This window comes from Natrix helvetica (assembly GCF_964273705.1).
Source record: "Natrix helvetica genome assembly, chromosome: 3".
NCBI classification, from domain to species: domain Eukaryota; kingdom Metazoa; phylum Chordata; class Lepidosauria; order Squamata; family Natricidae; genus Natrix; species Natrix helvetica.
Window position 1 is genome coordinate 78,761,880 of NC_138549.1, and position 144,179 is coordinate 78,906,058.

Sequence of the window (144,179 nt, forward strand, 5' to 3'; positions counted from 1 at the left end):
ATTTATCATATTTGTATAGTTAGTCATCTTACACAAAGTCATTCTGGGCAGTATACAATATTTTAAAATATAGAATAAAAATGCTCGAATTAAATGAAAATAGCATGCAAAAATGTGACTCATAATTAGCTGTGTCAAGAATCTCTGATGACATAGCACATATAAATGTGGCAAACATAAATCTAGTAGAAAGCCAGATTCAGTAAACGTGAAGTTCTTTTCTGTATAAAATGAACATATTATACAGTCTCTGGAATCGGTACCATCAAATCCTTAATTCTGTGCTGCATAGCACCCAGAATCAATCAGGAAAGTAAAGGTGGCAGACAGATCAAGGAGCCAAGAAGACTGCGTCTCCCAGTCTCCTCTTATAAAGGACATCAGTTAGGACAATTAGTGGTTCCTCACTTCAGTGACCAGAAGTGGAACCCAGAAGTGGATGATTCTTTTAAATATTAAAAAGCTTAGGGTTGTTTTCCCCAAGTGTGTGCAGTACTATTGTTAAAGTATCCAGCATCAAATATTTACTGCATTTATAATATTGTATTCCATATAGTCAAGTGAAATCAGCCATGATAAATATGATCAAGAGGCCCTGCACAGCTACAAGTAACCACATCCTCAGACCTTACACTCTGAAATGGATCTATAATACAAAACTGGGCCAGACAGTATGTGACAGGTATTTGTGTTTGTATTGACTGACATCAATCTAGCACTGGAAGGAGCTATTTTACCTCCAAAATTCCTTACAAGTGAGTTGTGTATCCTGCACTATAAAATGTTTTTCACATAGTATTTGGCTTTGTGGTTGTGATATTTTTTTTAAAAAAAGCTGGTTAACCAGGTTATTTACTATATTAAGAGAAATACATTTCTTGGCATCTTTTATTGCCAAGCTCTGCTTAATTCTCTTTAATTCTTCTTTACTAAAATACTTCATTGTTGAGGCTGAAATATTTCATTAGCTGAGGGTCTCAGAGGTGTCTATGGAAGCTGAAGATTTGTCAGTGATAAGTGATGTTATGCAATTTTCATATTTTATGTGCATGCATGGAACATTACAATGTACCGGTAGATACTAAAAGGCATGGAGTTTGCTTTGTGTTGCCTTGATACTTTTGTCATTCTCCCTCTGGCCCAAATGCATAGGCTCTCTTTTGTTTAAGGAATTTTCAACTCTGGTTTTTAAGCCAGTACATTAGAGAAACTAATATTCATGAGAAAACAGAAGGAAATGTGACCAGATAAGCCAATTTACCTTTAACTTATCTTTTTTATAGGGAAAAGTAAAATAAAACCAAAGAATAAAACTCAAAACCCATTTTATACCAATTCTTACTATATTTAGTAAATGTGAATTATTAATATATGATATGATATTTAGCAGTAGGGATTTAACAAAAGGATTTAAGAGTTCCAACAAGGGAATGGAGCACCTTAAATAGAATTTATCTTCTATGGAAAATTATTGGCTCAAATAAACCAGTTATTGAGCGGGTGAGGAGGGCAGCTGGTGGTGGTGGCTTGTGGCCTTTAAAAAAACTGAAAAAGGGGTGCAAATAATTTAAAAATCCTTTTACTTTCTGCATGTTATTTTCAGGAAAGATAACCTGTTTTCTTTGGAATTAATTATTATTGGGAGGGGGAAAAGTAATGCAGAAAAATATTTAAATCTGTGTAATGATTATTTTAAAAAAGAACACCAGTAAAAGTTGAGGACAAATTTTATTGAATTTGTAAGTTCACTTTACAATGAAGTATTTTATGATAAAAATGTTAATTTTAATAAAAAAAACATTAGCATGTCGGTATACAGTTTACACATGTTTAATGCCATATAAATATGAAGATCATTTCCCATGTCTCAGATGGACTGGAATCACTTCATTAAAATAATACAATTAATAAAAGTGCATGATATTTGTTCAAACTTTACACAGAATAAGAAATACATACAATGAGCATATGGAATAAGAAGAGCTACCACCAACATGTTGAATGCCAAGAGAGAAATTCCCTCTGTACTAGTTCTAAAAGGAACAAAATTGGATAACTCAATGTAATTGTACTAATTATATTCACCGTAGAATATTTAGTTGAAAGTGATAATTTCTCATTACGGGTACTGTAATTGACCCTGCCATTTATTTTAACCTGTGCATTCTCATACCAATTTGCTATTTCTCTAAATCAGTTATTTTCCAGGACTAAGATCATTCCACAATAAATTCAAGCACTATCTTAGGTTCATTTTACTTAACCATACCAATAGAAAGTTCAAAGTAAATTAAAGTGTATTTCAAAATAAACCATGTGCATTCCCTTTCCATTATTTTAATAGCAGCTTTAAAAAACCCACTTAAAGTCAAGTTAGAACATGTTGAAACATAATACAACACTGTTGGGTACCATAGTAAAGAAATATTATTTTAAGAGTTCACACATGTGATTTCAGCAAAAAAGCTATGATATTTATAAAAAACCGTATTTCAAACATTAAAAATCCTTCATTTAACTAAAAATAACTCATACTCTTTTCAAAAAGAATCAGTGATACCATGAAAACAGTAAAAATAAGACACTAAATAAGATACCTATAATTAGCTTATTAAAAGTTATTTTAAAGGTGTATCAATTTCTATTTTTTAAAGATATGAGACCAGCTACTAAACAACTATTGATATAGTTCAAGATTATTGGTAGATTTCATATCATTAGCAAAAAAAAGTGATATTTCTGCTGTCAGATAATACTTTGTTGAAATTGTTGCATAGGCAAATTATATTGTTTTTTATACCAATGTTTATGCATCACAGTTCTGCCAGGAGATTTGTTCTGTGTAAGTCTAATTGAAATAAATTCTATTTAAAAGGACATGGAAAAAAAGCAATTTAATACTGGAGAGCACTAGGCGCAAATCATTCATCCATGTAAATGTTTGCACAGGTGATGCTGCATCTGACAAATATTTTCTTCATATATGGACCATGACCGGCAAACATAATGCAACAAAAACGAGGGAAATTGCTATTATGCCATTTGCTCAATTTATGTCAGGCTTAAGTCGGAACTTCAACTAAAATAATGGATTTCATATCGACCGAAGTAACCTTTATAAAGTGCTTTATCTTTATAGCGGTTTACTATTTATTATTAAAGCTTCATAAAATAGTTTGTATTTCCTTTTTCCTTAGAAACAAGGCACTCTCAAATGATATTTTCCAATCTCTCTCTGCAAATCATCTTGTGAGCTCAAAGTTTTCATTGAATCCTGTTATAATGATTTAGGTACAGACTAAATGTCAGTCAATACAACCTCTTACTTTTTCATAGTTTTAAGAATACGTACAGCACCTGCGTGGCTCTGAGTATATTCAACAGTAATAAAATATGCATATCAATCCTATTTAGGGCTAGTCACTCATTTTCAAGTGATAACAAAAATACATTACTGAAATGCATGTCACGTTTTAAAACGACACGTTTATAAAAGTACTACTTTCTCAAAACACTTCCTTGAATGAGTATTTCCCATTTCCTATTCTGATTTGCCTATAGAAAACATTACTGAAGGTCTTCCACTTACAGACAACTGGTTTCAGTATAGGTTCAATTATATAGAATTTTTTCCTTTCCAAAAAAATAAAATAAAACTCCACCCCAATTTGATTTACATATGGAACAATGCAACAACTCCATCAACAAATCTGCCAACAAATTAGCAGCATGCTAAAAGATGGGAAATTGCCCTTATAAATGGTTTCAGAAGAAAGTGTTTTCAATATAAAGTATCTAAACAGGCATACCAGCGTATGCCAACTTTCAGAAGATCTCATCCTTCATAATATTGAGAAATAAATTCTGGAAATCCATCAGCTTAGTCCAGTTCTTCTAGCGTTTTATAACTACTTGTTCATAAGCTCCGGATCCCGCTCTGAAAGATTAGAGGAAAAATTAGCAACAAAAGGAAAGCTTGAACTTGTACAGGTAGTCCTCACTTAATGTACACTCATTCAGTGACCATTAAAAGTTACAGTCACACTGAAGAAGGGATAATGAAAATGGGTCCTAATGGTTGTAGCGGTTGTAATCTCTAGTCTTGTGATTGTAATTACCAAATTGGCATTTGGTAATCTCACAGTACCAATCACCATTTACAATCTTCACTGCTGGCTTTCAATGACTGAAGACAGTGGGGAAAGCTGGCAGGTCACAAATGGTAATCATGATTTATCAGATGCTCTCACTCTTAGGATTCGCCTAACAGTTGCAACTGCAGAAACCACAATCGTAAGTGAGTGTGATCATGTAATATTGCACTTTACAAATGTGTTGCTTAGCAAAGGAGTTCTCATTGGTAAGTAGGGACTACCTGTAGAGCAATTTATGCTTTCACACATACAGTAGAAATTTAATATTGCAAGACATTTTCAGTTTTCGTTTTAAAACATCAGTGCATGTATAAGTACCAGGACAAAATGTTAGCACATTCTGTGCTCAGATGATAGAATGGAAACATTTTCAAAAATATTTTTCATACCAGAGGGGCACACTGGGCAGCATGGATACAATAGCAAGGTAAACATTTGAAGTCATATTTTGTTGTGGACACTTTTTGTCCAGCAAATAATGGCTAATAATTTTACTTCATGTGGAAGTTGACATAAATCCATATGAAAATTGAGAATATCACTACATTTATGCTATATAGCTATTTTTTTAACAAGGTGTGCTTCTTAAAAAAATGAAACTTATCAAAGTTACATTAAGTAGAATCTAAACTCAAATGGCTCTTTGGAATTATTTTGATTTAACCATAACATGAAGGCCATAGTCTTAGAAACAAGAAAAGGGGGAAAGCAACAAAGCTCATATGGGAGGCTGACAGGAAATCTCAGGTCTGTAGGCTAGACTGGAACTTAAATTAGCTTTCCATTGTGTGGGGAAAAAACTATACAAATTATTTCTATCTCATTGCCAACTGAGTTAACTTTTTAACCATATATTTGATGAGAAAAAAATAGGTGAGATTGTTTTAGAAGCAGGTTTTTATGTTACATTCGTGTTTCAGAAGAAGCCAAAATGTTAAAGAATTAGGGGGTTGTGTTATCCACCCACCAATTTGCAAGTAAGTTTAACCAATGCTTAAAATGCAATATAAATCAATGCATTCAAAGAATGAAGAAGGCATGTCTTTTATACTTGCAAGTTGGACAACTGGTGTAATTTCTTCTTCCCTTTTATATATAATTTTCTTGTCTTCCTGTTCGTTCCATGTTCCCCTATTGTTTTCTCTATCTTCAATATTAGAGTGCAACACAAAGGCTATGTTACACTCTTTCATGCTATGTAAAATTAAGGTTTTTGATGCTTTACAGTAATGATTTAAATCAAGGTTCTCCACCATGACAACTTTAAGATGTATGGACTTCAATTCCCAGAATTCCCCAGCCAGTATGTCTGGGTGAGGAATTCTGGGAGTAGAAGTCCATATTTTATAAAGTTGTGAAACTTGAGAAACACTAATCTGAAGTGTTGGGGGTATGGTTTCCACTGCTGATTATGTCACAGATAAAAGGATGCATTAATTAATGACATACCTATTAGGTAAGTGATGACTTCCAAAGGCAGTGCTCCCTCCAGGACCTACAAAAAGTCTTAGCCCTTCTTCTGTAAAAGTAGATATTAAAAAATACGCAGTATTACTATGTTTGACCAGCTGTTTTGTGGAAGAACTATGATACAATAAACGCTTCCCATTGCTTTCTTCCAGCCATAACTATGGCTAGGAACCTTTGGAAGCAGAGAGGGATATGATGGGAGAAGTTTCAAACAAATGGGAATTATGGAAATTGCAACCCCCCTACTTTAAATTATTATGTATAGATTCTCTAGAGTTACCAAATCATACATAGATATTTAATAAATAAAATAAAAATACAGTTGTCAAGAGTATTAATTCTATAAATACATTTCTAATCTGAACAGTTGTTTCTCCTCAGAGTGTCAAAGGTTTTAATGCTTTCATCAAAATGATCAAAGCAGCATTAGGCTGCAAGGTCGGCCCCTATATGCATGCATATATCATGACCACATCCAAAAGGGATGGGACATATCTTTGTCTCACTGGTGTGATAGTCTTTGCACAGTTTGTCCCTCTCTGTGGCTGCTGCTATGTTTCTTCAGTAGGTGCTATTTTAGTACCTTTAACAATTACTACATCATTAGTGATTTTCCTCTGTATAACCTAAGAGTTGGAATGATCATCAACAATTTATTCTCAAGTTTTCATTCTTGTTTTACAAACCTTCTGTGCTTGAATCCAAACTGAAGTCTTGCGTCTGCAGTATTTTTTCAACAATGTCATCTGCATCAACTCTTGTTGCATCAACTCTCTTCAGTTGTGATTCCACAGAATCCTGTTTTACTGGTAGCCTATGAAAAATATGAAATATCTAGAAATGCTATGCTCCAGAACAATGATCAATTAACTACCAGATTATTAAATCTTCCATTCATTTACCTGTTTGAATTTTCTGAGAGTGCATCTTTCATAGTTGCTTTCAGATTATCCTCAGTGCTTCTGGATTCAGCCTCTTCACATGGCTCTAGAATACTACTTATACCAGTTGATGTGCTTCCCACAGAGGTATTTCTTTTATGACCGAGATCAGAGAAGCTAGATGATCTGGAATGTGCAGTACTGTATCCTAAAATATATATTAATTCAGAGCCATTAGTCTGATGCCATGTCAAAATTTCCAGCTTCTTCTTCTAACCAGAATACGCCATTTTAATGCCAATCATAATATATTTGTTATTTATTTGATTATCAGCAACTAGTAAGTACTTGTACCTAGCAAAGGTATGGGCCCTAAAATCATTACAGGTAGTCCTTGACTTACAAAAGTTCATTTAGTGACCGTTCAAAGTTACAACAACACTGAAAATAAGTGACATGACCATTTTTCACACTTGCGATTGCAGCTTCCCCACAGTCACATGATCAAAAATTCAGATGCTTAGCAATTGATGCATATTTATGATGACTGCAGTATCCTGAGGTCATGTGATCATGTTTTGTAACCTTCTGACAAGCAAAATCAACGAGGAAGCCAGATTCACTTAACAACTGTGACAAGAAGGGTCGTAATATGGGGAAAAATTCACTTAATAAATATCTCACTTAGCAACAGAAATTTTGGGCACCATTGTGGCCATAAATTGAGAACTACCTGTACTAAATTCTTAAATAACAATTTAAAAACCTGAACATCCATTAAGGTTCAACTGGACTACCAGCAAAACAAAAATCTAGACTGTGGTCTAGACCAATAAGAAATCCATAGTCTATGAATCTATGAGTTTTGCAAGGTGGACCATTTGCAAAAGTTTCTTAACCTTGGAGAATTTAGGGCATGAATATTACTAAACAGCAAGTTTACCATAACAAGGGAATGGTTTTCATCACAAGCTTATCTAGCAAAAAAATATCAAGTCTAAATAAATCTAGCTTCCCAGATTCACGTCAGTAATTGCCATATTGGCCATAAAATCTTGATTTGTGCCTACCCTGAGACTTAAATGTAAACACTAAACTCAAGTAAAATTGGCTCACCAACATATGTTAGGAATTACCTTCTCAGTTCAGAAAGAAGGGCAGCTAGATGAATTCTACATATTCATTTTGTACTACAGAATTACGAAACCTGCTACCTGCTGAAGAGGGCATCTGAATAGGAGAATAATTTCATAAAATACAAGACTTGATTCCTAGAGACTTAGTTGTTTCTAGATTTAAAAAGAGAGCCAGTTTGGTATAGTTGTTAAGGCACCAGCCTAGAAACCAGAAGACTGAGTTCTAGTTCTGCACGAAGGCACAAAACTAGTGAGGTGACATTGGGCCAGTCACTTTCTCACAGCTCTAGGAAGAAGGGAATGGCAAATCACTTCTGAAAAACCTTGCCAAGAAAACTGAAGGGATTAGTATAAGACTCAGAGTATGAAAGAAACAAACAAAAAGGAGAAGTACGGTACTGGGAAGTTTAGGTATGCTGGGGCCGCTGATAATTTATTTCTTTAAAAATGATCTACTAAAGCAAAATCTCCACTTGGAGGGAAAGCATAGCGAAATTAAATTAAAAAGATAGCAACAAAATTGAGAGTGATTTACTATATCTCTTTCATCATACCATATTTTGCTAATGCATGCCAGAGAACTTTGCCCATGCAAAATTAGTCTTTGTTGTTTTTCTTTTTTTAAAATAGTCTGATGATGAGCAGCCTCTTTTAGTTCAAGGGACATCTGGTAAGCCCTTTAGTGTCAGGGCTAAAGTAATGGCTGAAAAATCTCAATATAATTTGGCCATACTTACATGCAGGAATGCAGAGAAGGTAAAGAAGCACCTATCTTTAATGGACATTATGAGAATTAGAGATAAAAAGAAATTTAAATCTCTTCTTTAAAGTGGACAGTGCAGGAAGAGAGAGTGAAAATTCTGAAAGCTGCTTAGGTGTAAATGCTAAACAATATTTTCTGCTTGTCCAGAAATGGTCAACTCTGTGACTACTGATTCCTGTAAAACAATAGAAGTAGAGTTGTGTTTATCCTTGCCTCAATGGGAACCTAACACCCATGACTTGGGAACAACAACACTTATATAGCTCACGTTTTTCTTCCTGCTACCTTGTACATTCCCCGTTACTGTACTTCCTTGTTGCATGTCACTCTCTGAATGGTAGCATACAAACCAGCTTCATGGATCTTTGTCCTATAAGAACTCAACAATTTTTTCTGGTGCCAAAAGTAGTGTTCTCTCAGAAACCAAAACAAGCTACCCAAATGAAGCAATTGGTAGAAGGATGTTACAAAATAAACTAATACACAACAGCTCATATTTATTCTCCCACTTTGTCATGTTGTAAATATCCTGACAAGACCCAATATATGCAATATATACAGTGGGGCAAAAAAGTATTTAGTCAACCACCAATTGTGCAAGTTCTCCCACTTAAAAAGATGAGAGAGGCCTGTAATTGGCATCATAGGTAGACCTCAACTGTGAGAGACAAAATGTAAAAAAAAAGACCAAACAATCACATTGGCTGATTTGGAAATAATTTATTTGCAAATTATGGTGGAAAATAAGTATTTGGTCAGTATCAAAAGTTCATCTCAATATTTCGTTATATATCCTTTGTTGGCAATGACAGAGGTCAAACGTTTTCTGTAAGTCTTCACAAGGTTGGCACACACTGTTGCTGGTATGTTGGCCCATTCCTCCATGCAGATCTCCTCTAGAGCAGTGATGTTTTGGGGCTGTCGCTGGGCAACACAGCCAATGTGATTGTTTGGTCTTTTTTTTTACATTTTGTCTCTCACAGTTGAGGTCTACCTATGATGCCAATTACAGGCCTCTCTCATCTTTTTAAGTGGGAGAACTTGCACAATTGGTGGTTGACTAAATACTTTTTTGCCCCACTGTATATGAATCTGAATTAACTAAATCTTGTCAGTCTGAAAAAAATGCTGCTACCACAAAGATTATACTTCTTCTATGGTAGAAGTAAAGTTAAGTAAGATATGATTAAGGTGGATGTTAGATCGGGTAATGAGAAGGCAGACACAGGCTTAACGTAACAACAGCTCTTTATTAAAGTAGAACAAGTCTGTACAATCCAGCACTGCTTGGTCTGACAGCCGCCCTTTTATAGGGAGCTGACAGACCTCTTAGCCAATAGGATTCAATCTCTGTTCCCGCCTGAACAGAGGACCTGGTTGGAAACTATAGCAGACAGAGTTAATATCTAACAGTGGACTTTAAGATAGTAAAATAAGGCAATGGCTATGAGAGATCTTAAGTAGTGCCCACAGAAAGTCACTTCTTAGAAGTAAGGTTAACCTTTGTTATTTTGGAAAAAGAAACAAACCTGTTCTTCAGCATGATTTCTAATAACTTGTTGATTGTTACTTTTATAAGTTCCTCTTATAATTGTTTATTTGTGCATGCTGTTAGTTCCCAACTTACAACCACAATGGAGTCTGGACTGGTCATAAGCCACAACCTGAGGCACCAGCTGACAAAACTTGATTTTACAACTGTTTTTACAAGCCATAAAGTGAGTCATTACAGTCACTAAATGATTAAGTGAATCAAATTATTGTTAAGCAATCTATTCTCCTGAATGGTGTTTTGTCAGAAACTGATTTTTGCAATTACCAATTTACTGTTGGTACCAAGCAATTTTCAATCAAATTACACAACAACATACTGTGAATTTCTCAAAGAATATAGGTAAACTCCCATCATATGTTCAAAGACCTGCAATTGTACGTAGGGATTCTCCTTTTTTCCATCAATAGATAGGTGGGAAGCAGATATTTCTTTTGCAAAGACTGGGTGCCTGAACTCTTGCAAGATCATGGATCCCAGAAACTTTCATTCTCGGTGCGAAAAGTGTTTGTGGTGCTTGTCTCCTGCTCCACCCCACCCCAACTCCTTTCCACCACCACTGAGACACTTATTGCCAAGACAGAGACCTGACGGAGACTGGAAGCTTCACAGAGGGATTCACTCAGTTTTGAAATGCCCCATAGGTGCTTATGAGGCCTTTGAAAACAGAGCAAATCCCTCTGTTTTCAAAGGCCTCATAGGTGCCTATGGAGCATTTCAAAAGGGAGCAAATCCCTCCATTTTCAAAGGCCTTTTAGCAAAAGTGGGTTGCTCCGGATTCAGCCCGAATTGGGTGAACCGGGAGTGGCAGCGGCAGGATGCTCCGCCTACCCACCCAGAAGTTCTGCACATGCACAGAAGCATCACGTGGATGAACAAGTGAAACAGTAGTAAAAAAAAATGGAAACCCACCACTGCCTCATAAGAGTCTCTGGGGCATTTCAAAATGGAGCAAATCCCTCCATTTTAAAAAGCGTCATAGGCATCTGTGGAGTGTTTCAAAAGGGAGTGAATGCAGATGAAGCCTCCAGTCTCCTTCAGCGGCGAAAAGTGTCCCAGTGTCCCGGAAAGGAGTTGGGGGAGGAGGGGAGAAGTAGGAAACAGACAAACACTTTTTGCACCCAGGAGCTTCCATTGACTCTTCTCTCTCTCAAAGTGAAAGAAACCGCAGCAGAGACAGATACATCTTTGCAAGGTAAGTGAGTCAGGCACGACAGGAACTGGGAAGCATGAGTTATCTTAGTGGGTTAGGGAGGCCTTGTGGGCTGGTTCTATCATTAGCAACCCCCATGGCCTTCCCACTCTGAGATACCTCATGTGCACTGAACAAACCACGCATTTGACCACATATTAAATTAGCAAATGCGTGGGCGAAAGCAGGAAGTGATCTCATTCAAGGTACGAGATTCACGCCCATGAATCCTTGATGTACGAATTGAATGGGCAGACTCCATTACATTCGTAACTAGAGGGCTACTTGTACATACACTTTTTAGTAGCATGAAGATGAGGTAAAAACTATTATTGGTGCTCATGTTTAGACTATTTTTAAATGCATTTTAGCTGGGCCTGTAAGAAAGTACTATTTCTAACATTTCTTAAAATTCACTTAGTAAGAAATTTTCAATTTAAGAGCATAATTTGTAAATCCATAAAACTTTTTTTTTCAAACAAAGCAGAGAATTTGTTATTTATAAGCCCTGAAAGTATATCGCAAAGGATAATAGTTTTACCTGATACTTTTGATTGCTGGCTTGCATAACTAGAAGTCCTAGAATGTCCACATGCTCCAAGTTCATCTGGGGTTGAGATGCTCTTGCTTGTAAAATCTGTTGGAAAAAAAAGTCAGATTGAACAGCACTACTGCTGGATTATTTGCACAGGTAACTGAGCTATTTGTAATAAAGACTTGATTAAAATTAATCAGTAGGTTTGCTGAATTGATCTCTAGTATTATACCTTTACATTATATATGAGGAATTGTTAGCATGCAGATAACGTTAGGAAATAATTGTAGGTAACTATGTTAACTCATTTACTTCTCTAATAATGATCTGTCTTGCTGCAAGGAACTTGATTCCTGTATTAAAAATCCTCTATTCTGTCTTCATTTAGCTTTGATCATTTAAAAATTTAAATTGAAAAATAACTCCATCACATCTGTTATCACTAGGGGACTAAAAGCAACAATAGTTTGTAATCTACTAAGGACGGATAATAGTAAATCATGTTGGTCACCTATGTACCTCCACATTCCTTTTTTAAAGCCATCCCCACACTTGAATCAATGCTGGTAACTAAGAAATGATTACACATTCCAGCATCAAAAATTGCTTGAAGTTTAAACAAGTTTGAAATGTAAGATACTACATATCAGAATATTTCTCCATATTTAAAACAGTCTGTAAGTAAATAATTGTAATGCAAGAAGACGTTCTTCCAAATAACATCCTAGTTTTTTTAAGACAGTAATTTTTCACAAAACAGATAATCCTAAAATTCTATGCCCCTTTATGATATCACGTGCATTGAAATACTGTATGTGCATGTCACAAGGATGAGTAACTGTATCAAACACCATGGCATATAAACACTGGGTGATTTCCACAATGATGTTATAAATGATATTGTTGCTTATTCTAGATACCTGTAGGCAGTACTTTTAAATAGACATATCATGCATGTTTCTTAGTTATGAGTTATCATAGAGAAATATTTGAAAGAGAGCTATGCTGAAGTACAATTAATTATCTTATAATTATCCATTTTCCTGTGGCTGATCGCCTTCCACAATTTCCTACCTGATACGGTCAAATGTGATCCTTTAGTGTTCTCTGCACCTTTTCTGCTTTCATGCAGGGATTCTGATTCTCCAGCAATTGGTATAGACATTGCTGTAGATGGAGGTCTGCAATCAAAGAAATTTGAGATGGAAGGTTGTCGTGTGTATACTTGTGTATGCATATCTAAGGGCAGCAGGCTTTATGCTATAGGTCATAAATAATTTTCAGCTCTCTAGACGTTTAATCTCTTACTCGGGACTTGAATTGACTCAGCAGAAAAGTTATACTGCAAACATGAATGAATATTTACACAGCATCCGATTGCCTATTCTGGAGCAAATAATGTATAGAGCTTTTATATATTTGTGGTGCAGAGTTAAACTGGCTTTTCCTTCCTATTTTTAAAATTAATGGCTATTTGGTGATGGTAGCTGAGAATTGTTTATATAATAGTTCCTTGTACTCTGAGAATTGCTGGTTGCTGCCTAATCATTTTCAACCATTAGAAGGGGAAACTAACTACTGCAAAGAAGAAGAAGAATTTATAAATAATAATTCTGAGTGATGCTAGGACTGAGGAAAAACAATTGCAAAAAATTACAAACTATTGAGACTTGAAGATCAAGTCTTTTATGAGAAAAGAAATCCATATACCAATCATGATTTGAGCCCTGGAACAATACCTAAAGAACTTCCTTGGTAACTGGAAGTATTGAATTTATCAGACCTGAACACCTAATTTTACAAAACACACACACACACAAAACCACTCTACTTGGAACTGTCTACATTCTTTTAATTCTTAGGTCTATGGTTAGGCTTTCAATTATTAAGCTTCCACCAGTCTTAGACTGTGAATCTAAACTATAGAATACTCACACATAGTTATAAAAAAAAACCCTCTCTGTCAACATCTGACAACAAATGGGCAAAGGACTCAGGCAGAGGTGGTATTCAGACAGGTTCTGGAGAACCGGTAGCAGAAATTTTGAGTAGTTTGGAGAACCGGCACATAGGCTGACCCGCCCCCACTGCCTCCCAGCTGATCTTCTTTTGCTGCCCTGAACAGACTGGAACTGGAAAGCAGGTTAGTGGGGTGGGGAGGGAATGGGGATTTTGCAGTATCTTTCTCCTGCCACGCCCACAAAGCCACATCATGCCCACAGAACCAGTAGCATTTTTTTTTTGAATCCCATTACTCAGGAGCTTTGGTTGGGCTCCTGAGGGAAGTGGGAAGAACAACCACCGTATAAGACATAAAAATGTGTTGGAAAATCATACCACTACAATTTGCTATTATAAATCAGAACCAACAGTGTGGAGATTCTTAAAACAAAAATTTCAACACAGGATAATAATTTATCTGGATTCGAATACCACTGAACAACAACTAGCAGATCAAAGGAGATTCATTACCAGAAATAATATATTCAGGAAAGCTGAACTGGAAAAGATTAGGAAAAATTGTGAATATGAAAGACCCCAAACCAATAGTAGGAGAAACTCAAATAATAACAACTGTGAATAGAAAAGAAGTGAGCTGAGTGAACTAGAGATAACTTAGAAGAATTAAAAACAACAGAACCAGTACAGGCCAGCACTGAAGCAACCTATGAACTGCCTCTCTGATTAGAAGAATTAAAAGAGAAAATTATGGCAGATATAGAATTACCAGCAGGAGGATAAAGACTGCCAGCATTGAAGTTAGTGTCCAACAAAGATCAGATACTTATAATGAAGGGTGTGAATAAGGTGCTTGCATGGAATAAAATAACATATATTGAACAGATGCTTAATAGTCAGAGAAAGAAAAGGAAGAACTTGCCCTAATTGGGCAGGCTATAGAAATAGACAAAAGGAAATTTGTACTTTCAAATTTGCAAGATTCTGTTACTGAAGCCTTACAGTAAAGTAAAATTGGCTCATCTTGTTGTGTTTCCTGTCTTGGCTTATCAGGAAGGGCTGTCAAAAACCTACTGAACCACTCCAGTGAACAATGAATTAGCATGTAACCTTTTTCTCCCAGATCCTTGATGGAGTACAACACATGGCTTGTAGACTTTATCCACAATTTTTGCAAGTCAATTCTACTTTATTTTGGTTATTTTTCCCCCCACTTAGACGGGAAAGCCGTCTATTAGTCCATCAAGCTTTTATAACTGGTTGAAATACCATCTGGAACAAGCTTTCTCAATGTTTCTACCATTATTTGACAGGCAAAGTTTTTTTTAAAAAAAAAAATTGGAGCAAAGATACACTGTCATCTTGAAAAATACAAGTCTTCCTTGTATGCAACTGCCAGGTAAAGTTGAAATTTCTACTCTGCAACTCGTCTTGCATGCTACATCCAAATCCAGCTCCACTGAAAAAAAAATCGGAGCTATAGTATGTTAATAAGATTAAACATGAAATTCTGAAATGTAACATTAAGTATCTAATGCAAATATCTAATGAGTGATATTTTTTAACATTGTGAAGAAATGATGATGTTCTACCCTGCTGGGAAATGATAGTTCAGTTCATTATTCTATATGTGACTGACACATCAAAGTAACACTATTTCTAAATAATCAGAAAGCCTCAAAATACATTTTCAGAAGGAAATACAAGTAGTATTCAATACAAATGACATTTACAGATGACTCAGATTAAATACAGAACCAAACAAGCCCGATTACTGTAGTTTACTACTCTGGGCACTCTGGGAAAGAAGGAAAAACTGCTATTATGGCATTATAAAGACAAACAAACCTGTATCAATACTTCAAGTCCTTATATCTGAATTTTGCTATTTAAATCTATGCAGTTTAAAATAATTAACTCCAAATTAAGAATGTATGCTGTTTTATATTACCGTACATTTCTTTTTGTGCTGCCTACAAGTAAATTATAACATGGCTAATGGAAAAGAAAATCTCCCAGCTGCACTGCCACAATTAGCTCTCTGAGTACATGACTCATTGCAAAAGTCTAGAAATTCATCCCAATCCTACTTTTTTTTTTCTGGTACAATCCATGTATACAGCTTTCTGGAATAGTACATATACAAACTGTCTCTTATGGATAAGAAGCCAAACCACAAAAGAAAAAGAACATCTTTAATATCCAACATATGGTAGGTCAATGCAAGGTATTCATCTGTATTACTAATTGAGTATGTCATTGTTAACAAAGTTAAAATATATAATCTTAGGAAATAAAGACAAGGTTGTAACTAAGAGGAAAGGGTTCTTCAACATTGCTCAATAACTTTAGACAAGAATATTGCTGATATGATAAAAGCCCACATGTAATTTATGCAGACTAACATAAGCCAATTGTCATAGTTTTTGAGCAGCAGCACATACCATCACTACAGAAGATAGGAACTGAAGGGCCAGGGAGACTCATTTCCTTTGGATTGGACTCACAAAATTTAAGAGTTGCAATTCTAGTACTAAATTATCTTCTTATACAAATCTGATACACTGAGTAGGTGAGAAACTCATCAAAATAACCAATGAGATACATAAATATCTTTTTGTTCTATCACATAAAAGCACCCAAATAGTAAGTCAAGAATATCGTTTTCCCCAGATCAAGGTGGTACTGTGCTATTAAGAGGTACAGGTAATCCTCAAGTTATGACAGTTCACTTAGTGACCATTCGAAGTTATGACAACCGCCCAAGTAACTATGACATAATCCTGAAGTTACAAATGTTGCAGCGCCATGACAGTCATTTATACTTATGAAATAATTGCATTTGGCTTTCATATTCCTCCCCCCCTCCCAGCCAGGTCTCCACAGTCTCAGTACCGTGGAGACTCACTTACCTTGTGATGAACTAGGGAGCTGTCAGTTCCTTTGCCTGCTTTGGTGCATTCGCAGAGAACAGAGGCCTAAAGTAGTGCGAGATCACGCAAGATCAGTAGTGTGAGATCTTGCCTGTTGAACCTCACATGACAGTACTTTAGGCCTGTACAGGTGAAACTTGAAAAATTAGAATATCATGCAAAAGTTCATTAAACCCCAAATCTACAATCTTAGAAAATTAGAATATTGTGAAAAGATGCAATATTCTAGGCTCAAAGTGTCCCACTCTAATCAGCTAATTAAGCCATAACACCTGCAAAGGGTTCCTGAGCCTTTAAATGGTACCTCAGTCTGGTTCAGTAGGAATCACAATCATGGGAAAGACTGCTGACCTGATAGTTGTGCAGAAAACCATCATTGACACCCTCCATAAGGAGGGAAAGCCTCAAAAGGTAAGTTCCCAAAATGCTGTATCAAAGGACATTAATAGAAAGTTATGTGGAAAGGAAAAGTGTGGAAGAAAAAGGTGCACAAGCAGCAGGGATGACCGCAGCCTGGAGAGGATTGTCAGGAAAAGGTCATTCAAAAGTGTTGGGGACTTTCACAAGGAGTGGACTGAGGCTGGAGTCAGTGCATCAAGAGCCACCACACAAAGACGAATCCTGGACATGGGCTTCAAATGTCGTATTACTCTTGTCAAGCCGCTCCTGAACAACAAACAACCTCAGAAGCATCTTACCTGGGCTAAAGAAAAACAGACCCAGTCTGTTGCTCAGTGGTCCAAAGTCCTCTTTTCTGATGAGAGCAACTTTTGCATCTTATTTGGAAACCAGGGACCCAGAGTATGGAGGAAGAATGGAGAGGCACACACTGCAAGATGCTTGAAGTCCAGTGTGAAGTTTCCACAGTGTGTGTTGATTTGGGGAGCCATGTCATCTGCTGGTATTGGTCCACTGTGCTTCATTAAGTCCAGGGTCAACGCAGCTGTCTACCAGGAGATTTTGGAGCACTTCATGCTTCCTTCCACAGACGAGCTTTATGGGGATGCTGACTTCATTTCCCAGCAGGACCTGGCACCTGCCCACACTGCCAATAACACCAAAACCTGGTTCAATGACCGTGGGATTACTGTGCTTGATTGGCCAGCAAACTTGCTTGACCTGAATCCCCTAGAGAATCTATGGGGCATTGCCAAAAGAAAGATGAGAGCGAGACCGAACAATGCAGAAGAGCTGAAGGCCGCTTTTGAAGCATCCTGGTCTTCCATGACACCTCAGCAGTGCCACAGGCCGATAGCTTCCATGCCATGCTGCATTGAGACAGTAATTGCGGCAAAAGGGGCCCAAACCAAGTACTGAGTACATATGCATGCTTATACTTTTCAGAGGTTCTGAAATACTGTTGCTTATACTGTTCAGAGGTTCCGATATTGTTCTATGTACAATCCTTGTTTTATTGATTGCATGTAATATTCTAATTTTCTGAGATTGTGGATTTGGGGTTTTCATGAGTTGTAAGCCATAATCATAACAATTATGACACATCACAGCTTGAACTATCTTGCTTTGCATATAATAAGTTTATCTCATATATTAGTTTCACCTTTTAAGTTGCATTACTGAAATAAATGAAGTTTTGCACGATATTCTAATTTTCCGAGTTTCACCTGTATTCTTGGCGAACCGAGGCCTGCACCAGATCCGGCCAAAAGTGTTAGCAAGCCGACAAAACTTTAAGGCAGCAAAATTGCCTTAGCCCTTATCCCCCATCTGGGAAGCAGTTTTGCACCCAAATTGGAACGGCGCAAAAAACATTTGCAAGCCAATGGGAGGCTTGAAGCAATGCGATTTTGCTGCCCCAGAGTCTTGTCGGCTTTCAAACACTTTTTGCACCGAGACTGCAAGCAGACAAGGAAACCATGGCAGAGAGGCTGGAGAGGAAAGAAGTTCACTAGATCTTCACAAGGTAAGTGATCTGTGCAGCATGATGGGGGAACAATTGTGGGGAGGCAGCATGAGTTATCTCAGTGGGTCAGGGGAGGGCTTGGATGGTTTGAAGCAGGTGGCCGGTTCCATTGCTAGACACCCCACCCCCCATGGCCTCCCCCACCCAGAGATTCCTCATGTGTACTTAATGACCTGCACATTTGATTAGTGAATGCATGGACAAAAGCAGGGAGTGGTCACGTTCATTTGATGTGATTCACTCCAATGAATCCTCGGGTTACGAATGTAATTGGCATTCATTACATTCATAACTCAAGGACTACCTGTCCTGTATACTGTCCTTAAGGAGGCACTCCAAAAGGTAATAGTGCAGAAATAAACAACAACGTTTCATTTTATTTGCCTATACATTAGTTAATGCACCTACCCTGCAGTATACATAATGCCTACAAATAAGGAAGAATATGAAAAAAGGAAGGAAATGATCTAGTTGCCTTTGATGACTGAAACGTGGCTTTAAGCAGAATCCAGTTTTGATAGAATGACAAGAGACAGTACAAATAAAGATCACTGCAACTGCACAGCAAATCCTTTGCTCACGTTGGATAGAATATGGAATTAGGTCACTAAAGCTAGTATATTATATTCTTAAACATTATAGATAGGCAGCAAGATACATATACATACCCATGCATGCAGACATTCATAAATATTAATAACTAGCATGATGTAAAGGTCAAGGAACTGGCTTGGGGCCTAGAAGCAGGGCAAACCAGATTCTACTCCTCCCTTAGGCATGGAAGGGAGTTGGGTGATCCTGGGCCAGTCAATGCCTTTCAACCTTAATCAGCATCAGCTCAGCAAACAGACAGCTAGAAAGTAAAACTCCACATTTCATCATGCTTTGATAGTGATTTCCTATAAGGACTATAGGAAAAGAAGTACATAACAAGCAGACAACCAAGTGGGACAAATTCTAAGAAAAATATGTATATAAATTTAAACTTACGTTTTAAAGCAAGGGTCCCCAGACATTAACTGCATGCTGATTAAGATCTATAAATCAGTAAGAATGAAAATTTTAAAAATTAAATCAAATTACAATTCTAAAATATGACAAAAAAATCTAATTATATTCTATCAAGTGAATTACCAACCAGAGCTATTACAAAAATGGATTATAGTTACGGCATATAGATTAAAACCTCTTATGAAAATCAATTACAAAGGCCTAATTGAATACCAATTTTAAAATCAAATTCATTAACAAAGATTGTGTTATCAAAACCATTTCAGAGGAAAAAAGCACATATAACTAATGAGGAAAAAAATGTATTTGGGCAAACTAAGGTGCTATTTATACAATATCCCTAAAATACCCTGAATAATTTAAGCACTTATTTCTGATGGGTTTTCTCTTATTTACTATTTTTCATCAGATATTTAAGCTACTTCTAAAAAACCAAAATGGAATAGCAAAAAAATCCCACACAATTACTTTGAGAATTGAATTGTCCTGCCTTGTGTTTTTGGTATCATAACCTTCCAGTAAGCAGCGGCGAGTGGTATTTCCTGATCCAGCAAACTCTGCCAGGTTAAGATCTGCAAAGCCCAACTATTGACAAAAGAATGAAGTTAGTAATCACAGAACAAAAAAGAAATCAAACACATTTAGGCTTCGTAGCATGCCTTATCATCTTTATGCTACATAAGTAAGTTTTATAGTACCTGATATTATTCATAACAATAAGAAGCCTGTACAGTAATATATCTCTAAACTAATATTACAGACAGATATGAAAAGGAAACAAAAGAGGCATTGTTTTTACCTTTGCATAAGTCTTCCCTCCTTTTAATTCCTGCAACAAATAAATAGTTGTAGTCAAAAAATCAAATCAAATGAAGTTATATGGATTCTTTAGAAGGAAACATAGCAAACAATTTCATATACCGTATTTATCGGCGTATAACACGCACAGGCGTATAACACACACCTTCATTTTAAGAGGGAAATTTCAGGAAAAAAATTTAAATTTCAAATAAAGAACTTTGAAGCAAAATAAGGGTAGCTCAGAACTTTTTTTTTATTAATATTATTACCACTTATAAGGTAAATAATGTAAAAGGACAGTAAAAGCAACTATGAACACTGCTGCTTTCACTGCTACTATCTTCCACCCTCCCTTCCTCCTTCCCTTCCTTCCTGCCTCCCTTCCAGTTCCCTCCTTCCTCTTTCCTCCTGCCTGCCTGCCTTCTTTCCCTCCTGCTTATCTATGCTTCCTTCCTTCCTTGCACCTCCCTCCCTTCTGCCTGCCTGCCTTCTTTCCTCTTTCCCTATCCTCCTATCCTTCCTTTCTCCCTCCCTCCTTCCCTGCCTCCCTTCCAGTTCCATCCTTCCCTCCTTCCTTTTTTTAATTAACTTTTAGTCGGGAGTCCGGGGAGAGGAGAGACGGCTCATCTATTCTCTCCTCCTCTCACCCACACCCCGCTGTCTAAAGCGCTTCCTTTCGCCCGCCCGAGCTCTTCCGCGGGCGAAAGAAAGTGTTTTAGTTGGGTGTCTGGGAGAGGAGAGACGGCTCATCCATTCTCTCCTCCTCTCGCCCACACCCCGCTGAGTAGCGCTCCGTGATCCTTTTCTGTGCGCCTGGTGTTTAGATAGATAGCCGGATGTTTAAAACGCCAGGCGCACAGAAAAGCAGCTGCTTTTGGGGCGAAGCGCTCCGCGATCCTTTTCTGTGCGCCTGGCGTTTAAAACATCCGGCTATCTATCTAAACGCCAGGCGCACAGAAAAGGATCGCGGAGCGCTTCGCCCCAAAAGCAGCTGCTTTTCTGTGCGCCTGGCGTTTAAAACATCCGGCTATCTATCTAAACGCCAGGCGCACAGAAAAGGATCGCGGAGCACTTCGCCCCAACAGCAGCTGCTTTTCTGTGCGCCTGGCGTTTAAAACATCCGGCTATCTATCTAAACGGCTGCTGTTGGGGCGAAGCGCTCCGCGATCCTTTTCTGTGCGCCTGGCGTTTAGATAGATAGCCGGATATTTTAAACGCCAGGCGCACAGAAAAGCAGCTGCTTTTGGGGCGAAGCGCTCCGTGATCCTTTTCTGTGCACCTGGCGTATATCGCCTGGCGTATATCGGCGTATAACACGCATACATCATTTGCCCCCTATTTTTCGGGGGGAAAAGTGCGTGTTATACGCCGATAAATACGGTAATTGGCTGCATTCTCTGCAGAATGCAGCCAATTTGGATGTTACGATTGTTATCAAAGGGAACTGCTAATGTTTATTCTTCTAGGTCTGGATGAGGCAGAATAAAAATAAGGAAAAGAAACAGCAGACTACCAGCTCTTTCCCTTTCTCTTATTTATTTCAAATATGAATCTCATAGACCTACTGAATCTGTAATATTAGAATGCAGTATTGGAGGCTTCCTCTACCCACAGCAAGAGTTTGATCCTAACCAGGTCGAGGTTGACTCAGCTTCCATCCTTCCGAGGTTGGTAAAATGAGGACCCAGATTAAGGCAATAAACTGACTTTGTAAATCGCTTAGTGCAGGGGTATCAAACTCAATGTGGTTATTGGCTGCATTGGGAGTAGTTTGCCCTTGGGGGCCTGGGGTGGGTGTGGCCTGGATGGCGTGGCTGACTGGGCGTGCATGGCCAGGGCAGCAGGGGCCAGTCCCTCGTAGTCTCTAGGAGGCCAACTCTGCGGCCTATTGCAGACAGGATCTGACCCATGGGTCGCGTGTTTGAGTGCTGTAAAGCATTATGAAGAAGTAGATGTCTAAGTGCTATTATTATTGCTATTGCTATCTTGAAGAATCTTTTTCACTTTTGAGATAATAAAAAGAATAATATGGATGAGCATTTGAGTGTATGTATGGATGTATGTGTGTATAATCACAAATCTAGATCTAACTGTACTATCTTAATCCAACCTTCTTCAATTTAGGGCCCTTTACATATGCTGAATTTCAAGAATATTGAGCCAGCATGCATAGTTTATAGTTCACTATACACGGAGTATGTGCTGCAAGCCACTCAAAGCGCCAACATTTCAAGATACGCAATCGTAGGTTCTTATTTTATGAATACTGTCCTAGCTATCAACTTGTAAAATACCTTTTATGCATCAGTAAGAGATTAAGCAATAGCTAGAGCAGAATATGCTCAAACAATCTAATTTGAAATAACAAAATGAATAAATATATAAACTTATAACTTAAATGGGAAGAGATACTAAAATTATCTGTAATTTACAGGGACACAACTACAATACAAATGTAAGTACGGCACCCATTTATACCTTTCGTACAGAGACTCTGCAGATGCAGGGATCCAGAATCCCTGACGTGGCACTTGCGCTTATTTTACATATAAATGAAAATCTCTTCTTCCAATGAACACAGTTTGCTTGAACCACTTCTCTGTAAATAGAAAAAGATTACAAGATAATTAGACACTGACAACAAAAGATTTGTTATTTTTAGAAAATAAGGCCTATAAAACTTAAGACACCATAGGTCAATTCCCTCCTACAATGATCAGAATCTTCACTTTAACCTTAATAGCCATGTGGGATTATTTACTACTGGTAAAATGTATCCAATACTGCTTTGTAAATACTTTTATTATTAAATCAGAGATTAGGGTTAGAGTATTTGCAAAACTATGTGTAAATAAGTAAGGTTGGGTCTGCCTTCATATGGAAAGATAATTTACTAACCTTAAGGAAATTAATAATGGACTTCCTACTTTCCTTGCACATAATAATTTATGAGACTGATTTTCAGCAGATATGACTTTGGGACTATATCTAAATAGAAACTAATGTACTTGCTAGTACTGCATTTGGTATAGCTAATATCTAAGATGCTCTGATATTAAAAAGCAAAGGCAAAGAATAAATTGGAGGGCTTAGATGAAAGGAAAGGATTGCCAGAATAAATAATTTCTTTCATCAATCTACTACTTTATTCTAACATAACACATTGCTGACCTCTAACTACACAACTGTGATTAGATAAAACAAGTAATAATATGGAAAGTTGGGACTGTATACCTCTGGCATTTGCTTCTGCACAAAAAACAGTTGCCAATACATTAACTTTGACTTTATCAAATGCTTTTAATGTACATTAAAGTAAAACCTAACATGTCTGTGTACAATCTCCTGATATCTTTATAAAAACATTTTACTAAATGTTGAAGTCCAGAAATCTGACTGAGAGATGGAATGAAGCGCTGAATTTCTCCCCATGTCATTTTTATGATCAAAATTGACCACCCTATCTGGTTTTTATTCATTACGGGTAGTTCTTGACTTACAACCACAACTGAGCCCAAAATTTATTTTGCTACGTGAGACAGTTAAGTGAGTTTTGCCCCATTTTACAATCTTTCTTGCCATAGTTGTTATAGAATGATCATATGAACCTGGGCCACTGCAACCGTCTTAAATCTGAGTCAGTTGCCAAGCACCTGAATTTTGATCACATGACCATGGGCATGCAACAATGGTCATAAGTATGAAAAATGGTCATAAATCATTTTTCAGTGTGAGTTGTAACTTCAAATGGTCATTAAATGAACTGTTGTAAGTTGAGGACTACCTGTATTTCTCTGTGATGGATAGTTTATACCATTCAGTTCACATGCAAATGTTTTTAAAATGAGAAGTAGGGAAATATTCTACTGGAAAATAAATGCATCTTCATTTCAAATAACTAAAAGTACCAAGCATTATTCTGAGCAATATTATCACCCTTCTATCCAGTTTGTCTAACATGTGATGGATATGGAATATGATATATTATTTACAATATTAAGAAGCTTCCCAGAATTTTACTCAAGCCCAAAACATTCAGAGCATCTTTTCCATTTCTGTAATGGAGGAGAGAGTTGTTAATTAGGTTCTGAATATCCAGATTATGAATAATTTATTCTATCTAGAATTTCCTAGTGACCGTTCAAGTGCATTAATTTATGTAGAAAATACATCCACCCACGAACCAAAACCTTTTTCTGAGAGAGAAGAAAATAACATCTGTGGAAGCCAACTGAGATTTTTAAAATAGCAACAACAACAATTACAGTACTACCAACCCTCTACCTGGCTTTTTGGTAGCCAGTTATTAACAATCTGATGAAATGTGAATCCTGAACTATAGATTATAGCAAGCCACAGTTTCTACAGTAACAAATGTGACAATCAATACTGAGATTGAGGGAAAAAGCTTTCTGAGCACAAATAATGCTTCAGTAAATCAGGAAACAATGCAGTGGAAAAACTAACTTGATTCCACTTAACAAAATAGTGACAACAATTTAACTATAGTATTATTTTTATTTTATTTTTTTTAGGGGAGAAGAAAGTACATTTTCACACAGAGAACACATTAACCGAGGAACAAGCTAGATTTAGAAGTGGCTGTTCTATTTTTGACTGTGCTCTTATTCCACAACATCTGAGAGAAAAAATACACTTCCAAATCATGTGCAAAGCTATATACAGCTTTTATAGATTTCTCTCTCACACACAGAATGGCTATTGTGAAGATTTTACTTTTGATTAGCCCATCACTGTATGCTACCTATTCTCATGGCTTTAAGTAGCTTATAATTTTTTTTATTTGCATATTCTGCTAGAAGAATAGTCAATTAATAAGTATAATATTACCGCTAGTTCAAGTATCAGAAATGTGAGGAACAGGTTGTGCTACGCACAGAATGAATTAAATAAAGTGTATTGTACACCTGAATGTAGAATGTATAAAACAGGGGTGTCAAATTCGATTTAATTGAGGGCTGCATCAGGGTTGTATTTGATCTGGGGGGGGGGGGCTGGGTGTGTGTGACCAAGGTTGACATGGCCAGCTTGACGTCACTCATGTCGGGGGTCCCTGTAGTGGCCTGAGCGCTTTGCCAGCAAAAATGGGTCCCCGATCAAGCTCTATTTTCAGCTGGGACGGCTTCCTGCAACGGTCTGCCAGCGAAACTGGAGCTTGGGAGCGACCCTCGAGAGCTCTGTTTTCACTGGCAGAGGCACCAGGGGTCAGATCCAAGCACCCCACGGAGTGGATCCAGCCCGCAGGCCTTGAGTTTCACATCCCTGGTTTAAAAAAGTAAAAACTAAAATATTTTAATTCAATGAGCAAAAGTCCCAGAAAACAAAGATTGAACTAAAAGAAGAATAGCCATAAAATATCTCCAGGAAGAGTCCAAAAAAGAACTGAATTTGGGCTTGTGTGACCAATTAACTGAGAACTGATTTTGAAATTAAATAAAATATAAATATATATAAAGCAGCTAACTAAGGAAGGAAAAAAGGAGAATAATCTAAAGGAACCAAAAAAATACTTGGAAGTTAAGAGATCACTGAAAAGCAACGTGATCTGGGAACTGGGTAGGTCTAGTAGTCTAACAAACCAGGGATAACATGATAGCAGTCTTCTAATATTTGAAGGGCTGTCACAGAGAAGAGGAGTTGACCTATTCTCCAAAGCACCTGAGGGCAGGACAAGAGATAATGGATGGAAGCTTACCAAAGAGGAATCCAACCTAGAATTAAGGAAAGATTCCCTGACAGTGAGAACAATTAATCAGTGGAACGCCTTGCTTCCAGAATTTGTGGGTGCTCCATTACTGGATATTTTTAAGAACAGATTGGGCAGCCATTTGTCTAAAATGGTGTAGGGTCTCTTGCTTGAGAAGGAGGTTGGAGTAGAAGACCTCCAAGTCCCTTCTGACTCTGTTATTCTGCATAATAGGCGAAGTTCCGCAACAATAAATGTGTCAAGGTTGTAAGTATACAGAATACAAAGAAATCCTTGGGGAGGTAAAAAGCAGCAGCAGCAGAAGCAATTTCTATATTCTTGCATCATAATCCCTGAGAAAAAGTTAGCGGTGTCTTTTTCCAACTTTGGACTGGTAGTTCTCATCTTACAACCATTCGTTTAGTGATCATTCAAAGTTACAACAGCACTGAAAAAAAGGAACTTACGACTGATCCTTGTGCTTATGGCTGTTAGAGCATCCCCACAGTCACGTGATCAAAATTTGGGTGATAGGCAACCGGCATGTATTTACAATGACGTATCCTGGGGTCATGTGTTCACCATTTGTTTCCTTCCCAACTAGCTTCTGACAACCAAAGTCAATTGGGAAAGCTGGATTTGCTTAACAACTACATGATTCATTTAAAAACTTCAATAATTTGCTTTAGAACAGTGGCAAAAAGATTGTAAAATTGAGCATGTCTCACTGAACAATTTCCTTGCTTATCAGTGGAAATGTTTGTCCCAATTATGGTCATAAGTCAAGGACTATCTGTATTTAAAAACCCACTTGTGTTTTTATGCATGCATATGTAAAAAGTACATGCATATGACCCAGTGGTGGGTTTCAAAAATTTTTGGACCTTTTCTGTAGGTGTGGCCTGCTTTGTGGGAGTGGCTTGCCAGCCGTGTGACCGAGTGGGAGTGGCTTGCTGGCCATATGACTGAGTGGGAGTGGCTTGCTGGCCATGTGACCGGGTGGGAGTAGCCTAAACGATGTCACTGAATTCTTTGCCCCAATGGATGATCTACAAAAAGAAGATATAAAAAAGGAAATTTATTATTTTGTGCACTTACTACTTAAATAAGATTAAAATAAGTACACAAAACAATAAAAGAGCTACTTACAGAAGGTAAGTAGCTTACTACTTACTACTTGTATTTCAAAGGGAATAGAATACATATTTAATTTTATACATGTTAACAGCTGCTGGAATTGTGTTTGCACAACAGTGGAAAAAACAAAGATATGAAAATGAATAAATATTAGAATGTGCAGGAATGAATAAATTGACAATTAAAATTAAGAAGGCTTTGAATACTTTTTCACGTGGGATTTATTTTAGCAATTGCTAACTAACAGAAACAGCAATTAGAAATCTAAAAGTATGAAAGAAAACACCAATTATGTAAGGAAAGGTCACTAAAATGTATAAGAAAATATTATTAGTACTTGATCATTATTAATGTGTAGATAACTGTGGGGCATTACACACCCCCACACACAAACTATGACAGTGCCAGGAAAACACCAAAAAATAACAATTTCCACCCAAAAGACTGAGGATGAAATCAGTTTTTTCCCCTAACCCTAAGAACAGGAAAGACAAAGCCACTGGAATACAAACCATCAAGGCATTGTGGGAAATTATAAAGGACAGTGCCAGGAAGCTCACAGAACCAGCAATCACCTCACAATTACCTAAACAACCAGGTATCACACAGAAACACACAAAATCTGGCAAAGCTGCCTTGCACAAACCTGCCCATAAAAAAGCAGCCACTTTGAGACACATAAACAATGCACCAACCTGTACACTTAAAAGCAACATATTGCATCACAAATAAAACATTTGCAAAAAGGAATAACATTTCTTGTAATAAGCATTCTATAAACAATAAATAAATAAAAATTCCCTAAAAATAATTTTAAAATATTCTACACAGAGATATTCTACACACAATAAATTAAAATAAAACCATTAAAAATATTCTACACATACCGTGTTTCCCTGAAAATACGACAGGGTCTTATTTTCTTTTTACTTACAAAATATGGCCTTGGGCTTATTATAGGGGAGGGCTTATTGTTTTGGGGTTGCCGGGCAGCTGCTCCCTTGTGAACTGGCTCCCGAAGAGCCGGGCACAGCCTTGGAGCGAAGCAGCCATGAGGTGACCAAAGGAGGTCCTAGGAGACCGGCCGCACTGCGTAAGCTCCTGCTGCCATCCCATCCCCGCGCCTATACTTTCTAGTGGCCAGGCATCTTAGGCAATTCCGGAGACCTTGCAAAGGCCTTGCGAGGTCCCCAAACTTCTCAAAGATGCCGGCCACGCCACGTAAGCTCCCGCCGCTGTCCCCACCCCCGCACTTTCTGGCAGCCAGGCATCTTAGGCAAGTCCGGGGATCTTGCACAGGCCCTGCAAGGTCCCCGAACTTGTTAAAGATGCCGGCTGCGTCGCGTAAACTCCTGCCGCCATCCCCACCCCCGTGCTTTCTGGTGGCCATGCCAGGGATCCTTGCAAGGCTGCAAAAGGTCACAGGACTTGCTTATAGTGCAGGGCCATGGCAGGCTGCTCCAGATGGCCTTCCGCTGCCTCCCCACCCTGCGCTTAATTGCAGCTTACTTATCTCCTCGGAGTCGGCAGGCAGCAATACAGAACCAAGCAGGAAAAAAGGTAAGTGGGTTTAGATAGGGCTCTTAGAGGTGGGCGGGGCAATTGGTGAGCCAGCCAATCAGTGAGTGGTGGGTGGGGCTAGGATAGTGCTGACGGGACAGGGGAGCGAGTGATGGAGCGGCTTCCGGACAGGTGGGGGTGAGCGAGTGAGCGACAGGGCCGGGGCAGGCATTCTGGAAGTTACTTCCGGGTCCACTGGTGGAATCTCTTCTAACTGGTTCAGTAGATTTGATGAACCAGTTCTATCGAACCGGTGCGAACCAGTAGGAACCCACCTCTGATACGACCCCACTGGGATTTAATGAGCACCACTTCCCCCATTACTCTAGTTTGTAAAATCAAGGACTTACTTGTGGAATAACTAGGGCATCAATTTCCCCCCATACAAATATATTCCCAAAGTTTATATGTATCTGGCCATTAAAATGTAATGTTCAAAGCCAAAACTTTTAGAGACAAGATTTAATGACTGCAAAATAAAACTTTGAAAGAATACTCACTACATTTAGCGAAACGAATCCAATTTCAGGCTAATTGAAAACATATTTTGAGTACAAACTTCATTTCTTTGAGCATTCATTCATATTTAAAAGTATCTTATAAGTTCTTGTTTTACATTTGGTATCTTCTAAAACTGTCCTCTAAATCTGTTTTTACATTCATATTGATTGGTTACCCTAGCAATGAACTATAATGACACTATCTGTGGCAACTGCCTAAAGAGTATGTTGATGAAAACATTCCACTGTGAGTCAACTTCCTATGTACTAGAAATGCAATGTTTAAATCAGCACACAAATCAGATAAACAGATTCCAATTTACATGATGATGTTGTAGTTTCACGATCATTCTTCAAATTCATTTGAGGGCTTTTTGTCCTCCCATGAGTTAGTTATTGGGAGGAGGAAAAATGAATCATCAGAATGCACTGGAACTACCAAAGACGCCCAAAACTGAAATTGCGCTTTTGCTTCTTATTTCCAGGAGCAACTTTTTAATTTTAAAGAGAACACACATACATGGCCTGCACAGCTACCCTCCCCAACTCAATTAAGAAAAAAAGGTGCTATGCATGACTGCCTACAATCTGAAATCCATTTTTCTCTTTGAATCTGAAATGCTGCACAGACCTACTAGATCAGGAGTCAGCAACCTTAAACACTCAAAGAACCACAAAGGTCCTAACCGGAAATCTCCCATTCAATTCTGGAGCCAACCGGTTCCTCCACCATAGTCTCCTCCTAGCGCGGCGTCCTTCTTCCTCTACCTGTACTAACGAAAAGCCCTATTGGAGTCTACCGGAAATCCTGGAGCTGTGGAGCTGACTGAAAAGCCTGCCCCTTGCCATAGAGTCTCCTCCTGGTGTGCCATGCTCCCCCCCAAAAGTTCCTCTCAAAATTGTGGCACCAACTGGTGATAGGGAGCCACAACAGAGGGCTGAATCAGCCATATCCAGAGCTGTGGATTGCCGACCCCTGTACTAGATATATACATGTAAGTCCTCACTTATCAACCAAAATTGGGTCTGGCAACTCCATTATTAAGCAAAGCAGACATCACGATTGTGACTTGCTCCTTCTCTATTGACTCTCCTTGTTGGAAGCTGACTGTGAAATATGCAACTGGTGATCATGTGACCATGGGACGCTGGTACGACTGCAAAGGTCTGCTGGTTGCAAAATGCACAAATATTGTGTGACCTTGTAGATGCTGCAAGTTGTTAAATATGAGAATTGGTCATAAAGTTATAGTTTTCAGCATCTTTCTAACGTCATATGGTCGCTAAGTGATGACTACCTGTAGATTTATGACTTTCCAAGGAATTGCTTTTTTAGTCTACAGCAGGGGAGGTTTATTAAGCTTCTGGTGGACAACTACATTTAATTAGTGAATTGTATTTTGCTTGGAAATAAGCTTTCTTTTTTATTTTCAGTAGGCATTTGGCAATGACAAAGGAAAATCTATATCAGAAAGTGCTTACACCATTTAATTTTTTTCAGTATTTATGCTGACTATCTTGTAACTTCATATTTAATGTTACAAATAGTATCACTTTCTAAACTTTGGTTTGGTATCTCATTAAAGTAATTAGATGAGTCACCTTTTTACTGTTAGTTCATAGAGCAGGATTGGCATAACTGTTTCTATTACCTTATTTTTTGCCTTTTTAAAAACATTGCCCGTTAACTTTTCAGATTCAGTTGTTGTGACTGGGGATATTTAATGAGAAGATGTGAATAAATACATGACAATTTTTCTTGGAGTTGAAGCCTACTGTATTTAGCAAATACACATATTTGTTCCCTTGAAGAAATAAATGCAATGAGTTTGAGGATATAAGAACTTATCTGAATCAGAACAAAAGTCACTTAGTCCATTCTATGTCAACAGTCCATTCTGTGGCCAGCTGGATGCTATGGAATGCACTTGAACTACATTTGTTTAAATAATACTCTCCAGCTTGCATTCCCTAGCAATTGGTTATGTTCCATGTAAGACTGAGTTTACTTTTTAAAATACTTTTGATTAAAGATTATTTTGTATTGATAAAACTAAATTACTAATCACGACTTCTGCTTAATGAATAGGTAGGGCTAAGAGGACCTTTGCATGGCTTTGTCTTGTGTTTCAGGTATACCCATTCCTGGATTGGCAGATCCTACTTATAGTCACTCACACCCTAATTGGATTACTGCAATCTATTCCACATATGGCTGCCTTTAGAAGAGTATGTGTAATCCTAGAACACCCATTGTAACACTTCTGCTGAGAGGTGCATTGGTTGCCTATTTGCTTCCGGTCCAATTCAAAGTATCCTTTAAACTCCTTCACGGCATGGGACTGGGGAATCTGAGGGACAGCCTCTCCCCATTTGCATCAATCTGCCCCATAAGATCTGGTAGAGTAGGTGTGTTGTGGGTAGCTTCATTTAGTGGATCCCAGAAGGCATGTCTTTTGGCCCCTGCCTTATGGAATATGCTTCTCCCCAGAAGAGATCCGTTTCATTTCTTTTAATATTCTAAAAAAATCCTCAAGACCAAGCTATATTGTCAAGTCCTGGGATTCCCAGGCAACCAGAGATTTGCTCAGATGGCTTCATTGTTGAGGTGGCCAATTTTATTCATCCTCTCCTATGGTTTTATAATATTTATATTGATTTTTATATTTTGTTTTTACATGTTGTTTTTTTATCAGATTATTGTGCACTGCCCAGAATTTCCTTCAGTCCCTTACCCCATTCTCTATAACCCCATTTATAAAACCTCATATCTCCATGTTAATTAGCGAAAGGATTACTAGACACAACTTAACTATTACAAACATATAGCCTACTATACCCAATAAACCATTTCCCGTTTTCTTCAAATAATCAGATTCCTCCCCACAAAACCCCCACAATTAAAAACATTACCAGAAATAGAACCCATTATTTTAACCTTGACTTTCTTTTCTTTTTTTCTTTTTTCTCAACTATCTTTAAGTTCCTCAAAGAAAACTCTAATGTCTGCTTTATTGTATTTTCTTTGTTTCTTCTCTTAAAAGTCTTGTTATCTTTGGCCCCTTTTATAATTCCAGTGTGGTAATGCAGCAAATGCTTTATAATTAAATCTTCCACATTGCTCTTTGGATTTATTATTTGTATATCTTTCTAAGTTTTTAAATCTTCATCAAATTTAATTTGTAAGTCCATTATTTCCATTACTTTCTCATAGGTTATGATTTTTATAACCACTTGAAGTCAATTTCAGCTTTATTCAATGGGGGTTGTTCCTCTTCAAGAACATCTTCTGATTCTACTAAGTGAGTTAAATTCCAAAACTTCCAGCACCCATTCATCAAACATTTATTTTAAGATAACCATCTGGTGCTTTCTAGTGTCCAACTTTCCAAGTTATCCTATCTGTTTCAAAGGATGAACAATAGGATTTTTCCACAAGAAAGTCTTCGAAGTCTTAAATAAAGTCCTTTTAAGCCCTTAATCAATTTAAAACTTTCTAAAATCAATATGGTAATCACCCTTCTGCTGTGTATTCTGAAAAAAAATCTTACAGAAATTTAAAGTTATAATTTGTTTTCTTATGGAAAGCAGAAAAAAGGTGTGTGTATAAGTAAACTTCAGAGTGATTCAAAAGATAAATGACAAGGTTTGGTTGAACATTAAGTCCATAAAAGTCTATATTAATGTCTCTGAGTTTGGTGGAATCCAAGTGTTTTGCAACTGACCTCAAAAGGGTTAGCTTCTGCCCTCTATTCACACAAAAAAACAGCTTCCCAGAATACAAATGGGAGATTATCAAGATTTCTCCTTGCTCTGGATAATTTTTGGCAGTCTGTGTCCAGCATCTGTTTTTAACTGAAATATATTCTATTCTGAAAAGACTAGCTTGCAGTAACACTGCAAATCTGCAGTTGATGCAAGGCTGATACAATTCCTCAAGATAAAAATCTGAGACATGATGTAGTCAGAGGTGACAAATACTTCCATTGATTGATTGATTGATTGATCATATTTGGAGACTGCCCATCTCACTCATAGAATGAGTTGATATTGATTAAGAGATAAACATATACTTAAATCTGTAGTTTGGCTGGAATATTACAACAGGACATTTTAAAAAGCAATATTTAGAGTGATAAACAAATATGTTTCTTGAATAGAGACAATTTAATCAGAGTCTATAAAACAACCATATTTCATGTCATTTTAAGAGACTAGCAATACATTTCTGACATTGTGAGGACTAGAATAAAAAGCATGAAATATTTAAAACTGTTATCATAATTAATGGTTTAAATTAAATTAACAATAAATATTAAAATGCTGGTATTTGATCAAGATTTGAATCTAAACCTTCAACCAATTGGGGACCTACTATTAAACACAAAAAGCTTTTGAATCTACTGCTTCTTTTTGTTATTCTCTAACTAAGTAGTGAAAAGGGAATATAAAATTGCTTTCATTTCTGGAAATAAATTTGACCGAGACCAGCAAAATAAATAAATAAAATTAACAGGTGAGGAATTAAATGTAGAACCATTGACAGAAGGCCTACCAGAGCATCTTAGCCAAATACCATCCACAATTTGAAATTAATATTGACACTGAAATATGTAATGTAAAACAAAATAAACATAAATATTGGGACAAACATTTATAAGGAATGGTATCAGTGTTGCTACATAAAGACAAGCCATGTTAACATAAGTTAACCCTTAAATACTAGGATATACTTGTTAAATATATCAATGTAAGATACTACATTGCTCGCTTTCTATAGTTGGAAACAGTTCCAGTTTCCATTGAGTTAAATTTTATCTTTAATTTATAAAAGCCTTTCTATGCACTAGAATTATACAAGAATATATCAATATGCAAGAGTCTTACTGGATCAGATCAACAGCCCATAGAGTTCATCATCTTATGTCACCTAGTGGCCAACCAACTCCATTCAGGAAGATTGCAAGCTTGTATACTGCATGTGGGTGACACTCCTCTTCTACTATGGTATTGTAGAGGAAGAGGAATGGTCTTGAGGAACAGGAAGAAAACCTACTACCAAGGAGATGATCAGATAAAAGGGATATGAGCCAAGAATGTAAGGTAAGTAACTGTTTCAGACAAATCCATCCTTAGTTCACATGAAGATGAAGAGAAGGAAGTGAGTTCAAACCTGCAAGATTGTGTTACTAAAGCTTTACAATAAAAGTAGTAGTGACTTAGATGGCATTGGTTTTATACTCTGGTCAACTTTGAAGCTGATAATTATTGCTATCTAGCAACTAGTAATGTATATTGCGTTAAGGCCAGAGGCAGTAAATATCACCAAGAACCAAGCTAGTGTTGTTCTTCCATGAGAACAGAATTACTATATGCATTTATTAATTCATACCTGGAAACAAAAAATAAGCAATCCAATAACACATTTAATAAAATTTTCTAAAAAAAAAATACTAATATGAATTTTGCCTCCTATATGAATTCTCTCTGGCCAACTTACACTATACTCTAAGATCTCACAGTATGTTGATTTTTAAAAAAAGAATTACAATATTAAAATACTGGTTTTCTGTTCAAAATGCTAGACAAATATTTTGCTTTTCACCCCTCGGGTGCTTAACCAAGTAAGGAGTTGAAGCCAGGTTATTTATTTCTACCCAGCAATAAAATAAAAAATAAAAATACAGTAACTGAAAATTCTGTTACTATATTTTACAGACACGGGTTACAATCTTCAACTTCTTCTCTGATGCTCTCCCTAACAGAAATAACTAATCCTGATTGCAAGGCAAGATGATCTATTTGTTGATCACAGGATAATGTTCATACTATTGTTGATACCATTGCAATAAATGTCAATTCAATGGCATTCTATCCACCAACAGGAAAATTACATTTTTAAACATAGGAATGTCAAGTAATGTGTGCTATTGCTTGGTTTGTCTCATCTCTTCAGTTCCTGTGATATCACTGTAAATAGTGTAAAATAGAGGTCCTCAACCCCTGGGCCATGGCCCACTACTGGGACGTGGCCTGTTCGGAACTGGGCAGTGCGAGCAGTTGGGCAGCTCACACTCAGCTTGACTTATGTGAGTGACGGGCTGGCACGCATCCATGCAGCTCGACTTGCACAAGCAGCGGGCTGGTTCTCCTCTTCCCCCCAGCTGGTCCCCCAAGCCGTAAAACGGAGACCCATTGGTATAAAATACAGCTACTGTGTCAGTCTAAGGAACTTAGAAGGCAAAGAAGGTAAGGCCACGGAAACATTAGCCAGCAACTTAAGTTTTTTATTCTTTGTTATTTTTCTCCATTGGGGAAAACTGGGGGAGTGGTTATATATATTGGCACTCCATTTTTCATTCAACTTTATGAATGAAAAGAAATGATACATATATGTGTCAAGGGACAATTAAAAACTTTGTTTGGACTTACTGTGCTGCATTATACCATAGCTACTGGCTAGTAAAATGTAACTCTGTCTCAGTGTGCATTTTCATATACTGCAACAAGAAAATGCCACATAATTGATACTCATGCCCATACTAATGAAACAGAAAGTATTTATGCATATAATATATAATAGAACCCTCTGTTTTGCAAATTTAAACCAGTGAGCACATACTACAGTACGCATATAGTTAGCAACACTTTGCCAAATTAAAAAAGCTAAGCAAAATTGGATGGAGATTCCAGGAAATAGCTGAATAGAATACTAACTGGGGAAGTTGAAAAAAATATTCAGGAAAAATGAAATGTCAAACCACTTCTGTTTTGCTGCCAATGCAAATAGATGAAGGAGTTACTGAAATGATTAGGGGGTCAAGCTCCTAAACCTAGCATATTATGAGTTCCCTAACCATTACTCTATTAATTAAAAGTGAAAGGGTCCTCAAGATGATCTCAACTCCTGGTGATTTTATGGACCACCATCTACAGGCACCTATTTTGTATATATTTGTGTTAGTATTATAAATTGTAGACATCAAATTAGAAATATTGGAAATCTGAAGTCTGTTATTATTCAAAACTCCAAACCATCATTTATATGCCACCTAAAAATCTAATAATGTACACCTTACATTGATATTCAATGAGAGATTTCAGAATCCGAGTTGTATAGTATAGTATTGTATATTGAAATCAATTAATAACTATTTTGTTGACCTCTTGCCATAATAACTGCCCTTCTCTACATAAAACAAGGCAAAAGACCTTCCCTTATTCTGATTTGATAAATAAATAGGTGGATAAAAAGATCAGCTTTGAGTAATGAACCTCACTTTTTAACTCTTTCCAGCAGCAGAAATTCTACTGTATTTCACATGGCATCTTACATCGACCAGAGGACTTATTCTGAGAGTTAATGAGATAATGCAATTATTTGTAGGTTTGTGCTCTTTGGAGAAATGTATAGAATTGTTTGCAATTAGGCTAAAAAATACAGGTGTGGTCATGGCTTCCTTAAACTTAGAGCTTCATTTGTCAAGAAACCACACAACCACTCCTCTGAGGAATCCCCACGGTGAAATTTAACCCTTGGGAGGAAGGCGATTTCTCTATCCAAACGTGGAGAGGGAGAAAAAAAAGAAGCCCTGTGCAGGGTCAGAGCCACTCACTTCATTGACAGATGATGCTTTCCCGTGAATACAGCTCTTGGGTTGTAAACAGATCCTCCAGAAATGATGATTTGAAGGCTATGTCTTAAGATAGAGGGTTTGTTTCCCTAGATTCGCGGGTCTACACGTCGGGGGGGGGGGATCGGTTTTGCACCTTAGCAGCGACAGCGAGAGAAAAAGCAGCAATAGCCTTCACCTACGCTGTTATTTCTCCCCAGCCAACCCCGAATTTGCATGCCTCGTAGCTGGAGAAGCCTAACAGGTGTCTAAGGCTCGGCCAGACTCTTAGCAGCCCCCTTTCTCCCGGCCAGGCTAACGGAGTCGGAGCGGTTCTCCTACCTGGAGGACTCTCCGCTGAAGCTCCCGCCGTCCAGCAGCCGCACCTTGCAGAAGAGGATGCCGTTGACGAAGGGCACCGAGGAGAGCTCGTCCAGCTCCAGTTCCACGCGGAATTTGAACTTCTTCTTCTTCATCATCATGAAAGCCATGCGAGTCTGGGGCAGGCAAAGAAAGGAGGCGCGCGACAAAGCAGCCTTCGCCGCCGAAGGGCGAAGGGGGGCGCCCCTCTCGTCTCTGCTTAACCCCCCGCCGCCTCCTCCATTACTACACAGCCGTCGTTTCTTCGGCCCTTGTGACCAGGCAACGCAGGGGAGGAGCGGGAGGAAAAGCAGCAGGAGGCGGGTGGGCGAAGAGAGAGAGAGGAGGGGGTGGAAAAGAAAAACACGCCCGCCCGCGCGCTGTCTTCACCCAGGCAGGCGGCGCGGGCGCTGCTACGACATGCGTCTTGCTGCGCCCGCCCCAGCGAGCGAAGGAGACGCCGGCCACAAACCGCCCGCCGGGCCGCCCGCGTTCAAACCAGCCCGCCTCCTCTCTCTCCCCGCACGGGCTCTCTGGAGGGGGAGGGACGGTCTCTCCCAAGACCGGCTCCTTTCCTGCCCTCCTGCGGCGTCAGTCCGTTGAGTCACGAGAAACCCGCTGAGTGACGGGAGAGCTCCCTCTCTCCCCCTTTCTCGGGGTGGGCGCCCCTGCCGGCTGTAGCCGGCACCGAAGGTTTCCGGGGGTGGGGTGAGAAGGTGACGCGGTCGGTCCGGCGCACGCCAGGCAGAGAATCCCCGGGCGTTGATCCTTAGTGTTTCTCCCCCTCCCTCCCCGCCAACTGCAGTAGGACCCCGTAAGGCGGAGGGGTTTTAAGGCGTAAAGAAATGGTGTGGCTTTTGGGGACAGGCCCGCAACCAGGTGTTGCAATGGTGTTACTCATTTCCTGACCGAACGGTGATCTCACCGATTTAAGAGAAACAAGATTTCAATTTTTAGGCATCTCTGCCAACCAAGCGACAAGGGCACCTCACGCTTTGGCTGCAATCCTTTCTTCCCGGAATGATACAAATTCCCTTGTGACCCCTTCCGTGTTTAGGATAAATGCTTTTCATCATATATATATACATACACTCACACTCACGCATACACATACACACATATTCATATATTTACATACATACATGCATACATATATGGATGCTTTTCCTCCATTCGTTAATCATTTTTAATTCTTATTCACAATTCATCTAGATTTCTAGAATAACAACAATTTCGGGTTCCATGTCCACAGACAATGGTGCAACTTAGAATGACTATTCACTTAAAAATGCTAATTAAAACTTCTTCTTAGCAAAGCTGGATTATGAGTATAAAAAATTAACCTCCCTGTAAAATAATGTGTCCTCAATATATCATCCTCTTTGCAACTGAGATGCATTTGTGCTACTGTATGTGATTCACAATTTGAAAAACGTTTTTGAGCATGGTTTTATATGACACTCCCGCTCTTAATATCTTGGCTGAAGTACTGAGTTGTTAATGCCTTGAGGACTTTCAATCAAGGAGAAGTGCCTTAAAATAGCCGAATGTTTAATACCTTAAGCAAAGTACACTCAGCAAAAATTAGGACACATATCATTATTCACTTTATGGCATCCAAGTGGAGACAAGTGGAAGAATGTTGTGTTTTGCAAAGTTAAATGGGCCACTAATTACCTTTACAGAATTAGCATATTTCATTTTTTTCTCTAAAACATTCAAGGTAGTATTTTTATTCCCACACCCTGCCATTATCTCTTTGGGTTAACCTTACAAAGTAGATTGCTTGGAAAGAAGGATTGGCAGTGAATGGATCTGAACATTGCAAAAGTTTGAACTAAAAACATGAAGGAATGTGAAATTAGATCTCTCCCATAATAGCTCTGCTTAGTACAGTAATGTCAAATTTGGTAATTCCTGGTGTGCATATTTCTAAGCATGTAGTTATAGTATTAGCAACACTTCATGTTAAAAGAGATAAGGAGAAGATTATCTGTTGCCAGGCTGTGTACCTCTTGAGTAGATATTTATTCTCCCTCATGTCTGTTACCAGTAATTTACTCAGGAAGTTACAACAGGTTTGAGGGTAACACACACTCACATTGTTATGGTGCTTAGCAACATTTTATATACATTTCTATACAGAGCTTCCTTCAGTTTCTTAACTTTCTCCTTCCCTTATTCATACAGGTGTTTTTCATTATAACAGATATGCCATTAGAAGTTTCATTACTTTCATGTCTCAGGTTTATTTTTAACCTAAAGTGGAGGATTGAAAGAAGGAAAAATAACCTTTCCCTGAATTTCTGGATTGCAAAAATAGCAAACAAAGTAGTCCTAGACTGAACCTCACCAAAACATCACTTGAAGCCAAGATCGCCAAATAGAGGCTGTCTTACTTTGGTCATGTCATGCAAGCTAACTAACTCACTCAAGAAGTCAATCATACTGGGAATGATCAGCAGAAAAAGAAGAAGGGCTCTAGTACCCAGCATTGTGGCAGCAGAGCTAGCAGCAGAGTCAGGTGAGGAGGAGGGAGAGGGGGAGGGGGAACCTGGTCTAGCTTCAGAGCCTTTGGAAGGCTCTGATGAGGAAGCAAAGGCAGAGGCGGGGCCTTCTGTCCGTCATCAGATGGAGAGGCAGCTGTCTTCAAGGCCTGACCTGAATAAGGGGGAGGAACATGGAGCCATCCCAGCACCTATGCGTAGAGAGGAAAGGAGAGGAGAACAAAGGAAAGCAATAAGCTGGCTCTCAGGGAAAAGACGATATAGACATTAGCCCTCCCCTCCCTGACTGGAAATAAATAGGGGTTTGGGAGTGGCCTGTTGTTGCAGACAACCGTTCGTTTTCCAGGGTACATCAATCAAGTTGGATTCCTTTGCTAGAACCAGGTTTGTTGGGACCAATTGCTCTGTATTTGAGTAGCTATCTGAGTCTCCCTGTTGGGAAATAATAGGTAGTGAATTTGCCTCAGCCAGTGTGAACAGGGAATGTTTCCGCTTGGCTTTTATTTTATCTTGAGTTCCCATGTGAACAGAGACTGTTCGTGTCCTCAATCAGAAGAGGAAAAGATTTTCATTTTGTGACTAATTATTTTTGGTTTGGTCTATCCAATGTGAATAAAGACTGTTTCTGCCCTGTTTTAAAGAGGGGGTTGTTTTACTTGTGAGTAAGTGGTTTCTCATTGCTTGTGAAGGCTGGATCAGAACACCCATTGACTAGACACTATAAAGCAGAGGTCCCCAACCCCCTCGGTCTGAGGCCCAGTGCCTGGCCACAGCCTCTTCAGAACTGGACCATGGAAGTAGTGGGAGAGAGTGTGCTTGCACGTGAACCTGCATGTATGAAAGTGGCATGTGCACAAAGTCATTTGCCCTCTGTCCCCCTCCCCTCCCCCCCCCCCCCGTTCTGACCTAGGCTTCCTGAGATAGTACAAAGCACATACTTAGAGCTTAGTCCTAAAATCCTCTTTTTATTTCAAGGGCTGTGAATTATGTTCATTCACAGCCTATAATGTGTCACTAATAGTTTGTAAAGAGTCTGACAGAAGTCTTCCAAAGTCTTTCGGGATAAGGATGATAAGCACCCACTTTTTATCTCTTTTGAAACGCTGCCAAAGACCTAATTGGCAATTAGCTTTGCAAGGCCACACAGAGCACAGAGTCAAAACGGAGCTTCAGAATTTATGGGAGGGGTCAATCATCTCCAAGCCTTACTCCCAAGTTGCCCCTTTTGTCTTAACTGTTCTTGCTTTTTGGCAGCTCTGCGCATGCACACACTGGGAACAGGCTCCCCCTATTCTTCTGCCTCGCTGATGTTCGACTCTGGAGGCTCCGGAGGCACACATAACTCCCAGATGGCCTTGGCCCCCTCTCTGCCTCCGACGCAGAGCCCTCATCCGAGCCTTCCCCAGGCTCCAGGACTGCCCTATGTTTCTCCCCAACCTACTCACTGTCTGACTCTGCTGCCAGCTCCTCAGGCCACTGGTGGACCACAACACCTGCCATCGACACTGTCTCCATCGGTCCATTGAGTTGAAAGGTTGGGGACCGTTGCGGTAAAAGATCACATTGGGAAGACCTTGCTACATCTGGTCTGTCTTTTCTAGCATATGACAAAAGAAATAGAAACAGAAGCAAAAAAAGAGGCATGAAACCTGTACAAGTAGTCCTCAACTTACGATTGATCCCAAAATGTAGGTTGCTAAGTGAGAAATTTATTGAGTTTTGCTCCATTTAATGACTTTTCTTGCCACATTTGTTAAGTGAATCACTGCAGTTCTTAAATTAGTAACACGGTTGTTAAGTGAATCTGAGTTAAACAAAAGTCATATTGACTTTCTTTGTCTGGGGACATGACCCCAGGACTCTGCAACTGTCATAAATGTGAGTCAGTTGCCAAGCATCCAAATGTAAAACACAGGACCATGGAGATGCTGCAATTATACAATGCTGCAATTATACAATAAGTATAAAAAAAAGATGATCACTTTTTTTAGTGTCGTTGTAACATTGAACAGTCACTAAGTGAACTGTTGTAAGTCGAGGATTACCTGTATTTACAGTATTTATGACTAATGACCAGTTATTTAGCAACCTTTCAAAATTACAATGGATGACCCACTTTACAACTGTCAGAACTTATGAATGTAATTGGCAGGCTCAATTACAGTCATAAGCCGAGAACTATTCTATAGTGCTAGTTGAATCTGCAATATATACCTACTAGATCTCTCTTAATACCTTCCAAGCTACGTTTCACTACCTGCTGTTGTGGACTTTTGTGGATTTCTTTTAATTTAACAAAAACTTAAACTTTCATCTTTAGTTCTACTACAGACCAGTGTTTTGTTTAGAAGTGTGTCTACTTTTTCAGAAAAAAAAGACAAAGATTGTAGACATATTGGATGGCTACAATGGATCATAGATAACTACTGTATATTAATTTATTTCTTTATATTTCACAAACTCCATATAACATTTTTTTTATATAGTGAAAATATCTTAACATCCCAAAGCAAAAACAGTATAATTTAGAATAGAGAGTGGTAATTATGAATTTATTTTTAAATATATTATAAATGTATTTATAAAGATATTGTTTGTTCCCTTTTCATCCTAAATGGATTATTGTCATGCAGTTATCGAATAACTGGAAGTTAGAAAGATTATTGATCATTAATGTTTTAAAATACAACTTTTTAACTATAACCCGCGGGCGACACCTAGGAGTAGATCCTTCTCTGTGATGGGCCCAACCCTCTGGAATGACCTCCCCCCAGACATTCGAACTACCACCGACCTTAAAGACTCACCTATTTCAATCAGCTGGCCTGGCACTTTCTTAGTTTTACCTCCCGGGGATTTATTCATTTTAATTGGGTTTGGGGTTTTAATAAGCTTTTAATGTACTATATTTATTATTCTATATACAGTCTTGCAACCTCCTCCACCTACGTATTTAATTATTTAACTGTTTTATATATGTATTTTATAACGCATTTTAGTGACTGTACACCGCCCCGAGTCCCTTTCGGGAGATGGGGCGGTCTATAAATACGAATAATAAATAAATAAATAAATAAATAAATAAATAAAAACCCAATACAATATTTAGAATAATTTTATTCAGCAGCGGATAAGAGTTTTCTTATACTTCTACAGTAGGCTTTTTTTTAAATAGCCCAATGTTTTAACTCCCTCTGCTGGATTATTGGTGTAATTATTCAGAAGTTGATAGCATTAAAAAGATAAAATGCATGAATTTACTCAAACCTTTGAATTCCTGGGGCTTTAAATATTTTTAAATTCGTAATTAATATCTGATTTGTGGAGTCCTTGGTTCTTTCTGAATTTGTTTGCTTGAAGACATTTTATTACTCATATGAGTGAGTGTAGTAGTACTACCTGAATATAAACATTTGCACTGTAGTTAGGTTAGTAACATGTTTGTTAAATGAATCTGGCTTCCCCATTGACTCTGCTTGTCAGAAGATTGCAAAAGATGATCATGTGATCCTGGGACATTGCAACCATCATTAATATATGCCAGTTGCCGAGCATCTAAATTTTGATGAGTTCATGGAGATGCTACAATGATCACATGTGTGAAGAACAGTCATAAGTCACCCTTTTCAGTGCCATTGTAACTTCAAATGGTCACAAAACAAATGGTTGTAAGTAGATGACTATCTATACTTACAAAGTAATAAAGGTGGGATAAAAATCAAACCAATAAATAAAAATGTATATCATATGTTGACAGTAAACAAAGTAGCAAGCAAATTCATTAACTGTTTACTACATTCAAATGACATTTCTCATTAGTGCAAAATTGAAATTCAGGAAAATTATGCATAGATGAACATATTGCATGATATACCGATATTGTTCCTATATTTATCAATAGTGCAGAAAAAAAACTGACTAACCCTAACCCTTAAACATCCTAGTTTGGTCTTCCCTACTTTTTTTGGTCCTTCAAATGTATTGGAATAGAGCTTCTATCATCTCTAGCCAGCACTATCATTAAAAAAATGCAGTGAGTAATTTTGGGCCATTCACTACCTTTTTACTTAACAGGATTGTGGCTGTGGGGAAAATAGAGGAAGGAATGCTATGCACATTTCCTTCAGCTCTTAGTAGAAAGGTAGGACATAAATCTAACAAGTTAAAGGAAACATTAGTTTTGTAATTGTAATTATGCTGCTTAACTTGTTTTTATTGCCTGTCATCTACAACTTTGGTTGTGTTGCCTGAAATTATATGTTTTGTGCGGGAACGACATGTAACTGTACTGCATAGCAAGCCTTTTATGAAAAAGAATATGTCATCTCTGGTGTGAATGTTGGAACTACAGGTATTTATCTCCTTGTTAGCAAGCTGATTTATGCAATAAGTTAAGATAACCTTTATAGTCACTTTTTTCTGTGAACCCACTGGCACACATTAAAAAAAATGAAGTTCCGATGACCACTCTCAAAACACACAGACACACAAAATAACATAGCAGAAAAAAGAGTTGAGAATTAACAAGGTTGATATTTTATGGTATAAAGCTATTATAGAAACTAGTTGTTCTGTGTTGAATACTGCAAAGACTCTTCCCAGAATTTAACAATTCATCTGAAGCAATCCGAAGCAACACATACTCCAGAATTCCTCTCTTGCTAAATAATTCCAAACCCAATATGGACTGGAGATCATAAACCAGTTCAATATTACAATTTGGCTTTCTTGTTGCGATTCCCATGGAATCACTCAACCTGGATGGCACTTTCACCTCCAAAACCCCAACACTTTGAGAGCCGAAGCAGCTGCAGCCAAGCAAGGTGGCACCATTTTGAAAAATAAAAGTGCTGTTTGTAATGGTGCTGTTTGTTCTTATTAAAGACTGTTCCTGAGAAGATTTTGTTAAAAGATTTTTGTCAGCAATGGAAAACATATTTTGGAAAATAAATTTTATCCTGACTGCAGGTCTTTTGGCTATTGATGTTGCCTTAAAAACTGCACGTCAAGTTGAAACAATAACTAAGATGACATAAAGAGCAAAGTCTCCCACAGCACCTCAAGTTCTGTTTCTACCTGTAATGCAAATAAATATTGGGATCTTTTTTGTTTATTGGGAGGCTTGTAAATTTAAATTCTTTACTATACAACCAAATTCTTCATTTAACCATGAAATTATAACACATATTATGCTTCCCTAAGGAAAAAGAGTCAAAACTCAAAATACTTTTTTCATCATATCATTATAAATACTTTAAAATACCCAATGCATACAGTCCAACAGAGTTAGGAATCCCAAAACACAGCACGGGAAGAACAGAACTTTTATTATTTATTTTTACTTATTACATTTATTTGCTGCCCATCTCGCCATGAGGCGGCTCTGGTCAGCTTACAACATTAAAACAACAAACTATAAAATATACATATATATTTAGATACAACAAAATATGGGTTATGTTTAAAAGTTGGGGAGGGAGAGAGTGTAGAATGTAGTGGGAGAGGGAGGTGGTTTCAGCTATTGATCTATCAACCACCTTCAGTGTAATATTCCAAGCCAACTGGCAGAACCAGTCTTTTAGGCTTTTGCAGAAAGTCCGAAGGGTGGGAACCAATCTCACCTCGGGATAAGATATTCCATGGAGTAGGAGTCACAGTATACAGCAGGGGTCCACAACCTTAAACACTCAGAGCCACAAAGGCTTCTAACCAGAAGCCCCCAGTTCAATTCTGGAGCCGACTGGAAGTCCGGTTCCCCCACCATAGAGTCTCCTTCCTAGCACGGCGTCCTTTTTCCTGTACCTATCCTGAAAATCCTATCAATTGGGGAGCTGACTGGCAACAAGGAGCCGCAGCAGAGGGATGAAAGAGCCACATGCGGCTCCAGAGTCACGGGTTACTGACCTATGGTATAGAAGGTTCTTCTGGACCCTGCCAGCCAGAATTCCCTGACCAAACGTGAACTTGCAACAAAACTAGAACTTGCATATAACATCTGAAGAGCAGATATTTCTTTTTGATGTTCCAGATAACCATGTCTCCCCCCAACCCCAAGAATTTTCATTCTATTCCTCCTCCTTTGGTTTCCATCTTACTTTTATCAGTCAGCCAATATTCCATTTCAAATGAGGATCCCCTTCTTTGATTTTCTCTGCTTTCCTTAAGAGCAGAGCTGGACAACTTTTTTGTGTGTGGTCAAGGGTTACGGTTAGGGTTGATCCTTAGTTGGGTTTGTAGTGATGCACTTGCAGATTTACAACTCCTTCACCATTTGCAACCTTTTCCCAGTCAGTCAGATTGGGCAAAAGACATTTAACCATTAATGTGAATCTTTTCTTAATATTAACTACATCACTTTGAATTGGTCTATTAAGCAGAGTTTATCATTTTGGGGTTATTTGTCTTTATCTGCCCCGCTCACGTTTTCCTAGGAATTCCTTCAGAGTTTGCAATCTTCATAGCAGCCAAGAGTACAGGAAATGGATTTTGTTAGAAAATACATATTACCACAAAACTGCGCCTGCTGTAATGTATGCCAGACCCATTCATTTTGCAAGGAATCTACTTCTACTGCAGCCCCAAAACATGTGTCGAATCCCTTTTTCAAGCAGTTTTTACCCCCAAAACAGGGGTGAAATTCAGCAGGTTCTGACAGGTTTTGAGTAGTTTGGAGAACGGGCAAATATCACCTCTGGCTGGCTCCAAAGTGGGGAGGGAATGGAGATTTTGCAGTATCCTTCCCCTGCTACACCCACCAAGCCACGCCCACAGAACCGGTAGTAAAAAAATTGAATTTCACTACTGCCCCAAAATGTAGGTAAGGAGATCGCTATTGTGCTTGTATGTGCGTAACACACATGTGAACATATTTATGGAAGGATTGATAAAACTCTGTGCATTTTTGGATTCTCCTTGTACCCTTCGGTCACTTTATTATTAGGCCACTTTTAATCATAGTTAAAGAACCTCTTCTGTTAAAGATTCCAACAGGATTACTCCTACTATTGAAAACAGCCATTCACAACAAATAAAATTAAACGAGACTAGTTTCAGCATGTTACATATCTGCCTGCCACGCAGCCTTTCTTAATCTCGGAATTCCAGATGTTCTGGGCTACTCAATAGTGTCCGCAGGGTTTGGTCCAAAAAAAGAAGAAGACATAAACAACAGGCGGAGCTTCGTTCGCCCTGCCGCGGTCACTATCCTGACTTGTTTGGCCCTGCGGATACCTGGGCAGCTTCTGTTATCCTCGATAAGCAAGATGGCTCGCAATCCAAGAAATGCGGGGAGGAGAAAGGCTCATAAATAAATTATACAGCGATCCAGCCAAACTCATTTTAGACATACTAAAACGCGTAAATGTCCCAAATCCCAGACCTTAAAACCCAGCGGAAGCCAAACGTCAAAAAGATTCAGCCTTGGCACTATGGCCAAGCAAGCTCTGTTTAATTGGAAGCCGCGCTCGCTTTTTAAAGCGATTGTTTCCATGTGAATCAGCCCGACTCTAATTGGACCCGCTGCGTCTCCCTGGCGAGCCCCTTTTAAGATGCCACCGTTGCGGCATCTCGCCTCGGAGATCCCCTGGGATTTACCTCTACGCGATCGCGCTACAGGTCCGGGTGATAAAAAGAGAGAGAGGGAGAGAGAGAGAGAGAGAGAGAGAGAGAGACAAAGTGGCGCGCCCTGTTTTGTCTACAGTTGCAAATACCACAGTAAATATTGTAGCGGGCTTCCCGGGCTAAAGTTGGCTACCCACGAACTGCGTAATTTGCTCTCCTGCAAACTCTGCTCCCTTATGTACGTAAGGAGGAGGCCAAAGGAACCAAGCCCCTCCTATGCCGCGAGTGAGCAAACCCGCAGAATCCAGTGAGGAGAAACCAGCTCTTCCCCTTCCTGCTCCCTCTTGGGGTGTTGCCTCTCCCCCGTCGTCTTCGTTAAACGTTGGATGGCTCCTCCCAAGAGCTACAAAAAGCCAACGGTATTTTTTTTAAAAAAAATACTTGGCTACAGCGCGCGGCCTTTAGATTGATTTGTTTTTTAACGACCGGCCCTTGCGTGGATCGTGTTTTGGCTCTCTTCCTGCTTACTTATCCCTCCCCTCTGTTGTTTAGCCCTCCTGACTAAAGGCTCTTAAGACTGCACGATGCTTCGTGTTTTGAGGGGCTTGGTGTTCCCGGCGGCTGCCTGCGAAGCGCCCGAAAGTAAGTCGAGGTACGAAAACCTCTTCAAGAAACTAGATCGCAACCAGGATGGCCGAGTGGACATTGCTGAGCTACATAGCGGCCTTAAGGAGCTGGGCATCCCTCTGGGAGATGACGCGGAGAAGGTGGGTGCAAGGCGTAAGGCTTGTTTAAGAGGAGGAGGGAAAAGAAGCAGGGGAGTAACTCTTATTTCCGGATTCCAGACCCCCGCATAAAGGAGAGTCTTGGAAACCCGAAGGCTTCACTTATCTCAATACAATATTTTTTAAAAAATAGGTTTTGGCTTCTATAAGAAAAGAGCTCCTTCCACTGGTCTCCATTCATTCCACCTGGAGATTTTAAAGAGTTGTATTATTCATTGGGGGGAGGCCATGCTTTTCCTGTACATTTATTTCCTTATACAGTATTTTCTGCCCTCACGTGGCTGTCTGCTGTAAAAGTTACAGGCAATTCCCATTCACAGGGAACCTGGAAAGGTCCAGTCAGGTTGTGAGGAGAGCTGATTTGTTCCTGTGGATTGTAAGTAAAATGTGAATGGTCCCTCAATCTTAAAAAGAGGGAATGGGGAAATAAGACAACTGGAAGAAAAGTGGGGTGTGCTAATGACAGGAAAGCACAGCTGGCCAAGAAAAAAAAGAAAATAACCAGTTTTTATAAATTACCAAAAAGAACTTTGATGGTAGACTTTGTGTGACAACCTCAACAATTATTCTTCATTTGTGACAAACCGAATAGCTCTTGAAGGAGTTTTCTAGATGTGTTTCTTTAAGAAGAAGCAATTTATCATATTCGACGTAATCTATTCTTGGAGAGTATAGCTTTAAAGGGAGGCAGCCAGAGGTGGGTTGCTCCTGGTTTGGCCCGGTTTAGCTGAACCAATAGTGGCGGTGGCAGTAGGCTCTGCCCACCCACCCGGACGCTTTTGTGCATGTGCAGAAATGTTGTGCATGCACAAGCAAACTGGTAGTAAACTAGTAAGCAACCCACCACTGGAGGCATCTTATCATAACTGTACCATCCGTTCATAGATTATAATTCAATAAAGTTTTGTTTGATCAGTGTCCTTACAGTAAATGACAGATGAGATATAATAACCGCACACTGAAGATTAGCCACAGCATCTAACCAAGTGCTATGTTGCCAACTGTGGAACTGCTACGGTAGAAATGTGATAACCTTCATTATAGACAACTTAGCATTTTGGAGTGTGGTACCAAACGTATCTATCTGCACGAATGTGGAAGAAATAATATCACTTTGTCCAAAGAGATGGGGCTTTCATCACACGTGATAGCTGAGCAATGATAGATGGATTCCAGAAAGAAGAATAAGCCTGAAGATTGGATGGGTTTGTACATCATGACACAAAAATTGTGACTTCCATATGGGATTCCCTCACTTCATGCTAAGAATACATTCCCTGAAAACCTGACGCAAAGTGAATTTGCATAAAGCAAGACACTGAACTAGTGGAAAATGGGTTGCAGGTTATATAACCCAAATACATTGAGAAACGGGTTCATACAGGTAATCCTCACTTAGTGACCACAATTGGGACTGGCAGCTTAGTCATTAAGCAAAGTAATTGCTAAGTGAAACTGCACTTGTGTTTACAATCTTACTTCAGCTTTATAGAATTGGAAATGTAAATGTGGATTGGTTACTTTTTATCACCATCATAACTACAAAGGATCTTTAAATGAGACAATTGCTATACAAGGACTGCCTGTACATTTGAAGAACCTTAGTTTAAGCAGAATGTTACTCAAACAGTTTTTCTTTTCTTGTCTCATGTCCTCTGTACAGTGAAAGCATTATTGGTCTTTCTCAATCTTGTCTACAGCTGGATTTCTAAAATGCATAGTTGCCATGGCAGAGAAGGAGGTAGAATACGTTGTGGCACCATGAACTTTATTATTCTTTGCTGTGTTGTGCTGTACAGATGTGCTGACATTGCAAGTTTGTCCTAGGACTGATGGTTTTACAATAGCTTAACCTACTTTATTCAACTTAATTTCTTCTTGTTTTGAACAAGACAATGATTTTGATCTCTTAGTAAGAGGTAGTAGCTATTGCTGGCATGGAGACAGGTCATACAACTAGAACAGCTACATGATCCAATGGTAAATGTCTGAGTGAGGGAAGAAATGGCTTTTGGTGTGAAAATGTACAAGCAATTTTAGCAGGATGATGTCTTGGCAGTTCTCAGATTTCTAAAGCAAATTGACTATGCTGGCCCAAATAACACGGTTTAGCTTTGTCACATAAAGTGAATTCTTACATAAAGTGATCATTTACATCATAGCAAATCCACATAAAGTAAAGGAAACTTGCTCTTTTGTTGAATGTCAAGACACAAGCATGTAAGGGCGAAGTTTGCATCGCGACATTATCATGTGAGTATTATCATTTTGATGCGGGCTCAGTTTACTGAACAGAAAGGAGGGAAATCAGAGATTTCTGATTACTTAAAATTGTGAGGAAGAAAATACTTTGAAATATGCCAGAGAAAACTAGAAACAACAGAGGAGGTACATGCAGTTAGAATATATGTATTCAGAAAAAAGGGGAAAAAAGGCTGCCAGATTGAGCACAATGTGCAAAGAGCACAGGAATATGAGGAACAGGATTTCCAGGAAGTTGCTTTGAGGCTGATTCTTTAAAAAAAAAATATTTTAGTCAAAAATATTTATGATGAAAGATCAGATGAATGTTGGGACCTGTGCAATTTAGCAGTTTTGATCATGAAACCAGTTCACCTTGTCACTGAACATAGCAAAGGGACCCCACAAAAGGTGGGTTCCTACCGGTTTAGCTCGGTTTGGCTGAACCGGTAGTGGTAAGTTGGCCTGGGTCGCAGAAACTGGTTCCCCCATCGCCGCCATTGCCATCTTTTTTTTGAGTTCTGCTCATGCACAGAACAATTTTCATTGAAGTGCGCATGCTCGCACAGCGTGCATCCAGTGCACGCATGACCGAACCAGCAGTAATGCCCGCCATAACCCACCCCTGGTCCCCACATATAGGTGGCAACATAAGGTCTTTGTAGAGAACGCCAGCAGAATTTCCAAGATCACATCTACTCAAGTTGGAGTCCTTATGCTAAAGCTGGCACAGTATCCTCCCTAATTCATTCAATTAATCCAGTTTTCTGGGTTTCCATAACTTTATGAACTATAAAAGAGTGCCTGGACTGGATATGCTGATCCACAATTCATGACATTCTTTTGGTCTACCATGTGATATCCATTCAGTCTGTATGATTCATTGCTCTGTAAACCTAGGAAGGGAAATGAATGATAGCTCAGTTAATCACGGATAAGTGTATCATGCTAGAATAGTTAGTGTATCTAAGTATGCTTAAGAAAATTTAAAAAACAGGATGGGCAGACTTTGAACCATGCTTTTTAAAAACTAGATCCAAGAGATCTACCCACCTACATTTGATGCCAAAGGCTTATATAGGTGGTCCTCAACATGGCAACAACTTCTGTTGCTAAGCAAAGCAGTTGTTCAGTGAGTTTTCCCTTATTTTATGAGGGTTTTTTTGCCAAAATTGTTAAGTGAAGAACTGCAGTTGTTAAGTGAATCATGCAGTCATCCAATGAATCGGTCTTCCCCCACTGACTTTGCTTGTTGGAAGCCAGCTGGGAAGGTTACAAATGGTGATCACATGACCACAGGACAGTACAACTGTCATAAGTACATGCCAGTTTCCAAGTGCCCAAATTTTGATCCCGTGATAATGGGGGTGCAATGATTGTGTGAAAACTGGCCATAAGTCATGTTTCAGTGCTGCTGTAATGGTCACTAAACAAATGGCTATAAGTTGAGGACCATCTATATGTAAGTAAAATTCAATTTGTTCTGTGTAGTACATATAAAGAGCATGTACAATATGTTTTCTGTTCCCTTGGGGAACAGGTAGTCCTCAACTTATGATCACAATTGGAGCCAGGAATGCTAAGTGATGTAGTTGTTAAGTGAATCACACCTGGCTTTATATCTTTTTGCCACGGTTATTAAGCAAATCACATATTAAGCAATTCCAATTTTCTGCATTGCCTTGCTTCTTTTAAGCCCCTGGGAAGATCATACATGCCAGTCATGGATGACTTCAGCATGCTCCAGCGATAATAAGTACATCCTGGTTTGCCAAGTGATCAAATTTTGCTCTTCTGATTCTTTGGGAACATTCCAGTGGTGGGATACCGGGCGCACCGGTGCCTGCTGGGAGCACCAGGTACCATCCCTGTACGGTGCTCCGGAGGGCCCACCCTCCCGCCTGCTCTCCTTACCAGTATTTGAGCTGATCGGGGCTTTCGTGCATGTACATGGAGCATACGGCGCCTGCACGAAGCTCTGCCAAGGAGCTGGAGCGTCGCGGGTGGTAAGTACCCATGCGTGCAGGCTGTGCGCGTCCTCATGGTGGATGCCGGGCCCCGTTGCAGTGTAACGGGATCCAGAACCCACTACTGGAACATTCCAGCAGTTGTAAGTGCAAGAACTGGCCATAAGTCATATTTTTCAGTGCCATTGTTACTTTGAACAGTTGCCAAATGAATGGCTGCACATTGAGAACTACCTATATTTGATCAGCCTATCTCATAATTCCCCCATGGATTAGGGCAGAAAGTACAAAATTAAAATATTTCAATTTATATTGCTCCCTGTACATTTTAAGCTATTTTATAAACAGAAGAAGCATGGTAAAATATTTTAAACCTAAACTATTGCAGGAAATATAAATCTCTGTCAAAAATATTCCACCAGCCATCTCCCTTTCCTTTTTCTCCTGGCAATTTGTAGGAAAAATAATGCGCATACAGTACAATTTTATTACACTCTCGAGTTCGTTTATTGTTTTCGAGCAGAATACATTTGATCAGTTTTGCTCTTTTCCTTTCTTTTGCTCTTTTCCCCTTTCATAATGCCCTTGGTCTTGTTTCTGAAATCATAACAATGAAGTGAATTTTAACAGTTTCATGAGGTCTTCTAGACGCCTTTTATAAGAGTTTTAACACATTACATAGAGACAGATCTGTTCAATCAATGATGAGCTTCAGTACAAAGTTTAGCCTAAAGACAGTTTAATGAATCATCGCTTGCTCATAAATAGATTGGCATGATGTGATGAATGCATTTGGAAACTTATTTGTGATATGTGTGTACTTTACACTTGCAAGTCTAATGTAAAGTACACTAACAATGAGATACACGAAGTGGCATATAGGTTGAGTAGATTACGAAGACATGAGAAAGGAACATTTTGTGTTAGAAAGTTTCCAGGAGAAAATATGAATTCATAATTTTTAGTAGTCTGTTTACAGAAATAACAGAATCAGTAAAGCATAAATCCAAGTGACGTCTAATAAGTATATAATAAAGAAGCAAATATATGTTTCTTTTTTCCATTGATGGTTTGTTTATACAGTTGTCCTTGGATAGTAGGGACAATTTAGTAGAATATTTGCTTAATGTGACTTAGAGCATTGTATCCAGCACTTTAAATATTGTCTGTGGTTTTTCTAAGGCTAAACATACCATCAAAGAACAAGAAATCCATGAAGGATCTGTATGACATTGGCATTTGGAGGGACCTAGAAAGCATGTCTTCTCTATCTCAACTATTGCCCTATGGAAGAGTATATGCCCTGATATTAGGGTTGCCCTAATTCTACTGCTTTGAAGAAGGAACTTTTCCCCTGGATACTGGGCTGGGATGTGAGTCAGTCTGAAATGCCTTGATATGAAGTGTTTATGGGTTGGCCTCAGTTGTGTCATGGCATTGTTCAGTATATTGATTTGGCATTCATTTTAATCCATCGGTAGCTGCCCAGAGTTGAAGCTTGCTGTATGAATAGACTAAATGAATGAATAAAGCAAAGAACCATCACTGTGTACATTTAGCGTGAACCAGAATTTGAAACCACCTGGGTGGTTCCATCTTCTGCTTTTGTGCTTCCTGGAAATGAAAACTGCCTCAGATTCATACAATATGCTTGGTTTAACCCAGGGGTCAGCAACCTGCGGCTCTGGAGCCATTTGTGGCTCTTTCATCCCTCTGCTGTGGCTCCCTGTTGCCGGTCGATTGCACAATTGATAGGGCTTTCAATTAGGACAGGCAGAGGAAAAAGGATGCCATGCTTGGAGGAGACGCTATGGTGGGGGAGCCGGACTTCCGGTCAGCAAAGGAAAAATGACGCCACACTAGGAGGAGACTCTGGTGGGAGAACTGGACTTTGGTCGGCTCCAGAATTGAATGGGGAGCTTCTGTTTAGGACCTTTTTGGACCCCTGGTTTAACTAAACCCACAGAAAACAGTTCAAAGAACCATATAGGACCATGATGGCGAACCTATGGCACGCGTGCCAGAAGTGGCACACAGAGCCATCTTTCCAGGCACACGAGCCGTTGCCTGTTGCTCTTCCGGGTTCCGCTCTTCCGGTTTCCGGCATGTATGCATGCACAGACTCTTGTTTTGGCACTCAGTGCCGAAAAGGTTCGCCAACCCTGATATAGGACAATGATAAAATGGTGGAATACTTATTTACATATTCTGGTAGAGTTGGTATATGAACTAGCATGAACCACAATATGTTCGATACCCACAGCAATCTGATCTTTCTGAACTTCCTGCAGTAATGTAACAAAACCTGTTGTGTTCTGCAATCCTTCACCAAGCTATCTCTGCCATTCATACATAGATAAGTTGCAAGAATTATTTTCTGGCACAATTTTGCAATGCTTCTCTATCAGGAATAGCAAAGGACCTCCAGGTCCTTTAATAAGATGAATGTGGGGGAAGTAGAGAGTGATTTAGATAGCGTGCTGAACTAGAATTGGAGGGTTCACAACTGATTATAACGGAATTTGAATCAGTAACTTTCTAATGAATGTTTTGTTCGTTTCAGTCTCAAGCTGCTTCTGGTATTTTGTTCATTACAGTTATTTGAAAAGTAGAAATAGAATAGAATGGAATACTTATTTTGTGTGCAGAAATTGGCACTTTTATTTGACGGGAGCAAAGGCATTCAGAAGACTAAATTTGGCTCCCATCTAGGATTTGATAGACATTTGCAGTCCAGATATAGTGCAACTAATACATTGGTGGCACATATTCCATTAATATTAGTATTAACATTTATTAGGGTAATTAGCATTGTCATTTGAGCTGATCAGATAAGTAAAAAAATGCTGGGTTTGATTCTTTAACTTATGTAAACTGACACATTTTTGAAGACAGGGAAATTCAGTGCATGCTATTTTAGGTTGTTTATATTATATAATATTAAATAAGTTTAGTTATTAGGTAGCAGTAAAGCCAAATGAATGTTCAGAACAGTGGTGGGTTGCAAATCCCGTTCCAACCAGTACGGTTGGAACGAGGCCGGCACCGTCCTCCTGGACGCGTGCAGCGCAGCCGCACATGCATTCAAGCACCTCTGCGATGCTCCAGCTGCTCTTCAGAGCATCGCGCAGGGGCTGTACCTGCCATGCGCCTGCGAGGAAGCGCAAAAGCCTTTAAACTCCAGTAAGGAGCTCGGGCGGGCGGGCTCTCCGGATCACTGTACCGGAACGGTATCTGCTGCTCCGGGCTAGCTCCAGTACGCGCGTACCGGGGCGTACCGCCTGCAACCCACTACTGGTTTTAATTAATAAACACAGATGCTACTATATTTTATTATTTTTCTTTTTATTTCTTTTATATTGTGTTTTTATGTCGTTAGCTGCCTTGTGTCGCCATGTGCGAATAGGCAGAAATATAAAATTTCTAAATAAAAAAAAATTACCACATTTTGTATAAATCTAATATATTCACATGTCCACTTTTGTATCTGAGCTTGTTGTCAGATAAATTTTGAATTCTTTGATACTTAACTTTAAAGGTTTTTTTGTTGATGTTCATTTACATACTGGTTTGTATAAGGCAAAGTATAAAACGCAGTTTTTTCTCTCAAAAAAGAGGCTGAAAAATCTGGGTGTGTCTTAAACACTGAATACACCATTTTTTGCCTCCTGAAACCCCACCCCCTTCACCAAAATGGCCGTGCAAAGCCTTTAGGAGGCTTTCAGAGAGCTCCTGGGGGCTGGGGAAGGCAGAAATGAGTGAAAAATGGGGTGTTTTTGCTCAATTTTGCCCCCAGGAGCACTATATAAAAAAAAAGCCTCCTAAAGGCTATTAATGCCCTTTTTTTTGAAAAAAAAATGGGCCCGTTTTCTGGAGGTCTGCAGAGTGCAAAAATGTTTTTTTTAAGAATTTGCCTCTTCAAAACATTGGTGCGTCTTATACTCCGGTGTCTTATACTCCAAAAAATACGGTATCTACCCTGCCCTTTTGAGAATGAAAGCTGGAACTTTCATTAGTTTTTGTAGGCATTGCTAAAGTACCAGCTGCTCCCACGCCTGCTTATATTGCACATATAGACTCAGGACATATTGAATCACAAACTTTCACAGGTAGTCCTCCACTTAGAACAGTTCATTTAGTGACCATTTAAAGTTACAACAGCACTGAAAAAAAGGACTTACGGCCATTTTTCACATTTACGACCTTTGCATCATCCTTAAGGTATGCACGATCAAAACTCAGATGCTTGGCAACTGATTCATATTTATGAAGGTTGCATTGTCCTGGGGTCACCTTTTGTGACCTTCTGACAAGCAAAGTCAGCGGGAAGCCAGATTCACTTAACAACTGTGTTACTAACTTAACAACTGCAGCAGGAGTGGGCTTCAAAAAATTCAGCAATGGGTTCTCCGCCCAGTTGCTGGGTGGGAGTGGCCATGGTGGGCGTGGCCTAGTCAGCCTCCTGCATGACCGGGGGAGGGGTGCATTTTCACCATCTCCAGGCTCTGGAGGCTTTCCTCAAGCCTTTGGGAGGGCAAAAACTGCCTCCCTCGGGGTCTGGAGTCCAGTTTCCCCGAGCTTCCGCATCGGCCCTGCACTTACCTCACATCCAAAACGGGCTGTGACTCCTGGGAGGGGAAGGGAGGGGTGGGCAGGGCCAGCCAGGGGAGGGTGGGCGGGGCCAGCCAAGGGTGGGATTTGGAGATCTCCAGATCTCCAAACTGGCCATAACATTAGCTACAGGTTTTCCCGAACTCATAGCAGTCCATCCCTGAACTTCAGTGATTAACACAGGGGTGTCCAGCTGGGGAATTCTGGGAGTTGAAGTCCACAAGTCTTCAAGTTCCCAAGTTTGGACACCCCTGACTTAACAGATGTGGCAGGAAAGGTCGAAAAATGGGGCAAAGTTCATGGAACGAATTTCTCACTTAGCAACATACATTTTGGGCTCAATTGTGGTCATATGTCGAGGACTCCCTATACTGACTGGGTACTGTGGAGATATTCTCCACCTTATCTGGAGAATAGCAGGTTGGGCAAAGATAGCCAGAGGTGAAGAATGTTCAGATGCTGTTAAGACAGGCCACTTCAACTTTGTGTTGCTTTTTTACTGCTTTTTTGTCTTGTGTGTGAAGACACAAGTCCTTGCTTATCACACCTCTAAAAATGTAATGATAGATAGATAGAGGATAGATAGAAAACTGCAGGGCAAAAATAGCAGAAAACAGTCAAATATTGCATCCCTCAACATAGCTACATCTATTGAAATATTATTGGAATTATACTGGTGAAGGACTACATCTTGAAAATGTTACACCAAGATGTTGTTCCTGACGTATTTAGGTGCATGCAAAATAATGTCTTAGCCAAAATAGTTAAATAGAAGACATATATACAAGGAGAGTGTAACTCTTAAGTAGTGAATAAGAAGATAATCGGAGAAGCATAAGGCTATTTCATTTATTTTATGGAAATATATGTCATCATTCAAATTAATTTCTGGACTGATGGATAACATTAAAGCAAAAGCACATACAAATGCATCTTATTCATCTCCAAGTAAATTTAGACCAAGTCCCAATTCTCAGCCAGTATGGCAAATGGTTGAGTATTTTAGGAGTGTTGGTCACCAAAATTTGGAGGACATTAAGTTGTAAAAGATTGAATAATAGATGAAAAGCATGTTTCAAAATCATTGGGGGGGGGGGGGACACCTGTTTGTAGAAATAAAAACATCTCTTACTAGTGCTGAAATGAGAGCAACTCTGCAAACCTCCCAAAAGAAATCACTTGAGAGGAGCATTCAAGATCAGCGAAGCCCATTTCTTGTTTATTATGATCCTCTGATCATAAATGTTGAAAAATGATGGCATGGCTTCTTGCAATTTTAAGATAAGCATCTTAAGATAAGTTATATCATGATGTAAAAAACTAAGAAGCTCTCGAAATACCTTGAGAACACTAAGTCATACTCATCTCTGTTACATGACCTTCAGCTGCCCAGTCATTGAACTGTTGCTCTCCCCTTGAACCAAGATCACCGGTGAAACATGAACAGCGAAACGTGAATAGAGGCAGATGGTTCTTCGTGTAGTCTAAGCAATGAAGGGCTTTAAAAAGCAAAATCTGGGTAGAGGCAGTATCAGCCTCAACAGATAGATCAAGAAATCAATTCCATAGGAAACCTAAAGCCACTTTTACTGAGAATTACCATAATAGCAGAACCTTGCAAGTCTGATTGTGATGTACCTTCTTCTTTGTTCTTTCATATACTCCTGTGAAGTAGGGAGGTGTCTTTCTGAACTGCTGCTGCATATTTTCTGTCCATAAGATATATGTCATCCCTCTTTGCTTTAGTAACATATCACTATCAAGGTCAACTTCTTTACTGTACAGGGGAATCCTGTGGAATTGACTGATCATCGCTGTAAAAAAAGATTACAGTATTTTAATTGTGCTCATACTCTCCTTGTGTGTTCCCAAAGGAATATACCTGGGCAGTTTTAGAAAATAACAAGTTAAAAAACCCATAAAGAATGTTATTGATTGCACTTCTTTATCATTGGTGACCTTAGGAGGTGCATTTTTATCTGTGAAATGAAATAATGGGATTCTTCTCTGGTGTATGTTTATGTACATATGAGTGTCTGTGTTTATGCTTTCCCCTCAATAAATATTATATCTCAATATGTTTGTGCGTCTGTGTATTTGGAAAATATAATGGGCTATCTGAATAACCTTGGGAGACAGGAAGAAGAGTGGAACCTTAGATAATGGTTTGATAAGAGACACCTGTGTCCACAAGAAGGATGAGCGTAGAGATGGGGCATTAGAAGGGATTCTCCCTAGTTTTCTGGAAAGTAGTGGTAGGGGAAAGTACATGCTTTCAGATGTTCAAGATTCAAGAATATTTCTGTAACTTTGTAGTAAAAGTAATACTAGTATTCATGTTTTTTGTTTCCTGCCTTCGCTACCTTGAAGGACTAAAAGAGTCACAGGTGGGCTGTTTATGCTCCACTCTAGATCATGGGATTAGGAGATTGGCTTAGAATGGAGGAGTTGATAGCATTATGGCAAGCTGCCCACCTCCGTATCAGAATTGTCCTTTTAACAGACAATGTTAAATCCCTTTACATACATTTCTTTTCAGCCTCCTGTTCAGTTGAAGAGAATAAAACTGGATGTAGCGTAGACGAAATGTGGTCTTCAGATTTTATTGGAGTCTGATTTCTGTCATTACATAACCCATCGTTTTAAGGTACACAAATGAACAACATTTGCAGGACTATAGATTCTCCAGTTCTATTCTAAAGAAATGTTTGATCTGATCCAGGAGTGAAATTCAGTAGGTTCTGACAAGTTCTGGGGAACCGGTAGCGGAAATTTTGAGTGGTTCGGAGATTTTGCAATATCATTCCTCCAGGAGTGGGGAGGGAATGGGGATTTTGCAGTATCCGTCCCCTGCTATGCCCACCAAGCCACGCCCATAGAATCGGTAGTAAAAAAAAATTGAATTTTACCACTGATCTGATCCAATATATCAGTTCATGCTTTAATATCCCCATGTGTCTTGGTGTATGGGAATTACATTGAAACTGTATCTACTGAAAAAAAGTGACATCAGAGTAAATCCTTTGCTAATATTTGGCAATCAGAATATTTTATAGCGTTAATATCTATATCTAATTCCTGGTGGGCTGCAGTGGAAACAATCCATCATACAACTTTTAACCATTTCAATTACAAGAATTCATAGTCTTCATCTGATATTGTTTTGCAAAAATATTTGTTTCCGTTTCTCATTCCTTCATCTTTCCTGGATATTTTGCATGTCTTTAGTTACTGATAGTCTACAGAAATAGCTCTAACCGTGAGAATCCATATGAAATCATATACAACGTTAATAATGTATCTTCTGTATATTTTTTTAACAGAAAATTTTCAGAACTGGTGACACTAATCAGGATGGAAGACTGGACTTTGAAGAATTTACACATTATCTTAAAGACCATGAAAAGAAAATGAAACTTGCATTTAAAAGTCTGGACAAAAATAATGATGGTAGGATACAATTTGCTGCATTTGTTGTCTATGTTAAGAGTGCAAATTTAAATATAAGTAAATAATAAATAATTGCCCCTATGAGTGGACAGTATATTTGTGCAATATTAAATAATTTTTTAAAATGTAGGTATTCATTAATATCTTCTCATTTATTACAGAAAACATTATATAACTCACTAAAGAGTTCTTTAATCCCTCTAAAAGTGCCAGGAAAAGTAAAGAATACAAATTGAGGTGGCTATTTATTGATATAGAAATGAGTGCTTAGAGTAAGACACTGAAACGCTTCAAAATTGAAGATGTTTTCTGTCATGAGATTAGTGCTACGGCTATGAGGCTTTGAAGGAAGAATGACTTAGATTTTTAATGCAAAGCCAATAGAGGTCTGTTATTAAAAAAAAGCCTACAATATTATGTTTGCTGTATCAAAATGATTAATGGCAGTACAGGAACCAGATATTGCTAAACCTCCAGTAGCCCCAGTGAGCTACTGGATGATAAGGGATGCTGGGAGTTGAAGTTCAGCACCATTTTGGAGAACAACAGATTTCTTTGCTTGCTTTAATGTCTTGGGTCCAGATTCTTAACCCTATTAAAGTTGCAGCAGAATTTGTAATTGAGAAGAACCCTATTCCAAGCAATTATTCTTGGCAGCATCACAGTTGTAGAAAGTTGTAGAAACTATTGTTTTGTAAACTATTGTCTACAAAAAGGATTTACCACAGCAAAACTTAACAGGCAGGAAGGGTTTTGTGAAAGTCCTCCCTATTGGTTAAGTATTGGGTAAAACGCTGTTACCCAGATACTATGCTGAATATTTCTGAAGAAATTTATTCTATTTTGATGAGAGCATCTGTGCTATTGTTTAGAAGCAGCTGGTGAAGGAAGCTGTAATTCTTCTTTAGCATTTGAGCAGCGTGTAGTGGGGCAGAGTTTATAAAGTGGGATTTAACACACACACACTCACATATCACTTGTATTGTTCAACTGATGAAAAAGGATAAACATCAGGGGAAAGAAATTCTGATTCCCCCTTTCCTTACTTTTTAATTTGTTTGTTTTTAATTAGCTTAGGAATGGAGAGATTCTGCCTGAAATCCTCACATGAGAAGAATACATGAGTATATTTGTAAGCTTAACAGGGGTGGGAGAGGGCCATCTGTGTTGATTTAAAATCTAAAATCCTTGGAGGAAAAGCAGAAGAACAAGGCCAGAAAATGATTAATTTTTTTCATTTATAAATGAGATAAAGTCATTATTATTTGCTGTGTTGGGAAGTGTTCTAAATAGCAACAATTGAAAAGGTGTTCAAATCTTCCTTATGTTCCACATCTAACTATACATTGTGCCAGGTTTGCCTTAAATTTCACAATACCTTGGTTTGTGGCACCAACATTTTAAAACTTGAGATGCTTCAGGGTTTAAATGCAGAATATATTTCTTTTAAAAATATTTTTATAATGTATTAAGTTGTAGAATCTGATCTGAGTTCTTCAATCTAATGCTCTCTAAATGTGTTGAATTGCAAACACTTAAAACCTATCCAGCATAGATATGGATTTAAATTACTGCTCAGCCATTAATGTCATGTAATCACTGGTTCATGATCACTCCATTCAATGGAACATACTTTACACGGCTATTAAAATATCTGGTAAAACAAATGCACTTTGAAGAGGTGAGCCATATACACTGCTCTGAGAGTGCCTAATTCCTTACAATTAATGATACATATGGATAATAGTATAATAAATAAGTAGAAATAGATCTCGGGGAATTATAACTAGTTTGTGTCAAAACTGTATCATAATGAATTAATCAATGATTAAGGAAGTTTTTATGCTGTGCAGCATATCAATTACAAGAGCAATGTACTTATATAAGTGAAAAGAACTTATCCTCAGATATTTCATTCGTGACTGAATATAATACACATCAGTATTCAGAATTCTTAAATTTGGATCAGTTGACTTGAAGTGGTGAAAGGTGAATAACTATTTTTATTCTTCTCTTTTTTTTAAAGGTGTAATTGAAGCTTCAGAGATTGTTCAGTCCCTGAAGATATTGGGCATAGATGTTTCTGAAAAGCAGGCAGGCAAGATTCTGCAAAGGTCAGTAGCTATTATTATGTCTAGTTGTTGGAGTGATTCATGAGAAGGCATGTCTCTTGAAAAATAAAATCACACATTGGATGTGTTCAGTACGGTACTCCATTGTAATAGGCTGGCTTTGAATTATTATATTAGTAATGACATTGCTTTGAGGAAGAAGCCAAAGATAGATCAGGATTTCTTGAGAGAACTTGAGGGACAGGTTGGCAAGCTTGAAACAATTTTGGAGATATTCCCGATATCTGAGGCATAACCTCCTCCTTCTGATCTGTTAGACACCACCCTCTTCCTTAGCTTAAGGTAAAAGGAAGGATGGGTCAGAGATAATATTTACAGAATTATCCCATGATTGCGGATACTTCTGGAAATTAACTCTTGGTTTGACTGGGAGGCACTTTTAGCCTGTTTCTAAGGAAATGAATGGATATATCCATTCATACATCCATGAATTCCAGGTGTGGAATTCAAATATGATTTAAACATCCTATATATGCTGGGTTTGGAGAAGATTTATTTGAATCACAATAAACCAGATAAATCACTATCTGGCTATTTTCACACAAGATATTACGTATAAAACATAGTTACAAGCAACAATGGCTATTTCATACTGCATAATAATCATTATACAAATCAAATCTAAGTGAGATTTTAATGCTTAATTCAGCCTCCCCATCCTACCTATTAAACATTTATGGAACATTCATAGTTGATAATGCTTACTAACATATGGCAATAACAATATATTAGGATTTTAGTATACAATTCAGCCAAAATGCTCCTCTTCAGAGTCTTAGTTAGACTGAACAGGAACATGATATTGTTCAGAACGCTCCAGAAACAAGTTTTTATATTAACGAGAAGCAAAAAGAAATATTTCTTGTCTATCTTTCTCTACCCATCTTAAAACATTCTTTACCTATAATAAATTGTTAGCCTCCATATTTGTATGCTACAAGAAGCTTTTGCTTATGGAATATTTTACATGTGTACAGGAAACTTTTTTTAGAGTGATAAGGACAGTGAAAAAAATAGTGCTCTATTCTGTAGAACCTTTGAAAGCCAAATAAAAAATCAGATTGAAGCATTTTGCACATTAACCTAAAATTAAAGATTGGCAAATAGAACAAGAGTTTAGAATGTGAATGCGCATGTAATGTACTTTGAACACGATTAAGTAAAAAACTTGGCAGAATCCACTGTGAAATTATTTCATGTTGAATTTTTAGCATGGATGCCGATGGGACAATGTCAGTGGACTGGAATGAATGGCGGGATCATTTTCTCTTTAATCCTGCTACAGACATTCAAGGAATCATCCGTTATTGGAAACATTCCACAGTGAGTATGATTTCCATTTTTATCTCAGTCCTGATCTGGACTATATCTAAATAGCTTGTGCATTAGCTTATTCAGTGATTATTCTTGGCAGCTGTTTTTTTTAAAAATTAAAAGTGAAATTCTTGACAATCTTTAGCTAGCTAAACAAACTGTTGCTCCAAAATTGAAGGAAAAACTTGCTTTTTGCCTCTTTTTAAAAATAAAATACCCTACTTTAAATGTTGATTTAAATGGAAAGCCAATTTGGAATAGTGGTTTAATATCCCAGGCTAAAACCTGGGAGACCATGAGTTCTAGGCCTGTCTTAATCACAGCCAACTGGATAAATTGGGGTCAATCACACTCTCTTAGACCGAGGAAGATGGCTAACAGTTTACAAAAAATTGCCAAGAAAACTTCAGGGACTTTTCAAGGGTAGTCACCAGAATAATAACTTGAATTCCCTCCCCAGTTTAAAAAGAAAATTTTGACTCTATTCTTGCAGATCATGTGTAGATCTCCTTTGTTTTATCTTTTAGCAGATCTCATGCTTGGGAAAAAAAACCCTACAATTCTTGGAAGTCCTGATAAATTGAAAATGCTGCTTAAAAGTTTGTGGTTATTATAATCACTAATTAAATATAAACAGTTCAGACTGCATAATGGGATGATTTAGAGTTAGACAAAATAGATAAGATAGTGGAGTCATTCTGCATCTTGATGGTTGTCAGCTGTGCACTTAGTTGAACAGCTGATAGCCATGCAAGGTTGCAGGTGTAGTCATAAGCAACAGATTTTGTAGTAGATGTTATGAACTAAACCTGTTTCTGCTCTGCAACCTGCAGGAATGATAAATATTTGGAAGAGATTCCTGAAAAGTGAATATACCTCTCCATTCTTGGATGTAAGAGTTGGTGATTTCTTGATTTGCAGAGTAACATTCACAAGTTAAAAAAAATTCTATTCAGCTTCAGTTCATTCAGAACAAAGTGCTGTTGATTTCTTTCTTTCTAGAATTAGAATAATTGCTTTGACATCTATTTGCACCTTGACTGGGGAAGGCATCTAAAATATGGATGAAATCTGAAGCAGGGAGAGAATTGACAACCAAAATGGATAGACACAGCCATTTGTTCAGCAAATTGTTCGAAGTTACGACAGTGCTGAATGACTCATGGTTATGGTTGGTCCTTAGAATTCTGGCTATCCCAGCACTTCTATAGTTACATGATTGTGATCTGCATGCTTGGCAACTGGTCACTCTTATGACCAGTTGCAGTATCTCACAATCACGTGATCATCATTGGCCACCTTTCTGCCAGTTTCCCCAGAAGCTCATTGGGGAAGCTGGGAGGGAAGGTTGCAAATCACTCGGGTAAGTTTCCCCTACCCATGCAATCGACCTCATTTAGCGACAGAAATTCTGGTCCCAATTGTCACTGTAATTTGAGGACTGCCTGTATTTAAATTAAACAGTTCAAAGAGTTAAACACAGCTTATATACATCTGCTTAAGTATATTTTTAAATGATACATTGTCAATCATTATTGCTTCATTTTACTTTTGATGCAGACCTGCTGAATGAAATAATAAAACCCCCAAATCCCTGTTTTTTAAAGAGGCAACTGGACTTTCTGGAAAGTCCAGTTGCCTCTTGAAAAAGTACCTTTGGGACAACCATGACCTGGATGATTGAGCATCTCCATAGACATTCAGAAATAATGAAAATGACTCTTGCAGCAACCCCGTATAGTGAGATGGTCTGCGTATACGTTTAATAAATAAATAAGCAAACCCCTTGGCTTAATGGACTAATGGGAAAAGGCCTGCCTGCTAAAGCCAAATGTCTGCTTAATTAAGGGCTTATTGATTAGTCCTAAACGAGTAACAGTTAAGAGAAGCCCAGCAAATATTGCTCCCTGTTTATATCCAGTTTCCAACTTCACATTTCTTTCTAGCCCACCTACCTCCCATTCTGCCCAGTGGGTTATTTCTATCACTTGCTGGAAAATTTGTTTTGGGGTAGTGGGAGTTAGTATGATGTTGGTTTTATGGTTATTTTGTTTTATTGTATTCTTGTGAGCTGCCCAGAATCATTGTATATAAATAAGGTAGGTGGTCATATAATTCTAAATAAATAAATAAGAGATTGTGGATTCACATTTTAGCGTACAAATTTGGCAGTGTTGACTTTGAGTAAAAAATGTTCTCTAACCCTGAATATCTTGTTTAAAGATATTTTAAAGAGTCATCTAAGTATTCCTTATAGTACTTCTTGCTTTGGTAACTTGAAATTATATATGAAAAATACATAATATTGACTGGAGATTTTTTTAAAAAAAAGCTAGGATGAAGTAATAATTGCCTTAATAATACTTTAAAAAGCTTAATCTTAGTCCTTTTTAAAATATTGGTGCAAAGACATTCTTTGTAATCGTACAGTAAGATTTTCAGCCTTGCCCAGGGATGTAAAATGCTTTCCAGAACAGGGGTAGCTATCCCCAGTCCATGGACTAGCACTGATCCGTAGCATGCCAGAAACTGGGCCACGCAAACAACGAAGCCCCATCCGTGGGATACAGGCAGCACATGAAACTACACCCCTTCTGTCCTTGGAAAAACTTTTCTCCATGGAACCGGTTCCTGGTGCCCAAACTTTTGGAGGCCACTGTTTGTTGTCGATGATGTTTTTATTACAGACATATTCAAGTGGAAAAAATTTAAATTATTTGTATATACGATAGTTTTTGAAATGATGGGTTTTAGAACGTATCGTGCATGCTTCTTTTCAATTTTAAGTTGGATATAATTGTGGTTTATCACAATCAATCTCTTTGTTGAAATAAAGGCAGATTGAATTTAAGCTATTCATTCTCTTGCTTGCTCTTTCTCAATCTTTCTTTTGCATTTTAACAGGTATTAGACATTGGAGATAGTTTAACTATTCCTGATGAATTCACTGAAGAAGAGAAGAAAACCGGCCAGTGGTGGAAACAGCTTTTGTCAGGTGCAGTTGCTGGTGCTGTGTCTCGAACAGGCACTGCACCCCTGGATCGTCTCAAAGTTATGATGCAGGTGGGCCTCTTAAAGCAAAGCATCCAAGGTCCAACAAGCTTCTTTGGACATGTTAAAAGGTTTGGATGCAGGCAATGGACCTGCAGAATTTACAAGAGGGGTGGTTGGTGATCTTTGAGCTTGCTTGTTTTCTCGCAGGCGTTTCATTACCCAAACTAGGTAACATCATCAGTTCTAGTGGAAACATCTGCGAGAAAAACAAGCAACTCAGAGAGCACCAAGGACCCCTCGTGTCAACCCTGAGCTACAAATATGCTCCTTGATTAGCATTTACAAGAGTCAGTTGTCATATTTTATCAGAAATAGTTTGCTGTACAGATGGATAGACTTAGAATTGATCTACGGTTGGTCTGACATACTCGGAATTAGGGAATCAGAACCAATGGCATTGTTTTTAGTGTCAGGACTAAATGTAGCTCCTAAAACAGCGATGGCGAACCTTTTTTGGCTCGTGTGCCACAAGGGGGGGGAACGCAGGGGGGTCGTGTGCGGGGGTGCCACACCCATAATGCAATGCGCGACCCCCCAGTGCGCATGCATGCACAACGCACGACCCCCCCATTTTTACATGCTTTTTTCGCCCTCCCCAGGCTCCAGAGGCTTTATAGGAGCCTGGGGAGGGCGAAAAGGGCCTCCCCGCCCCCCCCTGGAGGCCCTCTGGAGGCTTCAGGGACCGTCCGGAGGCTTCCCTGAAGCCTTCGGAGCGCTCAAAAGGATCCTCCGAGCAAACCGGAAGTGACTTCTGGGTTGCTCAGAGGGTCGTTTTAAGCGCTCCGAAGGCATCAGGGAAGCCTCCGGATGGTCCCTGAAGCCTTCGGAACACTTAAAACCACCCTCCGAGCAAACAGGAAGAGACTTCCGGTTTGCTTGGAGGGTCGTTTTAAGCGCTCCGAAGGCGTCAGGGAAGCCTCTGGATGGTCCCTGGAAGCCTCCGGATGGTCCCTGAAGCCTTCGGAACGCTTAAAACCACCCTCTGAGCAAACAGGAAGTGACTTCCGGTTTGCTCGAAGGGTGGTTTTAAGCGCTCCGAAGATGTCAGGGAATCCTCCGGACGGTCCCTGAAGCCTTCGGAACTCTTAAAACCATCCTCCGAGCAAACCGGAAGTCACTCCCGGTTTGCTCAGAGGGTCATTTTAAGCGCTCTGAAGGCATCAGGGAAGCCTCCGGATGGTCCCTGAAGCCTCCGAAGGCCCTCTGGGAGGGCGGGGGAGGCTCTTTTCGCCTTCCCCAGGCTCCTATAAAGCCTCTGGAGCCTGGGGAGGGCAAAAAATGGCTTTTAAAACGGTGAACTCAGCTGGCCAGCTGACAGGGCAGCGCCTCATGTGCCCTGACAAATGGCTCCGCGTGCCACAGGTTCGCCATCACTGTCCTAGAATTACGGTACAAAATTCCATTCCATTTACTAACCCAAGCTTTCTTAATTTCAACAGTAATATTTAAGACTAGTGGTGGGGGAAGGAAAATTATTTTGTGGTTGCTATTGTTGGTCAAAAACCCTCATTAATATTCCATAGTTCACTTAGAAATTCTTAATAGATCAAGATTTTCTTTCAGCAACAAATGGCCATGTGGCAGAAGGAGTGGTAGATGAAAAAGGTTTCTTAGTCAAATAAGACCAAGCAGCGTAGTTTGAACCATATAGAAAAACTGAGGTCCTAGTCCTCAGCTTACTTCTTTCCAATAACCAAACCTACTTTGGGTGCCTGAATACTGTATTTTTCGGAGTATGAGACGCACCTTTTTTCCTCAAAAAAGAGGCTGAAAATCTGGGTGCGTCTTATACACTGAATCCAGCATTTTTTTGCCTCCCACCCCCCCTTCACCAAAATGGCTATGCATAGCTTGTAGGAGAGCTTTGGGGGGCTGGGGAGGGCAGAAAAAAGGGGCTGTTTTTTGCTCAATTTTGTTTCCCCAGCCCCCAAGAGCACTCTATAAGCTTCCTAAAGGCTACCCATGCCTTTAAAAAACCAGCCAAATTTCACTAGAAACAGGCTGTTTTTTTGCTTGTTTTTGCCCCCCCCCCCGGAACACTCTACAAGCCTCCTAAGGGCTATTCATGCCCTTTTTGGGGAAAAAGCAGGCTTATTTTTGTGAAAAATGAACCGTTTTGGGGAGTTTTGCAGAGTGAAAAAACTTTTTTTTAAAAAAATTGCCTCTTCAAAACCTTGGTGCGTCTTATACTCTGAAAAATACGGTAGTTGCCTGAAAGAAAAGCTATACAGAATTATGTGATACAGGTAGTCCTCGACTTACAACAGTTCATTTACAGACCGTTCGACGTTACAGTGGCACTGAAAAAAATGACTTATGCCTGTTTTTCATACTTACTGCACCATCCCCATGGTTACATGATCAAAATTCAAACGCTTGGCAACTGACTTACATTTATGACCGTTGCTGTGTCCCAGGGTCATGTGATCCCCTTTTGCCTCCACCTGACAAGCAAAGCCAGAGTCACTGAACAACCGTGTTACTAACTTGACAACCGCAGTGATTCACTTAATAACTCTGGCAAGAAAGGTCATAACATGAGGCAAAATTCACCTAACTGTGTCTCACTCAGTAACATACCTTTTTGGGCTCTGTTGTAGTTGTAAGTCGAGGACTACCTGTACAGAGGTTCCTTGCTTAAGCACTTGGAGCTGCCACATTTATGTTCAGTTTAGCCCAGCAAGGGAATCGGTATTGTTCTGACCGAGGCTTCCCAAGAGCATGGAGGAAACTCCTTGTCCCGACAAAAAACCCTTTTATTAATTTACTGTGAATTCTGCTCATTCACAAACAGCAAAGTCTTTCGAGGGAGGATTTACAGTCACAGACCTTATCTGGCTGGAAGAGCTGACAGGCTGATATCTGCAAAACTTGGCAAGGAGTCTCGGAGAGCCATGAACTAATTTAGTGAATTAATTGTCTCCTGCAAACTCCACTCCCCTTTCGCTCCTCTTTTATTTCCTCTGGGAGGGGCCACTCATTGTCCACCTGTGGCCTTACTCCCAACTTCACCCCTGTTCTTTAGCTGTTCCCTTCTTCTGGTAACTCTACACATGCACATACCTGGAACAGGCTCCAGCTGTTCGTCTGCCTCACTAATGTCTGACTCTGAAGGCAGCTGATAACTGGCATATGGCTCTGGCCCCCTCTCTGCCTCCGACACAGAGCCCTCATCAAAGCCTTCCCCAGACTCCAGGACTGGCCCATGTTCTTCCCCAACCTCCTCACTGTCCGAATCTGCTGCCAGTTCTGCTGGTCAGTGGCAGGCCACAACAGATATTGGAAGAGAGAGTTGAATAAAAATAAGAGGGTAAAAAGTCAGCTCAGATGTTGCTCTTTTGTTCCATTCAGCCTAAAGAAGGAAGGAGAATCACACCCTACCTCTGCATTTTTAATCGCTAGGTGGGAGCCTTGAGAAACAGGTTTTGTGTATCTGAATCTTCAGTTGTGTGTATCACATGTCATGAGAACAGGCACTATCTAGTACATAATCTAGAATGGTTCCAATTCCTTTCTTGAAGGATTTGCTTACTTTATGCCTCTGTTGAAGCATAAAAGGCAGTTATGATTCATCAGGTTTTCTATATATGTCAGTTAATTATGTTCCCTTTTCCTTGTAGGTTCATGGCTCAAAGGGAAAAATGAACATAGCTGGAGGCTTGAAACAAATGGTGAAAGAAGGAGGGGTCCGTTCCCTTTGGAGGGGAAATGGTGTGAATGTTGTCAAAATCGCACCCGAAACAGCTATCAAGTTCTGGGCCTATGAACGGGTAAGCTGTTAAAAAAGAAAAGAAAACGGTGATGTGATAAGCTCACTTAGAGTCGAATTATACTCATGTTTGCTTCAAGTGACCGAGGATACATATGAGATAAGCTCATTTGATTCTTCTGGTAGTGTTAGGAAACTGAGGCCCAGTTTGGGTGTAGTAGCGGTTAAGCCATCAGGCTAGAAACTAGGAGACTAAGTTCTAGTCTCATCAGCTTGTGAGGGCAGTCACTCTCTCTCTCTCTCTCTCTCTCTCACCCTACGAAGCAGGCAAGGAAAAAAACACTGGCAAGAAAACTGCAGAGAGTTGTCCAGGCAATCTCCAGGAGTCAACATTGACTCAAAGGCACACACACAAACAGAGTTTCTAGAAATGAGAGAGAGAGAGGGAGGGAGAGAGGAAGGGATGGGGAGAGGAAGGGAGGGTGGGTGGGTGGGTGGATGGGTGGGAGAGAGAGATAGAGATAGAGATAGATAGATAGATAGATAGATAGATAGATGATAGATAGATAGATAGATAGATAGATAGATAGATAGATAGATGATAGATAGATAGATAGATAGATAGATAGATAGATAGATAGATAGATAGATAGATTACTTCAGAGATTTGAAGTTGTTCAGGGAAATACAGAAAACAAATCAGTATTGTATTTACAAGTTTCCCTTGTAGAAATTCCTTTTTTTTTTGTTATACTGTGGTTCCCATATGTCTCCTTAGTTACATAAGAAGAGAAAGTGGGCAAGCATTTCAGTCTTTGTAACAGTTGAAATATTTATATGCTGCTGAGCTAGGCAGATCACAACACCTTGGAAAACGTTTACCTCACTATAGTTGGACGTTTGCAATTCTGTATTTGATACAGGCTGAGCGAACTGCGATACATCAAAACAATTCTCGTCAAGTCTTCAACGGATGCCCTTTCAAGCATCAGCCTTGCTACAGATGTATCAATCTTATTTATGCTTTTTCATTTTTCCCCTTCTTAAAGCAACTCTAAAACAGAGAAGGAGAAATTTCTTAAACTAGAAAATTATCCTGGCACATCCTGCAAGCACCAGTGCCAGTTGCAGCTACGTTTTGCTGCAAATATGTAGAGAACCCATATTTTCAGAACTTACCCTTAGACACAGAATTGGCTTTATTTCACCCTTCGTGAAGACATCTTCCAGTAGTAGTAGTAGTAGTAGTAGTAGTAGTAGTAGTAGCAGCAGCAGCAGCAGCAGCAGCAGCAGCGGGCAGCAGCAGCAGGGGGCAGCAGCAGCAGGGGGCAGCAGCAGCAGCAGCAGCAGGGGGCAGCAGCAGCAGCTGTTATAGGCTACAAAACAATAGAATAACGGAAGGGACCTTGGACGCCTTCTCTAGTCTAACCCTGCTCAAGCAGGATATTCTACATCATTTCAAGCAAATGGCTATCCAACCTCTTCTTAAAAACTTCCAGTGTTGGAGCATTCACAGCTTCTGGAGGCAAGTTGTTTCACTGATTAATTGTTCTGTCAGGAAATTTCTTCCGAGTTCTAGATGGTTTTCTTCCTTGATTAGTTTCCATCCATTCCTTCTTGTCCTGCCTTCGGCTGCTTTGGAAAATAGATTGACCCTCTCTTCCTTGTGGCAGCCCATTAGGAATTAGAACATTATTATGGGCAATGACTAGAAAATACTCAAATTAATACTAAAACAGAAAAACACCATGACGTCAATAAAGAAAGAATAAAAGCAAACTTAATAGAAACAAAGCTAAAGCAAAGCAGCCAACTCTGTACAAATTATATGAGTGATAAAATATATATATCTCACTGCTGCAAAAAGTTACAGCAGAGAGGTAGAGGGGAATGATATCCAAGGGAGAGGAACTCAGCAATGGTGGAGCAGGTTAGGGAAAGCTTTCCTACATATCCTTTGTTTGGTCCATCGTTAATGTCATCATGGGAATTACACTCATTCAGTTATGACCATGAAAGCCTAACCCCAACATGAGTATTTATATCAATATTGGATGTGTGAATAGAGTATTAGGTAGCCTTGAACTGATTACACGGTGCAAAAACATGCTGACTAAACTATTTGCTTTCACGTACACACATATAGAGTTTGTGTCTTACCAGGGCAGAATCATTATTATTAATTTTGGGGGTCTAGAATTAATGTGCTTTTTTTCTATCTTGTTACTCCTCAGTATAAGAAAATGTTTGTTAACGAAGAAGGAAAATTAGGAACTATTGAACGATTTATATCTGGTTCTATGGCTGGAGCAACCGCACAGACTTCTATTTATCCCATGGAGGTAGGTATTGGATAATATAAACTTTGTAAAATAATGTCCTATTTTTTCCTCCCTCCCTCCCTCCCTCTCTCCCTGGTCTGTTAATATGGTAATCTGATATTAAACTATGTTTACTCCAAAATCATTTAAGTTAAGGATAGTTCCATTTTAAAGCTGCTTTGGGAAGATCATAAATCAAGCACATATTGTGTATGTGCAGAGGATCAAGTTAAAAATCTCTCTTTTGGTTCATTTAAAACGGGTTCCCAACCTTTTATATTTCCTGCACCCCTAGAACGCTTCTGTACCCCTTACAAAAATAAATAATTATATGCATATAATTATGCATATACATTATAATTTTGAAACTTCTAAACCCAAGTTTTTGCACCCTCTGGAATATTGTCTCGCACTCCAGGTTGGGAACCCCTGATTTAAAACATCAAAGTCTCAGGTGTCTTTATCTGTTGTAAAATGATTTAAGGCCACAATGGAATTATTAAATACTCCACCTGAATTAGAGTTGCCCACAACAACTCATCTTCACTAAGAACTATGACCTGCATATTTAAAGGATCTAAACTAATTTGCATCTCCCAAGTTGTGCACAAAAACATAAGATAAGATATAAGATATAATATGCATAAGATATTTCTACAGATCAATATACATTTTTTTTAATTTAAAAATTTACATTGATAGGCATATCAGCCAGAATAAACTGATATGAAAAGAAACGATCTAGCTTTAGACTGATCTGTATAATCCTTAATATTGCTTGGCCCATATATTTGTTCTTAAATGTCTTTTTTCATATGTTAACTCTCACATCTGTAAAGATGTCTGATATGTCTGGATCTATGTTAAAGACTAAGTTGTGATATAATATTTAATTGTATTCTTTTCTGCACTACTTCCGCCCAATGTTAATTCTTTAGGTATTAAAAACAAGATTGGCAGTGGGTAAAACAGGACAATATTCTGGGATGTTTGACTGTGCTAAGAAGATTTTAAAAACGGAAGGGGTGAAAGCCTTTTACAAAGGTTATATTCCTAATATTTTGGGAATAATTCCATATGCTGGCATCGATCTGGCTATTTATGAGGTGAGTTGCTGCATTCCATAATAATGCAATGAAAAAAATAAGTGTTTTGTGGACAAAGAATTTGATTCAACTTGGAACAGAGACTCAACATTTCTGTTCTTTTGATGCCACTGGTCACAAATTATACCAATTTATGTGGGCAGATCAGTTTTCATGACTTTCTCTTAAAACATTAAGGTAGGTAATATAGTCAGGGAAACTGTAAGCTGATATGATAATTCTGCAGCTTTCTTACTTATTTGTGAAGATGCTGTCAAATCTTGATAGTTTACTCAAATCGTATCTTCTATTACAAAACTAGAATAGAACGCAATTTTAGGAGATGCCTCTGGAGCACGTGTGACATGGTTGTTACACAAGCTGCACTGGCTGTTGATTTGCTTCTGGGTCTCATTCAAGGTGTTTGGCCATTATCTTTGAAGCTCTTTATGGCATGAGTCCAGAGTATCTGAGGTACCATCTCATTCCAATGGGACTAATCTGCCCCACTTGTTCCACTGGAAAGGATCTACTCTGGACCCCATCAACCAAGGAATTTCAACTGGTGAGGTCCAGAAGAATAGCTTTTTTCTGCTTTGTGTCTCGCCTTCTGGAATATTCTTCCATCAAAGGTGAGGTCCACTGCCACACTCTTGGCTTTCCAGAATAGCCTAAAAATGTGGCACTGCCATTTGGGCTCGGACACCAACGGGGACCCAATATATTGGGGCTGGCTGACAGGTTAGACAAGATTCTCACCTCCCAAGGACTCATCATCTTAGTTTTTAACGATTAACTTCTTTTTTAATTTTAATTGTGGTTTTTTTAAAGTACTTTTCAACTTTTTATTATATTCTAAGCTGCCTAGAGTTGCTGCATTGGTGAGGTGGACGACATAGAAATTTAATAAATAAATAGTCATTTTATGCTAGAATGCCTACTCCTTTAAGAAGTTAAGGTTTCATTACTACTTATCTTTTTAAATTATCATAGTCTGCTAAGCCACTTTTAACCATGATTTGTTGATCAAACCATAATTGGCTTTACTCATTGGGCTAAAACAAAATGTAGCTTAGAACACTAAATCAAATCAATTAGCTGTATTATAACTTGTACTGCTCTCTGAGGAAATTGGAGGAAAGGAGATATATTGATGAAATAATGATGAATGATAATAGGAACATGGTTTCTTCCCCGCACAATTTAATCTGTAGTATCTTAATGAGTACTTAACAGACCAATCACAAAATGAATCCTTGTATGCTGCAGTTAAGCATGACCATCTATGAAATGATTTAATTTTGGGTTTATAGGAATACAGACAATCCTCAACTTATGGCCACAATCGAGACTGCCATTTTCATCATAGGTTGGTGCGGTCGTAAAGTGAGATGTTACATGACTGCGCCAACATAGGATGACAATCCCAGCTCTTCCTATTGCAGATGTTAACTGAGAATCATGTGTTAATCAAGTACTCACCCCAAACCAAGCCATTCTGGATTTGGTCCCTCCCAGTCCTCAGTCTCAGTAAGTGAGGAACTGCATCTACTCCCCTCCACCCACTTGCCTGCCCACCCATCTCTGTCCTTTGGACACCTTGCACCAGTGGTGGGATTCAAATAATTTAACAACCGGTGCCCTGTCCTAATGACTGGATGGGTGGGCATGGCCATGGTGGGCATGACCAGGGGGTGTGATGGGCAGCACTTGGCCTCCTGCACCCTTCTGGGAGCAAAAACAGGCTGCAGGGGGGGGCAGGCAAGTGGATGGAGGGGAGTAGATGCAGTTCCTCACTTACTGAGACTGAGGACTGGGAGGGAACAAATCCAGAATGGCTTGGCTTGGGGTGAGTACTTGATTAACACATGATTCTCAGTTAACTTCTGCTTAGTAGGGCTTAGTAGCCCTCCCTGCACTTATCTGGGAGCCAAGATGGGATGTATGGGGACTCTTGGAAGGGGCGGGGCAGAAAAGGGCAGGGCCAGCCACAATTTAACAAGCAGTTCACCCAAACTGGCTGAATCCCACTACTGCCTTGCACCCTGCCTTATATGGTATTGTGGTTGCTGGCCACCCCTCGGGAAACCTCATCAGCAAGTTGTTGTTAATCTGACATTTCTCCTGAGTTCATGGCGGCTCCCCAGCCCACTCCAGCAAGAAAACCAGCAAGCATTCCTTTGCTCTCCAACAAGCACCAGCAAGAATTCATTGACCCGGTGTAGTGGAATCAACAGCTGAAAGGAAGAGCTCTCTGGTGGGGGGCGAGTTAAGGGACGTGCCAGTCTGGACTCTAGATTCCCATATGAGATAATTGACTTATCTCATGTCAATATCTGACTTTCCTGGGGGAAAGCAGGAAATTGGTGAGCTTCTAGTGCAGGAGTTCCCAACCTCTGGGCGGCAGCCCACTACCAGGCCGTGGCCTATTTGGAATTGGGTTGCATGAGTGGCTGGCTGGAGTGCGCACATGCAGCTCAACTTGTGTGAGTGGCGGGCTGGCAGGCACTTGAGCATGCATGCCAGCCCGTCACTCGCAATGGCCCATCACTCATGCAAGGGCATTCATGCACACCACCCCACCCCACTCCTCCACCAAGCCACAAAGGTTGGGGACTCTTGTTGTAGTGTACAGTGGAATCAACAATAAAGGAATCTCTTGACCTGAGTTCTTGTGCCTCTTCGATTGTTTTTCACCTAACACTCAGCTGATTACTTCTCTCCTCCTTCCTTGCACCAAGCTTTCATCTTTCACATCCAGCTCCTTGCTGCCTTTTCTGTCTCCTTTTCAGATCCAGCTTCTCTGGCACATGTTTCTTACACAGGGCTAAAGCTGCGTTTTCTGAAGGTAGCACATCTTTAGCCACTTTGGAAATGGCCCCCCATTTCCCAAAAGGCTAGAGCTGCATTGACTTAGAGCAGTGACATGCAGTCAGGGGAGGCAGGGGAGGCACAGCCTCACCGCTCTCATCATGAAAAGAAAAAAAATTCTCCCTTTTTCTCTTTCATCTCTTTCTTGCGCGTGCAAGCAAAATACCCCAGGATCACAGTGGCGGGGACAGCAATTCCTTCCGCTGCGCTGCGGAGAAGAGCCACAGGAAGGAGGGGAATGGGACCACGTGTGCAGGAGGATCCTCAGCACCAGCCTCAGATCAGCACAGCCGCGGTCCCTTTCATGTTGGCTCAGGAAGGAGGGGAATGGGACCATGTGTGCAGGGGAAGGGGACCGCGGCTCGCGCTGATCTGAGGCTGGCGTTGAGGAGCTTCCTGCACACGTCATCCCATTCCCCTCCTTCCTGAGTCAACATGAAGGGCTGCCTCCTGCACACGTGGTCCCATTCCCCTCCTTCCTGTGGCTCTTCTCCGCAGCACAGCGGAAGGAGTTGCTGTCCCCACCACCGTGATCCTGGGGTATTTTGCTTGTACGCTTGCAAAGATCAAAGTTGTCACATTCCTCCCTTCATGATGATAATTTGATGACGTCACCAGCCTCACCAGCCATAAACCTCACTGACTTAGAGAGAGCTGTAAAGCACTGAAGCAGTACATACTGTAAGTCTTAAGTGCTGTTGCTAATCCATTGTAATTTTTTTTAAATCTTTCTTTGATATAAAAGAACAAAGCACTATACTTAAAATAAATCTGAATTTAAGGCATAAGAGAAAAATATTTGTGTGAATGGAAAAGCTTAGAAGTTCAGAAAAGTGTTGAATGTTTAAGGTAACTCAGAATAACAGTTTATTGTTACATCTGAACACTTGTCTTTCTGAATTTCATGCTTTTTACCTACTTCACAGCTGCTACAGTTTACACTGCCGTTTCTGCTAATGGCTGCAGGTTATTAATCTTAATGTAGTTAAGTATGTTTCATGCTGAAATAATTTTCCACCTCTACTATGCAGCATATGCTACCTGTCAGCCATTTATTGTGTTCCTTGCAATTAGCTGAGGTGATGCTTCTGGTTCTGCAATGCCTTACTTAAACCTAATTCGTTTTCATTCTATATGCACTGATTTTTTATTTTTTATTTTACAAAGGATAGCTATCACATTTGCATAGGTTATATCCAAAGCTTTTATTCAGAGATGGCAATTTGAAGGAGGACTTACGATTATGCAAAGCTCCCTTTCATTTTGGGGCAAACAGATTCTGTAAACAACAACAGCCCTCTGACATTTAATTAGGCCCAGCCGTGGATGGGCTGGAAGGACTTAAACTTGTTTATGAAAGCAGAAGACAGATGAGTGTGCTGATAGGAATTATGATAGTGTTCTTGTAGTGAAGTGCTAGTCAAGAGGCACACTTAAAACCCCTTCCATTCCTATTTGCAGGTTTTTGTAATATATTGATTTAAAGTGCTCGAACACTTCAGAACCCTATGGGAAAAATAAATATGTAAGTAATATGAATGTAAATCATTTGAAGTGAACTTTTTCAAATTATTTTCTGATCTCTCCTAAGACTGCCACCACCCCATCATAATGTCAGTCCTGAAGTATGGCAGAAGCCAGGGGGAGAAATAAATCCAGTCCTTATTACAACACAGCTAGTCCCATTGTAGCCAAGGAAAAGTTGTTTATCTCTCTCAAGTAGAGTCACCTGTCCATCCAAGCCACTTAGAGCAGAAGTGAAAAGAAGTATGTATTCAGTAAGTTCTTGGCTTACGAGGCATATAGGCATGGCTTTCTTCCCCCCCTCCCTTAACCTTCCTCAACTTGGCATACTCCAAAACTGAAAGTAGGGAATGTCTACAATGGCTGGGTTCCGGAACCTGCAGTATCAAAATAACTGAAGAATGCAGTTTCTCTAAGTATATTTCACTGAGCATCATTACATTCTATGAACAACTTTCAGTTGAGTTGTGAGATTTTATAAAATAACTAGCTGATAACCCAGCGTTGCCCAGGTATTTATTCATAGTGGGAAAATATCTGGACCAAATGTAATTTTTTTAATTAAAGAATTTAATAATTTTTACAAATATTTCCCCTTCCCTCCCTCCACCCCAACCCTACCCCTCCTCTGACCCTCCCTCCCCCCAACCTCCCAGAGCAAAATGCAGGGTATAAACATTTAACAATCATACACTACCATAGGCTAACTAACTATAGCATCCTACCTCCTCTTGTACTTTAACTCCCCTTTTATTAAACTAACTTTAATAAATTGTAACACTCCTTGTTCATTCATAAGCTAATTGGAATTTCTTAGTCCGATATTAATTTTGAATGTAGTAAATCCATTTTTTCCATTCCCGCTTGTATTTCTCATCTGAATAACCCTTCAAATATGCTGAGATTTTGGCCATCTCTGCTAAGTTTACTACTTTTAATGTCCATTCTTGAATAGTGGGCAGTTCTTCCTTCTTCCAGTACTGCGCCACCAACAATCTTGCCGCTGTTATTAAGTTCAAAATCAAATTAGTCTCTATAGCTGTACAATCTGCAATTATACCTAACAAGAAAAGCTGAGGAGTGAACTTTATCCTCTTTTTAAGAATATTTTGAATAATCCGCCATATTTTTATCCAAAATGCTTTAACTTTTAGTAAACCAATGCTGTTTTCTTTAATCTTGAGCTCTTGGATCTTTTAACCACGTTAACAGGCACTTAACAAATACTATCTTTCCTTTTAGGTTTCACTTTCACCACGCCCTTTGATATTCAGGCGCCATCTTCCCTTTTTTTCCCCTTAATCTTCACAGAAGAAAGTATTACTACATCAGAGTTAAAGTTTGTTCTTGCAATTGTAATTACTCCTGACCAAATGGAATTTCTAATGTTGGATTTTCCCCCTTACCAGAGGGAGCTCCCTTGTGGAGCACTGTGAAGCCATTACCATGGCAATTCCACTGTGCTCTACAGTAGAAGCCATTTTATGGCAGTACAGTAGAAGCCATTTTAAGGCACAACAGGCTGCATCTTAACCAAAGACGTGTTAGGGGTGTCTTACACCCACAGTATTTTTTTCCAGAGAGTAAGTCATCTGTGTACCAAGTTTGGTTGAAATTGCTCGAGGCGTTCTAGAATTATACTGGAACACACACATATATACACACACACACACACACACAAACACAAACACATACATATGCTGGTCTTGTTGTATTTGGGTCTTTTCCCATGTAAGATTGAGATTGTCTTGGCAACATTTCGGCGAGGTCTCACTCACCATCTTCAGGCTGGGTTTTGGGCTTAAAGCATGATTGGAGCTGCCGTCTTTCTATAAATCTTGGTGTGTGTGTGTGTGTGTGGAGTGCTGACTTTGTTTCATTAAGTGGAATGATTGTTTGTGTGGTTGTATCATGATTGGTAGATTGGTGCTGGCTGTGTGTCCATTGTTGTTTCATGTTGTACACATCTCAACAGCCTACACCCCAAAATACAATTCACTATGGAAATAGAAGCAATCAACCAACTTCCCTTTCTGGATGTCCTAATCTACAAAAAAACCAATGGCTCCCTAGGACACACCATCTACCGGAAAAAAACACACCAACCCCTACTTAAACGCACAATCCCATCACCATCCTGCACAGATCAACTCTGTAGCCAAGACCCTCATCTCCAGAACAAAGTACCTAGCTGACAAAGACCACCTGAAATCTGAATTACACACTCTCACAGACGTATTAATCTTCAACGGATTCCAAAGAAAAACAATTACCAACCTAATCCAAAGGGAGACTCCCCCAAAAAACGAGACATGGGACAACGACATCGCCCTCCTCCCTTACATCAAAGGCACCACAGATAAAATCAGCAAAATTCTCTACAAACACAATATCAAGACAGCCTTCAACACTGACCAAAAAATAGCCAACATCTTAAGAAACCCCAAAGACAAAATCCAGCTAGAAAACCAAGGAGTCTATGAAATGCCATGCAAAATCTGCCCTGCAACATACATAGGACAAACGAACAGGAGGATAAATGCACGCCTTGCAGAACACAAGAATGCAGTAAGAAAAGAAAGAAAAACCTTCCTCCGTTTTCCAGCACCTTAAAGCTGCAGGACATGAAATTAATTTTGAAGGAACCAGGTTAATCTCCAAAACTGAACACTTCAACAAGAGAATAATTATGGAAGCTATCGAAATAGAGAAACACCCCCACAACATGAATAAGCCTGACGATACCTCCCACCTACCAGACATCTGGAAACCAGCCCTAGTCAATAAACGAGCCCCACCCACCACCCAGGCCGTTACAACACGATACAACAATGGACATGCAGCCAGCACCAATCTACCAATCATGATACAACCATACAATCAATCATTCCACTTACTGAAACAAAACCAGCTCTCCACCCCACCCCACCAAGATTTATAGAAAGACGGCAGCTCTGACCATGCTTTAAGCCCAAAACCCAGCCTGAAGATGGCGAGTGAGACCTCCCCGAAACGTTGCCAAGACAATCTCAATCTTACACGGGAAAAGACCTGAATACAACAAGACAACAAGACCAGCATACCTACACCCGTGAAAATTTACGAAAACAAATATATTTGTGTGTGTGTGTGTGTGTGTATGCGTATGTAGACACACACACACACACACATATACCTACGTACAGTATGTATGTATGTGGGGAGTAGTGAGCTCCCTCCCATATTTGGGCATACCCGGGGTTGTAACACAAATACGTATGTATGTATGTATGTATGTATGTATGTATGTATGTATGTATGTGTGTGTGTATGTATGTATTTGTGTTACAACTAGAAATAGATCTATACTAGTCTCCCTTTATTTATCAGCACACACACACACACACACACACACACAAATAAAAATGTAATGTTTGTTTGTTCAAAATCTCAAATCTCCGAAAGTTCTTCACCGATTGCTTTGAAATTTTGATACAACGTTGCATTCGAATACACCCAATGTCGTAAAAGCAACAATCTTGACAGCACCTTTCAAAGGTGAAGATGTCCTCATTCCCCGCATTCCTATGATTCCAACGGATATGCCATTTCAATTTAAGATATTGCAATTCCCAATTCAATTGGCGTTTGCAATCACCATCAATAAAGCTCAGGGCCAATCTTTAGAATTGTGCGGTTTAGATCTAGACACGGATTGTTTCCCACATGGACAATTATATGTTGCATGTTCTAGAGTCGGCAAACCAGACAATCTCTATATCTGCACACACAATGGAACAACAACCCACAAGCATTGTGAAATTAAACATATTAGAAACTTGAGCTTTCTCTTTTCTTTTAAAGTTCCAATTTAATAAGACAGACATGTTGGCACAAACTGTGGAATCCCAAATCTAAAAGCCTTCCGGGATTCCACCCAGTTGTAAGTTCATGATCTTATCCCCACACCCACAAATCCATCACATGGTCTTCTCCAGCCACGCTGGCATCTCCACCCAGCTGGTTCCGGTCAGGTGCAGAGGTGCGGAGACAAAAGATGACCTTGGGCTTCTAGAAAGGAATGACAACAACACATTCCACAATTCTATTCCTTTCTATTCCCCCTCCCAATTACTACACTAATGAAACAGCATAATGAAATAGAATAGAATAGAATATTTATTTCTAAGCCGTGCCCTCTCCCGAAGGACTCGGGGCGGCGTACAATAAAACAAATAAAATACAAAGTACAATACAATACAGTACAAATCTGGACAGGACATACATATAACAAGGACGTATATAAAATGTATACAAAACGTATACAAGGAGGAGGTAGGCTAATAGCTAAAAAAAATTAAACAATTAACAATTAAAACAATTAAAAAGTCACAATATTTAAAAACCCTGATAAATAAATTCTATTGAATTACATTAATAAAAAACCTGTCAGGAGCGATATAGTTGGATCATGGTTGAGCCAGGCCAGCTACTTGGAATAGGTGGGTCTTGAGCGTAACTCTGAAGGAACGGAGGTCGGACGTCGTCCTAATATCCAGAGGGAGGTCATTCCACAGGGCTGGGCCCGCCACAGAGAAGGCTCTACTCCTAGGCGCCGCCCCTCGACACTGTCTGGTGGACGGCACCTGGAGGAGTCCCTCTCTGTGCGAGCGAATTGGTCGCAGGGATGTATGGGGCAGAATACGATCCCGCAAGTAACTAGGTCCTGAGCCATGGAGCGCTTTAAAGATCGTAATCAAGACCTTGAAACGCACCCGATAGACCACAGGAAGCCAGTGCAGCTCGCGCAGGAGAGGTGTCACATGGGAGTACTTCGTACTCCCCATAATCACCCGCGCGGCCGCATTCTGGACCAACTGCAGTCTCCGAGTGCATTTCAAGGGAAGCCCCATGTAGAGAGCGTTACAGTAGTCCAGGCGAGACGTCACCAGCGCGTGGGTGACTGTGCGTAGGGCGTCCCGGTCCAATAGGGGGTGCAATTGGCTCACCAGGCGAACCTGGTGGAACGCCCCCCTGGCCACGGCTGTCACATGGTCATCCATGGACAGCCTGGCATCCAGGAGGACGCCCAAATTGCGCGCCCGCTCCACGGGGGCGAGTTGAATGCCCCCAATGGCCAGAGATGGGATTAACTGGTTGAACCGGGGGGGCGGAACCCACAGCCACTCCGTCTTGGAAGGGTTGAGCCTGAGTCGGTTGTCATCCATCCAGACCCGTACGGCTTCCACACACCGGGACATCACTTCGACGGCCTCATTGGGGTGGTTCGGGGTGGAAATGTACAGCTGAGTATCGTCAGCGTACAGATGATATCCCACCCCGAAACCACGGATGATCTCACCCAGCGGCTTCATGTATGTGTTGAACAGGAGTGGCGAGAGGACCGACCCCTGTGGCACCCCACAGGTAAGGGGGCTTAGGGTCGACCTCTGCTCCCCTGCCAACACACGTTGCGTCCGGCCAGAGAGGTAGGAGCCAAACCACCGCAAAACGGTGCCCCGGACCCCCAACCCCTCCAGTCGGTGCAACAGGATACCATGGTCGATGGTATCAAAAGCCGCCGAGAGGTCTAATAGGACCAGGATAGAGGAACAACCCCTATCTCTGGCCCTCCAGAGATCATCCACCAACGCGACCAAGGCCGTCTCTGTGCTGTGCCCGGGGCGAAAGCCGGACTGGCGCGGGTCTAGATAATCATTCTCCTCCAGATGTCGTGGGAACTGAGAAGCCACCACACTCTCTACAACCTTCGCCAAAAAGGGAAGGTTGGAGACAGGACGATAATTGGCCAGCTCCGTAGGGTCCAGGGAAGGCTTCTTGAGCAAGGGTCTCACCACCGCCTCTTTCAAGGCGGCCGGAAGAGACCCCTCAACCAACGAAGCATTCACTAGGCCCAGGAGCCAGTCGCGTGTAACCTCCCAGGATGCCAGTACAAGCCAGGAGGGACACCACGGGTCCAATAAACATGTGGTAGGTCGCAGTCGTCCACGCAATCTGTCCAAATCCTCGATGACAACCAAGTCAAACTCCTCCCAAAAAGGTTTCTCAAGACTCGCCACTGGCGTCTCGACTGGGCCACTGAAGGGGACCCAATCCTTCCGGATTTGAGTGACTTTATCCAGCAGATATTTCCCAAATTCCTCTGCCCTACCCTGTAAAGGGGCCTCCCGCGGCCTCTGAAACAGAAGGGAGCGGGACACCCGAAACAGGGCGGCAGGGCGGTTCTCTGCGGATGCAATGAGAGCGGCACAGTATTGACGTTTGGCCGTTCTCAATGCCACTAGGTATGTCCTCAAATGGGCTCGTACCTGTGCTCGGTCAAATTCGGATCGGGAGGATCTCCAACGACTCTCTAGGCATCTCTTGCGGCGCTTCATCACCCTTAGCTCCTCGGTAAACCAAGGAGCCAGGGTGGATCGTTGCCGCCGGAGAGGCCGCAAAGGCGCCACCCGGTTCAAGGCCCCCGTAGTCGCATTATTCCACGCGGCCACCAGGTCCTCTACCCGAGGGCGGGTCAGGGCTGCAGGAGGTGGCCCAAGCTCCGTCTGGAACCTATCTGGTTCCATCAGGCGCCTGGGGCGGAACCATCTAGTGTTTTCCGGTTCCGCCTCCCCGCAGCGAGGGGTAGCACCAGGGAAGTCAAGTCGGAGGAGTGAGTGATCTGACCATGACAGAGGAGTGATGGTTAAATTCACTCCTCCCAGATCACTCAACCACTGGCCAGAGACAAAAACAAGGTCCAAGGTGTGGCCTCCCTCATGTGTCGGGCCCTGAATCATTTGAGTCAGGTCCATGGCTATCATGGAAGCCATGAACTCCCGAACCCCCTCTGATGCTTCTCCCACCGATGGCAGGTTAAAATCCCCCATCACTAGAAGTTTGGGGGTCTCAACCGCCACCGATGCGATCAGCTCGAGGAGCTCAGGCAGGGTCGCTGATGTATGGCGGGGAGCCAGGTATACTATCAGCAGGCCCAACTGCCTCCCAGGGCCCCATTTCACAACAAGGGATTCACATCCGGACGTCTGTGGCACAGTGGACTCCCTTGGCTCTAAGTCCTCCCGGATAATCACTGCTACCCCACCGCCCCTTCCCCGGGCCCGGGGCTGGTGAAATGCTTGGTAACCTGGTGGGCACATTTCCACGAGGGGTAAACCTCCCTCGTGGCCCAACCAGGTTTCCGTTATTCCCGCGAGGTCCGGCTCCCCCTCCAAAATTAGATCATGAATGAGGGGGGCCTTATTGAGAACGGACCTCACATTGCATAACAAGAGCCTCAGGCCCTGGGCCTGCAGATCCTGACCACCTAGAACGCGGGGGTTGGTACAAGCGACCGGGTGTAACCAGCACCCACGGTCTCCCAACCGACTGCGAGTTGTTAATCTGTCCTCGTATCTGCCCCTCCCTATGACTGTTGGAATCAGAGAGCCCTGTATAGGAATGGTATCCTCTCCCCCCTCCTCCTCTCCGCTCCTTCTGCTCATGACCCCACCTGGTGACCTGGCTCTGTCATCGCTCCTGATCTGACCCACCCACCCCCCAACCCCTAAACCCCTAAAAGATTTTAAAAAACATTTAACTAAAAAACCCCTGAGCCTCCGTTTCTTCCACCTCTCGGGGTCTATAAACCCGTCATCAAGGCGGGCCCTTGCAAGCTTCAAGGGCCATACCTGCGAGAGGGGGTTCTCCCGCAGGCGGAGCAAATCAAACCTCGAATAAATAATCTTAATCTTAGAATCTTAAAAACACGATGGGGTCAAAATGTTATAGATGGTAAGTGGTAAATAATAGAGAGTGTGGCAGGCCAAAGATCCTAAAAAGGAATATGACTGCAGGCCTGACATATTCGTAGTTTTTCACCGGTGTAGGTATGCTGGTCTTGTTGTACTTGGGTCTTTTCCCATGTAAGATTGAGATTGTCTTGGCAATGTTTCGGCGAGGTCTCACTCGCCATCTTCCGGCTGGTGTTTTCGGCTTAAAGCATGATCGGAGCTGCCGTCTTTCTATAAATCTTGGTGTGTGTGTGTGTGTGTGTGTGGAGTGCTGACTTTGTTTCAGTAAGTGGATTGATTGGCTGTGTGACTGTATCATGATTGGTAGATTGGTGCTGATTGGTGCTGGCTGTGTGTCCATTGTTTTGTTTTGTAACAGCCTGGGTGGTAGGTGGGGCTCTTTTGTTGACTAGGGCTGGTTTCCAGATGTCTGGTAGGCGGGAGGTATCATCACGTTTATTCATGTTGTGGGGTTGTTTCTCTACCTCGCCAAAACATTGCCAAGACAATCTCAATCTTACACTGGAAAAGACCCGAATACAACAAGACCAGGATAGATAGATAGATAAGATAGATAGATAGATAGATAGATAGATAGATAGATAGATAGATAGACAGACAGACAGACAGACAGACAGAGAGAGAGAGAGAGAGAGAGAGAGAGAGAGAGAGAGAGAGAGATGATAGAGATAGAGATAGAGATAGAGATAGAGATAGATAGATTGATTGATTCAGTCTTGTATTTAGTTCTCCAGACAACCAGATCAGCCATGTGGTCTTTTCAATACCAGTTACTAGACATGCGCATCTCAGGGTACTATCTTGGACTGCTTGGTTCCTCATCGAAGATCTGTTGGCCCTGCTGCTGCTGTTGAGTTGTGTTCTCAGCTGGTGGCTGGCAGTGGAAGCTGAAATCCTGAGCTTCCTCTCGGTTCTCCTGCTTCAAGCCAACCTGAGGTGGTGTCCTCCAGTTATAATTCCAACAGACATGTCACCCTACCAAAGAGACTGTGACAACGGGGAGAAGAAGATTAGAACCTCACTTGCAGAATTAAATGTTTCTGCACTGCAGCCCAGACCCAAATCATCCATATGAAGCTACATTACGATATGGTGGCCGTATTGCCAGTCAGTTGTTTTATTGCATGAGCAATCAGTTGTGAGGAAACAATACAAGCTCAAATGTAGAATGTCTATGGAGATTCTGAGTCATCCAGGGCAGGATTGAAGCTTCTTCAGTTCAGAAGTCCAGAAGCTTCCAGGATGAGAAGTGAAACGTCTTCAAGGAAAAGCAAAGTCCAATTGCCTTTTGAAGAAGTACCTTTGGGACAAGAAAGCAGAATATTAAACTGATGTGGAGATTTCTTTGAATAAGCCTTATCCCAGACACTGATGGAATGTACCAAAGAGATAGTCCTAGACTTACAACAGTTCAAAGTTACATGTCATCGGAAAAAGGGACATGACCATTTTTCATATTTACAACCGTTGCAGCATCACCCTGGTCAAGTGTTCACAATTCAGACGCTTGACACCTGATTCATATTTACGACAGTCATGGTCTCCCAGGACCATGGGGTCACCTTTTGCGACTTGACAAGCAACATCAATAGGGAATCCATGTTCACTTAGCAACCATGGTACTAACTTAACAAGTGCAGTGATTCGCTTAACAATTGTGGTAAAAAAAGGTCATAAAATGGGGCAAAACTCACTTAACAAACGTCTCACTTAACAACAGAAATGTGTTCAATTGAGGTCATAAGTCAAGGACTACCTGTATATGCGAACTCATAAATTCCACTCAGGTGCCATTATGATTTTAAATGTATTAAAATGCATGTAAAGATAGCACATTCAGTTTAAGAGTAAATAAAATGTATTACTGAATATGTTTTTTCGGTGTTGTTTTCTATTATTTTTAGATAAATAGTCATTGGTTCTGCAGTATTGAAGAGTCTGAAACACTTCTCTAATTTCAGTATTTTTTCAAGTCATCCCACTTATTTTTCTAAGACTTTGGCAGATAATTGAAAACTGAGGATGAGAATCCTATGCCAGTTCAAAATTACAAGCTGGAGCGTTTCATACCAATTATATTTGTGGGAAAAAATGGAGAATTAGTATAATGAACTATCACAAAGACAGTTGTCAGCTGAAAGTTGCTATTTCATTTCCATCTTAACCTCCTTAGCCAGCCCTTCAGCTGCAATGTAATATAGATGAGCTAGATGGTTAGCATAATACATGTGTGAAACAGCTGATGAATGTCACTCAGTGTCCATGTTTATAAGAGTACTTGGGAGATGAAGGGCAAACAAGCATTTGTCTCAAATGGAAGAAAAAGGGAGAAAAAAAAGGAAGAAATTGCTTTCAAAGTATGTGATCAGTATTTTAGCTTGTTCAACATGTTTTCAAAGGCTACAGCTCTTATCCCATTTTCACAAGGTCACAAAAAATGTAGCCGCATCCTTTAATAGTTTAAAATTATGTATGAACTAACAAGATCAATATGTTCCTGACAGGCATTGAAGAAGGCGTGGTTAGAAAAATATGCCACAGATTCTGCCAACCCTGGTATATTAGTATTACTTGGATGTGGAACTTTATCCAGTACTTGTGGTCAATTGGCCAGTTATCCACTTGCTCTTATCCGAACTCGAATGCAAGCTCAAGGTGAGTGCTGAGGTTATGTTACTCTGCCTATGTAGAAGAGATAACTTGACGGATGACTATTTAAGGCTACCATTGATCATTAAGAGCTTGGCTACCTTTCCCTTTTTTTCTTCTGGAATGTATGTATCTAGTCTCCAGCCATCAGTGATCACCTTCTTTGTTAAAATTGCATTAGCCTTTAAAGTCTGCCCAATATCTTGATTCCCGTCGGTGAAAATGAGGTGGAAAACCTCTGTAGGAAGTGAACCTCTTGGGATTAACAGTGGTAGATTTAAGATCTACCCCTGAGAACAGGTAACCTTTGTTTGTAGAAAAATAACATTTTGGGAGAATACCCAAGGTGCTTCTTCAAAAGGCAACAAGACTTCCTTTGTTTTGCTGAGACACATTTCTTTTCTCATCCAAGAAGCTTCTTTAGCTCTCAGAAGCAAAACATCTTCAAGGAAAACAAAGGAAGCCCAGTTGCCTTTTGAAAAAGCACCTTTGGGACAACCATGACCTGGATGACTGAGAATCTCATTTTGGGAGAATAGATGTTACTCATAATGCTTTCTTTCAACAAACTCTTTTTTAAAATCTACATGGAGACAGATCTGATAATGGGAGAGTTCATCTAAAGTGATGGAGTTGAAGAGACACAGGTTTTCTACTTCTGTCAAAATTAGATCTTTGCCAAATTGTATCAGTAATGATGAAAAACTTTGCTGACTTGTAGAAGCCTGGTCAGGATAGGAGACTATTCTGGGACAAGACTTTGTTCTACCCTTTTTTAACTCGTAGTACCCACTTTTGCTTTGTATCTTTTTGGGGAAACAAATAAATATGTGGCTATTACAGGAGATAACACATATTTGAACCTATTCTTTTCTATTTTGGAGGAGGCAAAGGGACAGCATTTTAAATGTTACAGAAGCTTAAGATATCCATTTCATCACATTCCCTCATGCAAAACAAAAAGGTCTGAATATTCTAGTCTCAGCCATTCTGCAGGAACTTTGGGATTATACAGGACGTACACAAAAGGTCCTGCATGGAGACTATAGGGCTGAATAGAACACAGATACAGGAGAAATATGTTAAGGTTATTAAAGTTTAAGCTCTCAGGTTTGAAATATGGAAGAACTGAAAAAATGTATTAATTATTTCTCACAAAACTATGAATTATGACCTTAGAAGGTTATGAAAGGGAATCACAACTATGTATGTATGTCAGATTTCTTCTTTTTATTAAGACTGCTGAATAATATGTCTTTTTTATCTTTTTAATTTTCTGTAGCAATGGTAGAAAGTGGCCCCCAGCTAAACATGGTTGGCCTTTTCCAAAAAATTATTGCCAAAGAAGGATTCTTTGGACTATACAGAGGCATAGCCCCAAACTTCATGAAGGTCCTTCCTGCTGTCAGCATCAGTTACGTGGTATATGAAAAGATGAAGGAAAACTTGGGAATAGCATAAAAGAAAGAGATGCCACATGAGAGACTCTCAAGGAATATTAACCCAGATGAAATCCTCTTGGAGGCTAAATTCATGTTTACAGTTAGCTACAATTCTTCTATGCAAAAATTCTGCAAGTCTTAACTCTATGAAGTCTTGGTGGAATAAAAAAGAATATGTTCTCTGAAAATAGCTAGGTAATGAGAAAATTGTCAAATATTTCATTGCTCATGTAGCTGCTTGTTGGAAAAGTTTGAGGATGTCATAATTATTTTCCCAACTTATATATTATTGGGTTAAAGCTATACAAACACTCTGTTATGATAATTTGCATTTGATTGTCTAGTGGGCAATTTATGAGCATTCTGAACACCCATTATTATTTTACAGGCATCTTTTGCAATATGTTCATAATTCTATTCTTTTTTGTTAAGCTTCTTTTATAAACAAACAAAAAAAATCCCTCAGAAAAATGATTCAGAAAGTCATAAAATGTCGCATTGATACATTTATTTGTTCAATTCCCCTTATAACAAATTAACCGAAAGAACTTGAAATGAAATGAATGTCTTTGCACATTTATTAGTCATATATATAGAACATGCCTAGGTGGGATCTGGTTTTCCAAACATTAATCTTGGAAAATTGATGAGGATAGGGACCAATCCAGACACATATGGAACTGACATATTAATCAAAGTGAACGTTATTGCTATTTACAAAAGATTAATAATTGATACAGTTTGTGTGCTTATTCAACATTCTATTCCTAATTTATATGAATGGAAGTAATCAAGACATATGTTTAACTTAGCAAGTATTAATATCCTTAAGACAATTAATTTGTTAAAAAGTTAAAAAGTTGCTTAAATGTCTTCTTTTTGCATCCTCCCATCTTCCACAGTTGCTGATCAAATTCCATGCTTTTCAGTGCTAATGAGTTCCTTAGCTGGGCTTGTTTTCTCTTCCAAGACAGAAAATTCTTGTGTTTTCTTTTATTACCCAAAGGAAGGAAAAAGGAATATTTTTACATTTTCCTTCTCACTTAAATTCCTTTCTCTCACTAACACTTGAACCATCTTTTCCTCTCTGCAGTGATACTTAAGCCAGGTCTCAATCTTAATCCAGGTCTGTTACATGATTTTCTTTTCTAACCCTGATTCGGTTCCTTTTCAGACAGCTTCTCCTCCCAATTACTTCTCTTGCAGTTCTCAATTCATGGCAGAGGTTCCCTCCATAGTTCTCCTCTACTTTGGATCCCTTAGGTACCCACTGTTCTTTTTGGCCCTCTGCTTGTTCACTCTCCTTTCTCACTATCAGCATATCCAGACCATGAAAGAACTAGATATCCCATTGCCCATCTTCTCTAAGTTTGCCTTCTCTGCAAAAAAAATAGTTGTGTAAGATTGCAGGTGCTTCAAGAAGCTGTGGATTTTTGTCATTGCCAGCGTGCTTTAAGCCTTACATCTGACTGTCAGGCCACAAAATAAAAAATACCTCTTTAACCTTAACATTTGCAACACTGAGAAGAACGGCAGGCGTTTTTGTATCACGGCAAGCTCATTCTTGCCCACTTGGCTAAGTCCTGCTTGATGCCGCTGGAAGTTTCACTTGCTATTGTGGGACTTCACTAATTTGACTGGCTTTGGCAGAAAATGTTCTGAGCAGATTGCACCAGCCATTCATAAATGTCAATTACAATCACATCAAATCTTAAATGCCTCCATGGGTTGCTTTCCAGGTGATTTGTTGGTACAACATATTGAAGCTGTTCTTGTGATTGGTTAATAAAGATAAGAGTCTGTTAGGAAAATCTTATTGCATCTTTCACACATCAGCTCAGGACATTTTAAAAGTCTTGCTTTAAACTCGTCATTTGTTTAATATGCTATATCTATAAGCAATTTGGAAGTGAAGTGAGAATGGCATAATTTGTTTAATTAAAAGAAGCCATTAATTTGTCTTATGGGTTGCTTGTTGTTTTTTTTCAGGTCAGAAATTATTTCCTTGATGGAGATCTGTATTTCTTTTATAATGTTATAGAGATTATTTATTGAGAGTTAGGAATGTTAACAAATCATCTTAGTTCCCCAAATCAAGGTAGATATCAATATACTGAAATGTTCAGTTTATTTTATCAAACAACCATATCAAATTATATCATAATATCACTATAATAAACTGAAATTATATGAACTGATAGTAATAGTAAATAGTAATAAAGGATATTGCCTTTAAGTTATTAAATTTAGTAAAATGATTGTAAGTAACTGGAAATCAAACCACAAGGTAGGCAACCAAAAATTGAAAAATCATGGCCAGCCTTTACTAATACCCACTTCTCAAATATATTTCAATTATCTTTTAAATAAAAGCCAGGAATTGCTTGTATGTTAAATAATTGTTTGCTTATTGCAATAAAGTAGACTCACTTTAATTACAGGTGTAACTGCGCCATAAAAGCAGATTGTTTTCTTGGCATTGCTTGCTTCTTTGAAACCTGGCTGTTCTTATTTAACTGATTAAAATTTTCTTCAAGAGTGGCTCAGAGAACAGCTTGAGTAAATAATTATTGTTCTTTGGAGTTTCTTACGCTACTGCCTGGAAATCTATTACCCAGCTATCTTGAATAGAACTCTTAAATATGCAGAATGATCATTTGGGAGAGTATTGGGCGATATAACTTTTATGCTGTGACATGTGTATTGCTATTATAAAAAAATATGTGCTCATGTGATTATGTCAGCAGAGCTGCGGTAGCTATTGGGGTACCAGATGGATGATGATTTGGCTATACATGGCCGTAACTGTTTGGGAGAATCTAATGTAAAATGTCCAAACAATTCACTTTACAAAAGAATAAAATCATAATGCTTGTTTGCACTGCAACCGTTCAAACCAGTGCCTTCAGCAAATATTCCTTAATAATACTTTTTAAACCATCATGGTTTTAAAATAAGGCATGGCCACCTCACAATCCTCTATTAATGCTGTGGTGCTAAGATACATGGCAGTGGTGCCTAGTGCATCCATGTTCAACACTTGTGAATGACAGCTTTTTCACACTGCCTCTTGTCATATAGAAAACCACACTTGATCAAAGCCAAAGAGTTATTCCAAAACATGAAGTATATAAAACAATTTTTAAGTAGCTTTTTTATGGTTTATTTAGAAAAATGTGTATTTGAAAAATAGAGCTGAAAAATGACATAAGCAGTACGCGAAGCAAATTAATTCTATTTTCTTGTGTAAGTGCTCTTATTAGACTATTGGGTGGTTTTGTTAATTCTTGAGAGATGATGTAAGCTTGAGTAAGATTCCTTTTATCTTGTCCCTGAACATGGTTAGGTTGTAATTATTGTATGTTTCATCTGTTCCTTGGTGAAAGAGATGCTGATACTTTGAAAACTGTTTATAATAAATGGATTTTATAGCACAGTTGTATGTTCTTTTTGTAAATTGTTAGATCATTCACTATTTCATTAACATTGCTTCTGGTGGAACACAATATCTACATATTTTGGGTACTGTGTTAGTTTCTCATTCAGGCACTGAACAAACCCACATCTACTGACCTGTGCTTTCAGTTGCATTTGGCAATTTCAATTTCTTTCAACAACATTTGGTACCAATCTCTCTTTCCTGAGAAGTTGTGAGAGGTTAACCTACCTTCCACTTATGCAATAGTAACCATCATTAATTGTGCAAGTGACAGAGAACATGAATTTATTGTAGGGAGAGCTTTACGCGACATAATTTTATCACTTAGGAAGCAAGTCTTCTGTATTATAATTTTGCCATATTTCTGTATGTCAAAAGATATACTGCTGACTGCCAAAAGTTTGATTCTGACCAGTTCAAGGTTGACTCAGCCTTCCATCTTTCAGAGGTCGGTAAAATGAGGACCCAGATTGTTGGGGGCAATAGGCTGACTCTGTAAACTGCTTAGAGAGGGCTTTAAAGCACTATGAAGTGGTATATAAGTCTAAGTGCTATTGCTATTACTTCCCATGAAAATTTTTAGAACTCGCCTGTTGATTCTAAAAGTGAAAACCTATTTACACACGCAGCTAAAATGGTCATGCTAAGGTCATTAAATAATATAGGAACATATATGCTTAGGATTCTACCATTAGTGTTTGTATGAACAATTACTCAAACTGATTATCCAAAGCAATTCACATGTAAATGGGCCATCATGGACAAAATACTCATTTTTCTTCAAAAGCATTCATTTTCAATTTGGCCTAGTCATATATTCAGTGGTCTCTGATCAATTCGGTATAGTGAATGCAGGAAAAGTGTGAGTTTGTCTGAAAGTTTGGAATTATGTGGATGGAAGTCCATCACATCTAGAATAGGAAGAGACATCTGTTGAAGAAAACAAAAATTAGCACTTAATGCAGTTTCATTGTGGATCACTTGTGTTGGTAACACAGTGTCAGTTCTGCTAGAACTGAAGAACAAAGGAGAGACAGAATAATATGAGATTTGGAGTAGATTTTATCAGTGGTTGGATTTAAGGAAGAGAAGTAGGAACGAGCACAAGGATGGATAGATTGAAATTAGAGGCAATATAGGTAATACATTATGTAACTAATTGTAATTGTAACCATGTAAAAGAGGTTAAGTATATATATAATTAGTAAGTAATAACCAGCATTGAATACACAAGAGATCTGTGTTATACTGTGTATGGCAGAGAGATCGCCAAGATGGTTTCGCCAGGTGCAATGTTTTTTCTTTTAATAATAAAAGTTTTTTTTTTTTAAAAAAACACTGTCAGTTCATAACCTGTTGTAAATAAGAACTTAGAAAGAAAACAGTTGACCCTGGGAAGTGCATGAATTGTTTGCAAGCCAAGTAGTCCTCAACTAACAACCATAATTGGGACTGGAACTTCCATTGCTAGCAGGATGGTGGTTAAGTGAATTGCATCCAATTTTATGACTTTTGCCATGATTTTTAAGTGAATCAGCAGTCAAGTCATTAAGCAAATTCAACTTCCCTAATTGACTGCTTGTTGGAAGCTGCTGGGAAGTTTGCAAATGATGATCACATTATACCGGGATGTGACAACCATCATAGATCCATACTGGTGGTTAAGGACCTGAAATTTTGACTAAAGAGATGTCACAACTGTTGTAAGTGCAAGGATCAGTTACAAGTTACTGTTTTCAACAGCATCATAGCTGAACAAACAGCTATGGATTACCTGTATTGGTTTCAATAGCTGTGGAGGGGGGGAGCTATTTGTACTGTATCCTTTACTTGTTCTAATGCACATTGTTCATACTCAGAAGCTGGCATTCTCCAAGTTGGCATTATCTCGAAAGAAACCAGGACTTATGTAAATGTTTTTATTTTATGTGCCCAGCATGGAAAATGTCAACACTTCTAGTGAGTGTTATTTGGGTTGCAATATCAGTACTGCCACCTGCTGGTCCATTATAGCAGCAGCTCAACAAGCGTAGCTTTTGAGTTCCAATTCTTGAATGCCTTCTGTCCAAAATCTGGCATGGCTGCGGTAACAGCTGTTGAATCCAAAGACAGCAGCCTTTGAGGGCCATTCTTTGAAGCAAAAAGCAGCAGGGTAGCCAAGTGCAGAAACAGCAGGGTGGAAAAGTTCCTTCCTAATTTTAAAAACAAGACGTGATAAGGTCAGGCAGCTACCCAGCAACAGACCTGTCATTATTATGTTTTCCTGCTGTGTTTGGATCAGCAGGCAATAATTCATGGAAGTAAATGGAATAAGTCATGAAAGAGAAAGAAAGCGACACATCTCTCAGGTTTCAGCTACAAGGGTAGAATTATACAGACATCAACATGCAAGGCAAGTGGTTGTAAACAACAGGACTGGAGACAATCGGCATCGGCACAAGGACAATTGTTTGGCTCAACAAAAAAAAAAGGTCACTGAGAAAGAGACTTTGAAAGAAGGAGTGTAGTATCTCAATGAACAAGTGCAAGTTATATTTGACCCATAACTTACCCTGCTTGAACATCATTGCTGGGTTTAACTGTATTGTGCTTCTGACAAAGAATAATGCAAGCTTTAATGAATACAGTGAAATTGCAAAAAACAAATATGTTTGCCCAGGCAGCCCAAAAAACCTGTGATAGTTGCCTCCAATTTTTATAAGCACACATGAATGTCGCCCTGATAGGTGGAAGCTTAGGTTACCTATGGATGTTTCTTCTCAGTTTCCCCCCAGTTATGTAACTGAACTTTTGAAAAGTCATATTCCTATAAATGCTCTGTTGGGTTTAATACTACAGTACCAGTTTAAAAGGCATATTTCTGGGAAGTTCCTGAGTTCCTTTCATTAATTTGAATTTGAAAAATAACCTGGACCAAAAAAAAAAGAGGTTACAGTTTCCTTAGAAATACCCAAGTTTACCATTTATATTTTTAATGAAGCCTTTACACTTTCTAAAATCTTAAGGAATGGTTGGCTAAAAGCATTATTCCCAAATATGTACCTGTAGACAAAAAGAAACTCTTCATCTATACAATACAATACAATACAATACAATACAATAGCAGAGTTGGAAGGGACCTCGGAGGTCTTCTAGTCCAACCCACTGCCCAGGCAGGAAACCCTATACCGTAAATCAATCTTATTGATTTTACCTCATATCAGCCATAAAGGTGAAGAGTTTTAAATTAATGTAAAACTAAAAATACAAACACCACCCCCATTTGTTGTCTGTGAGGAGAAGACAGTATTAGTTAGGGTGAAAGAAACTGGTGAGGAGAAAGGCATCAAGAGCAGCAGAAGACTCTGTAAATTTGTGAGGGATGATTAGGTGCAGTTACAAATAGCTATTTTAGGCCTAAAACAGATTGAGGGTTTTAAATATCACCCACCCACCCCTTTTAAAATGAAGACTTCTGAATAATTTGTAGACTTCAACCCTGTTTTACCTGAGGAATATTTCTGCACTTATAATTGCATGCTCTTTTGTTACCCTGGGCTGTTGTTAGTACACCTTTTTTTTTAAAAAAAAAATTAAGGAACTTGAGGTTTTTTCCTCTCAGGAAAAACATGCTTATGTTTGCTTTTATATGATTTGAAAAATACTCATCTCAGCTAGAGCCTGAGGATTGTCTTCTACCTCATGATCCCCGCTACTAGGTAAAAATCCCAGGCTTTTAAAATTGATTTTTATTCAGATTATTAGTATAAAACACTCTCATTTATTTGTATTTCTGCTCTGCCTTCCGTCAAGGAGTATTGTATATTTGCATGCTAGGAAAGAAACAAATCTCATTTAAGAAATGTTTAGAAATGGCAGAGCAATACTCTTCATCTGTGTTCTTGCAATAGTGTTTAGGGCCACCCCTCTTTTTCTCTTGACTACTTTGCCTGAGGAAGAATTTTGGAAAGTAAAAAACCTGGACATTTTTGTCATTTTCTATTTTTTCCCTGGTCAAATTAAACCTGTCCAGTAGGTGGCGGGGCACACCTACAGAAGAAGATTTAGGATGCAAAAAGAAAAAGGATCTTGGAACACAGCAAGGATTTCCTTAATCTCTGGCTATCAGCTGCAAGGTAAACAGACCTGTTCCTAAGTATAATCAAATGAAGCATCAGAGCAAAATAATGTTATTTATTAAGAGACCTTCTTATTATGTGTTTCTCTGCCACTGATAGGCAAGAGAAATGAGATGACGTCCTGAATTTAATGCAGCCTGTGCTTTTCTCCTCTCCTCTATAAATAGATAGTCCACAACTTACAACAATTCATGTAGTGACCATTAAAAGTTACAATGGTACTGGAAAAAGTGACTTATGACCATTTCCCCACTTATGACCATTGCAGCATCAACTTTCAGACGCTTGGCAACTGACTTATATTTATGAAGGTTGCAGGGTTCTGGGGTCATGTGATCACCTTTTGACACCTGGGGAAACAACCATGCCACTAATTTAACTGCAGTGATTCACTTAATAACTGTGGCAAGAAAAGTCGTAAATGGGGGAAAAAATCACTTAACGAATGTTTCATTTTGCAATATAAATTTTGGGCTCAATTGCGGCCATAAGTCGAGGACAGAAGCATTCAGTTCTGGTCGCCACGATGTAAAAAAGATGTGGAGACTCTAGAAAGAGTGCAGAGAAGAGCAACAAAGATGATTAGGGGACTGGAGACTAAAACATATGAAGAACGGTTGCAGGAACTAGGTATGTCTAGCTTAAGAGAAAGAAGGACTAGGGGAGACATGATAGCAGTGTTCCAATATCTCAACTATTCTCCAAGGCACCTGAGGGTAGAACAACAACAATGGGTGGAAACTAATCAAGGAGAGAAGCAACTTAGAACTGAGGAGAAATTTCCTGACAGTTAGAACAATTAATAAGTGGAACAGCTTGCCTCCAGAAGTTGTGAATGCCCCAACACTGGAAGTCTTTAAGAAGATGTTGGACAGCCATCTGTCTGAAACGGTATAGGGTTTCCTGTCTAGGCAGGGGGTTGGACTAGAAGACCTCCAAGGTCCCTTCCAACTCTACTATTGTATTGTATTATTGTATTGTATTGTATTGTAATGTATTGTATTATTGTATTGTATTGTATTGTATTGTATTGTATTGTATTGTATTATTGTATTGTATTGTATTGTATTATTGTATTGTATTGTATTGTATTGTATTGTATTGTATTGTATTGTATTGTATTACTACCTATACTTTAAATTGCTTTTTCCTTAATTCCAATTCATGTTTTAATACAACAGAGCACAGGTGTTAAACTCGCGGCATCACATTGCCGTCACATTATATTTCGTGACATTTTCCCCCTTCGCGGAACTGGGGGTGGGCGTGGCCTGCACATGACACATCTGGCCCATGGGCCCCTAGTTTCACGCCCCTGCAATAGAGCGTGTTGGTTGTGGAGTCAAATCTTTCTCAGGAAGGCTGGGAAAAGAAACTTAGTGAGACCCCCTCCTTCAATGCAGTGTATATCTCTGATGCCATTTGCTTGTCTCTCCCACTGCTCTGACTTTATGCTGTCACCCCGAGGGAAAAGAAATGCAAGAAGTAGAATCAAATGCTCCTTTGATTAATTGATTTTTTATCAAGCTAAAGTAGAAAGGAGAAGCAGAAATATGGCACCTGTCATCAGGAACCATAGTTAGGCCCTAGTTATAGAACATCCTTGTTGTTCTCACAGTGACACAAACCTGGACTTTAGCTGGGGCCTTTCTCTTATACATGGGTGTCAAACCCGTGGTGTCATGTTACCGTCACATAATGTTTCATGACATTTTTTTCCATTCGCAGAGCTGGGCTGGTATAGCCTGTGTGTGACACATCTGGCGGCAGTTTGACACTGTGCTCTAATACAGTGCTTCTCAAACCTCAGCAATATTAAGATGTGTAGACTTCAACTCCCAGAATTCTCCAGTCAGCATGCATTCTGGGAGTTGAAGTCCACACATCTTAAAATTTGTTGAGGTTGAGAAGTGCTGCTCTAGTTTCCCTGAGCTTCTCCTAATTAGCATTTGTTTCTCATCTGTTTTCCTCATCTTGTCTACATCAGGACATCAGGAATTGGGGCAGAAGCCTGGAAATGATGAAACAATCAGAGTTGAAGTGCAGTGTCATATGTTTGAGTTGTTGTGTAACACCAAAGCTCTCTGAAGATTGAAATTTAACTCAGCCAAGAGAAGATTTTGGTAAGGAGTTTCCCTCTGAGAAGGACAGAAGAGATGAAGCAGAAGTATGACCAATATATGCATTTGTGTTCCCTAATTTTGTGGCAATGTGAAAAGCATATACTGTTTGTTCTCACTATAGTGCATTTGGGGAATTCCAGCTAATCTGTGCAATGTTGTTTGTTAATGAAAATGATTAAGAAAAAGTGCTTCAGATGCTGTTGAGATAGTTGTGCTCTGTGTCTTTTATTAAAGGAGCCCAGTATTTTTCAAGTTTCTATTTTTCCTGGGGGGGGGGGGGGTGCCATTGCTTTAAGAGTCAGAATAATTTTAAAAAGTGGATTCCTTAAAGGTGTGCTATATCTTTCAGCTACAGTTGGAAGTCTTAAAAATTATATCTACTTTCAGGAGCTGTAAGAGCAAAGAAATTCTGTGTTTATGTGAGTCACAAGCCTTTTTTCTAAATAATTTTTGAAGTGTATACAATTTTTTGTATATTTACATTCCTGTTTTCCTTCCAGAAGCCAAAGACTATTTATATTGGTTTTTTTTAAATAGTAGTTTGACACCTAGAATGAATCCATATTTTTCAGTAATGTCCACATCCAGCTTCACAACTGCGTCTCATACTGGCTTTCAAGAATATTTAGTCACTGAAATTGAGATGTTTGCACATGTATTTCTATTTGTCACCTTTAAACGGTAGAGCCAATTACTCCTCTGATCACAAATTATTTGAACCAGTCCCAACAAATAATAGCATGTTTCTTATTGATCGGGGCCACAAAGTTTCCATAAAAGTGCAGAATTCTGGTGTAGTAACTGTGGTCAGAAGTCATTGGGTCTGAGCATAGCCTGGGCGTGCTTAGTTTCAACTATGAATGGGACTCTCTATGTTTTGTATTTTGTATTTTGACTTTCTTTTGACCTATCACTGTGAATTCTTTATTAAGACACAGCTATGTCTAACTGTTCTTGGAAGAAAAATCCATCTGGTTCAGTTCCAAGCTGGGAGAAAGATGCTGGAAACAACATGGAGGCTGATTGGAAAGAGAGATTTAATGATGAAGCAGAACCACCAACCACATGTGATTCTGGGCAGCTGACAAAATGGAGGTGAGAGTGGGTGGGTTTTTATACCTTCTTTGGGATTTGTATTTGAGCTTCCTGTTCCTGTTCAAGAACATGTCATTTAATATTCTATTGGCTGTTGTCAGATTCCTATAGGGTCAGGCAGGGGTAGGCTGCTACTGGCATTACTGCTGGTTCGACGTGCAAAAAAAAAGGAGCCACCTTCTGGCCTGCCTCTTCCCTGGAGGAAGAAGGCTGCTGGCTGGCTGTGGGCTGGTTTGTGCTGGGCTGCTCCTTGGGCCGCATGTCTGCACTAGCAGTCTCCTGTGTTGCTCCACCCAAGGCTCCTCCTCTGCAGCCACCTCCATGCTGGCCTCCGTTCCCTCTGCCATCATCTATTGTGCTTTGTCCTCCTAACAGCCCAGAAGATGAGGTGCTGGCAGAGCCAGTAGAGAAAAGTAGTTGGTGGGGACTGACTTTCTGTCATGTTCAGGCTTTCACCAAGGAAGACAAACAGAATGGTGGGCCACCCACAACTTCTTGAGACAAGCCTTTCCACCAATCAGTTGATTAAAAAAAACATTAATGGCTAAAATGGCTAAAAGCCCATTGGTTTTAAAGAGTGGATGATAGATGTTGTTGCTTGATTCCTGGCTCTGCAAGGGACAGATCTCTCCAAAGTTGTTAACTAATTAGTTTGGTCCAATTCATACCAATCAGTGGTGAGGGTTTTTTTTTTTTTTAAAGTTACACTTCATCTTTGGCCACCCTGAATTAAACTGAAAATAGCATGCAATTTTTAAACAGTTGTTGTAAAACATAATGGGGGGGGAGGGGGAGGGAAATGAGGGGAGGGAAAGGCAGGCAGGCAGGAAGCTCGGTGTCAATAACCTAAAGATGCTGCTAGGCAAGAAAATTCTAAGAAGTTTAGGAAAAGACCAGCAGGAATATTGGCAGCAACTGTGGGAACAAGGTCCTGTGTGTAGGTTGATAGGAAATTGTTGGATGATCTGATAAAGGGTGGGTGGTGGAAAGAAGCTGGGAAGATTGGGAGTGGGCAGTGGAGAAAATACAAGGAAGTTGGGAGAGGGCCAGTGAGAAGACTGGCCATCAGGAAGACTAATCACCGTTTACTTAATACATTCAGGCAACATGTAGAACAATAAACTAAATGCACGGGCTGGGTTAACATAACATGCTAGGTTTAAATGTGGTTGGATAGTTTAATAGTTCAGTGTTAGTCTACACCTTCATTCACAAAATGTACAGCATTTTGTCCCTTAAAATCCACATCTATTGCAAAGCCTGCACAAACCCATCATTTTAAGACACTGCAATTGCAAGAATATTGGGGGAAATAGTCTATTTCTCTGCATAGAACCTATAATTTGCACCTTCATTTTGAGGTCTTTAATACGCTACTTCAAAAGAGGTTAGTAGGAAAACAGGACAGGACCTTTTCTGTAGCAGAACACCAGCTGTGATTGGCTCATTTATTCCTGCCTTCTCAACGCTCAGAAAAGAGTTCACAGTTAAATCACACTGTTTTTAAAGCTTGTGGCTTAAGATTTGTTTTACTATTTGGATGTAATAAATACAAATAACAGCTTTCAATAGGTGCTTTTCTGGTGTGTGTTCATTTGTCAAATCACAATCATCTGTGGAGGGTATTGCTTCATGTAAGGTAAAAGACTGAGGAAGTCTCCCACAGAGAGCCTTGATTTGTGAATTGGCATGTTACAAACATATTTAAACACATTCTATTTTCATCTGTGAAGTAATAGAGGAAATAAGTGAAATGTCAGCTGTTTGTGTCTTACCTCTATCTTTTCTCATTTCCTTCATGCCAATTACTGTTATTGGAAGTCTGTGTTGTATCTGGAATTGATTGAATTGTGTACTAATTTAGTTAAATAAAGGGCATGATGATAACAACATAGTTATTAGCTGGGACAGTTCACTCAGAAAAATGGCCATGGTAGAATTACTGTTTCCCACTGCATCCAGATCTCTTGACCCACAAGTTGGTCCATAAAGGAAAATAAGTCATAACCCTTAAACAGATACCAAAGAGAGTCAGAGAGCAAAGAAGGAATTACCAATTCCTCTCCACACAACTGATAAAATATAAAATAATGTTCTGCTGGTTGATACCGGAAGGCATGTTAATATCCTGGCAAGATAAGAAAATAAGGATTGACATCATAGAGAAAGCCCAGGAATTCTATGAACACTACATAGAGGGAGAATCAGATAGCAGAGAGGAGTTGGAAACCCAAAGCCAAGAGGAGCAGCTGACGGAGGAAAAAGGATTAGACCAGGAAGTGAGAAAGAAGACCGATACAGAAGTTCAGGAAAGAGAAGGAGTGCGGACAAGAAACCAAAGGGAAACAAAACCAAGTCAAGGAACGAAGGCTACAAACAAGTAACAGGATGGAGGAAGAAGTGAAATTAATATCGGTCAATATAAATGGACTAAATTCACCTATAAAAAGAAGACAAACAATTTCTAAACTCCAAAAACAAAACATGGACATCACATGTCTACAGGAAGTTCATATTAAAAAAGGAAATGGTAGCATTTTGGAATCTCCAAAGTTAGGGAAATTACATCTGGCCCTGGCCGATACAAAGAAAAGAGGAATTGCAGTATATATAAAGGACTGGATAAAACCTAAACAGGTATACGCGGACGAAGAGGGAAGAACATTATTAATTGAAGTATCAATAAAACAAAAAAGAGTACTAATTGCAGTCATATATGCACCAAACACGAACCAGAAAGAATACTACAGTAAACTACATAAGTGGATTGCAGAACTGGAACTGGACAACATATGTCTATTAGGGGACTTCAATGGGGTGGTAGACCCAAAAAAGACTATAAAATGGATAATAAAAAAAAATATGAAAGGAGAACACTACCAAATGCATTATTTGAAATGACCCAATAATTAAATCTAAAAGATGTCTGGAGAGAAATTAACCCACAGAAGAGTCAATACACATTCTTTTCAAAGCCCCATAATTCATGGTCCAGGATTGACATGGTGTGGATGGATCCAGAAATGGAGAAGGATGTAGAGGAAGTAGAAATAACACTGAACATGTGGGCGGACCATAACCCATTAACAATCAAATGGAAAGAAGAGGCAAAAAGGAAAAAGAGATGGACCATGAATCAGATGGTCGTGAAAGAAAAGAATTATGTACAGTATGTGGAAAAAGAATTAGCATTTTTCCTAAAGGAAAACTGGAATGAAAAGACAACCATTCAAAACCTATGGGATACAACCAAAGCCTATGTGCGAGGCATTACGATACAATAAGAAGAAACAAAGATAAAAAAAAAAAGATATACAGAGCTCCAGGAGAAACTGAGGAAATTAGAATAAAAAATTCAGAAAGAACCTCAAAACCAAGAAGCTAAAGATGAAAAAGAAATAATTAAACATAGATTAAATTTAATTACACAAGAAGTGGCCCAGAAAATTAGATCAAGTAGGCAAAATTATTTCAAAAATGCCAATAAACTGGGGAGATGGCTAGTCTATAAACTAAAAAAAGAAAAAGAAAATAAATTAATACAGCAACTAGAGGATGAAGAAGGGGTGATACACCACCAAAAGGAAGAAAAAAAAAGTATAGCAGTAAGATACTTTTAAAGCACTGTATAGTCGAGAGGAAATAGAAGAGGAAGACATTAAAAGATACCGATAGAAGAGGAATCTTCCAACCTTACCGGAAACGACTAAAGAAACACTAAATGAGAGAATAACGAGGCTAGAATTAAAATGGGCAATCCAAAAACAAAAAATAAGAAAACCCCAGGCCCGGATGGAATTCCAGCAGAATTTTATAAAGAATTGCAAAAATCATTAGAGAACATATTATTAGAAATGTATAATGAAGTACTAGAACAGCGATGGCGAACCTTTTTTGGCACGCGTGCCACAAGTGGGGGGAGCGCAGGGGGGTCGTGTGTGGGCGTGCCGCACCCATAATGCAACGCGCGACCCTCCATTGTGCATGCGCGCACAACGCGCGACCCCCCCATTTTTACATGCTTTTTTTGCCCTCCCCAGGCTCCAGAGGCTTTATAAGAGCCTGGGGAGGGCGAAAAGAGCCTCCGCCGCCCCACCGGAGGCCCTCCGGAGGCTTCAGGGACCGTCCAGAGGCTTCCCTGAAGCCTTCGGAATGCTTAAAACCACCCTCCGAGCAAACCGGAAGTGACTTCTGGGTTGCTCGGAGGGTGGTTTTAAGCGCTCCGAAGGCGTCAGGGAAGCCTCCAGATGGTCCCTGAAGCCTTTGGAACGCTTAAAACCACCCTCGGAGCAAACCGGAAGTCACTTCCGGTTTGCTCGGAGCGTGGTTTTAAGCGTTCCAAATGCTTCAGGGAAGCCTCCGGACGGTCCCTGAAGCCTCCAAAGGGGCGGGGAAGGCTCTTTTCGCCCTCCCCAGGCTCCTATAAAACCTTTGGAGCCTGGGGAAGGTGAAAAATAGCTTTTAAAAAGGTGAACTCAGCTGGCCAGCGCGCGCATGCGTGCTGGCTAGCTAACAGGGCAGCGCCTCGCGTGCCTTGACAAATGGCTCCGCGTGCCACTTGTGGCACGCGTGCCATAGGTTTGCCATCACTGTACTAGAACGAGCAAAGACACCCAAATCCTGGACGGAGGCACTAATAACATTAATTCCCAAAGACAACACTGAAAAACAAAAGATCCAAAATTATAGGCCAATCTCGCTGCTAAATGCTGATTATAAAATATTTATGACAATAATGGTGGAAAGAATTAAAAATATACTAAACAGAATCATACACCCAGACCAAAATTGATTTTTACCCAACAGAAACATAAAAAACAATATACAAATGATAATGGACATATTAGAATACTACGAGATACACTCAGGAAAACAAGCAGCATTGATATTTATTGATGCACAAAAAGCATTTGATAACCTGAATTGGGATTTTCTTATAAATCAATCAGCAGTAATGAACTTGGGAGAGAAATTTATCATGATGATCATAGCAATATATTCTAGTCAGAGAGCAAAAATAATACTAAACGGAGAAGCAACAGAAGGTTTCAGCATAACCAAAGGGGTAAGACAGGGATGCCCTCTATCCCTCTTGTTATTTATCCTCTCAATAGAGACATTGATGTTACAAATTAGACAGAACAAGGACATAAAGGGATTGAAAATTAGAACACAGTAATATAAAGAGCAGGCCTTTGCAGACGATCTAGCATTTATCATAGAGGAACCCCTAGAAACTGGACTAAAACTATTGCAAGACATAAATCAATTCGGTAAAGTGGCAGGCCTTAAAATAAATAAAGAGAAAACTAAAATATTAACTAAGAATTTAACCAAAAGACAAAATGAAGAACTGGAGGAGAAACTGGGAATTTCGAGGGCCAAGAAAATTAAATGTATTACAATAAAAGAAGATAACTACAATAAATTGCTACGAGAGATACAAAAAGATTTGGATAATTGGACTAAACTACAGATATCATTAATTGGAAGAATCTCAACAGTTAAAATGAATGTACTACCCAAACTACTTTATCTTTTCCAAACAATATCGATTAAATTAGAGAATTTTTTTTCAAACAACTAAATAAAATGGTATCCAAATTTATCTGTTCGGGGAAAAAATGCATATTAAATACAAACTTCTACAAGATAGTAGAAACAAAGGGGACTTTGGCCTCCCAGATTGGGAGCTCTATTATTAGGTGGCAGCCCTAACATGGCTCAAGGACTGGATTCAACTAAAAAATAAAAGAATACTTATGCTAGAAGGCCACGATCTCCAACTAGGCTGGCATGGGAGGGAAAGAATAAATCTCATTCCTACTTCCAGAGACACATTGTAAGGGATGCCCTGTTTAAGGTCTGAGAAAATAAATAAATAAAACCATTACGTGAAAATCCCAATCTGGTTATCAACGGTGGAGGCAATGACATATCCAAATACTATAGTTCTCAGTAAAATGGTAATATATGCAGAACTCTTAGATGAAAAAGGAGAACTAAAATCAGTACAAGATCTGAAAACACAAGGAATAAATATGGAATGGTGGTCCTATTTACAAATTAAAACAAGATTTTAAAAAGATCGGGAACAATATGGAATACATGAGAAACAAATGGAATTAGATAAAATATTATTCGGAACGGGAGGAAAAATGATTACTAGATTATATAATTTTCTCTTAAGATATAAAATGGAGGAAGAGATGGTAAAAGAGACAATGATTAGCTGGGGAAGAAATTTTGGCCATAATATAGAGTTAGAAAAATGGGATAAACTATGGGAAAGAAATTATAAATTTACGACGGCAGTAGCCTACAAAGAACATCTCTATAAAATGTTTTATAGATGGCATTTGCCTCTAGTGAGATTGCCCAAAATGTACCGAAATTTATCCCCCAAATGTTGAGGATGCAGCCACAAGCCTGGAACATTCTACCATATGTGGTGGACGTGCCCCATCACAAGGAAGTACTGGTGCAAAATTCGGAATTGGTTGGAAGAAATTACTGAGCGAAAAATAGAACTCAAACCAGAAGCATTCTTATTAGGACTACTAGACCAAAAAATGGACAAACAATCTCAATACATAATCATACACATACTTACTGCAGCCAGGATTGCTTTCGCACAAAACTGAAAAAAAATCAATACACCCGCAGATGAAACTATAATCAGAAAAATACTCAAATGCGCAGAAATGGACAAAATGACAGAACTAAAAGAAAGAGAAGAATCGAACTTCTATAAAGTATGGAATAAAATGTATAAGTGGCTAGAAATCAGAAGCCAAAACAGAAAATAGAGAATATAAATGTATGGTGATACAAATAATAAATATTATTATAAGTGTTAATACAACTGTTGTTATAGGACAAGGTTAAAACAATAGGAAGGCAATGCAGAATGTAGAATTATAAAAGCTAAGCAGGAAAGCCGATACAGAAGGCTGTAAAATTACTGTATATTGTTATGTATGTTTTGTGTTTTGTTCTTTCTCGTTGTGTTTTCTTTTACTGTTTTTAAAGATTAAAACATTCAATAAAAATTATTTATTTTTTTAAAAAGGAACTCCTGTATATTCCTTAGTTAAATACAGGTAGTCCTTGATTTTTGACTATAATTGGGACCAGAATTTCTGTTGCTAAGCAAGGCAGTTAAATGAGTCATGTCCAATTTTACCTATCGGTTGTTGAGTTCTAGTGCTACCTTAGGCAGGAAGACAGGTGGGTGATCTTGGCCCAGTCACTCTCTCTCAGCCCTAAGAAGGAGGAAATGGCAAACCACTTCAAAAAATCTTTGCTAGGCCACTTCCGGTTCCGGCGGCTGACGGCGACGGGCAACTCGCTTGCTCGCTCCGGCTCCCCGGTGGGCTTCCCCACTCCTTGGGGGGCACAGGACGCCCCGAAGAGGCGTCCTGCCGGAGGGGCGGCATCGCGGGGGATCCCTGCATCGGCGGTGGCTGGCGGGAGGTCCCCTGCGCGCTCAAGGCACCAGGGAGCAGATCGGAGGGCGCGTAAGGCGTCTTCGCTGACAGGCTGTTCGGAGTGAAAAAAGAAAGCTGAAGGATGCAGCGGCGGAGCGGTGAGGTGTAGACTCCCTTCATTCCTGTTACCAATTTCAAAATTTGCCAGTTGTGAAAACTTGAACTTTTGGCTAGAGTTGGAGAGGTGCGGCTGGAGGGGAGGGGGATTCCCCCCCCCTTGGACAAGCGGCTGGAAACAAGAGCTCTCAGCCCCAAGGGAAGGAGGAGGGGGAGAGCTAAAACCAAAGATGTCACACCCCTATTAAATGGATTTTCAGATTTAAACCTTTAAGGTTTAAGATAATGAGATCTGGAAGCCTTGGGAACTTTGAATCTTGAAAACTTTATTTGTTGCCTCAATACCCGAAGCTGGCAGGGCAAGATGGAACACTTCCGTTGTCTTCATGAACTGTGAAATCTGACTCCACCTTTTAGCTTCAGGCTTCCGGTCTTTGTCTCCGTGCTACCTGGTTGACTCTCTTGTGGACTGTTTGTTTTTGAATCCCCTGGAGTGAAAAATGACTGCTCTTTTGCAAGGGTGATTAGAAAACTCCCCTGTGCCTGAACTCTCTGTCTCCTGGACTCTCTTGGCTGCTCTATCTCTCTGATTGATTCGTCTTTATACTGACTGGACTCTCTATTTCATAAACAATGGCATCTAAAAGACCACCTCCTGGAAAATCAGGCTTTGCTGCCTCTGCCCCAACATCTGCAACCTCCAGTCCTAGTACACAGTCAACGTTAACAGCCTTCAAGTAAACTAAATCTACGGACTTGGAGCTTCATCAAATGCTTCAACAACTTCTACAGGGACAAGAGGAAATAAAGAGACAATTGAAGGAAATGAAAGAAGAAATTAAAGAGAACCAGGATAAAATTAATAAGAACTCACAGAGACTGGATCTCTTGGAGGATGGGGCGGCTGAGATAAAGGGGGGGATAGAGGGTGTGCAGAGGGGAAACAAAGAACTTGACACCCAACAAATGAAAATAGAGTTTGAGAGAATGTCTTTTTATCTTAGATTTCAGACGTGATGGAGACAGATGATGAAAACATAAGGGACATCATGACAACCATTTCGGCTGAGTATATTCAGAAGGAAAAACAACAGATGGGGTGGAAAATAGACCTTGCCTATAGAGTGAACTCAGCGTATGCTAGAACACACAATGTCCCCAGGGAGGTACACATTAAATTTCTTAGGAAAAGCACAAGAGATGAAATCTTGAATGCACAAAGGGGGCAAGCTTTGACATACAAAGATAAGGAGATAACCATTTTGAAACAAATCCCCAAGAAAGTGAGGGAGAAAAGAAAACTTTATTCGCAATTGGCGAATAAACTATACCAGAAGGGGGTGTGGTTTTGATGGTTACTGCCTGAAGGTATGCTAATATTCTGGGAGGAGACAAGAGTTAGAATTAATACACCCATAGAGGCGCAGGCCTTTATGGAAAAAAATAAACTACTCCTAGAAAAACCAGAAACAGTAGATGTACAAGACACGGGAGGGGCCGGAGCACTGCCAGCTGGGGGAGATGGGGCGACATCAAGAAAGCTCAGATCACACAAATAAGTAAGAAAATCCTTGTGATATAAACTGACCGAAATTACCAATTGAATTTACCACACTGACTATATGCTATTATGTAATATTTGAATATTATGCAAATGTACACTATGAGTTTGGAGGGGGGGGTGCACCTACTGCATTTCGCGGCTGCCAAAATTTGTAACCTTTCCCATACCTTTTCCCTTTGAAAAATACTAAAAAACCAATAAAACTTTGTTTTAAAAAAAAATCTTTGCTAGGAAACTGCATGGACTAGCCTTGAAGGCAGTGGCAGGATTCAGCCAGTTCGCACCACTTCGGGAGAACCGTTGTTAAGTTTCTGAACAGTTTGGTAAACTGGTTGTTGGAAGAATCATTAGGGCAGAGAACTGGTTGTTGAACTATTTGAATCCCACCACTACTCGAAGGCATACACATAAACACTAAATGCAAGAAGGGAAAGAGCTAACCTCCTTCCAACCCTATTGTTTTATACAGATAGTCCTTACCTTACAACAACAACTGAGCCCAAAATGTCCATTACTAAGCAGGGTAGTTGCTAAGTGACTTTTGCCCCATTGTACCACCTTCCTTCCCACAATTGTTAAGTTTATCACTGCAGTTGTTAAGTTAGAAACGCGGTTGTTAAGTGAATCTGGCTTCTCCATTGACTTTATGACAGAAAGTCATAAAAGTTCATCACATTACCCTAGGATGTTGCAATGGTCATAAATATGAACCACTTGCCAAGCATTCCAATTTTGCTCACGAGACCACAGGGTTGCTACAATGGAGGTAAAGTGTGAAAAATGGTCATAAATCACTTTTTTTTTCAGTGCCATTGTAATTTCAAACAGTCATTAAACGAATGGTTGTAGGTAAATGACTACCTATATTCTGTATTCTATATTTTGGGTGGAATGCTATTCAAAGAGGAAGCAGTTCTAAGAAGGCAAACTTTTACAGCCTCCCAATTTACCCACTTATCTCCAAGATGTGTGTTTGACAGGTTTGAAAAACAACTGCTGGATCTACCAATCTTCTTAACATGACCATCTAAGGATCTGTTCTTGCAAAGGAGAGGCCTTTGATACATATTCTGTTAGAACTCCATCTCATTGCTAAATGAATAAGCAAGGAAAATATGAGCAGAGTATATATCAGAAGTGCTAAATGAATAAGCAAGGAAAATATGAGCAGAGTATATATCAGAAGTAAACTGGTAGGAGGCATGATACTGCTCTCTTTCCATTGATTAAGGAGCATATTCTTTTCTGAGCAGCCTAGGTTCATGTGCTATAGTCAATGCCAGCATATTTTTTACTTTAATCTTTGTATTAGTACTTTATAGGGACACAGTGGCTCAGTGGCTAAGATGCTGAGCTTGTCTATCTTGGCAGTTCGGCGGTTTGAATCCCTAGCGCCGTGTAATGGAGTGAGCTCCTGTTACTTGTCCCAGCTTCTGCCAACCTAGCAGTTCGAAAGCATGTAAAAATGCAAGTAGAAAAATAGGAACCATCCTTCCTGGTGGGAAGGTAACAGCGTTCTGTGCGCCTTCGGCATTTAGTCATGCCAGCCACATGACCATGGAGATGTCTTTGGACAGTGCTGATTCTTCGGCTTTGAAACAGAGATGAGCACTGCCCCCTAGAGTCGGGAACGACTAGCACATATGTGCGAGGGGAACCTTTACTGTTACCTATTAGTACTTTGACTACAGATAATAAAATGCATGGGAAATTACCCAGAATAGTAAAACCTGGCTGGATCAAAGCAAAGACATATTTAGTCCTGCATTCTACAGTAACTAAGCCCATGGTTCTTGCTCACCGTTCCCCAATGTTGGTATGGAGGAAGCCTCCTGACTCTGATATTAAGGGAAATATATAGCTGTCAAGAGAGTAGCTACTGATAATATTATCCTCCATTGTTCAACTCTCTTAAAGCCATCCAAATTGACACTCTTCATAACAATGACTTCCACTGTCTGCGAAATGTATAAAAAAGGACTTTTATTGGTCATGAACCCATCATTTTAGCCTGAAAGCCCTTATGTCAATGCTGACAAGAGCTTTTACTCATTTTTTTGCTTTTTGAAAAGAAAATGGAATTGCATTTTGCCGTACTTTTCAATGGTGGGGTCCTTTGTGCTCTCTGAGCTTGGCTGTTGTCTTGCACATGTTTCATTACACAGCTAGATAACATCATCAGTACTACAAGGGAATGGGGTTTCCCCCCCTATTTATATATAGGTGGCCTGCCCTGTCAATGTTGATGGGAGTGTTCTTGGTGGTTTATTGATTAGGCTGTTGCTTATTGTTTGATTGTTTGTCTGAGTTGGTAGTTCCTGGTTGTTGGTCAAGTATTAATCTTGGTGTTAATCTTTGCTTATCTGGGTGTTGATTGCTGTGTTTTGGTCTTTTTAGTCTCCAGTAGTTTTGAATACAAGTAACAATACTGCCTGCCCGGATCTCTGAATTCATAGAGACCATTTTAAGGGTAGCTAATATTAAATGCCTTGCCCTATGTTTACTGCTGTTTGAGGGGACCCTGGGAGATCTCAGGTCCAATAATCAATCAAGGCTATTTCTTGTAAAATGAATGAGATTCAGTCTATAGATATGGAACCTTCATGAAGGGAATTGTACATCAGGAGTTTTTGCTGTTTTGTCTGGGAGAAAAACCCCCAAGGTGGATATGCATTTAGGAAGTCTGTGGGTTGCAGGTTTAACCACTGAATGATATCTGATGTGCATCAGTCATTAACTGTAAATCCCAAGGACAGTAAGTCTTGGCTGTTTTCTCTGCTTATTTATGTTAAAACCAGATTCCAAAATATTAGATTCATTTTAATATTTGCATTAATCCAGTTTATATTTTCAATTTCTTCCTAAAGGCCATTTACTTAACTTAATACAGTGGTATCTTATAGTCAGGAATATTTATTGCTAGCCGCACATTTTACATAAAGCATATCTACTGAGCATTGATTTCAGATCCTTGCTTTCTTTCATGTTAGTTTTTGTCAAGATGAACATAAATAAATTTTCAGACTACCTAAAGGGCTTTTAAACAGTTTTGTATTGACCTGGTGGTTTAGGCTGATCAAAGTTGATTAGAATCTAAATGCTTAGCTTATGAATTCAAAGCACTTTCCCAGAGGGCTGAGAGACCATGGCAAAACAATCAACATGAACACAAATGGAACAACATGGCAAATCAATAATGTTGAATTTGGCAAAACACCCTGAAGTTAGCTATTGGACACTTTTAACAGATGATTTAGAATGCTTCAATGCACTGAAATTTAATAGTAACATTAAATTTAACATTATCTAAGCAATCGCTGTAAACTGTTGATGACCAAATTGGACATGGTTTGCAAAACAGGGTGGACTAACCTCCTCCTCTGAAGAGCCACTGAATGAGGAGATTGGAAGGATAGACAAGTGGGAAGAACCAATTGAGCAGGCTTGCAAGTATGCTTTATCATTACAGACATTCTTCTGTCTATGCTACTGTTTCCTAACACGTGTTGTGGCCCACCAGCGGCCAGCAGAGCTGGCAGCAGAGTTGGACAGTGAGGAGGTTGGGGAGGAGCATGGCCCAGTCCTGGAGGCTGGGGAAGGCTTGGGCGAGAGCTTTGCATCTGGCAATGATCAGGTGCCTATGGAGCTAGACAGCAGTAAGGCAGAGGAACAGCTAGAGCCTGTTCCCAGTGTGCGCATGCGCAGAGCTTCCAGAAAAAAAGAACAACTCAGAAATCAGGATAGACGAGAATAAAGTCACAGGTGGAAGGTGATTGCCTCTCCCCCCATAGGAAATAAAAGAGGAGCGAAAGGGGAGTGGGCTTTTGCAGGACACAATTCGCTTGTTCAGTTGTTAGATTCGTTCCAGGAGTATGAAAATCTGTCTGTGAATCTCAGAGATTCTGTGCCCAGTCTTACCTTACACAGCAGCACCTCATTTGGCAAATATTTACATGGCAGCTTTCCAAGATAGATAAGGTCTGTGGTCATAAATATTCCTTTGACTGTTTGCCAGGCCTTTGCTGAATGTGAATGAGAGGAATTCACATTCGTTTAATCAAAGGGGTTTTGTTGGGACCAGGACTCTGCCTCATGCTTTTTGGGGAAGCTTTTTTAGGTCAGAACAATAGGATGCTATTCTGTTCATTTATTTTGATTATGGTGAATCTATGCAGTAGTGGGTTCCTACCAGTTCAGACTGGTTCAGCTGCAACCGGCAGCGATCCACGCCTGCCATGCCCCTGAACCGGTTCTCCGGGCGCTGCTGTAGGTGCCACCATCTTGGGTTTTTGCTTCTGTGCATGTGCAGAACAATTTTTATTGCACTGCGCACATCTGTGAAGCGCGCATTAAGCACACATTCGCACCGCGTGCCCACGAGGGACCCGGCAGTAGTGCCTGCCAGAACCCACCTCTGAATCTATGACTTATGTGTCACAAGTGACACGCCATGTCATTTTTGGGGACATGTCAAGACGCCACACAAGAATGTGTTGTACTCTTATGTGGCCTCTGCTAGAATGCTGTTTCCTTTAGTTAGTATACACTCATAAAGGAGAACAGTTGTAGTTCAGGGTTAAAATGAGGAGGTCCTTGATGCTTTCTGAGCTTAGTTATTTTCTTGCAGATGTTTCATTATCCAAACTAGATAACATCATAATGAGTACCAAGGACACTTCATTTCAACCCTGAACTACAAATATTCTCCTCTGTCAATAAAACTATGCTTTAACTGTTCTTTGTGACTTTCAATCTGATATAGAGATGTACTCTTTTTGAACAGTAACAAATTTACATTTCAGTAGGAACAGCAGGAATTGTAACCATCAAGATTAAATACAGCAACCCAGGGGTGAAATCAACGTACCTTTGTTACCAGTTCACAAATGTGAGCGTACGCATGCGCAGGATCTTCCGTGCATGTGCAGAGCATCAAAAACAGGGTGTGATGACATCCGGGCGGGTGGGCGGAACCTCCCACCACCACCACTACTGGTTCAGCCAAACTGAATAGAACTGGCTGAATTGGACCACTGCAGCAACCTGATGTTATCTAGTTTGGGTAATCAAACATCTGCCAGAAAACAACCAAGCTCAGAGAGCACCAAGGACCCTTCACTGTATACTAACTCATATACAGCTACTCTCCCCAAGAACCTCTCTTCCAGAACAGGGGAAAATTACATGGATATTTTATTATTGCAGGGCACTGATTCCAGAGATATGGTCATTGCAAGATGATTAATAAGAAAAGTGCAAGGAAGCCCACTTTAGCAATAAAAGCGTAATCTATTTCAAAGCACATGGTTAGTTAATCCATGGATATAAAATGCAGTAGACTGGAGCCAGTGCTCTGATGCAGATGATAAGATGTTATTTTGCTACAGCTTCATTAGCTATTCACCCATACGCTACTAAAACTCCTTGAAAGCACCCTCTAAGTGTCTGCAGTCAACTGTAGGAGTCTACACAAATTACACTCTCTGCTTTCCTATCCCCATAGCCAGGGAGTCATGCATAAAAGACACAATCTTTTAAAATAAGCTTAATCTTCCTGATGGCACTCAGCTTCTGGCCATTACTGCTTCTTTAGTGATATTGAGCCTTTCCAATATGGCCCTAAGAAATAAGCAATGGCATTAGATGCTCTGAAAGTCGGTTCTCCTATCGCATGTCTGTCACATAAGGCTGTGGCTAATGGTTAGCCTTACAGGCCAGAAGAAACTCCACAAGAGTAGCATAATATGATTGAGCTGCGGTGGTGCAGTGGTTAGAATGCAGTATTGCAGTCTAATTTTGCCAACTGCCAGCAGTTCAAGTCTTAGCAGCTCAAGGTTGACTTAGCCTTCCAACCTTCCAAGTCAGTAAAATGAGGACCCAGATTGTTGGGGGCCATAGGCTGACTCTGTTAACTGCTTAGAGAGGGCTGTAAAGTACTGTGAAGCAGTATATAAGTCTAAGTGCTATTGCTATTCCTGCTTTGTTTGTAGAAGATTTGGGGTTCAAGCCTTACTTCTGAGTTCCAAACAGGGAGAGACATTCAAGTAGCAGTTGATGAAGAAGAGTTCTTGTCCTCCATACTGAACACTCTGAATTAGATATACAGTCCAATCTAGTATACAAGTAGTCCTCAACTTAGAGCCATTTGTTTAGTGACTGTTCAAAGTGACAACAGCACTGAAATAAGGTGACTTATAACCAGTCTTCACACTTATGATGATTGTAGCATCTTCACATCGCCTGATCAAAATTCAGGCACTTGACAACTGGCTTGTATTTATGGTGGCTGCAGCATCCTGGGGTCATGTGATCATCATTTGTGATCTTCCCAGCTGATTTCCAACAAGCACATTCAACGGTGGAAGCTGATTCACTTCACAACTATGCAATTGACTTAATTACAGCAGTGATTTGCTTAAAACCATGGCAAAAAAGGTTGTAAAATTGGGCATGACTCATTTTACAACCACCTTGCTTTAGCAATGAAAATCCTTGTCCCAATTGTGGTTGTAAGTAGAAGGCTCCCTGTAATGTGGATTTCCACTGTCACCAACACACGTTTCAAATTCCATCATACCTAGAAGACATTGGAATCCTTTTCTATCTGGCAGTTTACTTCAGCATCAGGGCACCCTGCAACCCCACTGTTAATTTTCCTTCCTTGTGCTTAATATCTATGGAGATTCTCAGTCATCCAAGTCATGGTTGTCCCAAAGGTGCTTTTTCAAGAGGCAATTGGACAGAAAGTCTTGAAAAAGCACTTTTGGGACTTCCATATGCTTATTTCTTCCCCAGTCTATGGTTTAAATAATCTTTAATCTGATCTTTCTCATTCATGAAAAAATATCCCCCCCAGCGCCCATGTTTCAGCTGCTAGAAAGCCAGGGTATAATATGTAACTTTATTGGGACATCTCCTCCCCATCTTTTGGGAAGATAGTTTTATGTGATAAATATAGTTTTGATCACTCATTGATGGAGTCTTGAGGAAGAGTCCATATTTTAGGAGAAAAGTAGAAATACATACTGGGGATTAATCAAACAAGCAACCTCCAAAAATATTTATTTTTATTTATAACATATAAATATAAAAATATATAATATTCCTCCCTCCCTCTATTTTTCACACAACAACAACCCTATGTAGTGGGTTGGGCTAAGTAAGAGTGACTGGCCCAAGGTCACCTAGTTGGCTTTCTTGTCTAAGGCAGCACTCACAATCTCCTGGTTCCTAGGCCAGCATCTTAACCATCACACCATCTATATTCCCAATATTCAACAATAGGTACATTGTGTTAGACAGTTCAGAATCAGGATAGTCCAGAACTGGGACAATTTAGAATAAAAGTAGTGTATCACAATTTTTGGAAAATTCCATATTGCTACTGCAAAGGGTGACTTGTGTGAAAATATAGGCAAATTAAAATATAGGCATACTGTACCTGTGGGGCAAAACTCTGGATGTTTGATAGGTGACAACAAAGCATTCAACTTACATGTCTCTTTGCTATTATCTAGTGCTCATCCAAATATTTGCAGCTCCAAATATGGTATGCTAATTAAAAATTGTTAAGATGAAAGATCCTTGATTGGTTCCTTAGCCTCCGTCTCTATTTCATGCAAAGGACAAGTAGAATTAGCCTTCCACAGTCTAATACTTTCTTAGTGAATGGAAAGTAGTTCTAATTCATGACATGAAAGTAGCAAACGTTTAGCAAAGAGTAGGTAACTTGCCACACAAATGTCAATTTATGTGGTAATTGTAACACACTGCATTGTTTCTCTGCAGAGAGAACATGGATAGTGATTTCCTTGTAGAGCTACTTTGTGTACACAGCTTCTGTTGCAGAACTTTTATTATTTTCATTCCATTTCTTGTATCAATGTTTACATTGTGAAATATGCAGTGACCAAAGTACAATTTAAAAAGGAGGAATGCGTGCCACAATTTGTTAGAAAGGGACTTACACCAGGTCCATTTATAGCGCTTTGCTTCTTGCACATCCATTTTTGGTTAACTTTAATATTTTTCCCCATATGTTTGATCCCTTGGTCCTTAGGGAACACTTTAAATCAACTTGATTTAAGAAAGCTATTGACAAATTCTACTCTTTGGGTTTCTCCACGGAGAACCTTTGCTCATTAGGCTTTGAAAATATCATTTTCTTTCATCACTGACACAGAGTAAAACTGACATCTTGATTCTCAAGCAATCAGAGCATACAGCTGTGAAACCAGCTCCATTACAATACGATGCTATTTTGCATGAGGAAACAAATATGTAGCATCTATTGCTAATTTTGAGCTCAGATTTTGCATGCTGTTGTCCCTCTCTTTACTTCTGAGACCAAACCTGAAAGAGTTTAGTTTGGGAATCCAGCTACTGATTGGAGCTGCTGGACACAAGGGGGGAGTCAGAGAGACAAAGGTAGGGGCCCTTTAACTCCATTTCATTTGAACCTTCCTGAGGCTGGTGATTGGAGCCGCTGGATACAAGGGGGGAGTCAAAGAGACAAAGACGACTGAGGTAGGGGCCCGCGCACCTAACAGCACGCAAATCATATATCTATAAACCAAAATAGCAATAATGCATTCTGGATTAGTGATTTTGAGATTGTATTTTATTTTATTTCAAAATGACCTGCTTAGTTCAATGTAATAGATGTTTTGCACCTGTCTTTCGCAGTACTCTTTTCAAATTTGGATACTGTCCCCTTTGTAAACAAATTGCTAGTCTACATAGACAGATTACCTATCTAGAATCTCTAATCTGTGCTCTCCAAGCAGAAATTAGGTATCCAATTCAGCCATTTTACTCTATGCAGATGCCATACTATCAGCCCCCTCTACCGCAAAGATCCTGCAGGAGAAGAGCAGTCTGGACAATCATGGGATCTGGCAGGGTGAGAGCTGTGAACCATAAACACAAAGCTTTTGCTGTGAACCAGCATAACAGATATAGTGCCCTTGCTGACCTTAATGGGGACACTAAAGAGACATGTCAAGATAGTTGTGATAATGATGACTCAAACAAGCAGGGGATCGTGGTCCAAAATGAAGAACTTTCTTCGGAAAGGCGAAATGGGGAACCAGGTATTACACATCAGTCGCACAAGAAGAGCAAGTTATGCAAAAAGAGAAGTCACTTTCTGGTTGGTGATTCAATTGTAAGGGATGTAAATTTAGGAAAGGATATGGAGGTTTTAAAAGAGGTCAGGTGTCTGCCAGGTGCTACTGCCAGCAGAGACAAGAGGCGTATTCTTAAGATAGTCAAGAATGCGAGTAAAGACTGTGACGTTGATGCTATTATACATCTTGGCACAAATGATCTGACCCAAAAAGATGTGCTTTCTGTGAAGAATGATTTCCAGAGCTTGGGGTATGAACTTAGTAGTATAGGTTGTAGGTTTCAGATGTTTTACCAGTATATAAGGAACAAAAAGGGAAGGGCCAGTGTGTAGCAGAGTTTAATGTGTGGCTAAAGAAGTGGTGTAAAAGGGAAGACTTTGGTTTTATTAGTCATGATGTCTGCAGCTGATCCAATGAAAAACTGTACAAAAGAGATGGTTTGCACCCATCCAAGAAAGGCATTAAATTCACAGTTTTTCTGGATAAACATTTAAACTGAACAGTGGGGACAGAGAATTAATTGATGCAGAACATTTCTGTCCCAGCAATCTAAAATTCATAGAGTTATCAGTGCATGTAACATAGATGTTTGTGCGGGTAAGATTATCAGTCCTGCTGTCAAGCAAAACCAAGCATTTAATAGTGAGTGCCATACCATGTGCATGAATCATACAAGTGGCAAGAAAATAGGGGCAGTCAGGCATAACACAGGTTATGTAGACAGTAAACACAGGGTCAATCAAAATGGACTCAAATGTCTATACACCAATGCCCAGAGTATGAGGAATAAACAGGGCGAATTAGAAATTCAAGGAAATGAGGGCAGATATGATATTATTGCCATTACAGAAACTTAGTGGGATGAAACCCACAATTGGAACCTACAGCTAGAAGGATTTAAATTATTTAAAAGAAATAGACCAAATAAAAGAGGAGATGGAGTTGCACTATATATAAGAAATAACTACATCTCTACGGAAATAGAACACAACAATGATGAGAACTATCTTGAATGCATTTGGGTCAATATTAAAGGTTGTGGGGGAAATGACATTGCCATAGGTCTATACTACAGGCCACCAACCAAACAGAGGAAGTAGATGAACTTTTTGCTAGTCAGCTAACTAAGGTACGTAGGAAGCATACCACAATAGCAATGGGAGATTTTAACTACCCTGACATCAACTGGGAAACAAACTGCATCAAATGGAAGATCCAACAGGTTCCTAATAAACCTAGTAGACAACTTTGTTTCCCAAAAGGTAGAGAAGGGAACGAGCAAGGGGATCGGCCATATTAGACTTAATTCTCACTAACAGAGAGGAAATGATAGAAGGTGTTGAAGCTACAGGAACCTTGGGGGCAAGCAATCATGCAATACTGAAATTCAACATTATGCAAACACAAGTAGTAGAACAAAGTCAAACTAGAGTATTGGACTTTAAGAGAGCTAATTTCAATAAACAGAGAGAGCTTGGGAAGGATTCCATGGATGAGAATCCTCAAGGGAAAACAACTCAAGAAGCTTGGGAAATTTTGAAAAACGAGATTATAAAAGCCAGTCTAGTGCAATACCAATGAAAAAGAAAAATAACAGCTCCCAAAAGAAACCAACATGGCTGCATAAAGAACTCTCTGACAAACTGAAAGACAAAAAGGATAAGTATAAAAAGTGGAAAGAGGGGGACATAACTAAGGCAGAATATCAGCAAATAGCCCGAGCCTCTAAAGATGAAGTGAGGAAAGCTAAGGCTCACAATGAAGAAAGGTTTGCCACAAAAGTAAAAAATAACAAAAAAAAGCTTCTTCCAACATGTTAAAAACAAGAAAAAAGTTAAGGAAACTATTGGTCCATTGCTGGGAGAAAATGGCAAGAAGGTGACAAGCAACAGGGAGAAAGCAGAACTATTTAACTCATTTTGTGCATCTGTCTTTACACAAAGGGACAAAAAAGTCAAATCTATCAAAAACAGCACCACAAAAATCAGATTAGGAACACAAATTGAAATAGGGAAGAAAATGGTAAGTGAGCACCTGTCTACCCTAGACGAGTTCAAATCACCAGGACTGGATGGATTACACCCCAGGGTTCTGAAGGAACTGGCAGTCGAGATCTCAGGACAACTGAACTATATCTTTCAGAGATCCTGAAGCACCGGGGAACTGCCAGAGGACTGGAAAAGAGCCGGTGTGGTTTCCATCTTCAAAAAAGGAAAAAAAATAGATCCAGGAAACTACAGACCTATCAGCCTGACCTCAATACCAAGAAAGATTCTGGAAAGGATAATCAAGCAACGAATTAGCGAACACCTAGAAGTAAACAAAATAATAGCCAAAAGCCAACATGGGTTTGTCAAAAACAGATCATGCCAGACTAATCTTATTGCATTCTTTGACAAAGTTACAAAATTAGTGGACCAGAGGAATGCTGTCGATATAGTTTACTTGGACTTCAGTAAGGCATTTGATAAGGTAGACCATAACCTACTACTAGATAAAGTAGAAGAATGTGGATTAGACAGCATCACTACCAGATGGATTCGTAACTGGCTGACCAACCACACTCAACGTGTAGTCCTCAATGGAACTGCATCTACATGAAGGGAAGTATGCAGTGGAGTACCCCAAGGCTCTGTTTTAGGTCCAGTACTTTTCAACATCTTCATCAATGATTTGGATGAGGGAATAAATGGGGAACTCATCAAATTTGGAGATGACACCAAGCTGGCAGGAATAGCCAACACTCCAGAAGATAGGCTAAAGATACAGAAGGATCTTGACAAACTTGAACATTGGACACTATCTAATAAAATGAAATTCAATGGTGAAAAGAGTAAGGTTCTACATTTAGGTAAGAAAAACGAAATGCACAGTATAGGTGGTACCTTGCTCAATAGTAGTAACTGTGAGAGGGATCTTGGAGTTCTAGTGGACAACCATTTAAATATGAGCCAGCAGTGTGGAGCAGCTGCCAAAAAAGCCAACACAGTTCTGGGCTACATAAACAGAGGGATAGAATCAAGATCACGTGAAGTGTTAATACCACTTTATAATGCCTTGGTAAGGCCACACTTGGAATACTGCATTCAGTTCTGGTCACCACGATGTAAAAAAGATGTGGAGACACTAGAAAGAGTGCAGAGAAGAGCAACAAAGATGATTAGGGGACTGGAGACTAAAACCTATGAAGAACGGTTGCAGGAACTGGGTGTGTCTAGTTTAATGAAAAGAAGGACTAGGGGAGACATGATAGCAGTGTTCCAATATCTCAGGGGTTGTCACAAAGAAGAGGGAGTCAAACCATTCTCCAAGGCATCTGAGGGTAGAACAAGAAGCAATGGGTGGAAACTAATCAAGGAGAGAAGCAACTTAGAACTGAGGAGAAATTTCCTGACAGTTAGAACAATTAATCAGTGGAACAGCTTGCCTTCAGAAGTTGTGAATTCCCCAACACTGGAAGTCTTTAAGAAGATGCTGGATAGCCATTTGTCTGAAACGGTATAGGGTTTCCTGCCTAGGCAGGGGGTTGGACTAGAAGACCTCCAAGGTCCCTTCCAACTCTGCTATTGTATTGTATCTGCCTACTTTTTGAAATATTTTATTGCCACTACACCATTGCAAAGAAATTTTACAACAAAAAGGACTAAAAAAGCAATTTAAAAGCACCCATCCAACAGAATATCTAATTCATTTATATACTATTTTTTAAAAGTATACAAAGCAGTAAAAATTAACACAATGAATCAGTTAAATATATTACATATATATTGTTAATAATAAAATATCAAAATTTTGTAAGATACCATGAAACTAGTACAGGTGTTCCTCAACTTTGAGCAGTTCATTTAGTGACTGTTCAAATTACAACAGCACTGAAAAATATGACATATTTTTTTACCCTTACGTTCTTTGCAGCATCCCCATAGGCAGATTCATGGAAAAGGCAGATTCACTGAACAATCATTTTACGAAATAACTGCAGTAATTCACTCATCTCTCATCCTTTTCATTCTCCTTGCAAATAGAAGATGGAATTTGGATTGTCTGAAAAAATAAATCTAAAATTCTGTGACAAGCTTGGATTATTTTTATTAGAAACAAAGCAGGCAATGTAATAAATTGACTTCCCACCTATTACTCGTGTTGCCCTGTGCTGGTCGGGCATGACTCAAAGTTGCTTGTGAGGGAAAACAGATTTAGAGTTTTCAGAGTGATGGAGGCAGTTTTGCTACCTCTTCAGAAAATGCCTTTTTTTCTGTTCTGAGACAAGCTGTTACAGACAATAAATGGTTCTGTGGAGTTTCAGCCTTCTGGCTATGGGCCATAACATCTGTTACTAACTTGTCTAGGAAGAAGGAAATAGCTTTTGCAATTTTTTTTATTGCAAGTAGTTTCAGTTCAGTTTCCACATCAGCTTTCAAATTAAATGAAAACGTTTCCATGAAGTTTTGTATAGAATATCAATATACAAGGTAGAAGGATTATGTATCCTGCCAAAATTAAGGAAGATAAAAATCTATTTTTTGAAAAAATGTCATGTTACCTTTAATTTGAACTGATTTTCATTTCAAATTAAATTAAAATTCAGTTCAGTCAATATGGAGACTTCCCACATATTTAATAATGTTCACCCTTTATCATATGACAATGAAAATTGGATAATAAAAGTACCCAATATTTTCAAGTATTGTGGCTCAGATTAGGCCTTTCTCTCTAAATTAGCTTTGCTGTGTTTTCTAAACTGTTGGGGCTTCAAAGTAGAATTCCCAATTCCCAATAGTCCCTGAAAAGCATCGGAATCTTTTAAAGATTCAGGATCTTCTTAAGTACACATGAATTAATCTTAATTGTGGCACTGTAATTTGGGCATTCTCTTTCTGAGAAGGTTTCCCTTGATACTGAGACTAATATTTGCGCTTATCATCAATAGAGTGTTCAGTTTTGCACATGCATGTATGCAAGTATATGAAATTTCATTTGTGTTTTGTTTAGACTTGAACACGAGAGGAACATATTTTTGTTGGTCTCCTCACTTTTATAGTAAGCTATTTATTTTATTCATTTTATATACTTTATGTTCAGTCTAAATAATTCTAGAATGACATGCAAAGTTATGCAAAATAGAAAAATCTTGACAAAATTTAGGCACAGGGTGACAGATTTACTGAGAACTAGCCACAGATACAAGCATTTGAGACCCCCTGTCCTTGGATGCAGGAAATGTGATTTGGGTGTGGAAACAGTAGAAAAAGGTACTTGAATCTTTTCTTAGTTGTTTATTTGTAGGAGAGGACCAGGGAGGGAGCCTGAGGGAGGAGTCAAACATATCATCAGTCTTGAATCCCTTCACACCCACAAGAGATCCAAGTCCAGCCTGCCTTGAATTCTGGTGATTCTTATCTACTGCCAATTTGCTATGATGTTAGTAGTTCAGATTCTTGTAGAGAGACCATTAGCATACAATAAACCTATTGAATAGCCTGATTTACTGTGCTTAACATTTTTATTTATTCAACACACACACACACACACACACACACACACACACACACACACACTATAAGGCCACCCTACTTCATATTGACTCTTTTTATCTCTTCCTCCACTCACACCCTCCCAGTTGCTTGTTTGCCTGCGTAGTTTTAATGTGTGGTAGCTAATCTGTGTTTAAATCCTGGCTAGGAGTGGGTGAAGAAGAGAGGACTAATAAGAGTGAAGCAATTATTCTGGTATCCTATGGCCAGTTGGATAGGAGTAGGTTGCTTTAGGATTTGAGACAATAAACTCATTCATAGAACAAACATCCCAGATGTGTATCATAAGTAATATAAATTACAGGACAATGTATTCTTATGCATGTTTTCTGCATACAGGAACTCCAGAAAAGACTGCAGATGGATCTTTTTCTGTGCCAGCTGGACACAGGCACTTTCCTAGTTGAATCTATGCTGAACTTTCCAATCTTCACTTAGCTTAAATAGTTTTTCATGAGTGAGGCAGGGTGATCCACTGTAACACCTAGAAATGTCTGCCAAGAACATTTCTGAAAAGATGCCTTTACTTGGTACCTGTCAACTTATCCTCCCTTTTGAAGAGTTATACATCTTTTCATTGTAGCGATATGATTGAGATACTGTATATATATAGCATACCTCTAGGTCAGCAAGTGCCTGTACATCAAAGTCAGTACAAGATAAGGCTTTTAGAGGGTACTCAAGAGAAATACAGGGTGCATAAACAAGCAAATAATATAATATGAGACGACATAGGTTAATATGGAGTTTAAGCTACCAAAGAAGCTAGAATAGCAGTGATCCACCCAAGAGATATGGTGGCAGAGAGAAACTGCTAAGTGTTGGGCAAGCTGAGAGTGACCACGATAGTTGCCTAGGAGAGGGGTGGCATGAGACAGTGGATTGCACAGGGAGAGGAACCCGAGACTGGAGATTGCAACAGCCTTTCTTGTTCAAATATGCCTTAGCAACCTTTCAGCTTGTCCAAAGCTTCTCATCTACTGATTCACAGAAGGGAATCTTCTATGTAAGGGAAGGCAGCATAGGTTTTAAAGCACAGGAATCCTTTTTTGCTTATGCTACTGATGGTCCTATAAACCCAGGAGAAAGCACTGCTTGTTTAAGTATAGTAAGCATATCTCACATCCTCCTTTTTTTTTGCTTCAGTTCCAAATAGCTGCATTTCTCTGTAATCTAAAATGACTGAATGACAAGAACAGCTAGGGCCTTTCCAGTGGATATTTTAATGGGTATATAGAATGGCATTAACTTCCATCTATCCACTAAGAATGGGTTCTAGCCCATTTGGAGTTTACAGTCCAATGCAGATGCCTTAAATTTCTCTAAAACTCAATGACAGACAGTGTGTCTGTTTTAAGGACCAGTGATCCCATTGAGTAATAGCTGCCCTACTTGGCGACCAGGCAGCTGCCTTCTCTGTTACAGCTTTCAGAACATCTTTTAGCATAGTCTTGTCTACAATGGACTGCAGTACAATCCAATGTCAGCATTATTACAGTGTGGGTCACAAAGATTAGCCAATTCAATTCTAAGGAGATTTGTCATTGACACATTTCCATAAACTGGATCCAGGTGCTCCTTGCCATGAGAAGGCCTCTTGTGACCAACTGGGATCAAGGAGCTTCTCCCAGTTAGAGTCCTGATAGAAAATATTCTCACAGCCAGAACAGTCTGCCTTTCCAATTCCATGAACACAATCTGTGCACAAGTCTTCTCTCTTTTTGAGATTTCGTTTCAGTATTTTCAATTTCAATTTCAATTTAATTTCAATTTATTTGTGCTTCTAGACCGCCCCCTCTCCCAGAAGGGACTCGGGGCGGTGTACAGTCCATAGAGAATATCACAAAAATACAATAAAAAATTAAATATGTACAGTTTGGAGGAGGTTAAAATGCAATTAAAAGAACTGTACAAAGCTGAATAATATAATTTTTTTAAATCCCTAAAACAGACACAACAGATTAAAAAACCCTAAAATAACCAGATAATAATACATTTGCCAGGAGGGACAGTTGTAATTATGCCAGGCCTGCTAATCGGAACAGGTGAGTCTTCAATTTTTGCCGGAAGGAGCGGAGGTCAGAAGTGGTTCTAATGTCGAGGGGGAGGTCATTCCAGAGGGTTGGGCCCATCACAGAGAAGGCCCTACTCCTTGGTGTCGCCCGTTGGCATTGCCTAGTGGACGGCACCAGGAGAAGTCCCTCCCTGTGTGAGCGAATTGGCCGCAGGGATGTATGTGGGAGGATGCGATCCCACAAGTAACTAGGTCCCGTGCCATGGAGCGCTTTAAAGATGGTAATCAGCACCTTGAAACGCACCCGAAAAACCACAGGTAGCCAGTGCAGCTCGCGCAGGAGAGGTGTTACGTGGGAGTACCTCGTACTCCCCATCACAGCCCGCGCGGCTGCGTTCTGAACCAACTGCAGTCTCCGGGCGCGTCCCAAGGGCAGCCCCATGTAGAGAGCGTTGCAGTAATCCAGGCGGGACGTCACCAGCGCATGAGTGACCGTGCGTAGGGCATCCCGGTCCAGTAGGGGGCGCAATTGGCGCACCAGGCGAACCTGGTGGAACACCCCCCTCGCCACGGCTGCCACATGGTCATCCATTGACAGCCGGGCATCAAGGAGGACGCCCAAATTGCGCGCCCGTTCCACAGGGGGCAATTGTTCGCCCCCTATGGCCAGCGATGGAATCAGCTGGCTGAACCGAGGTGCCGGTAGCCACAGCCACTCGGTCTTGGAGGGGTTGAGTTTAAGTCTGTTGTCCCCCATCCAGACCCCGACGGCTTCCAAGCACCGGGACATCACTTCAACAGCCTCGTTGGGGTGGTTTGGGGTTGAAATATACAGCCTCCTCCTATGGAGTCCATCGTTGTCTCCTGGTTACCCTCAAGCTCTGCATAGTTACTCTTTTAAAAATACCTGTGTTGGGCTATTTCATGAATTTGGATATAATGCATCTGCAGCTACTTCAGTCTAATTTGTCTTTTTTAATTTTTTGGGCTCAACTATCTCACGTTTGATGGTATAACAATTTCCTCCTTCACTGGAGTTAAGAGCAAGAGAACAGTCATTAATCTGTCTCTTCGTTACATCTAGAGGGCATGCATCTCATAGTTGTAAGGAAGACCAGTAGTTTCGGTAAGTGAAATAAATTACAACAACTTCACTCATCCTTTCTCATTTTCCAATAAACCAGTAGAAAGGAACTTCTCTTATTTCCCCTCTCTTTTTCTCATCTTGTTAATTTTTTAGTAGACCACACACCGTAAATCCTAGAATTATCTTGGAAACAGTTGATGAAAACTGACATTTTCTATCTGTGGTATTAGCCTTGTCTTGGTTAATAAATGTTTTGCTTCTGTGCAAAGTTTTATCTTTTGAGAGTGATTTGCAAGGATTAATTGTTCAATGGAGAGACAGTGGTGGTAGTGAATGTATTATACACTCGAAATGCAAAGAAAGATCAAGCAGACCATTAAATTGCATATCCCTGGCTACATCAATTATCTGACAGTTTTAGGAAGATCACACCATGGAGCTGTATAGTACACCATCATAGCTGTTAAGTGTCTGTCTGTTAAATACTAGATCTTATTGTTTTCTCTCCTTTGAACTGAAGATGGATACCTCTGTGTGGCTAAGCTTCATTCTTTGAGGAATTGGACTTTTAAACTGATATAAAACGGGATTGTAGTTAGCACTATGGTCAACAAAGCCTTCAACCTTAGAGTTCTGATTGTAAAAATATGCTGTCAAAATATTGCTAAGTAGTAATTATATGTATTAATAAGTGAAAGTTATGAGAATTGGGGGGAGTGCCATTTCCTGCATAATGTAGCTGTCAAAATTTGTAACTTCACCCATTATCCCCTTTCCTAGAATTTTTTGTAAAAACAATAAAAAAAATTGTTTATAACCTTAGAGTTCTGATCAACAAAGGAGAAAGATCTTTGATGGGATGCTTGTTTTTCAGCTCAAAGGTCTCACATTCAAGCCAAAGGATCTGGGAAGAGTATTGAAAGAGAACTTTTCTGAGACTTACTCAGAGGTCTATTAATCAGAATAATGAGAATGGATAACACAGACAGTCTGTAGGTTGCATTCTCTAGATGATTCTTTTGCCACATTTTTTAACGGAGAATTTTTTGTACCTATTTATAATCCATTCTCATTATTTTATATCCCAGTTTTCTCTGGAATATGAAGCAAAGGAATGAAAATTGTATGCAAAATTGACTAGGCAGCTGTGAAGGTGCAATAGAGTGCACTTTCTCTTCTGAGCTGTGGTGGCGCAGTGGTTAAAGTGCAGTACTGCAGGCTACTTCCGCTGATTGCCAGTTGCCTGCAATTTGGCAGTTCAAATCCCACCAGGCACAAGGTTGCCAACTGCCAGCAGTTCAGGTCTTAGCAGCTCAAGGTTGACTTAGCTTTCCATTCTTCCGAGGTGGGTAAAATGAGACCCCAGATTGTTGGGGGCAATAAGCTGACTCTGTAATCCATTTTAGAGAGGGCTGTAAAGCACTGTAAAATGGTATATAAGTCCAATTGCTATTGCTATTGCTACTTCCTCTAAGAGAATTACAAGAGATCTTCTGAATTCTTGTGAGCTTAAGTTTTTGCCTTCTCCCACCCCCCAAAAGCACTCTGCAGGTTTCAACAGGGCTGGGGGAAGGGAAAAATGCCCCTGTTTTGGTGAAAAACAGGGGTGTTTTTGTCTTCCCTAGCCCTGCTGAAGCCTGCAGAGTGCTCCTGGGGTCGGGGAGGAGAAAAACTTTTTTTCTTACCAACCTCTTTGAAATCTTGGTGCGTCTTATACACCGGTATGTCTTATAGTCTGAAAAATATGGTACATATTACTGGACTTTCAACAAGCTTAACTTTAACCGTTCATTGTATTTTGTTTTCAACTGAATGAGTTTATCCGTTGTGAAATTTTAACCTACAAAACTGTGATGATTTCTATGAGACAGCTAACACCAGTATGAATAGGAGACTGAACTATAAGCTTCATACAGAAATATACCAGTCTATACTGGGGCCTTGACTGAGCTCTAGACTCTGTGCTACGTGATTGCTTATCCTATAAACAGGAGATCTGATTGAGGTTTAATCTTGGCTAGCTTCTGCTTCAATACACCTTTTACAAAACTTATCCCTTTATCCAATTTATTAATAGCAAGTTATATGATTCCATCAACACACATTGTATTGTTCAGATAGTTTGTCTTACATGTACAAATTTATTGTCTGTGAAACTCATTTGTTCAATTGACTGGCAGTATGCCAGCAGGTTGGTCCAGATTATTATTCCATTTACACAAGAACCAAAATGACAATTAAAAATCATAAGATGGAAATCTTTAAAAAATGAAAATCTATTATTTATTTTGTTTAAACACTAAGATTTCATTTAGCATTCCTCTCTTCCCCCATGATAAAGTTTGACAGCTTTCTGTTTATTAGCATCAATTGTTGTCATAACCCATCTTGATAGAAACTGTGTTTTGTGTCCAAAGAGACATTTCCCACAGGTACATCATCATCCTTACGAATTATAATAACAAACAGGCTGTTGAATTTGCCAAAACACCCACGGTGGCCCCATTTTGAACTAGTGAGTAGGCAGACAGATGGCTAAAAACTAATTTAGAAGTTAACAACGTGGAGATTTGAAAAAAATAAATAAACAAATGCAGACAGATTACATAACTCAAATGCAACTGGCATATTTCCCATGGGGAAATGTTTAGCCATAAAGAGTTCTCCCCTTTATGTATAATATATTACAACTTTTATGATTGCAGTTTCTTGGATGGGGATTGTGGGCTGTCACCATAGCATAAATAACAGAATAATAACAACAGAATAACAACGTTGGAAGGAAATCTGGAAGTTTTCTAGTCCAACCCTTTACTCAAGCAGGAAATCCTATACCATTTCAAACAAATGTTGACCAATCTCTTTAAAACTTCCAGGGTTGGAGCATTCACAACTTCTGGAGACAAGTCATTGCACTGATTAATTATTCTAACTGTCTTTGTTTTCTGTTAGTTCTATGTATCCTTGATATGAAAGGCATCAAATTCAAAAGGCGACTAAACTTACAAAATTGATCAATTTGCCATGTCTGAATTCTAGTTAGATAGAGAAGATTGGCTGTTTTTTTAAACAGCAAATAAAGATGTATGAGAAATTGACCCATTCACTTGAAATGAATCAGTTTTAAATCTCCCCAAAATTTGCTGCTCCCAAATCCAATATTGTTGGAGCCAGCTACTTTTGGCTATTTGACTATTTCCTTAGAAAGCTTTTTCAGAATTTAGAGGAAAAGAGGGTTAAGCCTTCTAGTGAAAATTTCTCCTGAATACATTCAGTCCTTGTATTATAGACTTCTGTTTGGGATGGGGTTGTGCGTTCTTTAAAAATGCCATGGAAAGTTTGTTCCAGGCCTTGTTCAGACACAGTATATTTCTGCTATTCAGTAAATAAGCTGTTTTCAGGTTTCTCTGAGTATTTGAACAAATGTTAGGGTTAGGGTTAGGGTAACAAATGTTACTGCTGCTTAAAAAAACCTTCAAACATTAAGATAACAGTGTCAGCAATTTATTCAAGCTCAAGCAGAAGAAAGTTGGAAAAAGTTGGGCTACTTAATAGCACACTGTTGTAGTGTTTGTGCATGGTCAAAAGTGCTTTTGAATTACTGCTAATTCAAGCCCAGCCCTAGTTTGAGAAAGAAAATTAAATCATTCCCTGAAAATCAGATTCTCAGGTGCAATTACCTATATTGTTGATAAATTTCTGTGTGAGCATACAAATCAGTAGGTGGCTAATACCCATAGTCCTTGACTTATGACTACAATTGAGCCCAAAATTTATGTTGTTAAATGAGACATTTGTTAAGTGAGTTTTGCCCCATTTTGCAACCTTTCTTGCCTCAGTTGAAGTTGTTAAGTTAGTAAGTTAAGTTTGTTAATTGAATCTTGACTTTGCTTATCAGAAGGTTGCAAATGCAGATCACATGATCCTGGGACACTACTGTTGTCATAAATATGAACCAGTTGGCAAGCATCCAAATTTTGATTATGTGTCTATGGGGATGCTGCAATGCTCATAAGTGTGAAAACGGTCATAAATCTCTTTTTTCAGTGCTTTGTAATTTTGAAAAGTACTATACGAACTGTTGTAAATGGAGGATTATCTATACATGGAAACGACGAAGGGTATTGTCATCACATAATGTCTGGAGAGAAATACCCTCAATTCTCTTTTGTGTTGCATATTATACTGTGGATGAGATCCTTATATGATTTCATCCATATATGGTTTTTCCTTTGCTTTTATCAGAGAAAATAAGCTTTAGACAATATATTGTATTAAAAGTCTTCTTTATTACACTGTTCCTAATGTTGACATTGAGAGCCAACTTGGTGTGGTGGTTAAGGTACCAGGCTAAGAAATGGGGAATTTTTGAGTTCACGTCCCACCTTAAGCACAAAGCCAACCTTAGGCCAGTCACTCTTTCTCAGCCCCAGGAAAGAAGCAATGGAAAAACACTACTGAAAAACCTTGTCAAGAAAAATACAGGGACTTGTCCAGGCAGTCTCCAAGACTCATTCAGAAATGAATGGAAAGAAAAAAAATGTCTGATCCAAATAAAACTCTATAAGCCAGGGCTTATTCACCAACAACGTGATATAAATTCTTATCATAATGCAGTTACAACTCAACTAGGGTATATATTGGGAAAAAATCACTTTTCATCTTCATTAAATCCAAATCCAATATATAGGATTTACAAAAGTGAATTTGAAATACTAGGGATTTACCATAATTATTGTGATCAGAATTTCTACAAAATTAAAATAATATTCAGACTAGCTGGCATACTGTTATCGTGCAGGCTGTACCTTCGTTCCCATGCCAACAAATCAAAGATGAGAAGCATGTGATTCTTGGAATACAGACAGTAAAACCCACACATTGCTACAATTTCCTTATTTCCTTATTTAGATTAGGTCAGAAGGACTGGAGGAAGTTAATTTCTTCTTGTACTTGTTTTTATCTTATTTTAACTCATTAAATGAGCAGGAGGAAAAAAATATATCAGAGGAACCAATTAAATCTTGATTTGCAGGGAATGTGTTCTTTTTTGCCTGTCCTCAATTAAGCTAGTGCCTTATATTAGATTGACTGATTGAGATTAAACTTGGGGTTTTTTTAATCAAAGGAAGCCTTATGTCTCCTGTCTTAAAGTTCCCTTGACAATGTCATTCAATACAATAATCAAGAAATGGAACAAGATAAAACAGGATTTGCCTCAACAATTTATAGTAAATTCCTAATGACAAACTAAAACATCTGAAGTTAGAAAGATTGCTGGGAATGAGATGAATTTTTTGCTGAAAAACTCAACAGTATGTTAATCAGAGGGCAGAAGTTAGATCTTGTCCACATCCAATACTTGGCTTTCAATGATTTTATAAATGTGGAAATGAAATCTATCTGATAATTTTTCTAATTACAAATGGGTTACTAAAATTGTAAACCTGAATAAAAAGGTAGTAACATCCTTAAGTTGAGTTGTAGTCCAGTTACCTGCATCAATACCATTTTTTTGGAATATTATGAATGTAGCTTGGCATTATCATATTCCAGTGTGCGTTTGCTTTTGTTTCCTAATATATATCCCTGCAATCCCCTGCTTGTTCCCACCCAGATACTAAATTAATACATACTGTCTCTGTTTAATTTCTAAGATCTGCCATAGTTGACTACACGCTGTCCACTCTTGAGGCATTGGAAGTACATGAAAAATTGTTTTTCACAAATAACAAAGTCTTCTTGATGAGCTTCCTGTATTCTACATATCAACCTACATGTCCTGGATAAAACCAATCCTAGACCAGTGAGGGGTTCCGGATCCCGTTGCAACTGGTACGGTTGCAATGGGGCCCGGCGTCCTCCACATGAATGTGCGCCGTGTGTGCGCACACACACAGCACATGCATGCATTTTCCCATCCAGAGATGCTTCCGCGAGCCTCTGTGATGCTCCAGCTGCTTGGCAGAGCATCACACAGACGCTGTATGTGGTGTGCGCGTGCGCGGAAGCGCAAAAAGATTTAAAGACAGGTAAGGAGCGTGGGCGGGCGGGTGGGCCCCCCGGAGCACCATACCGGAATGGTATACAGGGGCGTACCACCTGCAACCCACCACTGTCCTAGACACACAACAAAACTAAAGAACAGTATGTGTGCAGGCAGTGGTGGGATTCAACATTTTTTGCTACCGGTTCTGTGGACGTGGCTTTGTGGGCATGGCATGGCTTTGTGGGTGTGGCAGGGAAAGGTTCCTGCAAAATCCCCATTTCTTCCTGATCAGCGGGACTCGGGAGGCAGAGAATAGATGGGGGCAGGGCCAGTCAGAGGTGGTATTTACCAGTTCTCCGAACTACTCAAAATTTCCACTACTAGTTCTCCAGAACTGGCCAGAACCTACTGAATGCCCCCTTCTGGTGCAGGAGGTGTCAAAAAGCCAAATTATGTAAAAAAGGGGGGGATTTTATCCCATGGGTTGTGGGATCTTGACTTTTCAACATTCCATGTGGATAGCTCTTAAATGAATGATACTGCAGTAATTGAGCATTTTCATTTAAGATGAGAGAATCTAAGAATGACATGTTGCTCTTAAAAAGCAAGTAAAAGAATATCCATTTAACAAGGTAACTTAAATTTATCAAAAGAAAATAAAAAACAAGGCTCATATGGAAGCCTTGTAATATTTGGAACATGTTGCAAAAATACCATAAGAGAGAAAACTTAATTCTGTGTCAATGGATGTTTAAGCAAGGATATTAAAGCCGAAGCTATTATCCTGTGTCTGGTGCTGCAAGTCAGACCTCCATGGTAAATTGCCATCTGACCAGAATTCACATATCTACAATATTCTAGATGACTTCCATATTTCATTTCAGTAACAGAATATCACATTTACTTATTTACTGGCTGAATCCCATCATTGCCCAGCATGGATATTTTGCTGGTAATATTTTCCTCTTCAGAAATGTATTTCTGGCATCACAGCATTATTTAGATGTTAGGACTCTTCATAGACAAATTAGATTCATATTCCAGAAATGCTTTCATTCAGATGTTCCCTTGATTATATTTCATCTGCCCATTTTTTTCTTTGTTTAATCCCCCACTTAGCTTCCCGAGGGCCTGTGTAGTGCTTATGGTAAGCAAATTGATTTATCAAGAAAGAATGAGGATTTAAACTTCTAGATTTCCCACCCCTCTCTTTGCAGAGAAGGGGTATCAACTGGTCCAGGATCTGCCTATGATCAGAGCCAATTGGGATGTACCTGTGGATGAGTAATAAGGACGTCGATTGGTTAGCTTCAAAGACATCAGAAAATCATTCCTGAATGATCAGTTTGGTCATCCTCACATTCCTAGCCAACTGAAAAGAATGGATGTGAGAATGCCATTAAAACAGTGATAAAATTCAATTTTTTTTACTACCGGTTCTGTAGGTGTGGCATGGTGGGTGTGGTCTGGTTTGGTGGGCGTGGTTTGGTGGACATGGCAGGGTAAGGATACTGCAAAATCTCCATTCCCACCCCACTCTGGGGCCAGCCAGAGGTGGCATTTCCCGGTTCTCCGAACTACTCAAAATTTCCGCCACCGGTTCTCCAGAACCTGTCAGAACCTTCTGGATTTTACTGCTGCACTAAAACTTCAGACATCCAATATGAATCTGAATCTGAATTTGATTATATCATTAATTTCTTTTCTGGAAAATGTGATACACAAAGGATCTGAAATGCCTTTTGTGTTATTGAGGTTAGACACTGTATTAATATAAGTTATTTAAACCTGTTTTATGCTAGTAGTAGTCACTGTGCTGAATCCTACAGTAGAGAATAGGAAAGCATTAACTCTGACCCTATAAACCATCGTTTGCCCTTGTAAACCAAATGTAATTGCAACCGTTCTCTTAAGCTTGCTTAAGTTTTAGCTGTGAAAAACGGTGATGATTATGTTTCCTAATTGCCTAACCAACTGATGAGCTTACTTACTCTCCACACAGCAAATTTAAAACATCCATTCGCTGCTTGTGCCAAATTGCTTCCACATGGGGAACAGCAAGCATTCTTGATTACACCAGTGCTCATATTCTGAGCATTTCTATAGGCTTCTAAAGTTCAGCTTGCAAAAAGGAAAAAAAAAGGAAAGAGAGGAGGGAGTGACAAAGGACAAAGTCTGTTGTGATTATAGGTTATGTTTTTAGTATCCCTTGTGCATTGATGAGTTCAAGATGTGACCTGTAGGAGGGTTATTTATATAAAACATATGAGCAACATTATATTCTTGCTACATGTAGTATATGCAGGCTGAGAACCAAAGCTTAGGAAAGAAAGAGAGTGCTCACAACAGGAGTTGTGGTCATGTTTTTTTATCCATAATTCCTCATCTGTAATTTCAATTTAGTTTTTGACATTTTTGAAATATCCAGTAATACCCCTGGCTCATTTGCTGGATTCTAAAACTTGTCTTTCAAACGTACAAGACAAAAAAAAAATCAGGAATCTCTGTATTGTGGTATCAAAAACCAGAGTCATACTAAGAGGAAATTGCAGGATACAAGTATCCTTCCTACTTCAATGGAACAACTTGCCCCCAGAAGTTGTGAATGCTGCAACACTGGAAGTTTTTAAGAAGAGATTGGACAACCATTTGTCTGAAATAGTATAGGGTTTCCTGCCTGAACAGGGAGTTGGGCTAGGAGTTGGACTAGAAGACCTCCAAGTACCCTTCCAACTCTGTTATTCTGTTATTCTGTAAAGAGGGCTGCTTGTCACTTTCACCACTACATTTGTTTCTCAGTTAATATTTGCCATTTACCAGAGAGGAACTGAGAATCAAGAAATGATGATACAGTTTATGAAGTTTCCCAGTTAGGAAACGCTGTATCATAGACCCTGTTGGTTAGTTATTGGAAATAATGTTGGTATTTATCATATAAATGTCACCAAATGTAACATCCATTCATTCACAAACACACACACACACACACACACACACACACACACACACGACATATATATATATCAGTGACGTGCGGTGAGGTTTATGACTGGTGAGGCACTGACACAGTGCTGGATTTCAAATATTTTTAGACTTGTGGACTTCAACTCCCAGAATTCCACAGCCAGGCATGCTCAGTTCCAATTTAAAGCGACAGCATTTGTTTTTCTCCTTTGCTCCTTCTTTCTTTTTCTTTTTCTTCTCCTTCCCCTCCTTCCTCCCTCTCTCCCTTCCCCCCCTCTCTCAAACACACACACACACACACAAGTTGGATTGGACTATCTCTCCTACCCCTTCCCTCTCTCACTCACTCTCAAACAAACCCCCACACACACAAAAGTTGGATTGGATATCTTTTCCAGTGGCTTGAAAGCAGCTTCTCTGCCATCCCCCCCCATTCCCCTGCTGCCTTTCCCAAACACCTCCACCATTGCAAATGCAGCCTGCTGTCTGGGTGGGAAATGCCTGGAACACAATAAAGCCCACCCACCACCTCCTGCTGGCAGGCTGGGGTGAGAGGAGAGGCAGAGAAGCCGGAGGGGAGCCGAGCCAAGCCTTCCAAAAGAAAGAGGCTGGGGGGAAGTGTGTGTACTACAGCATGGCTCTTTGCCTGGCTTCCTGCCTCCTCCTGTGGTCTCCTCAGTGCTCGCTTGTGCTCTCCCTCCCCAAGTGTAGTTTGATTGCAGGTGGAGCCACGTTGCCTTTTCAAACTTGTAATCAGTGAAGCTGGGCTAGATTTTTATATAGTTTTATCCAGCTGTGTGTGTGTGAGAGAGAAATGAATGGGGGCCTGGGGAGGAAATCACTACACTTGGGGAGGGAGAGCACCAGTGAGGTTAAGCAGAGTCATCCACGGTGAGGCAGCAACTAGCTCAGCTTTTTACTTTTACTTTTTTTTTCATGATGAGAGTGGTGAGGCTGTGCCTCACCTGCCTCACATGACTGCACGTCACTGATATATATATATATATATATATATATATATATATATATATATATATATATATATATATATATATATATATATATATATATATATATATATATATATATATATATATATATATATATATATATGTTGGCAGTTCAGCAGTTCGAATCCCTCGTACCACGTAACGGAGTGAGCTCCCGTTATTTGTCCAAGCTTCTGCCAACCTAGTAGTTCGAAAGCATGCAAAAAATGCAAGGAGAAAAATAGGGACTACTTTTATGGGAAGGTAACAGTGCTCCCTGTGCCTTCGGCCGGCCACATGACCACAGAGATGTCTTCAGACAGTGCTCGCTCTTCACCTTAGAAACGGAGATGAACACCGCCCCCTAGAGCCGGAAACAACAAGCACACGTGCGGGGGAACCTTTACCTTTACACTTTTGAGAGAAGGCAACAATTTCATTTTTAATGTTTGCCAGTATTACCACAGTAAAAAATGACAATAAAGGTTCTCTCTCTCTTTCCCCCCTCCCTCTCCCTCCCCCTCTCTCCCCCTCCCTCTCCCCCTCCCCCCGCCTTCCCCTTCCCATAAATACTAAATCAAACAAATAGAAAAGAGGGAATTTATATATGTTACATGTTAATAAATGTCAAACACATTTTAAAATTTGCCTTGGATGGGAAAGTAATTAACGATTCTCTAACACTGCAAAATATTATTAAATATATGCCACGGAGTAACATGCTTAGTCATTTTTTGAGTAGCAGATAAAATTGCCATTTGAAAAACAGTTAAGTTATGCATCTCTTAGATAAAATCCTTAATATGGGTAACCCTTGGTTGTTGATAATAATGGGAACCTGGAAATCCATCACTAAGCAACATAAGGTGCAACATTGCATAGGCATACCGACTTACCATAGTAGTTCTAGCAGTTTCAGTTGTTAAGTGAATCCTGCTTGATTGTTAGGTCAATGTCATATGATCACCATCGGCTCTATTTGCAACCTCCTGTCGGTTTCCCATTTGACTTTGCTTGTCGGCAGTGAAGATCACAGTAAAGGTAGCAAATGACATGGCTGCAGACAGTGCGACCTTTGCACTTCGGAGTCCTGAATCACATGACTGCAGGGATGCTGCGATGGCTGCAACTTGGGAGACCAGTCCTAAGTCTTCTTGTTCAGTGCTTGTAATGGTTGTTAACAGAGAACTACCTGTGTCAGGAATATCATACCTTCCCAATTTCTTAAAATAATTCTCTTAGCGTTAGTTTTAGGACTGTAAAGTCCTAGATCAGGGGTGTTCAAACTTGAGAACTTTAAGACTTGTGGACTTCAATTCCTAGAATTCCCCAGCCAGCATGGCTGGCTGGGGAATTCTGGGAGTTGAAGTCCACAAGTCTTAAAGTTCTCAAGTTTGGACACCCCTGTCCTAGATACTTAATATAATCTGTAGCAATTACAAAGCCAAGTCTTCACATTGTGTGCTGAATCTGTTAAACATATATTTTTTTCAGGTTTTCATGTCATTGTATAAATTGGAAGGTAAGATTGAACAACAATCTAAATCACTTTAAGTCAAATTAATATTCAGTCATTATCACGGGATAATATTGATGGTTTGAAAACACTGTTGCCACTCTAAGAAATATTAAGGTGCACTTTGTTGATTAAAAAAATGGGAAAGCCCCACATCTGGAGGGTTTGCCAGTTAAGCGAGGCGCAATCTTAGGGGTTTTTTAGTTAAATGTTTTATTTGTTTTTTAGGGGGTTCCAGGGTGGGGGGAGGGGCTAGTCAGACTGAGGGAGGGACCAATGCCAAGCCGGCGGGTGGAGTTAATAAGGAAGTGAGCGGAGTCATTAAGGGGGAGGGAGTAGTGATATTCCAGAAGAGGGTCTTTTTATTCCAACGGTCGTGGGGCGGGGCAGGTGCGAGGGTAGCCAGAGATCTTATCGCCAGTTGGGAGACCGGGGCCGTGGTCGTTGGGTACGGCCGGTCATATGTCCCAACCCCCGCAATCTAGGTGGTCAGGCCCTACAGAGCCAGGGCCTGAGACTGATGCTATGCAATGCCAGGTCCGTTGTCAACAAAGCCCCCCTCATAAACAACTTGGTGTCAGAGGGGGAGCCGGACCTGGCAGGAATCACGGAGACCTGGCTGGGCCATGAGGGAGGTCTCCCTCTCGTGGAAATGTGCCCGCCAGGTTACCGCGCATTTCATCAGTCACGGGCACTAGGCAGGGGTGGTGGGGTAGCGGTCATTGTGAGGGAAGGTCTTGAGCCGAGAGAGACCACTGTGCCACAGATAACCGGTTGTGAGTCCCTATACGTGAAATGGGGCCCAGGGAGACAGCTGGGCTTGCTGATTGTATACCTGGCTCCTCGCTATGCATCAGCAGCCCTGCCTGAGCTCCTCGAGGTGATCGCCGAGATGGCAGTTGAGACCCCCAGGCTGTTGGTCATGGGGGACTTTAACTTGCCATTGGTAGGGGAGACATCCGAGGTAGCTCGGGAGTTCATGGCTTCCATGACAGCCATGGACCTGACCCAGGTAATTCAGGGCCCCACACACGAGGGAGGTCACACACTGGATCTTATCTTTGTCTCTGGCCAGTGGAGGAGTGATCTGGGAGTAGGGGATTTAGTTATTACACCCTTGTCATGGTCAGACCACTCACTTCTCCGGCTCGACTTCCCAGCCACTACTCCCCATCGCGGGGAGGCAGAACCGGAATGTCCAAGATGGTTCCGCCCCAGGCGCCTGATGGAACCTGATAGGTTCCAGACGGAGCTTGGGCCATTTCCTGTAGCCCTGACCCGCACCCGGATGGAGGACCTAGTGGCTGCATGGAATAGTGCGGCCATCGGGGCCTTGGACCGGGTTGTCCCTTTGCGGCCTCTCTTGCGGCAGCGAACCACCCAGGCCCCTTGGTTTACTGAGGAGCTGAGGGTGATGAAGCGCCGCAAGAGACGCCTAGAGAGCAGATGGAGATCGTCACGCTCTGAATCTGACCGATCACAGGTGAGAGCCCATTTACGGACTTACCTTGTGGCGTTAAGAGTGGCCAAGCGTCAGTATTGTGCCATCCTTATTGCATCCGCAGATAACCACCCTGCCGCCCTGTTTGGGGTAACCCGCTCCCTCCTTCAACAGAGGCCGCAGGAAGCCCCTTTGCAGGGTAGAGCAGAGTTATTTGGGGAGTATCTGCAGGACAAAATCGCTCAGATTCAAAGCGAGTTGGTCTCTACTAGTGGCCTAGAGGGGACGTCGGAGGTGGGTCTTGAGGCTCCACTCTGGGAGGAGTTTGACTCTGTTACTTCCAACGATATGGACAGGCTGCGTAGGCGACTGCGAGCCACCACATGTTTACTGGACCCGTGTCCCTCCTGGCTTGTACTGGCATCCTGGGAGGTCACACGAGGCTGGCTCCAGGAGTTAGTTAACGCTTCTTTGAATGAGGGGTTCTTGCCGGCCGTCCTGAAAGAGGCGGTGGTGAGGCCCCTACTCAAGAAGCCTTCCCTGGACCCAGCTGTGTTAGCCAACTACCGTCCCGTCTCCAACGTTTGCTTTCTGGCGAAGGTTGTAGAGAGTGTGGTGGCACAACAGTTTCCACGCCACCTGGAGGAAACTGATTATCTGGACCCGCGCCAGTCCGGTTTCCGGCCCGGCCACAGCATGGAGACGACATTGGTCGCGTTGGTGGATGATCTCTGGAGGGCCAGAGATGGGGGTTGCTCCTCCATCCTGGTCCTACTAGACCTCTCGGTGGCTTTTGATACCATCGACCATGGTATCCTATTGCATTGACTGGAGGGGCTGGGGGTGAGGGGCACCGTTCTGCAGTGGTTCTCCTCCTACCTCTCTGGCCGAGTGCAATTTGTATTGGCAGGGGGGCAGAGGTCGACCTTGAGGCTGCTCACTTGTGGGGTGCCACAGGGGTCGGTCCTCTCGCCTCTCCTGTTCAATGCATATATGAAGCCGCTGGGCGAGATCATTCGTGGGTTCGGGGTAGACTACCATCTGTACGCGGATGATACCCAGCTGTACATCTCTACCCCGAACCACCCCAACGATGCCGTCAAAGTGATGTCCCGGTGTCTGGAAGCCGTACGGATCTGGATGGGAAGTAACAGACTCAAGCTCAACCCGTCCAAGACAGAGTGGCTGTGGCTACCGGCACCCTTGTTCAACCAGCTGATTCCAACACTGGCCATTGGGGGCGAACATCTGGCCCCCATGGATCGGGTACGCAATTTGGGCGTCCTCCTAGATGCCCGGCTGTCAATGGACGACCATGTGACAGTCGTGGCAAGGGGGGCGTTTCACCAGGTTCGCCTGGTGCGCCAATTGCGTCCCCTATTGGACCGGAATGCCCTTCACACAGTCACCCATGCGCTTGTGACGTCCTGGCTGGACTACTGTAACGCTCTCTACATGGGGCTCCCCTTGAGATGCACCCGAAGACTGCAGTTGGTTCAGAATGCAGCCGAGCGGGCAATCTCGGGAGTCGCTAGATACTCCCACGTAACACCTCTCCTGTGCGGGCTGCACTGGCTACCTGTAGCTTTTCGGGTGCGTTTCAAGGTGCGGATTATCATCTTCAAAGCGCTCCATGGCACAGGGCCTAGTTATTTGCGGGATCGTATCCTGCCCCATACATCCCTTCGGCCGATTCGCTCACACAGAGAGGGACTCCTCCGGGTGCCGTCCACTAGGCTGTGCCAGCGGGCGACGCCCAGGGGAAGGGCCTTCTCTGTGATGGGCCTGACCCTCTGGAATGACCTTCCCCCTGATATTAGAACAACCACGGACCTCCGCTCCTTCCGTAAGAAGCTCAAAACCCACCTATTTAATCTAGCCGGCTTGGCCTAATTCCAGCTCTCCCACCCCAGCCTGTATTTTTAAATTTTGGTCTTAGGCTTAGTTTTTAATTTTTATAAATTTGTACAGGGGTTTAACGTTTAATTCGTTTTTAACTATATTTATGATTATTTGTAAGGTTTTTTAATGCGGTACCTGTACACCGCCCCGAGTCCCTTCGGGGAGAGGGGGTGGTCTAGAAATCAAATAAATTAATTAATTAAATTAAGCTGCGTAATTCCTTTCTGGCACACTGGCTCCTATATTTTTAGAAATGCATAATTCTTATACATACTGTTAAGAACTCTGTTGGTGAAGTGGTGAAGGTCCTGGCTTAATAATCAGGAGATTGTGAGTTTTCGTCCTACCTTAGGCATGACAAGTCAGCTGGGTGACTTTGGGCCAGTCACATACTCTCAGTAAAACCCATCTCACAGAGTTGTTGTGGGATAAATAGGAGGCAGGAGTATTAAGTATTTTGCCAACTTGAGTTGATAACTCATGCTCTCAGCATATATATATATTATAATAAAAACTTTTAAATTAAGTTAAGTTCCCCAATCATTTTATTAGATTTACGTGTAATAACAGTGATTTTAATATGATCAAATTTTGCATAAATTAGAGACCTCTTTCATTCCTTAATGTTGATACAAAGTTGTTAACTTATTTATTAGGTAGGTATTTGCCAATGAATATTATATCTGCCAATTATATCTCTACAAGATATCATATCTCTTGGATATAATTCATCAGGCTGCCAGTCTGAATTTATTAGAAAATAGACAACATATGGCTCCCTGGATTACCATTTCCGAAATACTTCCTTATTAGATTCCTCAATTCCTTCAAAAGTGGAAAAGATAGGATGCATTCAGAGATGCATCTGCCTTGAGAGAAGCCCATGTCGAACTGTATAGTACAGTCAAACATCAGCACAGGAAATGTTTTATGACATTTTTATGTCATAAACTGTTTTATGATAACGTTTATGTCATAAAATGTTTTATAAAGTTTTCCCAGTTTCAATTCCACAAGAGTCATGAGTCCTGGACTTTGGATGCATTCTGTAAGTTTGCTCATTTGAGGTACATTGATTCAACAAGTTTTGCCCTAGGGTGTACTGTTTTGCCCAGTTGAAGGTTACAAGAATGAGAGTTTTGGTAGTGTATAGACCCATGATGGCGAACCTATGGCAGAGCCCTCTCTGCAAACACGTGAGTGGTTCCCCCTGTTCAGTTCTACTGTGCATGTGCGCGCACCTCATACTGACCAGCTGTTTTTTGAGTCTCTGACCGCACATACAGGGGGTGAAGGGGGGTGCATGTGGGAAATGCATATGCATGTGCGGGGGAAGGCGGGAGTGATGCTACCTGGGGCCCATTTTTGCTCCCAGGAGGCTGCAGAGAGGCCTACTAGGTCCAAAACAGGGCACATGGCATTGTGCATGCATATGCAGGGGTGGGCAGGGTGAGCATAGGGTATGTGTCACACACGCATTGCATTATGGGTGCGGGCATTGTGGCGCGCGTGCACACGCACTTTCG

At 40.0% G+C, this 144,179-nt stretch overlaps 2 protein-coding genes across 3 annotated transcripts; one reads left to right on the forward strand and one right to left on the reverse strand.

Annotated features, from left to right (window-relative positions):
- Positions 1–1,695: 1,695 nt before the first annotated feature.
- On the reverse strand, positions 1,696–37,872 carry EEIG2 (EEIG family member 2). The gene is made up of 11 exons (XM_081948255.1): positions 37,171–37,872; positions 22,790–22,910; positions 20,310–20,339; positions 19,979–20,095; positions 19,490–19,536; positions 12,758–12,864; positions 11,690–11,785; positions 6,527–6,713; positions 6,311–6,438; positions 5,604–5,673; positions 1,696–3,937 (listed from the first exon to the last, which is right to left on the reverse strand). Exons 1-11 carry the CDS (start codon positions 37,317–37,319, stop codon positions 3,895–3,897), a joined length of 1,095 nt encoding a protein of 364 aa, XP_081804381.1. The 5' UTR covers positions 37,320–37,872; the 3' UTR covers positions 1,696–3,894.
- Positions 37,873–47,625: 9,753 nt separating this feature from the next.
- On the forward strand, positions 47,626–93,639 carry SLC25A24 (solute carrier family 25 member 24). Of its 2 annotated transcripts, XM_081949288.1 has the most exons (11): positions 47,656–47,674; positions 47,808–48,022; positions 60,183–60,309; positions 62,336–62,423; positions 63,653–63,764; positions 66,660–66,818; positions 70,430–70,579; positions 72,753–72,860; positions 73,778–73,945; positions 88,617–88,767; positions 90,044–93,639. In XM_081949288.1, exons 2-11 carry the CDS (start codon positions 47,840–47,842, stop codon positions 90,220–90,222), a joined length of 1,425 nt encoding a protein of 474 aa, XP_081805414.1. In that variant the 5' UTR covers positions 47,656–47,674; positions 47,808–47,839; the 3' UTR covers positions 90,223–93,639. The 2 variants fall into 2 exon arrangements, with proteins under 2 accessions (XP_081805413.1, XP_081805414.1); XM_081949287.1 differs by having other exon boundaries at positions 47,626–48,022.
- Positions 93,640–144,179: the final 50,540 nt, after the last annotated feature.

Excerpts from the sequence above, each read along its gene's own strand:
- EEIG2 (XM_081948255.1), bottom strand. The coding sequence starts at position 37,319 with ATGGCTTTCATGATGATGAAGAAGAAGAAGTTCAAATTCCGCGTGGAA. Across the intron at positions 20,340-22,789 it reads GCAGAGTCTCTGTACGAAAG|GAATTAAAAGGAGGGAAGAC; the intron begins GTATAAATGGGT and ends TATTTGTTGCAG. Across the intron at positions 3,938-5,603 it reads AGTCATCACTTACCTAATAG|AGCGGGATCCGGAGCTTATG; the intron begins GTATGTCATTAA and ends CTAATCTTTCAG.
- SLC25A24 (XM_081949287.1), top strand. The coding sequence starts at position 47,840 with ATGCTTCGTGTTTTGAGGGGCTTGGTGTTCCCGGCGGCTGCCTGCGAA. Across the intron at positions 70,580-72,752 it reads AGTTCTGGGCCTATGAACGG|TATAAGAAAATGTTTGTTAA; the intron begins GTAAGCTGTTAA and ends GTTACTCCTCAG. Across the intron at positions 73,946-88,616 it reads TCGATCTGGCTATTTATGAG|GCATTGAAGAAGGCGTGGTT; the intron begins GTGAGTTGCTGC and ends TGTTCCTGACAG.